A 135,858-nucleotide genomic window follows, 5' to 3' on the forward strand; every position below is an offset into this window, starting at 1 on the left:
CAACAACGACCAGAACAGCAGCCCGTAAAATAAAAACATTGATTGCAGGGTTCATGTCATTTTTCTTTTTAATAACTTGCATGAACACATTTCATTCCATTTGCCTTTCAATTTTTGCACTAGCAGCTACAAATTTACAGTTCTGTTCCATACCGACTTTTTCGAAGAAAAGTTTCCTTTTCGGTGCTTTACGCTGGTTCGTTTCGTTTTGGGGGCCAAACGTGCTGCATTCCGGGTTGGATTTGAAATATAAACAAGGATCTGTTTCCTTGGTTTCCTTGAGCAACATATGGAAGAACATTCTCACATTCGAATAAGTTAAAATTTTCCTTACGCTTCTTATTGTTTTTTTTTACTCCACGTTGTATGTATTAGTTCAGGGTGTCTTAGAAAATTTGTTTGCCGGTAGTTGATCAACATGCTAACCTTCATTCAATGCATAGATGTTCCGAAAATTATAATTCAAATGCATAATGCCGATTCGAAACACAATTCAACATTATTCCCAATAAAACAACAAACAGGCGAAACTCAAGTAATTCTAAGGAAACAAAGAATCAAACGTATTACATTGCCAATCAGCATACTTTGCATACATGTAAAATATCTCCTGTAAGACCATTATCGACCCTTCCGGGTTCCTTCGTGCAAAGCTTCCAGAACAATATAAACCTACACTGGTTGCATGCAATCAAAATCCCCCTGTATGTTTACGATTGCTTTTAATTTATGTCACGAACTCCGTAAACCACAATTTCAACCCGCTCAAACTTCGCCACACGTGCTACCGATCGATGGGCAATATTCTCATTTTCGATGTAAAGAATCGGAAACCTCATCTTCGGCATTATCCCTTTTCCAAACACGGCCACACGGCTTGTTTGCGAATCGATAATCAATGTTTGGGTTTTGTGAAATTGAAACAAAAGTTAAACAAGGGTCCCACTGCCCACCTGCTCTGGAGCACACCGACGCATTTCGGATCTTATAAATTACAGAAAAATAATATATGCCCTACCCTTGTCAAACACTGCCTTATGCAACCTGGCTTTCGATTTCTTCCGCATTTTATTTTAGTGCCAGTGAACATTATAACGAACCAGTTCAAACGGCATTCCGATTCCGACCGGGAGACCCCTTTCGGCAGATTGACCGCATTTTTACCCCTCCCAAAAACCACCGGAACGTAAGCTAGGTTCCGTAAAACAACAACACATGTCTCTTGTGCTGCCCTGGGATACATATCCGGCTCGGTATAACGACTATCCCAAAAGTGTATGCACCAACATAAAGAAAGAAAGGTAGATGGTTTTTCAACCGTAAAAACCCATCATAGTTAGGGCACAACATTCGAAGCATGCTAAACGTGGTAGACAATTAGGGCATTGGAGCATCCTCCCCTTATCGAAAAATATGTCAGGTTTGCTCTCAAACACCAACTGCTTTCGGAACGAGCACTTTGCCAGGTAGACATTGTAGGAATGACATAAAAGGTGCGGGTAAGATATCAATCAATTATCTCACGAATGCCATCTTAACCAATTAAAAGTTTTCCAACAGCTCCCGTGATACGGAAGCAGCTCTACTTCTTGTCTCCACAATGGCTACAATGCAAAGCTTTAATTCCGAAGTGTTTCGTGCGAAATGGCACCGTAGACAGTTTTATTCGTTCGACTGATGAAAAACTTTTCCAAAGCAATTAGAAGCAACAAAATTGCCCCAATATAAAGATGACTGCTAGCCTCACCCTACCTTAGAGCACCTAGGTTGAAGAGATCTATAATGTCTGCAGAGGAAATAACAATAGAGGGCCATTTTCTTGCTATTTTGTTGAGGACAATATTAACGAGCAGTTATGTTACTCACCCAGCGTATATTTATGGTATAAGGGATCCTACCATTCGCAGAGAAATAAAACTTGCTAGCAAATAAAAGCTAATGAGTAGAGAAATAAACAATATTTATAGATTTTATATATGAGTAAATATGAATAGAATACATCCTACATGATCCCAACCAAACAACAAATCCATATCTACGTTAATCTGTTTCTGATGTACAAATAGACAATTGCACCTTTTAAATCATCCTATCACTGGTCTTAGCATTAATCATTATTAATTAATCTTGGGAAGCTTTTGAAATTTGGAAGAAACTTCTTCACCCAAAATGTCTGCCATGAAGATCGATGCTGGTTCTATATAGGACCTAAAGTCAAAATCAGTACTCACATACGCCTCTGAGCCACAATTTTTCTTCAAAGCTTCTAAAGAAGATGCCGTAGATCCAAATTGAAATGGAGCGATGGCATTGATGCCTGATGCCATGAAGCTCGGGATAGCAAATTGTCAAACGACGTCGCTCGACCGCTAAAGACTTTAAAGACTCCTGTAGTAAGTAATTAGATGATTAAAGCAGTACTTCCTACAGTGTACTAGAACACACCCAACTTTTAACCAAATTTTCAAGCTACAAGTAATGCCTAGAATTTGTCGTAATGCATGGAAAAGCCGAAACAAAAGAAAAAAATGTTATCTATCTTCAAGGATCTTCCTCGAAGTAATCTAATTAAAAATTTTATCACTTTTAAACGGTAATCGAGTCGAGCCATCATTCAAAAAAACAAATATATCATTCAAACATTCAGGTTGTACGATGATTAAAACTTTGTAACAAACAAAAAGGAACTAGTTTAACCCATTTCAAAAGTAGTTCCTTTCTAACTACCCTAATGCACGGGATTTTGGTACACATGTCCGCTGGCTGAACGGTACAATTATTTTCCAACCGAAAAAAGATCTTCACAGATTACTATTTTCCCAAAAATTTAAACGTTTGATCTGCAAAACACAAACTGTCCGGCAGAAAAACGAAAATCCTACCCAGCTTCATGCATAACCGAATCAAAATGCTGGACACAATCCATTACACGTGAACCTTCCCCTTCGAAATATGTTTCCCTGGGTTCATCGTGCCCGGTCCATACCGTACCGGTTTGGAACGTTTCAAGTAGCCTCCATTGAAAGGTCAAGCGCCTGCCTCACTGCATTCTGTGTCCTGTTGTAAACTTATCCTTCCGGTTTGTAATTCAATAAATTTTACCTTCGACTTTCATTTCCTCAACGAACCGATTTTGTGCTATCAGGCAGCTTTTATTTTGTTTTTCCTTGGTTTGTCTACTCTTTTTGAGCGTTTTGGCTTTAGTAAGGACAAGATGAAATTTTATACCGTTCCCAATATCCGCTCGTTTCCGTACCGCGTAACATGGCTTTCCGTTGGTTTGGGCAGGTGAACGAAGCAGAAAATATTCATCACACCGGTCGAGCTCGACTAGTGATTGAGACATCATTTTCATTAGCGTTTAGCTGGAAAGTTGCTACGCTCTTACTTGGGCATTCAGCAGGAAGGGTCGCTTAGCATCTATTTCAATGTGGATACACAATTATCATGAAATGTGATATTTTATTCCCTAGTTTAAAATACCATGAAATATGTATTAATTTCGGAGAATTTCATGGCAGTTAAGAAACGGACCTTTCATTTTTTATCTGACTTACTAAGAACGATTGATAAGAAATTAATTTTTACCAAGAAATAAGTAAATAATAAATGAGGTAATTTCTCTTGTTTTCTAAATTAACTAATAACTCCAATAAAACTAATCATTCTTTTATTTCGTCTCCCGATTTTTTTACCTTTTCTATCTTATATTCACTTTCCCTTTTTCTTAAGTACCAACAAACGCACTAAATTTTAGATCATGAACCTGCAGAGTGACTACTCTGCAGTTCACTCATACCGTATTCATTTTATTATTCCAAGAAGAAGAAAAAAGATAAATCCATCAATTCTGTTGCCCGAAAATTGTTCTTAGCATGCCGTGATGTAAATTAAATGCAAATTAATTTAAATGTAAATTAAATTTAAATACTTATATTTATTTCTTCGTAGCAGCAAATAGAATGTGAGGCTAGGATGGATGAACAAAAACAATTTACCCTCTCCTGATTCTCAGTATTTTGAATTTGTACTGCCAAAGAAATGAACTTTGTAACAGCCACCTTACACCTACCCTGAAACATGCCATTGATTGATTTAAAAGAATTAACGAGAGGAAAAATAAAGGAAAAGTATAACTTTAAACTAACAACCATTACAAGCACTTAAAACATAATTGAAAATAACGACATCTAAAATTAATCATTTCAAAGATTTGTTCGCCATACGCACAGCATCCCTTTCGTTCATGAGCGTTCATGAAGGAAATGACTACCGGTTGGGGTGAAATTGTTCGACTTCACCAAAACCGTGTTTCGAGGCTCAGTTTCTTCCGAACTTTCGCCGCGTGTGGACCGAACTGGGCGAGCGTGTTTGTTCCCAGCATTCCTTAACTGACGGCTGGGTGTTTCGTTCGCCCATCCTGACCCGGGTCACGCAGTAATGGTTAACAATTTAAGCGACTGCACGAACACTGGATACGACCGCTGGAGTGGATTACCAACACCTTGGATTACCCGTCATCTAACCTACGACCGTTTGAATTACCACCGGGAATACGTAGAACGGCGAATAAGTGGAGTGTTTTTGAATTTCTGTTAATTTTTTAGTTTCCGTTACGAGCTAACCCGACTCATACAAACGTGATTCTGCTAAAACGAAGAGTGTGTAAAGCTGTGAAAATGTAGATAGCGCCCGTTCAGAAATAGGTGAATGGAGAAATTAAAATTGAAATATAATTTTTGTTCCATTAACGGTTGAGTGATTGAAATCGCTATCGTTAAAACCGGTTTTCCATGTGTTCCCATGTGCCAGTACAGTTGGTTTGTGCAGTTTACAGCAGCAGAAGCGTATAGATTCTATGAGTGATAATCGCCGAAGCACAGCAAAAAAAAGCACCGTCTGCCCTTCTGCGTGCAGGAAGTGAGTCTTAAAACCCGATGCGGAAACTTTTAGCAAGCCAATCCATTCCAGCGTAAAAGGGCACCGGTGCGATGGAAAGTGTTGCAGCCGGTGGTAGCATATCCTGTTAGTCTTATGGTGTTCACAGCGATGCGCTATTAAACTACTGGAACGTGCTTCAGCTCGCTCGGCTAATGGAATGCAACGGTCGTATTTGAAGTTACGTTATGGACAACCTTTGCAATCTGGGTGAGTTAGGGAAAACAAGAGGTTTAAAAAAAACCACACAAACTGCGCACTCTGGAATGTTACAATGTTTTTACACTTTTATAGGTATGTATGTGGAATTCATAAGAAAATGTTTAGCTGTACGCAGCGACGTGGCCAACAATGTACTACTGGACCTTTGCAAAACCATCTTCTCGCGTAGACATAACGCTCGTATGTTACCACAAGTACAACTAGAAACCGTACCACTTCAATTCGATCTATCTGCTAGGCCTAACATTTCACTGATGGAATATTCCATGAACAAACACAGTAATGACGGAAACATGTACAACGTGGGTTTATGTTGCGCCAGCACGTAAGCTTTTTTTTTTGCTGTTTCTATTCCTCCAAAGCTTCTTCTGCGAAAGAACAACAAAAGTGCTGAACAAACATAAACCATAAACCATGTACCTGAGGTGAATTATTAAGCTACCCATTTATCATCAACTCAATTCGCTACCGATGCTACGCTGTGCATTTTCATTCGTCGAACGAAATCCGACGTTATTTTGTCAATTACCGGGAAGTGGCCAGCACCGATACCCACCGTCTGTATATTTTAAAAGTCTGTTCATATTCTATTAGTAGACATGAAAAAAACAGCATCGATAACTGTTGCCAACCTGTGGTGTACGTACTGTTAGGCATTGAACAGCGGGAAAAAGGCACTCCATCTCAAACAGGGCAATATTGGTTATGGATAAGTGCCAAACAGACGGGCAAACAGAAACAAAAACCAACGATTTAAACACAAGCTCCGCAAACAATCGTTAAGCGGAAATGGAATCGAATAAGTTTGGCTAGCGTTACGTTTTTGCAAACCCCCGTAACGCGATCGGGTGTTACAGAGCGGGAGTGGTAAGAAGAGTCCATGAATCACACCATGTTTATTGGAACTTCCCGCTGTGATCGAGAATAATTAACCATCGGTTCTGCGTGAAGCGTACCATAAATCTTTCCGGGTTATTGTAAAAGATTTTGTTTCCAATCCCATTTATAACTGAAACGGTTGGTGAAACTTTAACAACACAGTCCCGGGTCAATACACGGCACTGGCACCAACCATGAGGAAATGTAAATCATGCTCCAACTTTGCCCCAACCCACCTGTCCCGGTTGACGGGAGCCGAATAATATATGATCTTCTGACTCGGCCCTCCAACACTTAGTGATAATGTTTAGAAACGATGTCACAGACGTGTGATACTATTATGCTAACGCGCAAATGTTTATGTTCCGCGTGTGTGCAATTCCATGTTTTACGGGTACATTTTACGAATCCTTTTATACGATTCGCGTTTGTGTGTTTTTTTATTGTGCTTGTTATTCTTTTAGTCCTGTTTTCCCTTTCTCTTTCACCATAAATCATTTTTCATTTTAGAATTCATCTGTTATGTTGTGAAATGATTTATGGATGGATTTTGTCGTGTCTCTGTGTATGTGTGCTGGTATTTTTTATTTATTTCTGTGCATTGAAAAAAAGAAGCGAAATGTGAATTTAAATTCTCGCTCAACCGTGACCTGCACTTGTTGGTGACACCTATTGGGAATGGTAATGTGAATGAATGCGGGATTTATGTTAACCCCGTATACTGTTGTATCCTCTTACGGACCCCTGCGTTGCGTTCAATTCGATACGCGTTTGAGAGCGGATGGTCAAGTGGAGAAGATCAGTTGAACCTCGTATGTGGCAAACCGAGGGCAGTACGATGATAAAGCAACACTTGTTCTGTTCATGATGTACGGGGAAAAAAATAAAACATTAATCAAAGGTCTAACTAAACTATCAGGATGTTGGATTTATCAAAGCCGATTGGTGATTTGCCCAAATTGAATAGGATGCCTACAGCTTCAGAAAGGAACAGAAAAGCATACCAATTTCATATACAAATGATAAATAGCAGTGTAATCTAATTATTCATGTAGAACTGATTGGAATTATAATGTATGGATGAAAAACATAGACAGATTCAAGCGTTTTGTCATCGAAGTTCAGTAAGAACTATTGGTGAAACCAGTACTATTTGGTTGCGTTATGTAGATAAAAGCCAAACATTCAGACGGAAGTCTTGTATTGTACTGACTGCAGACATCAACATAAAGTGACGACAAAGCGATCTCTGCGTTCTCTCTGGACATTTAAGCAATGGACCAAACAGTTAAGAAGTATCTGGACAATGTGGACTTTGTTAGGTAAAAGCGTTCGTCGAGACTAACCGAGCCAGACCACCAGGTAATCTTCCAAAAATAGCGACCAAATGTTCTGGATTAAGAAAATATCTTTCCAAATGGTTGATAATGTGCTCAGATCAATCTATTAAGAGTAAACTTCAAACAAAGTTCATCAGATAATCTTCACGATTATCCAGTGTTGTCGTATAACAGCCTCGTTATAGATAGATACCAATCAATTTCCTTGGATGCCTTTTGTTTCTCAAGATCGATTCAACGCTGCCAAAGCATCTCAATTTAAAACAGCCCTCACGATTAAATAGATGATATGCCATTAAATGAAAGGCACAAATTTATAACTTTCTTAATAATGTTTGAATTTTTCGAACAAAAATCATTAATGAGAGAGGCTTTAATTCTTATATCTTATTTGCCCCTCTAATTAATTCATTATGTACTTGATTCAACAAATGTTTATATCAGTTTTTCTTCGAAATTCTTTTTCGATAGAAATTGTACTTTTAATAATGCTTCTATTTTTCTGCATGCAGGGCAATAAAATTATGTATGACCCCATAATGACAGCGTAAATAATCAGATTCAAGAATTTTAGTACACAATTTTCACTAGCATTTTCATTATAGCTGGAACTGATGTTTTGTAACATTTTTATTGTCTACCACTTTCTTTATTCTGTGATTCCGCGGTGTTTCAACACACTTTCCAATCTGAACCCGTCCGTGCAATGTTTAACAACTTCTCGGAACCGTACAACCCATGCGTGAGAAAATGAAATTCCACATAAATCACGCAATTAAAATTGACTTTCGCCATGTTTTCAACCGTACCGTGGCAGCATGTCAGTTGCCAGGGTGTTACCCTGTCGCCAAACAAAAGCCCCGGGAAACAATCCGACGGTGCAACCCCGATCCCACTACATAGCTATGTACGCTTACATCGTGATGCTTCATCACGACCCGGCAGCCTTATCTAAATGTACCTTTCACTGAGCCGCAAGAAAATAAATCTCTCCCCCGAAACATATCTCCGCTGCAAGAAAAAAAAATGGAACGAACAAATAACGGCTTTTCGCCACTTCGATGCTCCATATTGGATGTGCTTTTACTTAAAAACTGTGCACGCTGCCCCATAGCGATGGCATCCACTCGTCGTGTAGTGGATCGTAACGGCTCCGGGGGCGAGAAAGAGAGACCGTGTTGAAGGGCCCAGCTTCGGCGCAGCCTCTTCAGCGACATTCCGTAGACGTTTGTGTCGTAAATTGACTCTACTGCCGTGGACTCCCATACACACCCGGAGGGTTCGGTTTCGGGTAATTGAATTTTTGGTCACTGACGTGAAATACAATCTTTGCTGATAATAATGGGAACGTTTATCAAGTAAATAAATACATTAACAGCAGGCAGGTTGAAACAAGTGTGTAAGTGCTGGGGCCGAAAGTGGCATAGCTTGCCGTGTGGAGGGATAAATTTATTTTGGAAAGCTGGAGCACTGGATGGAAATCTTAAGGCGAGTGCGAAATTTTGTAATGTTTCACGCTGAATCTTTTCACGCTTGCACATTGCCAGTGCAACAACGCGTGAAATTGCAAAAAAAACACTCGTCGTGTAGTGCGTGTACTTTCTCTGGATCTCTCTTGCAGGAGTACATGGAATCTGGCGAACGAAGTGCAGTATAGGGAAAATCCTTTGTAAGAATTTAATCAAATATAATTATTTTTCTAAATATGGTAGGATTCCGGTCCACGTTTTGTTTATTGTCCTTCGCAAAAAAGACATTCTTCAAAGTCCTTTTAAGTATTGCTCTTTAGATCTTTTCAAGGATTTTCAGAAAGTTTTGGTAGTTTAGGTACTAATAAAGTCCTTCTCAATGTCGAATATGGAATTGTAAAGCTGTAATAGTATGAAGCAGTGGATCATCTTTTGCCTTGCGTCCGAGAGTAAACCGAATCATGCCCATCAATAACCTTTGACTTTTGAATTTTACGCAATTCTAAGAAGCCAATACGGTATGCGTATCGCACGCTTTGGTATGTATGATTCGAATAAACCCCATTCCAAGAACTATACATCCAGTGTCACCGTATCACAACGAGAGTGACATACATTTGCTTTTCTATCGCTCTCTAATGCTATTCCAACTCGTAGCAATTTGTGTCAAATACGGATGTTGAACATCCAGGGCGGAGCACCGCTTCACAGATGACGGCAGCAACATTGAAGCAAAGATCCATGCATAATCAACAGCATGAATAATACGCCAACCAAGCCTACGTGTGAAGGCTCTGTGTGTAAGGTGTATGTGTGTGTGTTTCTGTATCTCGTACAGTTCCTTTTTGCTCGTGGTCGTCCCAATTCCGCCGGGAACGGCCGACCATTGTTTTCATTTACAAGTGAAAAATAACACAGCACAGCGAAAAAACCAATCAACCAAGCATTCTCAACACTCACAACCGAACATATGACACACAATGGCCGCAGTGCTTTTGCACTGATCGTCAACACGGGCGCACATTGGCCCAAGCACCAACCCCACGTAGCACCGACCCCAAGAGTGCGCGACACCATCGCCTTTTTTCCCCTGGCAGACCAACGGGTCGATGGTTTTTGTTTTATTTTCTGCCGCTCCTTGCTCTCTTTCTGCCTCTCCTAGAGCGCAGAAAGATTTGAATTTTAATTTTTAATCCAACCCCAGTACTCTACGGTTCTCCAAAGACTCGCCGGTCCTCCGGGGAGGCGTCCATTGTCCTTTTTTGCGAGCTTGTTGACGACACATAGTTGGTTCCATTAATGGCTTGTTGGCCCGTTTGTTCGACAGCTCATGAATTTCCGGCAATGAAAAGCGTTTGAAAAACCATGGGCACAGTTCGGAAATGCTGTGGAGAGCCGTGTTGGTACGTTAACTCCCTTTCCCAACCGTACCAGTGCACGGCTAGTGCATATTGCTGAAAGTGCTTATTTTGTATAACTAGAGATTGCCTGAGTGATGTAACACATCCGGTGTGGTCCAAACTATTTTTCGCTTTGTTTTCGTAAACAAACCTGAGATGAGAAAAACATGCGTGAAAAAACAATTCAGTTTGTAGAAAACCTACTCACACAAGCTCAGTGGTTTTGGGGGTGTACTGAATTGCATATTGATCAATCAACAAAATTGCAAATCTAACAACTATCAGACAAAACAAGCATAAAAGATTAATAAACCAACAAGCGCTTTGTTAGTTCTAGGTGATGATAGTTTTATTTACATAAAATCAGTGCTATTATTCCATGCCGTAGCATTGCAACCCACACGCACAAACAAACGAAACCGTTTACCAGTTTGTTTGCCAACCGGTCTCTTAATTTATGTTTATTTTTTGCTCGCTTGGAATGTGTTTTAATTACATGAATTATGCACGTCCGTAATTAATGGTTCATTTCATCAAACAGTTTGTTAGTGTGTTTGTGCCTGGTGCTCTGTTTGTGGTGGTCGCTCTGGTGTTCTGTATGCAGTTTTTTTTCTCTTTTAAATACATTTAATTATCCCCGTACCCAATTTTATGTACTATAGAGAGAGAGAGAAAGAGAGAGAGAGAGAGAGAGAGAGAGAGAGAGAGAGATAGCGATGATCTTTTAATTGCGATTCCTGAAACCATTAGTAAACGGAGGCAGATTCTGCGAATATTTGTCCGTAAATACAATTCGTAGGTAGAGAAGTATTTTTATTTTCGACAAACAGATATCTCTAGCAGATCTAATAGGACTTGGCTTGGTTAAAAAAACTGCCTGATAATTTGCCGAAAGTATTATCCCCTAAAGCGAAAGAGCTGTAGACGTCAATGGTTGGTATTTTGTTCATTTGTTATTTACAAATGAATTTAATGTTTAAGAATATAAACAATATGTTTTGTATTCAAATGTTGCATACTAGCTTTTCTTTATGCCTTTTAAACTTCTTTATTGCACAAGTTTTTCATATAGCTAATAGCCATTCTATATTACGTTTCTTGAGTGACTATGTTATACACCGTATTTTTACATATCAGTTTTCCCCATATTAGTTTTTGATATTTAATTAAAATGATCCTGTTACAATTATGTGATTGTTTTCTACACAACGATTTATGTAACAAAGTACTCTTTCATTTTAACTATTGCATCAGTTACAGATCATAAATAAGACTAGTCATTATATCATTATAAGATCAGAGGTATCATTTAAATTACATCATTCAGACAAACAGTTCTCCAAAAAATTGTTAAATATCGAACCACGAACCGCGAACTTTAATTTAAACTAAATGAACTCATAAGTAACCAAAAGTTAATTATCGAGACGAGAACGAGACAAATTTAACACTCTGTATAAAAAATGATTACCAATCCTTAAACAAACATGCCAAAAAATCACTAAACAAAACGTATGTATGCATTCAATACAAAAATTCACACCAAAATCATAAATATCATTTTTTGCAACCTTCGGTTACGAAACCAACCCAGCACTTTTTTAAAGAGCCCCCGGACGGGTGAAGTGAAAATCATTATCAAACGTTAGGTGCACATTATTTTAACATAACTTCCCATCAAAGACCGACCAACCGTTCTGGGGCGAAGTTCTGCCCGAAAACGGTGCCAGGTTGATCATTCTTCCGGCCACTTACACGCTATCGCACTCGCTGGTCAGCACTATCGAAAAAATCCCATTTTCATCGACCATTTCACATCGAAATAAATTTCCATTACCCGTTATGTTTCTGCTGTTGCTGCTGCTGCTGATGCTACTGCTGGTATTGCCAGCCAGCACAGGTTTTCTGTGCAGGTCGCTCGGTCACTAAGCCGTGAGCTCACGCCTCATGGCAAACACACGAAATACTGCCACGCTCAGCACGCTGTGGAAATGCCAGCGTTGGAGTACAGCTTCATCGCGACATGATGTTTGAAATTTATTATTCATAAGTCTATTTCCGTAAATTGGACTCGACTCGCCGAACGTCGCGAGAAATGCCCGGGTGTGCAGGTGCAATCCGTTGGCGGTACGGGAGATCCGGGAAGCCAAGAGTTGCACTATTTGCATAAAATGCAATCATCTCGAAAGCACTGCCGGAAGAAGGCATCCAAACCCGACCGGCCAACCGACCAAAACGAACCAAACCCCTACGATAGGCCAAAAATCGTACATTCACGAGCACAGGTATGATACAGTTTGATACCATGCTGGGTTTTCCCCGTGTGCAAACGATGAACATCGACACCAGCGCGAGTGGCAAGCTCGGAAAAGGGATGGGCAGAGTATGCCCGAAATAAGGAAGTAATGCATGATGCTGCTTGTCTAAAGCATCGCCCAAATTCGTCGTCATGCTTGGCCCCGCGGCCAATAAAGCACGAGATGATACGGACTAGGAGGGGGGATGGGAGGTACTGGGAGAACGCGCACACTGGATGTCTCGGCAACATGATGCACATTTATATGCGCAACCCTGATGAGAGAACCCTCCTCCGCAATGGGTTCCGTGGCGGCCCGAAGCTATGCAAATCGGTCCCTGGACTACGCTTCCAAAAGTTATGTCAAATAAACGCGCCCAAATATAAGATAGCAGCGACTGGCGCCAAAGATTTCGATTTGCATAACATCGGATTTCACTTACCCGACCGGCCGGGGTTCGCTAGCCACCCCTTCCAACCCGTCTGCCGACCTCCAGCACGCGTCGAACGTTACCAACGAAGGTTTGCATCGCTGGACCGTTGGATCGCCTAGCGCTCACAACCAGCTGACAGCTGGGCTTGCATATTTATCGTCCAGTCTGCTTGCGCCCCGGATTGGGATAGTGTTACCTTTGCTGGCACTCTTGACATTCAACTAACCGTCTAATCGTCTGGTCTAATCGGACGGGAATGCTGGTTGGAAATGGAAAATCGCTAGTGAACAACCTTTTCACGTTCGGGTTGACGTTTAGTTTGCCGGTGATAATCACATGGTTCATTATGTGGTACACGCCTGTTTGTGAACCAACACTAACATGGTGTGAACAAATCTTATTAGAGAGCTTAAGAAGTGCAAAATACGATTCCGGTTCGTAGCTAAATTGACGGTATTAATTTCCCTACAGTTTGATGATGTTATCCTTTATTGCTAATCAATTGTTCCCGCACTGTATTCATTAAATACTTCAAATTTTAATCCGATTGTTAAAATTAGTAAACTGCATGAGCTATATTTTTGGATGGAGGCATCTAAAGATGACGACTTATAATTTTTAAACAGGTTATGTACTACTGATAACCTGATGAATCTGATAATCGATATATTTACTTTATTGATATGCAAATAAATGCTTACTAACAAGGTTTGAATGTAATTCCCCAAAAAAGCTTAATTGCAAAAGAACATTTAATAAACCATGCATATAACTTAAATGCTTCCCTTTCATATTTGGATACACCAATAATTACATCAAGCTCTGCCTCTATTAATTCAATTATATTTAACTGAACAGATAGTCCTGTAAGCGCGAGGTATGATCTAGTCGAGGTTTCCTCACATTCTATATTCTATGTTGAGCCGGAGTGATTTATATTTCTCAAAAATTTTCTTCGTTTGGAAATAAAAAAAATTTAATACTTTTAACGGTTTATTGTGGATACCACAAAAAGGCATTACCTTCAGTGCAAATTTTCTACGTAGTATTTACTAAGGAATCAATGTTTCCCATAGAGAATAGTATACAAATCATAGATCCAGCAGCTTCAAAACAAGATCCTCCACCTTTACCGAATCAAAAGCAGCAACATTTCTAAAAATAGTCATACATTTCACAGCATTGTTTCACCGTATATCCCAATTTGGCCCACCCGGTACAAGATCATATGATCAGCCGAAAAGCGACACAGCAAACACACACCGAAAATAACGAAACAATTCTAAATCGCAATTTCTGAAAAATTACTTTCACCTTTTACTGTGCTGCATAAGAAAATGGCAAGCCATTTCGGTAGCGTGATCCACCAACTTTACCCGAATCCTTCCAAAGCTCTCCCGAACCGTGTCGCAAACTTGTCCTCCAGCTCATTGGGGATTTAACGTTAAATTGGACTTCGTCCCCGGTGTTTGCGCAGTACACAACGAAGTAAGGAAAGGAAAGTGGAAAGTGGAGGAACGCGAGTGGAAAGGAAAAAAAAACATGGGCCACACACAAAAAAAACACAATTCAAAGGACGCTCTAAAAATAAAACCGAACCATCATCATCCGGTTGCTACCGCCAATCTGGGTCCGAATGTCCTCCAACACGGTCTCCAACCGGCCGTTCTGGTCCGTTACGGGAATGTAAATAAACTTGAGAAGAACACTTTTCAGAGGATTTCGTCGATGGTGGATGGTGCTGCCTGCTGGCGGGGACAGCAGCTCGGCGAAAAGGCTAGCAGAACAAAACGAATTCCACTTACATTAAAGCATTGCTTCAAGTGCTATGAAGAATTTTTTTCACCCAGAGAGTACATTCTGTTGAAATTGAGAAATAGTTCTTATTTTCTTGCGTTCCTGCTTCAATCGATCGGGAAACACCACGGCTACAAATGGTAGTGGCATAATTAAATTTTACAAAACCCGAACAAAAGGGATAATTAATTATGCCTTGCAGCAGGATGCCTGATTGGAGGTTGAAGAAATTGCCTACATTAATTCGTATCGTTTCGATTTTCTTCTTTTCAATACTGAAAATCAAAGGATTCCGACAAAATTGGATGATAAAAAAAGAGCTGGAGCGTGTAATGACCCGTATCACACCCAGAAATTCCATATAACTGATTGTAAGCTTTACTGGTTCAAAAAATCCTGATACTTATTTAAATAGTCATCATTTTTGAAAATTTCTCTTTTTTAGGGACTTTTTTTTTCGTTCACTTACATTTAATTTGTCAAGCTACCAAGCTGGTATATTAAACAAATTTTACGATTGAAGTACTCACAAGATTCATAACACTAACCATCAATAGTTCGCAGAATGTGACTCTAAGTAGCTCATAATTCCCCACAAAAAAAGCTCATTCCATGTCCAATCCTTCGCAAACCTTAACCGTCAAATCTCTTAATCTTCCAATTTCATCCGGGCACTTTCATTTCACTTTAGCGCCCCAGGCCACATACCAGACGACTAAAACTAGCGTTTCTCTTGTTTTCCCCTCCCTCTTACAGCCTATCCTTTGCAGATACGCAGAATGGACTCCCATCAAATGGTTGCTGCATGCGTACCTGAGGCGGTTTAGCAACGTTCCACCACTGTCCGATGCAAACGAAACTTTTCTGAGACAGCATCACCTGCGGCGGAAGCATCCATGTTTAGTAGTGTTCCGATTTTACCGTCCCGGTCTACAGTACACCGCCATCCACGTACCATGACTTGTACACAGCCCTTCCCAACTAAAGCACAGAGGACGTACGGTATGAGACAACCAAGCGCAGTTTAGCGGAAAAGAACCGAAACCAGGACGACGCCCGATTTGTACGCACCGAAGTGCCTCGAGGGTTAAGGATCGTCCAAACTGTTTCCGCCACACACAGACACACACAGGCGCACGCACAAACTCACCTCTGCTGCACGCCCATAAATGTGCGGACAAACGTGACGTATGGCTATGTACTACTATGCTAGCAAGCTATCAGCAGTCGCATGCGGTACTCGCTGCCGGCAAGGATTAGCACGCCGCCAGCGGACCAATCGCACCAACCGGCAGGGCCAGGGCGGCAAGAAGGACGACGATGAAGACTCCGACGATAATAGCAAAGATAAAAAGGTAATTGCGATCTCGCGCACAAGATACGCGGTAGCTCGCCCGCGTGTGGACAAAAGGGACTCGGATTCGGTAGGGTGCGCACCGGGACCACTCACCTCCCCAGCAGGACATGCACGGGATGCTCGTTGATCGTGTTATGCCGGTGGAGGTCATGTGAATATGTAACAAATCTAGCACACCGCCCGACGTGCAGAAGGTGTATGAAAAAGCTGAAGATAGTACGTACACGACCACCCGTTTGAAGTATGCAAAAAGGGCCCTTACCCTCTGCCGTGAGGGTAACTCGTTCACGCTGAGGCTTTTGCAATCGGCTTCTCCGGCTAGTGCAGGCGCACCGTGTCAAGAGGGATGAAAGGTTTATCTTTTTCTTTTTCGTGCAGGTACGGCCACAGTCAACTAACGCCCGGGAGTCTCGTTTGCATTCACCGAATGCCTGAACGTAATAACGGCATGATAAGAAACGAGCATCTCGGTGATTGCTGCTCGTAGCGCTCCCAAAGTCTGCCAGCTGTATATCTATCTGGGCGGGGTGAAAATGTCACCACGCTAACGGTGCCACTAATCAGTTCAGTTCACTGGCGTTTGTTAGTTTGAAAGCTCGTTGAAAGTGCTGCTGCGCCTGTGTTTTGTGCAATAGGTCACAGCACACACTATCCCCGTTTGGATGGCGTACATGTGGTTCTGTGCAGGTGTTTCGTAGGGATAAAAGTACCGTCAGCCTAATCACGAGAAATGTCAGCAGGAAAGCAGAAACCGACGCACTACAACACAAGCCAATGAAAGAACCTTCCAAGAAGGTCCGATGGAGTGCGATGAAATTTGAAACGAAATCAATGTTCTCGAAAAGCACAACTCTTTGGATGTTGACTTTTTGCGTGAAATTGAATCTCAAATACTTTTATAATGCTATTATGGTGAACTTTCATTACTATTCAGAATCAACTTCTTAGCTCGAAATAGCCACTTTAACAAATTTAACATTGGAGTGCCATAAACGTGAAGACTTTTCGTACCATGAGTTGTTCTTGCTGAGCATTTTCCATAGACTTATAAAATATAGGCCTAGCACAAATTAGCTTTCGAGCAGCTTCGCATAAACACGAATACGAGGATACAAGGATAACTACAATTATTCAATGCTAGTTAAGGTTCTGTCGCTGTAAGAGATTTGCTGAGTGTAACCTACCAAACTTTAAGTAAGCCCTATTTGCGTCAAGAATTTTGCTAGTGAATCCGCTAACGGTGATGTCTTTATTTCTAGCTTTCATTCGCAAATCAGCAAATCGGAGTGTGCTTAAACACTGATGACTAAGCAATCTGTCCAAGCCATAAGCTGGATTTACTGGGCAAAAAAAGTTTACCTTGGTCGATAAATCTGTTAGAGACTAGGAACAAATCACTCTACTGCCTCCGGTGCGTTTCTCTGACGTATATTCACCTCAACATTACACACACAAATTTTCATTAATATTGTAACTAGCTCGGCAAACTTGGGCAGCATTACGAATAAGCTCAATCCGTGTTTAAGACTTGCCTGTTAAACTATTTCTTAATGACTCGAGGCTGAATTGGTAAAAGCTATTGATTTTTGCTTGGCTGTCATTAAGTGAAATTGTTCGTCTGAGGCTATCAATCAATCATTGGATAGTTTGTTGATTGACATAATGATAAATATCGCGTTGAATCAAACTACACATCAACCACGATCTGTCAGTGTGATAAGCAATAGAACGTGTTAATCCCTCACAAATATAATACATCATGAATAATCATGACCAACGCTCTCACCAACAGTGGAATTGCTAGCATCTTCTCAGAATATTGCATTTCGGTAATCCAGTCGCGTGTGGTGCGAAATGCCACCACCACAAATATGCATTACTGGAAAAACATTTTCCCGAACTCAGCCGGAAGGTGTTACCTGCACGCAGTAATATTACTTTCCCCCTTCATGGCATTCTATCCAATTCGTAAAAGTGACATTACGCTTCAATAACACCAAAAAAAACTTTCCTTCCGCCATTTCGAAACACATTTTCCTACGAGACGGCAGCGCATGTAATTAAATTCCCACATCAGCATCACCCATGGACACGCGACGCCATCCGTGCGCACCGTTCGCCACCAGGCAAGGGTTTTTTTTCGAAATTAGTCGTGATTGGGCTGCACAATCGTACACCCGGTTCATTCGTCGTGTTGCTCGTTGCTGGGTGAAGAGAGGCACAGAGGCACTGAGTCGAGAAAAGGAAAAGAAAGCAAACAGGCATATCCACCGTATTCCTGCCGGGGATCCTGCCGTGAATACGTAAATAACTTTTCAATGATGAATCATGGATACTTGGCTTTATCCTTATATTAGTGATTTTTTTTTTTGTTTTTGTATCTACTCGTTTGCTGGCACTGGTACCAGTATCACCAACTCTGCATTCCTAAGTAAGCAATCAGGCTGGTTTCATGCATATACGAAACGAGCTTTTTGCAAAACAAAAATGGCTTTGATTCGATTTATTGCCAAACGGACTAGAATACGCTCAGCCGGACCCATCTACAATCTAATGCAGCAGCACGATGGGCCAACTGTGTAAATCTCGTGGAAAGAATGGAAAATGACTCCCTACCCCGAGCATAGGCGTGAAGCTGTGCACATATGTTTACGTCACAAGCACTATTTCATATTTTGTCCACATTCGCTACGCCACATTAGGGCACATGACGCACTGCCAGTTGTTAAACAGTTCGCCCATACGTTCGCTTTAATCATGCCGTTACGTTAACTTTGTGGCGTGGAATAGAGATTACTTTTGGGTACAACATGGCAGCACAGCCGATGCAATCGAGTACTGCACCACACACAGAAACGGCTATGAGGTACGGACTAATTTATTCAAATGATACTACCGATGCCGTATAGATTTTTGGTTTTAAATATTGCCCATGAATATTGTATAGGATGATTCCGTTATTAGCATGGATTATGCATAGGTGGGCCTTCGTACACCCCGGTAGCAATTTGTACGTTTTTAATGAAGCGAATGAATAAGGTATCTACCTAGTAGATATGTGTTGGAGCTCGTATGAGTTAGAAACCGAAAGCTTCATTGCTAAACATTACAGGATGGGGTTGGTTAGAATGATATCGTTAGTAAGCTGGGAAAGGAACAGATCCTCGGTTCCATTCCTCATATATAATAATGTGCCCAGGAAAGGTACACGGTTTAGGCATAAAAGGGGATTTTCCACATTAATTTCCCTGGTACGTTAGCAAATTTTCCATCAAATGTTGCTCCCAAAAACTAGGCTTTTTGGGGAACTAAATGGAAAAGGTTTAGTGTTTATAGAAGGAAAAGGTTGAACGATTCTAGACGATATTACGACATTCTAGACGAAACAATGCTTTTTCTACATATTTTGCTTTTCAACTGTTGTCGTGGACGGGTTTCATATTACATGGTAGACTATATGTGACTAGAATTTTAGACCTATGTTTCGGGCGACGTATCCAGTCCTTCGTTTGAGGGGACATAATCCAGCCATGATTGATACTGTATTAAGATAATGTATAGACGGCTTAAATATGCATTATTCATTAAATAACTAATTTGGCTCATCTACACTCGTTCATCCTTATTTAGACACTACTGCTTCAGAAGGTCTTATCCTCCCATTTATTCATCCAATTTCTTCAAGTTACTTGCCCGTAATGCGTACGGGATTCTAACCATGATTGGAATTGGCATCGGTTTTGTTATTAATCGCTAATACCATTACCCAGAAACCTCCCCAATACAAACTGCTCGTAATTACTTTCTTCTTAGCTACTTTTTATTTCGATTATTCTTGCTTAGCTTAGATCAGTTTTAATATAACAGTCTACATTTAACCGTTCAAATTCATATAAATTCATTCATATTCATAATAAAAATTACAATATAAAGAATTACATAACAAACGTCAATAACGCATCTTTGAATTTATACATTCATCAGGTCGGATCGGAAAAAAAACCCATTATGTCGACATAACATCTCCATCAGGAAAAGGTTGAACGATTCTAGACGATATTACGACATTCTAGACGAAACAATGCTTTTTCTACATATTTTGCTTTTCAACTGTTGTCGTGGACGGGTTTCATATTACATGGTAGACTATATGTGACTAGAATTTTAGATAATTGTCATTTGATAATTGCCAAAAAGAGCCAAAATACGAAAACCTTCTACCAACTGCCTTTAAAACCCTTCACACGATTCAAAATGCTGCTATAGAAATTAGATTCAATTTATTTGCTATTCCCCCCCTTAAACCGGTATTTAAGTGCTCGTCCCAAAAACACTTCCAGACGTATTTCTGCAAGCTTCCGAACCAGCAACATTTCTCAATATTTATAAAGTTCCCACGAAATACTACTTCACCCGTTTTCCGGGAATCTCCAATTAGCCGTATTCGAAATAATGCTTTGTTTTTTTCTGTGTGATTCTTTCACATTTCACTCCGCAGGCACTCACGAACTTCTTCTGCGAAAGCACCAACGATACTATTGTGATATCAGTGAAGTCGTCCGAGCAACCGGAAGTGTGCTGCGAAAGTACGCCAACCCTTGCGGTAAGTTTTGGTGGGAAAGCTCACCATCGTCAAACATTTAACGTTGTCAAAAAGAGAAAGAAAAAATATGGCGCACCCATCCGCAACGAGTGAATATAGCTGCCATAGTGGCCCCAACCCAACCCAACGGTCCCCCCAAGGGAAGTGGTACGCTTTTGGAGCAGAATCCAAATTTTAATCATGATCAGGATTCCTTCGCTACAAACAACAATCAACAATCACCTCCGGGGGGAACAACACAACCCGGCCCCGGGTTGGAAGCCGTAAATAAGCGTCGAATGAACATCACTCTCGTTGGTCTACATCACCGGAAATGTACGAGAATTGAAAAACTGCGCGAGAAATCGAAATGTTGTGTAGCGTTTAAATGTGAGCCAAGTCCTATCGAGGGCGTACTTGACAGGTGTAACACGAAGCGATGTGTTTCTGGTAGCGCAGTCACTCACCGCCGAAGATAGGTTTCCAAGAAGCGGATCAGATGAGTCAGTCGAATATTAAGTATGTGGGTTGATTTGGTTTACTTTCATACGCATTTGCTCATAATGTTCATGAAATATTATTGTTTAAGGGATAAAATAACAACGTATTTTTGTTCGAATTCTCCACCACATTTTCTCAAAGTTTTCGCCAAAACTGTTTTAATTTTAAATACTACATTTCTTTTCCGCATCCATTCTTTAAACTCGGAGTTCATGTCCGAATACATTCACAACACATAAATCACGGACGGATGATGTTAAATTAATAAGATTCAACATAATCCTAATCGTTAATCCATAACCATTCCTGCATTAGCACTAAAACCACGCCGAAACATTCCTAAAATGTTCCAGATCAATCAAACCAACCAACTCCGCCGAGCACCCGAAACCCATAATCCCTCCATTGGCTTTACTGCAGCAAAACAGACTCTCGGCCATCCAGTTCCCAAATTGATTAAATATTCTACTAATTCTCAACTTTCGCGCTACTGAATCTTTAACTTTCTGCCTCGGTCTTTAATACCTTGCGCAAACAGATCTCTGCCGGGTCTCCGGAACCCTGGCCGCAAACACGAATTCCTATTTCGGCCATATTTTCCACCGAAATTCGAAAGAACTAAGCCATATCAAAAGCAAATCCGAGTATGAAACTTTTCCCATTAAGGCTCATTCGGCATAATACTGTTCCATCAGCCGCAGGTCGGCCAAATTTCATCCACCGTGCTCCGGGGTACCTTTGCGGTCCCGGTTTGCTTCCCAGTCTCGGGGAAACTACGATAAAATATCAGCATTATCACTCATCTGAAGTTAATACCACCAAAAAACCCTAAACACACCGTAGCATAGTGTGGCCGTCACCGTCGGTTCACACTTCCACGAATCGGACGGTTCCCGTACGAAATGGATTCACCGTAAGGGTGAGAAGAAAATAGGATTTTCCCAATTAATATCTGCTATTTCGGTATTCTATTTTGCTACGCACGGACGGAAACCAATATCATGTTTCGATATTGTGTAAGCATTCCCGGCACTTCCCATTGTACTGCTGGTAGTCGGCACTACCAGCGCAGTCTTCCGGACTTCTCGATCCCCCAAAATCCAATTTCACCAAGTTGTCAGCAGTTTCTGTTCCGGACCCCCGTCCTGCACTGCAGGGGACCGTACGTCCGGTTCGATACATTTTGGTTCACCTCGTGCCCCAACCGTCCCGTGGGGCCAACGGTTTTTGCCCTCCGGTCAAACTCTGCTGGAACTCCCGGAGTAAAGGAGTGTTGCCGCTTGGAATGTTGCCCCAAAGGCAGATTCTTAAGATTTATTTGACACAGAACGAAAACGCCAACCCCAACCGTGCAGGGCGAGTGCTTTTGTTCGTTTTTGCCTCCCCGCAAGACGAAATGGCCATGAATAAGGTATGCACAGTTTGCTTACATGCTCTACCCAGTACATTCCAATATGTCTTTAGCTTTTTGACGGCCGACAACCTCATGACACATTCATTACATACGCCTGTTTAACACACACAAAACCGAGGCGCTACCGTCGAGGATGAGGTGGACTTTTTGTTTCTAGTTAAATCTCCGGCAGGAAAAGTTGTGCTACCAGTCGCAATGAAACATCGCATCGCGTTTAGGAAAGCAAAGGCAAAGGTGTGCGTTACACGAAAGAAGCTTACAAATACGATTACACTGCGGTTTGCGAACGGTTCCAGCATTACATTCATATTTCATATAACCGCATCCTACCAAAAATTCTTCACCATACAAACAACGTACCGTATTTTTGATCATATCATCGAGGAAAATATTACACCCCAAGCATTCGCCGCTAGGGGCGGCAAAAACGTAAAGACGTCGATGACAGACGCGTCCGTTCTTTGCAAGTCATAGGTTTTCGATCTCTAAATACATATTTATTATAGTGTAGGCCAAAAAAAAAATATGAACGAAACAAACACGGACGCGAGGTCGGTAGATCGTGCACAACAACAAAATCACACTCCAGTCGCTCTTGAACTTCAAATCAAATCCATGATTGATGACACGCGAGTGAACCGTTCTGCTACAACAGACTCCGGAGAGCTGCTTCCGTCGATCTTTCCTGTTTAGTTTCTCATGTCTGCTACGTTCCAAACGACATGACCGATGATGACTCTGTCATTTACTGGACCTTTATAGGCGAGAATTTTAACAGAGCACAGTGGTGCAAAAGGTGGTCATAATTAAAACAAACATTGGAAGCGGCTTTTGTTTTTTAATTATTATGTGGATGGGCAAAATTTAGCTTGTGAAGAAAAAAAATAATTTTGTTGTAATTTGAATAAGGTCAATGCAAGAGATCGACAAACTGTTTATCATTTTCACAGCATAGTGCATGAGTGCGTATCTGCAAAAACCATAGCGTAATGAGCTTTTTTTTATTCTTGTGTGCTCTCCAGGTAGTTCCAAAATATTCTGTCAGGTGGCGCTGAAAGAGTAATACGTTGGACTAATATTAATTTCAACCAGGCTGTGATATGTAAGCCGTTCGAAGCGATATTTTTGGATTGGAATGTGCAATATCAGCAATACCATATCAGTTGATTAGTAGAGGATAGCATTTTTAAAGCAATGAAAATTAAATTTTCAATTACAAATGATTTAATCTCCTAGCCGCGTATCGATGCAGTTTAACGATAAAACCAAATTCGTTGGTGGTTTTCAATACACTGATGTTTGACAAAGCACTTTGCAATTTAATTATTACAAACAAATTTGCTTTGCCACACGTGCGTATGGCTGGTGTAATAAATACGTTTTGCCAACCATGAAACACACTTCCGTTGATTAAGCGTCGGGACCACAATTCGTTCGAGTTTTCCCCATGGTTTCCCATGAGCATATCGCAACAGCCCACTGGCCCATTCGCGAGCCTTCCGCCAGAGTGTTTTGCGGATGGACACCATTTTCCCACGCTTTCTCGGAAAACGCATTATGCCAGACCACCATCGTGCGCGATGACCGAAGCATAAAGAGTATCGATACATTTACAGTCGGAACTGTTCGTACGGACGCCGACGTTCTACGCCAAACGAACGAACGGGCGCTTATAGCTGTCAGGAAATCAATTTCATCGACGTAATTCCCAGCGTCCCAGGGTTCCGAACCCAGCAGGAGGTCCCATTTTGTTGGGGGAGAAATTTTTCCTCGCCACTACATCCCATGCGAAACGTCCGTTGCAACCTGATTAAAATTGAAATGGATTCCACGTCGGGCACGGGCCGTTCCGAAAGGACACACCCGATTGTCTCTGAGCGACTCACCATTGATGGATTTTATTTCCATCTCCATTAGCGCGCTTCGATCGACCCCTTCGGGACGTTATGCGGTCCCGGGTACCTGGGTGATGTAATTAAATTTTTCCTTCTCCACCCGAGCGACAGATCGATCCGTGGATGTTACACGCACACAACTACGCCACAATCAATGCCGCATGATCCCATTTTCAACGGCACTTAAATTAGAAAATGAAAGGAGAAAGATGAGATGGCAAAAGACAAACAAGCAAACCCGGCAGCAAAACAAAAACCCCTTGAAAGGGACAGACAGCCTGGTGGATCTGGATGTATTCAGGGGGAAACGGTTATGATTCATCTTCAGCCCATCCAAAATAGCCATCCACCGAAACGAACGAGCGATCGACGGACGAAGGCCCTTTTGGATGGTTATTTGTCCACAGTTAATGTAGTAGAAACGGGTTCAACGTTTCGTGTGGGTTTGCTTTCGAATGCTTGCATATATTTCCAATGACTTTTTTTTCCTCGATGGTACGCGTTCGAGTACTGGGCTTACTCTAGCGTAAACTGTAACCAACGGAAAGTTTACATCCATTTTCAACCATCACAATAGGACGTGGAAATAATGGACGAGTCGTAATATCTGTTGAATCCAAACCACACCGTTATGCGGGTAATAAATAACATAATTTTACACTCTCGCTTCGGAGAACCTCTCTGCTAATCATTCGGGGATGAAGCAACGATAGTCCCGCATAGCCGAATGAGATGCGAAACAACTGGAAGGACTTACGAAAAACTTTCTTTATTTCCATTCTACTCTCAAGGCTGCTTGGTGGTAATTTAAAGGGACTTGTAAACCTATAAATATGCCTTAAGAATTTTAAACTAAAGCTCACTTTAACGTCATCCTGTGCAAGTTATGATTTCAAACATAACTTGATCTAAATTTGCGTATCCTAAATCAGAATCGCATTAAAAATAATTTAATGGTTTTATATACTGACAATAGGAGAGCTCATCAAAGCGGAAAAAATCTAAGCCCCGGGAAAATTGTCTTCAATGACCATTAATGTGCACCAGTGCCTTAAAGTAAGAAGCATGTTGTGGAGTGTTTTCATCGCTTCCAGTTCGTGCGTATAACGAACGAAGCCATTTATATCGAAACAACACTCTCGAAACCGTATGCAATGAGTGCGGTACAATGGAACCGTCATTAGAACAATGTTAAGACTGACGCAATGAAAAGCAATATAGAAATTAGGTCAAGTAAGGTTCATTAATGAGCATATCAAAAAAGTTCCCGACCGTTAAACGTATGAGCAACGAAGGCAACAAATAAACCAATCGTGAGAGCTTTAGCTGTAACTCATTAAACATGAAGTTTATTGAAAGCTACTCTCAACCAAATAAAATTTAAATGCCGTTTAGGATGAGTGAGTCACATGTAAGCTTCTTGATCTGTAAATTATATCCCATCGGGCTAAGTATTCGAATTTTTACGAGGTACAATAAGATCCTATGATGATTCGATTTGACTACGCTTTTACCCATAGAGAATGTAATTTGCGCCGGGGGAAGAAGGTTATTTTCCTATCCATTCAGCTGTCTACTACAGTTTTCTTGCTTCTTATCCGCTTCTTTAAATGATCCGTGAAATAATTAGAGCAACAAATCGACGGAACGATTTCTTTCTGGTGCTGCAAAGGAAAAAAAAGCCTCAGCGCTCCCCACATCGAACCGTTCGCAATACTCAATACACCACACTCACTCACACAAACTGTTGGCTTCATAATGGTTTTACTACGCTTTCTTATTGCACGCCTTCCCGAACTCCCAAACGATAAACAACCCCCGCACCACCGGTGTGCCACGTGAATTGCCCGTGAAACCAGCAGCACTCGCTAGGCAGTCTCGGGACGGGCGGCATTATGTACGGTAACGGAACCATTGTTTCCGGTCCGCTGGAATCGCTAATAGATTTACTGATGCCTGGCAATGTGGAAGAATTCGATCAGGTAAGCAGCACTTCCGGTTGTTTAAGGCCTTCCGTCAGCCCGGCAGGAAGGCCCCGACCCAGACACAGCAGGAATGCATTCCTTGTGCAGTAGACGTTCTGCGTCATTCTTTGTCGGGTGGAAATCTAATTGTGCGTCATTTGCATTTCGCTCCCACTCATACTCCCTCGTGTTCTTCCATTCTCTGTGCGTCATCTGCAGGACTACGTGTTTTCCTTTCTGCTGTCGGCCAGATTTTTCATCCGCTCGTACGAGCTGCTCGGGAAGCTGCTGGAATCGATACCGGAACCGGACCCGCTCGAGCGCATCGTGCCCCTGCTCGGCGTCTGGACGCGTATGTTCCCGTACGATTTTCGCGACGAGCGCATGATGAATCACGTCAAACATATCGTAGCTAGGTACGTCCAGCCAGACCAGCTGAGTTCAGTTGATTTGATGATTGATAATAGCCATCGCTCACCGAATTAACTATCTAGTTTCGGAAATTTTCACGTTTCCTTTTTTATTTCGGTTCGGCGTTCATGGCTTTTGCGCGAATACGAATGCGCCTTGCTTTTCCTCGGATTTTCCTAATTAACCTACCCTTGCTTTCTGCTGCGTCGACAGATGTGCGGACACCAAGCTCGCGAACGTGGTGCCCCAACTACTGTGTGCCTTGCTGGCTCGACTTACCGAGCTGGAAAACCACGAGGAAGAGCTCCGAAGCTATCAATCAACCGTAGACAATAAGGTAGGTCTGCATCCGTTTGGTTTGCGCATCGTGTGTCGCTCACACCGCGGTTCCGTGCATTTCCTCAGACTGAATCGATCAGCTGGCCGACGGCAACGCAACTAGCCCAGCTACTGTGCCGCATCGAGCGCAAGCTCGCCAAACACGTCGGTCCGGAGGAGTTTGTGCAGTGCAGCCCCAACCTGCTGAAAGACCCCAACCGGGAAGACTTTACACCGAAAACGGCGTCCACAGGCACATCCGGCGGATCCGGTGCTGGTCACGGAACATCACTCGACGGCAAGAAAACCTGCAACCTGGAAAGCTACCTAGAATGGTCGGCCCGATTGCGGTTGCTGGTGGCGAACGAGATACTGAAGGTGCGTTCCTTAGCGTAGCGCGTGCGGTGTGTGTGTGTGTGTGTGTGTGTGGTATTTTCATATTTACACATCCGGTCATGCACATCGATCGCGGGGCGATTTTGATTAACAACTCACCATTCCTTTTTCCGCGAACAGTGCCGAAACATTCTGGATCGCAACAAACAGTTCGAGCTGTGGAGCGGTGCCGCCCAATATTGCCTGCTCGTTGGAAACTACAACAGCGCAACGGCCATTCTGGAATCGTTTGATCTTCCACCCGTCGCCCGGCTGCAAGTCACGGTAAGCGTATTAATAATATTCCAGATAGAGATGTACCATTCTGCGCTCGAAGCATATGTTGCGGGTGATTCCATCGTTCCGTTGCGGTTTGTTGGCAAATGCATTGCTACGAGTTCGTTCCATCGTATGCTGTGCTACGAAATGTTAGTGTGCATCATAGCAGCTTCATAACTGTGGCCTTTTGAAGGTACCATACGAAGATGCTTACGAAAACATAAATACGGTTCGTGGTCGTTAAAACTTTCGGGTATAACAGTTAAGAAGTTTAGAGCAATATTAAATATCGCAAATAGCATTTGGCAGTTATGTTAAAAGCTATATTTTTTTAACTTGTTCTACAAGTCAATATATGTTATACCATTGAGTTTCAGCAATTCATTACATTTTAGGGTATTCCCATTCCAGTTTTAAAGTTGAAGCCATTTCTGGAATCTTTTCAAGTTGATCTCGAATTCATCCAGATATAGCTGGACTTTCAGAGTACTGAAAGATTCCACAATGATCTCATCTCAGATTCCACTTCCAAGCGATACGAATTTAGAAATGACTTTAACATTATCTTTTGAATCTCTCAAACATCTTACAAGTATTATATCGACTAAAGGGGTGGAAAATAAAATTATGATAAACAATTACCCACACATACATAAGTAACAACCAACGTCGTTGGTTTCAAAGAAGGATGGAATTACATTTGGTGTGTTTTCGAAGTACAATTATTTTCCCGTAAATTGGCATAATAACAAAGAGTGCATATAAGAAGGTCTACAACTTTCACATTGCTAGTATTATTCCACATTAATCCACTATTGCCAAAACGGGCACGTGTTCGGTATCATCAATTCTATAGCGCCCTTTTTGATACAGTCATTCCTCCAGGAATCTCCTTTAGATATGGATTCACTACTTCTCAGGACACCAATACTCAAGATTTGACCAGTTTCCCTGTGCATCGGATACGTAGGATGATCTCTATTCCATCTTCTGAGAAACTTCTGAGTTCTTCTGTTTCATCACTATCAAATTCTGAGTTTTTGTGTTTAACTGACAAAATCAGAGCCATCTATGGGTTCTGTTCTCGTTTAGCTGGAATGTGGTGAGGTGATATTTCAAATCTCTCCCATTAATAGAAATTTTTAGAACCTTTTAAATATGGCTCTTAAGCAAACTTTATCAGAAATAATTCTTCATCTGTTTGCTTCAAGCGATCGGCTATTGGAAAATATCTTATCGTCCTATTAGGTAACGTTTGGGGCATTTTTAACCTATTATTTCAACCTATTGTTATTTGCAAATCTAAAATCCAAATATCCACACAACAAATGCAGCTTTCTTTCAACTCTGTGGACAATTCTTTGCTAACTCTCAGCAAATCATAACCCACCATCGTTACAATAAAGTTTTTCTACAAACGAATCCATAATCCCTGCCAAGCGCATTAATGAAGCCGCCAGCATCGGTGGAGCTGTAATCCAATCAAGCCCTACGGAAACCACCCGATTGTTCCGGGTGCTAAGGCCGGCCACTCGATCGAAATCACTCAAACAGATTATGCATCCCGCAAAAACCGCGTACGAATGGAGTCATAAAAATTAATTAAACGAAAAACGCACTGGCCTGGAAATGAGACCATTGCGTACTACGGCGTGAAGGGCGGGATAGCAAAATCACTTTCCAACCCATAGCCCCCGAGGGAGTGCTGGTGCTATAATTTACAATCAATTGTAAAGAGCACTGCAAGGATTCTGCGAAAACTGCGCAGACCACCGGGATCAAGTGAAACAATGCACACCGATCCATTTTCCATTTCTGGAATCCTTTCTCAGCAGGCAACGAAGATAGTAAGAACGGAAGTTTGTAAAAGTGCACTTGAGCCGAAAGTATTCTGATCCGGTTCGCTGCCTTCCGTTCACGTCCATTGCATGTGCAGTGGCAGTGCATGCGATGCATTGTTTTATTTTTTTCTCTTTTATGCTTTCTCACCAGCAGTATCGACGCTGGGAGACATATATTCCGTACGCAAGGTATGCTCTACCGGATATTGCAAAGGTTTGTGCTGTTTTAACTTCACTTTTACCACAACGTTTTTGAAGACATAAAGAAGCGAAAAAAAAAACATCAACAGCACACATTGCCAACAGCGTAGGTATTTGAAACAAAGGCAAAACAAAACCAAAATAAATCAACAAGATTACATCCCAGTGAACCGTTGCAGTGCAATCGCGTACGATCGGTAACAAGCTTTCCGGAATCCTCGAAAACCAATCAACAAATAAAAAAGCACCCATATCCGTATACATACCCCAGCGCTCGCATAAAAGCCCAATATTCGCCAGCCCGACTGCAGCGTATGCTGATCTATTGGTTTGGCAGCTGCAGCCATAGCTCTCTCATGCGGACATCAAAGCATAGTGCGGATATGCCACGACAAGGAAGAGAGGCTCAGGAGAAGGCAAAGGAAATCCAATAATGCTAAAACAACTCTATTTTGTAGTTCGAAACTTTGTGTGTGTCGGATTGCTCGTTCTAGCAATTGTCGAATCGCGTTTAGTGCATTTTTTGACAATTACGATGCATTCGGTGCTGCCTTCAATCGTGAGCTTATACCAATCTCTGCAATCTGCGTTCTGATCTGATGCCTAACTTCATCGATATTGGCGTTGGATAACATTTCTTTCCATTGTTTTAATTGAAATTAATCGAAATGTAATTCAATGGAGTTAGGCTTCTTTTTTGCATCCCAAAGTTGTTTCTTTTTAATAAATGTACAACATAGCAAACATGAAGTAAAATTGAATTAGAATGTAGTTTACATTTCCATGTATGCTGTGAAACGGGGTAAATATTAGTTCAGGGGAATTGATTGAAATGCGTTCAATTCAAGGGAACAATTGGGTTTCATACTGCTATTGATGTTTTGCGATATGGTCAACACGTTGGCTATAAATTATCCAGAATTAGTTAACAGAAGGGGTATTGTGTTGTACAACAGGACAACGCCAGGCCATGTACGTCTGTAGTGACTCGCCTTAGTACAAAAGTAGTTATGCATTCTTTATCCAGTTTCATGTGTCTTCTGCAATAGGCCAAACTAGGATTACAGTTCGAAACGTGTTTAATAAAGCCTTGAAAGTCACGCAATAATAAAGGAGTACGTTAACCCCTACCCATTACTTACTACTACACTATCGATTATTATATCATTATTTTGTTTATTTTGCCATAACTGATAGACTAACTCGGTTCCAACATATTATTTATTAAAATTGTATTTTCATTTGCATTGTACATGCATCGCGTTGACTTACGTAATAACAACATAATCCTTTACTTTAGCTACAATGTAAGCTATTTTGACCGGACGTGACATCAAAAGTTGCTAACTTTTTCACACAACGCTAGGTGTTACCCGTTGAGCTGGATGCAGTTTTTGATGGTTTTTAAACATTTTTTTTTACAATAACCTTTTCCATCAACTTTCATTACATTCAAACGTGATGAATATAGCATCCAACCCATTTTCTAGAATCCATTTAAAATCACTATCAATATAGCTGAAGGAAAACGAAAATGAAAAAAATACCCTTAAACCCCCGCAAGTAAAAACAAAACTCCCACCAACGCTGTGTTGCACGTCAAGGGTGACACTTAAAATGTCCACCACAGTAAGCGGCACCCCGGTGTTGGAAAGCTCTCACGCTTCCAACCACTATCAAACTACTGTTGGAATCACGACACGATAGGGGAAAAACTGTTCGACAACAGAAGGCTCTCGATGAACCCCTACTCCGCTCTCACAAAGCCCCCATCGTCAGCAGCATCGTTGGCTGACAAGTTTCAATTAACTGGGACAAATTAGTTTCATTTTCTCCCATCAACGCCACGCCCTGATCGACCCGATCGGTGCCCGATGCCAAATGGCAACGCTGACGTCACCCGCTCGCCGTTCGTCTTAATGCACCGTTTTATGCTTTTATTTCTCGGCTCTGACCTTTTTTTTTCTTTCCTTTGTTTTACTCGCCTGCTGCTTATGTGTCGGACAGTGGAGCAAATTGTCATCGACAACGAGCCAACAGCTCGACTGTATGCAGCGGCACGCCGAAGGTTGCGGTAGCCTCTGGAGCAAACAGACGGAACAGCACGGAAATGGTGGCACCGATGGACGCCGTTCCATGCTGCAAACGGCGTTAGGCGATGGATCTTCCAAACCATCGACATCGAGCAGCTCGACATCGGTCGCGACCGGAAGCGGGGTGACCAGATCGACTTCCAACGAATGGGTCGTGATTCCGGTTTTTGTCGACATCATCAAGCTTGCCCTGAAGGCGAGAGAGGACTGTTGCGTACGGTGAGTCCACCCTCCCACACACACTCACACACTTAACCTACACACCTGTAAACGTAACAGCTTCCCCAACAGAATACCATTTGAACGGTTTGATACAGCTACAACTAGCTCTGCGACTGTCAGTTAGTGTATGAAATTACTCACATTTATGGTCCATCATCATGGGATCGCCTGGAACTGTTTAACAGTGTACTATTTATCTTACCCGTTTGTTTGTTCTTTTTCCGTCTCTCTCTCTCTCTCTCTCTCTCTCTCTCTCTCTACCTATTTCATTTTCTCCTTCCAATAACTGCACTCCCTGTCGGCGACCGAACGTTGGACGACTGTAGGCTCCCGAATGGTCACATAAACATGACAGCATTCGATCGATTGGCAGCCATCGTCGGAGCGTTTACCAAGCACATGATCCAGGTCAATCAAACGCTGCCGGACGTCGGACAGTACGCGACACTCTGTCAGTTCATGCAAAGTTGTAAGCTCCTCAACGAAACAGGTAAGCATCTGTGTTTATTTGTTTGCCTTTTGTGCTCTTTATTGGTTCTACGGTCATCCTTCCAGCAGTGTGTTTGGCTTTTGATCGAACATTCTGTGGCAGCCGGTGGAATATTTAACATGAAGTAGTACCGGATGTTTTTTTGTTTGCTCGTTGTCCGTATGGGTCCGTTGCTATTTTTGTAAATTAATACCCGTGACTGTCCCTAATGTCAGAAAATGTCAGCCCAACTTCACCCGAGACCAATTGATGTATAGGGCAATTTGAATATTTTTTTTTGTTCTGCTCATACTCCTCTTTATATTCATGTAATTGAACGTTGATGGCTTCCGGTTGCATCGGGAATGTGTCGCATGTGGTTATAAATGGAGCGATAGCAGAATAACACGCCCATGACATTATGATATTGAACGGCAGGTTGATCACACTACTGTCGGGTTGGCGATCAATCAAATATAATTCAATCAATGGGCTGCATCGCTTTTCATTTTTTCATCTTTGTTTAAATGTTCACGTTGAATAACAAAGTTGCTTAAATGATGCATGTTGACATAGCTTTTACGATGACTCCTCCACCAGGCGTCTCCATGAAGTTTATAATTTAGTTTTAAAAAATGCTTCATTTTGTAACTGATTTAACTTCAACCCATTAACGTGTCATTTTTAATTATGCTCTATTTAAATCTATCAATTCAAGACAAATTATTCTACACTTCGCGTAATATTGCAAGTAAAAATATTACGCATATCAAAAAACACCAGGCGTCTCCACTGGTGAAACCTAATAACACCCATAACAACTCTTTTGCTCATTGAATGAATTGTTTCATATGTGCAAGAAAAAATGCATTAAAAGAATATTTTTTCTTGTTTTCGCTAGAACGGCCAGGCCGTATCGACTTATTTTACCACGTAGCCGGATTGTGAAGTCCTTGCTACGGGGAAATGCTTAATCCGGATGGGATTTGGGTCCGGTCCGTTCGTGTAAAGACCAGCACCGCTACCACCGATAGATTAGATAGACCACCGTACCGCCCGTAAAAGAGTATTTTCTTCCTGCTTTTATTAAGTGGTTAAATCATTTTTGCCCAATAACGTGAATAGATTATCTTTTATATTTCAAATATAATATAAAATATAATACATTCATTAAACATTAGTAAACTGCACATTTTTGTAGCTTCAATCTCAAGCAAATATGGTATTGATTGACAGCTGAGTCGAACGAAAAATAGATCAATAGTATCCCTAAAAATATATTCCACCATACATTCGTTCAAACTACCAGGCGCCTCCATTAAAATTTGCGCACAAATTAAAATATATACACAATGCACGATTATCAAGCATTTGCATTAGGATTTAGAATCAAATTCGCGTTTCAAAATTATATCATTTGAAACTTATTTGCTCGACAATCCCTGCGCGTGTTTGAATGCCTAGCCGAAATTTACAATTTATGAACCCTACCGCGTATGTTCATAAATCAAACCCTTTCATCTCCTAAATAACTGCTATTTAATCGGTTGTTTGATCTTCAAACACTTAAGCGCCGTACACGGAGAGAAAAAAAGGAAGGCACAAACCGCGCCAACAAACAAGCTATCGTTTTAGCTGTCAGTGCTGATTGCGTTCATCCCTAAAACGTACCGCGACCGACAGGAGCATATTTTATGAGCAGACACAAAAAATCGCCCACAATCCTGAAACGTTTCCCCCCAACACGGTATTTGCTGGCCGCTGGGAAATGGGTACAACAAAGCAAAAACATAAATCACCACACACACACACACATAAAAAATCACCTTTCTCTCCATCGGCTCCACGGCCAACCACCCGGAAAAGCGACCATTTAGTGCGCATACAAATTGAATGTGACCACACACACACAAACAGTCACTGTGTGTTTCTTCTTAATCTGGTGATGCAGCTTAAAAATCGAAGCTTAATACGCAAGCACGCAAGCCGCTTAGAGCGTAGCAAACATGCGACGTCAAACAAACAAAAAAAAGCAGTCTCTCCAAACATGAACCTCACTCGGCAAAGAAACGACACGACAGAAAACTTCCCTATTGCATCGACAAATAATCGCCAAACCGTGTGGGGTGTTCGATCTCGCCTGTCGTTGCCATCGCGGATTCCGCTTCCGAAACACATATTTTATCAATTCATATGCATTTATCGATGATGTTTTGTGCCGTTCCTGCACGACCGACCGTGCAAGAGGTTCTTGCCCAGCGTCGAACCCGTGGGCCACCGCGTTTGCGCTTGTTTTGTATAGCGTCGCGAGCAAGGTTCGGATGAAAATTGGCATGTACAGGCAAAACCGCAAAGCAAACCACCCCGAGAGCAGTGTGCATTTTATTTATTTTTTCTTGTCCAAAACAGCCAATGTGGTTTCCCGTTTTTTTTTTTTGTTTTTACTTGCATATGCTTTTTGCTTCGCTCCGTTCCAAATGTGATTCCACTCGCATTTATTTCTGGTGTAAAAAGGTCCAATAAAAAAAATGGCCCGTCCCTCAGCACAAAGCGACCGGGAGTGAGGCAATCGCTACACGGGGGTGGGACAAAAATTCGTTTAGATTCAGCATCAACCCCATAAACCGAAACCGGTGTGTTTCCTTCGCGTGGATGATGGGGAAAGTGTTGACGAAAAAAAAGCTCCCCTAAGCCAATACCACATCGAAAAGACACGAAACTGGGCAACGATAAAAGATACTGCCAGTCCGGCAACAGCAACGACAAAAAAGCACTACTCCAAACCAACTGGGCCACATCCGGTGCATATTTACCTAAGCTCATGAATAAGTCCACCTTACCCACGGGGACAGTTCAACGTTCGGAACAGTGTGGCGATTTCCACCAGCGGGAGCGGATGAGTTGACGGGTGGATTTTCTCGTTCAACGCGCGCGCCAAAACCGTGAAAATGCGCAAGAAAATATCACCCCTCAGCCTATGCGCGCTGGTCGCTGTTTCTTGCTGCAATGGGACGTGTCATGAGCCCGAAAACTTCCACCACCGTGCGGTGTTCAACGTGAGGGCAATTTAACACCTTCACACACATTCACACCTCAACCCGATACGGACACGCCGGGAGACACCAGACGCGGGATGTTGATCCTGCCACGCTGAAACAGGCACACCACACACCTGCATCGCGTGTGCATATGCATTTTTCAGCAGCAACAGCAAACGTTGGCAGCTTAGCAACATCCCGCTGGGAATGCCAACCGTGGCGAGCAATGGTGTCACTACTGGACACTGGCCGTTCCACGGAAAAGCCGATACCATCACTTGGAAACATGCACCATGCGGAAACCATCGTGGAAGCACACGTCCCTCGTCGAGGTTCTGTTTCGAATTTGGAAGATGTGCACCACATATCGACAAAACAAAGCCGATCCGATCGCTTACTGGTTCTGGTGCCCGGAAAGTATATCACTTCCACTGCCCTCCGGAGCACCTTCGCGAAAGCGCACGTCTGGTCTAACGCTGGTTGGAATGAAATTTGATCCCGTCCACCCGGAACCGGAATTGGATTTTAATTCCCTTCCCGTTGTTAAATATTTGCAATACCCAACGGCTTTGGTTCATGTTACACAGGGTTGGGGACGGCATTTGGGAAGGGGCATTTGTTTTTTTTTAATATAGAACCATTCGTAGCCAGCACGGTGCGGTTCGCTCGACTGTGTAACAAATTGTGCTATGGGGAGGATGCTAACTTTGCTTACGTTGAAAAAATCATTTTAATCTTTTAGTGCAAATTGGAAATCGTTTGGTTAGAATTTAATTCAATTGAATCGGTACGTAATCTTCCCGATTTCTAGTCGGTCACGAAAAACGGGATATATTTCACAATTCGAATAAAAAATTGCTTCAATCTTAAAGTTCACCATATCATCGAAAATGGGCTTGAAATCAAAGAGGATCTATTTAGACGATATTCGATCTCTCGATTTAGGGTGTGATGAGCATTGAGTATTTGCAAGATCTCAAGTTGTGTTACTATCCTATTTTTCATAATTGGAACCCATCTCCGGGAACCTTCGAAATCGAGTGGAATAGAGATCAACTTCAACTTTAAACTTTATAAACCAAAGAGGATTGATTGTGTATTTTTTCTAATCTCTCTATTCACATGTCAACATTGTTCGGGAGCTTACAGAGATTACCAAATATTTCCGTTTCTTTGGCAAATGAATGATCTTTCTTAAAACGGACAGATTCAAAGTAATATCGATTTACTACGGATTTATTGTAAGTACTCGGGAGTAATCGGAGTGGTCATGAGCAGTTTTTAGTAAGCAGAGCAGTAAAGACCGGCCTAGGGTAATCGGAGAAGACTGTGAGATGTTTGGAACCATCCGGAGGGGATTCGTTGGAATTGGAGTTGGAGCGAATTCGTAAAACGACTTAGTAACGTTGTCCAAAGGTATCCAGTCCAATCATGAGTGGATTCGTTGGAGTTTGAGTTGTAACAATTTCGTAAATCGACTAAGAATTTGCAATGACTAATGCATTCGAAGTGCAGATCCAAAATAAGATTTTATTCCGTAACGTGCTTATAGTTAAGCTGAGTAAGAGTAGTAGTCCTTTGCTATTTTTTATTTCTGTATTGAATGGACAGCAAATACTCCATTGATAATCTACCTCAATCCATCTTAGCATCCACCGCAGTTATTGCTCAATTAATATGTGGTTAACCTTTTAAAAAGTGGAATCTAATCACAATAAAGTATAATCTAATAAGACACTCGTTTACCAAAGTTATGCTTTTCAAAACATTTAATTCATGAGCCCGCATTCAACGAGCTCGCTTATCATCACAACAAATGGCATCGACACTTTAAGATTCACTCACTGATACTATTTCACTTTCTCGCCCCACAACAAAGAAGCTGCCTTGGATTATGGGCACGATAAAGCAAAACTATACAATGCCATCCGCGAAAGCTGCTCATCCTCAGTCACAAAACTTTCGCCGAAGGTTCCAATGAATTTTCTCGATCATCCACCTTCTTCCGTTTTGCAAGCGTTCGTGAGTCACACAAAGTTTCACTCGCTGGAATTCCAATAAAGACTTCACAAAAAAAAAACGGCAAAATAATACCGTAAACGCGTTATCACCGTGTTCGACGTTCGCGGCACACTTGACGGTGGTCTGAGCAGCTGAGCAGCGAGTCTTGGCTGAAAGAGCACACATTCTCTGCCCGTCGCTCGTGCTGTGCCACCAAAGGGATGAGTAACATTCCATGCAAAATAGTTAATAATATCTATCAGCAGGCTACGGGTTTAAGTATTTCTTTGAACTGCATCGATCCGGCTGGGTGGCTATGAAGGATTACTTTCTTTCCCCCGTTTGCGAGAACCGTTAAATATGCACATCCACGCTAGTTATTTAAAATGACAACTTAAATAAATTATAACTCACAAGCTGCAACCCGCCATAAAACTTCAACTCAATTGCATTGGATCTGATTAGCAGTAAAGAGTTATAAAAATAAACACAATAGACTCCATCCATTCCATCTAACTCCACCGTATTTGGATGCGGTCTATCAGCACTCTACCAGCGAAAACCCCTTTTTGCAACAGTACACATGATGGACACACGGTTTGAAAATTTGCAAAATAAAAATGGCGAATAAATTTGGCCGGCAGACAATATGCATCATCCATCCTAGAACCGCTGCTGCTTTCGCCTTTTCTCATTTATTTTTCAACAAATCGAGTTAAATTAGACCCGCCAGACTGAAAAACCGTTGCGAGTGAAATTAAAAAGAAGAACGGATACATCCAAACTAGAATAATCAACGAAAATAGGCAGCAAATTGCAAAGAAAACAAAACATAATGTTGATGGAATGCATAAAAATGGGAGAAACGGAAAAGAAAGAGATAAAAACGTAAAACGTGTGATAAAAGAGAAATAAAATTAACTAACATCGTCTCCCGTTTCGGCCGAAACCGAATTAAATTACCACCGTCGAAACGTAAGCAGTGCATGCAAAGCTTCCAACACCATGCCATTCTTTTTGCTCTTTGAAAGATGATCCTCATTTCAGAAACCCTTTTTTATGGTGGCATTTATGTGTGTTTTCCATGTGTTAAATTGTGTTTCGGTGCTTACCAGGAAACTAACCGGACGTCCAGACTTTAAGACATCCTTCAAACAGTTTTCATGAGCTGTCTGCACGGCAACGAACAGCTGTTAGTAATACAAAACTTTATACCAGAGTTTAAAAGGGAAAAAAACCGCTGGAGGGGATCCATTCAATTGCATACGATGGTTTTGCTGCACCATCCAAACCGCACATCTATTCAGCTCGTTCAATAGCGCTTTACCGAACCAACCTAACGAAACTAATCAAAGTTGGTATTATCGCAACTTTGATCCCACGCTATGGATCGTTCGTCACACAAAAAATACCATCGGCTCCCCCCGACTGATGAAAGCCCGACGATCACCGGCAACCGCATGTCAGGGCAACCTGATTGCTCGAACTTCTGATTATCTGATAAATGGACTTTTCCTTATGGTGACCGACAACTGATACTCACGCCGGGAAGTTGGTGGCGTTTTTTTTCTACCTTAGCTTTACATTCCTATATTGTCACAGTTATCTACGCTCAATCTTCAGGCAAACTGTGCGAAAGATACCGCAAAACCTCGATGGACAGTTGGGAAAACTATCAATCTTTCCATCCCACCTTCCGCCGGTCACGACACCACCTTGATACGTCGGTCGTGCCGTGAAGGTCCGTGCGACGCTAGATGCAATTTTCGCTTCCTTCTTTGCACGCCTCAGGATGAAGCATCATACTTTTGTTTTTCATCAGTATCATTTCTTACAGATCGTTTGTGTGTGTGTGTGTGTGTTCCCCCCCCCTCCCCCGGCGGGATCGAAGCGCCAACCTTAAAACACCAACAAGCTGGCCAGCTTTTTCTCAACCACAAGCTTAATTTAATTTAACGTTAACCAGAGATAGCAAAGAGAGATGAGCAAAAAAAAAATACACCCCAACTCCACAAAGAAGTGTTCCGGATGGTAAAAGTCCTGCAGCTCGAATGGTGCTTTGGCAACGAGGAAAGAAATAGGAAGAGCAAACTACAATCCTTTTTGAAAGAATGATCAGTCTTTGAGCGAGTGGACGCCACCGTCTGGGGTTACGTTTTCGGGATAAAGAATGTTCGCATCCCGGAGTGATGATGCTAGAACAGTTAATAAAAATGCCATTCCAAGACACCGAGCGAACGGAGTCCCCACTACGAGCTGGTACAATAATGGCCGATGACGCTGGTCGTCCAACGGTGGAATGATTTCCGGGATGAAATGTGCCGGAGTAGATCGGACGACCAAGTCGACCCGGGTCGCACCGGGTTTGCATCGAAACGGGCAACATTGCAATGCGCACCGGTCACTTGCAAACGACAGTACACTGTTTGGCATTCGCAAACCCCTTGAATGTGCACCGGCACAGTGCTGGCTTCTTCCTGGCTATCTCTGCGAGATTTGAATGACTGCCTTTCGTCCTGAAGCACCGCTTCAATGGTCATCGCAACCAAGGACGTAGAAAAGAAAATTACAATTTTCTTCGCTTTATTAATAATATTTCTGACCCTTCTCTTCTTCTATTTTTCGCCTTTTCCCACCGCACAGAGCTTATGCTGGCATCGTTCGAATGTGAAGCACCAACGCCAGCCGAGAAGGAATTGTACGACGTTGCATAGCATTTGCTGCAACTTCTGCCGCTGCTGCTGCTGCTGCTGCTCATCTTCCAACACCGATGGACCACGTTCCAGACCTACCGCATGGGAAAGAGTCGGGGACCGGCTGAATGTTGGGTGTACCGCTACAGTGAATACGATTGTGTGCCACCGGAACACCCCGTTGCTCAGCAAGTGGATACTGATATTCGATTGCAATCGGCAAACGGAAATCGAGTGCATCAACTGTGCGCAATTGCATCGAACACCCTCATCCCCTAACAGCGGAACAGGAGCCGGACGGTCCAGCTCGGTTCTCGGCAGCGTGTACATGATGCGTCCCACTGTATGATACATCAGCTAGGTTTATTAGTTAGTGTTTCTTTTCCACACACCGTACGGTCCAGGGCCCGTGGGGCCAAACAATGGGGCAATAAAATTTTATTTCCAATTACCCATAAAACAAAATCTTCAGCCATGGGTGAACCCGGGGCAGATGTATAGAAAAAAAACCCAGAAACATACTAATAGTGTAGCAGTATGTCGGAATAGGAAGACATAAAAAAGTGTGTGAATTACGAGAAAAGAACGGGAAGTGATAAACGGATGAGCGGATATTTCCAAGTCAGTGAAACGGATGATTGTCTCCGGGGGAAAGGGAGCATGTGTGAGAGAGCAAAAAAAACTGTATGTTATCCGACAACGATCCCGATCGAAAGCTTACGGGAACAGCAGCAGAAACACGATTCGAGCGCCGTATCCGAACACCCAGGGCCAATATCGTCGACCGTGGTTTTGCCTTTTTTCTGTTTCATCATTACACAGTTTATTGTAGTTCGGCCCGACGGAACAGGTACTACGTTTTATCATTTCGATCTTTCTGCCGTTTCGATTTATATCGCGTTATACGTGGTGGTGGTTTGCTGAAGGTGCACCGAGTAGCGAACCATCCGTTTCAGAAGAAAGGTTCCACATTTAGGAAGCCAGAGACTGGGGCAAACAATCCTAGCGATGTCAACGATGAGAGCAGAAACAGAAATGGCAAATGATTAAAGAAAATTTATCGTTTTATCGAAAACATTCACCCGTAAGTCCACTAATTGTTTTAATTGATCTCACCAAGCCACACTGGCACATTATCCGTAATTATGTGCACCGGATTTGTGTGGTGCTGGTAATAATCTCACACCGTGCACACGGTAAGGAACCGAAGGGTAAGTTTGATGAGGTAAGTTAATTACGTAATGTATTGCCATTTATAAAACAAAAAGGTTTGTGTATTAGAAAATCCGAAACTTTTAATTTAGTTTCACAAATTTATTGTTAGCAAAAATCATTAAAAAGTATTGATTTCTTTGGGTGTACATTTTCATATTAAATTTTGCTTTAACACTAAAACTACCAAGCTTTTTAAACGTTTTGCATTGATGGTTACATTACAAACATTTTCGAAAACCTGGATTCTGTTGCAACACGTTTTTGAGTTCATATAACAGAAAAGATATGTAAAAGTCATGCATCAGCTATGGCAGAATTAATTAATGCAATGAAAATGCAGCGTTTCAGTCCAAATTATTTGTCCGATAGTTCTAATGTTAATGTACACTCAAAAGCTTTAAAAATAATTCTTTGTTGTGAAAATTAAGCGTTTAATGATAATCGACGAAAATTATCTAAAACAAAACGAAAATAGTATGAAAATATAGTTGCAAATATGAGTTACTTACAGAATGGTAGACTTTTATAGATAAAAAAATGGTTTTGAGTGAAAATTACACTCTATTTCAGTAAAATAGGAGCAAAGGAAATAGGAAGCATAGGACATGAAGCAAAAGAATTGAAAACTCCTGTAACCACTTTCGACAAGAACTTCAAATGTTTTAAAAGAAATTTTGGGCGATCGATGATGTTGATAAAAAAACATTGAAACATTGAACGTTTCTACTCAATGATTAGTTCACTGTTTGTGATGTTAATATGTTTTAATTCCGGAAAAATTGATGTGGAAACTTTATCACACATTGGACATCACACTGACGCTGACAAATTGCAAACAAAGTGCAATTTATAGTGGATGTATCTTATTTTCACAACAATTATTGCACTTAATGTATTTAATAGATATCAAATGACGGAAAGAAAACTTTTGGACTGAAAATGTTACTGCATTTGGTTTATAAAAAGAAAAACATTCAATTGAAAAATAAAACATCTCGTGAAGTATTAGTAAATTGTGTAAAGAACACTTGAAAAAAGTTTGTAGTGAATGGGGCTGGTAGATTTAAAATCTGGCAAAATAATTTCTGAGTATCGATTTGGAACACGTTGTTTTGCAGAAAACTCGTCTGAACATTGGAAAATATGAGTTTGCGAAGTGAATCAATATTCTCTCTGGGCTTGGGCAAATTTGTTGAACATTTTAATAATTGTCAAATTGCTGGGCTTTTATAAATGAAACAATGGCTTTTGAAAGAAAATTTGGCCCTATTTCATCTCCCGATCCTCATACCTGATACCTTAACATCTCCTGATCCTGATAGCTTATGTTCATCCATTCACCATTCCTGCACATGTCGATCTAACGCAACAATAACTTCCTTTTGTCTTGTTTTGCATCACTGCATTTGCCGTAAAGCTCGTTTTACAGTTCAAAAACCCTCTTTAAACTCTCAAAACTCAAACTCAAAACTCTCAAAACAAACAAAAACTCTCCTTTCTTCAACACTTATCGTCCAGCGAACAATGGAAGGATCAGCATATGGGAAACAAAACTAAAAAAAAATGGTGCTCACAATCAATAGAGAATAGAGTCGTAACGATCTGTTAATATTTATCTTTGTTCACCAATTGAAATAAACGCGCTTCACTTTAAACTCCAACTCGCTTACGGCTTGTTTCGAGGCATCGAGGTTTTCGACACTCGATTATGGTCGACTTCCCTACCGATAAAGCCATTCTGGTGAAGCGTACGTGTGAAAGTGAAGTGAAAACGAAGCGCCACAAACATCGACCGATTACTGCTCGAATTCGACCTCGATGCTGCCACCATAGGACATTGATGCTGCTCATAAATTGTGTCCGCCCCTTTGGGGGGGGAGGGGGGGTGTTACTCTGCACGATATTGATGGTTTCAAAAGTGTTGCAACAAAACAAGGGAGACGAACAAAAAATCTCACACACACACACACACACAATAACACCATCAACACCGATTCCTACACGCGCGAACAAAAGCGTTCTGTTAGCGGGAAATATTTTCGATAACTGCAAAAGCACACCCGCATCAGTGGCAAGTATTACAAGCGATAAATAAATCTCATAAATTTTACTTACATCCCACCGACATTGCCGACCGCGTAATAGCGAAATAGCTCATAAATAAAACCAACAAAACCGCACCAGCAAAACAAAAGGCAACAGAATGATTGGGAAACGTGTGTGTGTTTGTGTGAGAGAGAGAGAAAGAGAGAGGGGCATAAAAAAACACAAACGAAACAGGGTATGAAAATACTCTGAATGTGTTAAAAAAACCGGTCCAATACACCATTGCACCACCATTCCAGTCGCAGCATTATTTATGCACAATGCTAATGCTCATCGTCATCTGTTTATTTGAATGCTCATAATATGCCCTGCCGTTTTTTATGCATTTAACCTCCTCTGCAAAACCATTTGTCAATAAAAAAAACAGAGAACCTGAAACGCACACGAGAGCGAGATCATTATGTTGGATATTTTTTAACATTTCCAATCTTCCAATCTACATCGCATACGCTCAGCTATCACTCACCCTTCGAGTATGCCAGTGTGCAGTGAAATTAAAATTCCTTCCGAGCACCCACATGGAGGGAGGAGGCACACTGAATAATGCGCCTGGTTATTGAAAAAGTTGCACACCGTGCTGGTACCGCAAAAGTTGCCCAGAAGGGTACGGGCCGAAAAAAGAAGCCGAAGAAGAAGAAGGAAACAACACCCCCCAACCGAGCCGCATCACCCTCCAGCCCGTGAAAGGGTTAAGAATTTATGATGATTGCCAAACAAGCACATCATTGCGAGGGGGGGATTTTTTTTTTTTTTTTGGAGCACAGGGAACGATTCAAGCGAGCGATCGATTCATCGTGGCACAGTGGCCACTTACGCACACACACACAAAATTGCCCTTCCCGATCGGTCCCTGTAAGCCGTAAAGCGCTGGCGTATGTTTTATGGCGCACGCATTGCACAATAAAACATGGCATTAAATGCGACTGCTACAGCAACAGCGAAAGCTGTTTCGCTGGCGCTTCTTCTCGCGGGTAGAACAGCATTTGCAAGCATTTTCTTCGCCCTTCGCCCAGGCAAGGATCGCTTTGTCTGCCCTTGCTGTTCCCAACCGTTCTAGCTACGGAACCGACTTCGAACAGTGCAATTCATGGCCGTCCATTAGGCGCACCGACTGGAGAGAGGGGAGACCAACAACAAAACAGCTATATAAGAAAGCTGCCCAAGATCGCCAACGAACGGAGTGGTCCGAATTGGGGCGCGTTGCCCAATGGTTTTTAGCCGGGCAGGAAAGTAAAACCCGAAAGTACCAACCGAGAAGCGTCGGCTACCACTCGGCGTCGTTTCAAGCTTAATGAAGATGAGCCGGAAACCCTAGCGAGCCGGAGGGGGGAGGGCCCGAAACCCATTTCACAACTGGCCGCAAACACGCAAACACCGAGAGCGAAACGTGCGAACCGTGTAGAACAATCCGTTCTTCGGCTGTCGTTAAGTTCAGACGATAGTTACCATAATGTGCCATCGGAGGAATAAATCTGGTGTAAAGTGCAAAAAAAGCTCCTCTAGTGCTTTCTAGTCGTTCGGCCCAGAAGGAGCGCCAGAAGGGGGTAAGGGTAAGGAAGGACGGCATGGGGGCACCGATTAGCTAAAAAGGGAAACATTTGCAGTACATGTCATGATGGCCGAGTCTCACTCGCTCCGTCGCTCCGTGTTAAAGGTGGATGGGTAGAAAATTTACGAATACACTGCCGACCATCCGGTCGGGACCTTCGGTGCCGGGGTCCGTTGACCGAAAGTTAGACTTGTGACTTGTTTACACCGCCATTGTGTATGTATGATGTGAGAGCAAAAGTTCAGCATAAAGAACCGACACCCCCTTGGAATGGGCCTGGGCCGACCCATTAAGAGCACTCGTTTTGTTCGGGGTTCTTGGGGCCACTTTCATCGCCACATCGCCCCAAACCGATGGACATCCAACCATGGTCATGGTTGTGTTTCATCCCAACACACTCATCGTTAGAGGGAGCGCGATAGGGATAGAGGGACAGATAAAAGCACAAGAAAGCTCACGAAAGATCCAAACGGAGGTCCCCCCTCTGCCCGAGAAGATGTTTATGTTCTGGCTGTTCTCGAGCGAAAATGAAGATGAAAACTACACCCCAATCCCCGGAGGAACTCCAAACGGTCCAGGCTGGTGTCGTGTACGTGTGCTGTATGGGTGTGTGTGTCGTTTGGAATTTAGGAAAATATCATTCTCCACCATCCAAGAACTTCCACCCGCATCTCCCATCCCTGAGAAGGAGTGCCACAAAAACTTTTACCAGCCGGTGGTGGTGAGAAAGAGACTATGTTTGGCCACTGCTGGAAACCTTCCTCCATGCTGCCCCCGTACCAAAAACAAACATCTACCATCTGCTACCATTTACTGCCACCGCGATCAACGGCAAACAGTGCAACACACCGGAAATGGAATACAGTGTCAGCTATCCTTGCGAGCGTTGGCACGGGGCTACGGATTGCATACCACCTCCAAGGGGGGTTCGGAAAAGCCACAGCATAGCAGATTTATGAAATAGAATTTGTGCAATAAAAATTAATCACAACAAATTTCTGCACTCTGTCCCGTGAACGGTTCTGGCGCCGGGGGAGCAGCAAAGACAAGTCGTCCTCTCCTCCAGCGTGTGGAGCAGCCCATGAATGCAGCTGGCACTGAAACAGGAATGATTTAGGGCAACGGCTAAAACATACCCCAAAAACATGGCTCGAATAAATAATCGTAACAAATCAAACGCTGGGTTTGATGGAGAGGGAAAGAAACACCGGGTTTCTAAATGCGTTCTGGAGCCGCAGTGAATGTGTCGTCCCGGGTTTATGCTCGATCGGTACAAAAGATGCAACAAATCAATTCTGGAGCAATAAAAAAGATATGTAAACTGTTTAAAATTCTTGTCACAAATATAAAGTCGCCAAGATCGTTCGGGGTATGGACATTAGGTCAGCACCATTGTTGGTTATCTTTGACTTGGGTTTCAGTGATAAACAAAGTTGGTAAGTGGAGCAGACGCATCCGACGCATGATTCAAAATTTAATTTATTGTTGAAATAAAGTAAACCATTTAAATACCAAACATAAATACTTTTCATTTAAATGCATTCATTCATTCGTTTAGTTTGATATTGAAAACTGAGACTTACGATTATTGTTTTCGTTTACCAGGAAGATACCCCTAATAGCTACTGATGTATCTTTAGTAACTTCAATCATAAGAAGGTCGATTGTGTGTTCGGATTTTTGAGATAATTTTTTTACACTGTTTAAAGTCATTCTCAAAAATATGGATATTAAGTTGCTAAGTTCCAAAATATTTCGTTTAAACATCTTCACTTTCAATGAAGTCGAACCAACATTTAATATGCGTTTTTTAGTACCTAACGTTGGTGTTGAAGTTGGGGCTACACAACACATTCTAAAGAACTATATACCTCACAAACTGGTACTCTACGTAAAGATGACAAAAACCTTTTAGCTACATTCGGAAAACAAAAAATACTCGAACTTTTAGCTCCGGATATCTGGAAGGGCATTGAGAAAACTGCTGCAATGGAGAGTTCTATGAGTTCTATTGATGATCTGAACTGATCATGAGGTCTACTGATCTCGTTACAGTGCAATCAATTATACTCTACAAGTTCGGGTGTTTTTAATACGATTCCAGACTATACAACAAGTGGAGCCTTGTTATTTCTGTCACATATTTAATGAAGGCTCTAATAATGGTGTCCATGCGTTTGTCAGAATGTCTAGGATAATGAAATGGTAGAAAACTGCAACTACTCAAAGGTTGATCTAGTGATTTAAATGACTCTTGCCAACAGAATTTCATTATCCTTAGAGCCTGTCGTGTAGAGTTCCTCGAATCTCTCAACCTTTTCGATATTTCGGACCTCATCTATCATGTAAATCATTAGCACGTGGCACCAACTTCCAAATAAATTAAATTACGATAATTTTGTCATGTTCGTCTAAACACGCCCGCCGTCGATTTACTCATTGAAAAGCAAATATAAAGGTTCTTTGGCAATTCATTACCCAAAATCATCAATACGAAAGGCCCGTCGACCTTCCAGGAATAACTCAACCATACAAAAAAGCTATTTCACATTTAAATGCACCATCCTTCCTCACCACTCTCGGCTATCCTTCCTCGTCTACTTACGGCCACGTTAAGCCGGAGTGCACACCAATCTCCAAACACCAATCGAACAATAATAAAAGTTCCTAATCTCATCATGACAGCAAAAATTAATATTAACTTCAACCGTTGTCAAATAAAACCCGAAATGTCTTGGAAATATGAAAATGGTAGCAGCAGCCGAGGGTTGCGGTAAAGCAATAACCCTCATCCATGACCATGACCAAGGACACTTACAAGCTTGTACGAAACAGAAAAAATTCAAACCAAAGCCAACGATCTTTGGCGTTGCGCGCCGACAGAAACGGGCGACACCAATGCGGCGGACCCGGAGCAAACGGGGACAAGTGCAAGAAATGTCGACAAAATCAATTCGGCTTTGGGCAACAACGGAAATGTTCGATATCGCACTGAGGGTGAGCTGAAATAAATTCAATTTACGATAACTTTCAACAAGCTCCCGAGCATTGCCATTCGATTTGTAGCACTTCTTTTTTTTCCTTTCGCCATATCTTTCTCTCGCGCTGGGTGCAATAAAAAATAAACCGTCACTCAATGGAAAGTCCAACAGTGAAAAACGTCCGGGGCCGGTACCGATACGGCCATGCCAAGGCAGTACCCACTATCAACAATAATGCTTCTCAGACATTCCGATCTCTAATTCTCGTGCGCGGTTGTTTCTGCTACCTTCTATTTTCACTGAGTAATGCATTTTTTACCAATAAATAGATAGAAAAACGTACACATCTCCTTTCCGCCTAGTTCCTGCTCTTACACGCTACGAAAAGCACAGCAGCTTACCCACGCCATCATAGCAGCAGCAATCAACTTTTGCAATTCTAAAAACAACTTTTTTACCGGCCCGTGTTTCGTGTGCTTTCCTGCCAGGGCGAGCAGGCTTCTGCCCAATTCCGATCATTCGGTAGCCCGAAAACTCCAAACTGTAATGCAAAAGAAAAATACGAACATTCCAAATCAAGCCACCTTTTCCCTGTACAGAGGCTATCGCCAGGCTATCGATACCGGTTCTTCCGGATGAACAAACGGACGTACGGCCAGCGTTGATAAATTCGCCTACCTTTCGGATCGGAACGTACGAGACGCTTCTTCTCGTACTCGGTCGGTCAGCTTACAATTGCAAATGGTAAAACTTTCTTTTCGCTGGTACTTTAATATTTTTCGGTCTTTCTTTTCAAAGTACGAAGGAGATTCCAGTTCCGTCATTTGAGCGTTGTTTTGGATACTATCCTTAGCGAAACTACGCTTTTGCATTTGTTTAGTCACTTCTACAATGTTTCATCACACTTAAATTCAGTTTTACTGAACCGAAGGCTGGGATGTAAATATTTTAGTTTCTTCTACTAAATTGCCTACAATTTAGTTGTACCTACATGAGCTATTTTAGCTTATGGATAACGTCCGTTCACTACTCTTATCAAGAGAAAAAAATATGCTATGAAAGAAAAAGTATGTGAATTGTGACTTCAAAATGCCCCCAATGCACCCCATGCTAGAGAGGTCGAAATTTAGAGTCCCTTAAAAGTCCTATAAGAGTCCGATAATAGTCCGAACACATTTCGATAGCAGTCCGATAACAGTCCAATAATAATTCAATAACAATCTGATAAGAGACCGATAAAAGCCCCAAAAGAGTTCGATAAGAATCCCAAAACAGTCGTTTATGAGTCCGATAACATTGCTGGACTGCACAATAATTTTACTTGATCTACACGAGCTTTTTTTCATTTTACATGATCTAGTATCGAAATCACTGATATTGTGCATCCGATTTAAGCGTAAATTAAACTACTTAAAAGTACCTAATTTGGATTGAATTTATGTTTTGATTGATGTACATTTAGAATTATCACTATTGCACAAATTGAAGTCAGGCGACGTCAGATCGAGAGAAATTGTATGGTAGATTAATTCACCATTTTACGGCTATGAAACGAAAAAGCGAAGAATATTCTTAGTAATTCTGTTTTCATGATCAATTCTGACAATGGAGCAATACGACCAGCACGCCATATCTTATAAAAGTTTATACTAAATTAAGTTATTTCAACAGTTGAGATGTAACTTTATATTTCAAGTGATATCTGCCTTACGATGTAAACTGTGAATCACACAAGCAATATAATTTTAGTGCGAACAGAATAGTTTTTATCCAACAGAAACATAACTCGAATGTATAAAATGTACTGTATTTCAAGATCAGCTTTTCTGCTAATACGACAAAAAAGTAAAACAGAAGAATAGCAAACAAACAAAAAAACACTCACACACACATCCTACCAAACCATAAAACATCCTGAACGAATGGATGAACATTTACTTCTGAATGCTGAAGCACAAGAAGCGCCGGAACATGTTTTAGCAAAAGTTCATCAGCGAACAGCAGCAGGCGCGGTGGTAGCACACCAGCGCAAAGGGGATAAAAATCGCCCAAAATACAACAGTCAACAAGGGTGAGAAAGTTTTAATTTAATCTTCCCATGTCCGCATGTTACCCCCCATGCAGTTAGTGCTTTAGCGTTGTGCCTTTTGCCTTTCGCTCATTCGATCGCTGCACTTTTAAGCATTGCACTACTGCTTGAGGTTGATTCTGCACAAATACGTAAATAGTGCATCGAATGAAGCCAAGGAAAAAAAATGATACAAAACTCAACAAAGCAGGGGTGAAAAAGTTTTCTACAAAGCACACAGTAACGTGTTATTGTTAGTACTGCTGTAAGTCGAAACATAAGACCATGTACGGTGGAGAAAGTCTTCTTACGATGTTTAACACTTCGTGGCAAAAATTTGTCATTGTAAATGCAGCGACACGATAGTGTTTGTCACAGGCTGGCGGGAAAGGATGAAAGCGACCTGCGGTGATACAACGTACCGACCGGGAGCATCATGCTCGCACTTTACATCCCAACGATCAAAGCCATTATTGTTGCTTTCCTTATTCCACCAGCGATCATCATCAACCCACCTCACCCCAGTGGAAGTGTTTCCACCGAAGACTTAAGTTTTAACACGTCCCCGGACGGTGCCATCGTTACGGCTACCACAAATACCAAGCAGGACGGACACGTAATCCTTTCTTCGTTGCGTTGCAATTCCATATTCACACTACGCGCGGGTACTCCCGGTACGGCCACCGGGGAGGTGGTTTTACACAAGCATGGACGAAAAACTAAAACACAAACAAAGATGTAAACCTTCTAACTTTGCTCTTCGCGTCTTAATTAAACTTTTGCAAAGTAGATTATGTTTTATGCTGGTTAAATCTTAGCGTGGCACAAAGTGTGTTAGCTCTTGGCATAATAGTAAACCGCGCACTTTGATGCCTTGGCAAACGTTCACTCACAAGGAAGGCAAAAACTATTCGCCTTTCCTCCTTTCCTTATCTTATGCAAATTCAGCTTTATCGGTTTTACATGCTTTGTTTTTGTCTTTTAGTTTGTATTTTAACAATGCTTAAGCAATGGTTTTACTTTGATCGAATTATGGGAATAAATTGTAGATTATTTATGGAAATCGCTACCTTAGCTACTAATTCCTGCATTCATCTTTAATTCTCGGTAGGTTCTCATTATTTTCGACAACTTAAGTAAAAGTGTTTGACGTTATAGTATTACGACGACATACTGCCGAGTGTTTAATCAACTTAACAAATATGATTTATCGCCACAGCGCTACTATATCTTATCGTACACATAGCGTAAAGCATCAGCTGCCATCTACCACCAAGACGATTTGTGCATCTGCTTGAACTTTGCCATATTGATCAGGATGGAATTCTTTATCGATTCCTTATCACGGTTCTGCCCATAGTAATCGACGAACTCACCGTTCGGATCCACCAAGTACATGATGATCGTGTGATCCACGATATAGTCTTCATCCTCATCCTTCGGACCGGCACTGAAGTACACACGGAATGCTCGACATACCTGCGCCACCTGTTCCACCGTTCCCGTAAGACCGAGCAGCTTCGGCGAAAATTCCTTTACGTATTTGCCCACAATCTCTTTGGTGTCGCGCTGCGGATCGACGGTGATGAAAATTGGCTGCACCGGATCGGCATCCTTGTCCTTCTCCAGATTATCCACCACGGCAGCCATTTTTTCCAGCTCATCCGGGCAGATGTCGGGACAGTGCGTGAAACCAAAGTAGATCAGCAACCATTTGCCTAGAAAATCGGACGATTTGCGTGGATGGCCGTCCGAGTCGGTCAAATCCCACTTTCCTCCGATGGCTGCCTTGCCTAGCTGTCGCTTCCGTTCGCGCAACAACGCTTGCTCTTTCTCGTCCTTGACGTACCACATGAACCCGAGCACACCGATACCGGCGGTGGCAATAAATGCAAAACTTTTCCACGTGATTGGACCTTTGCCCTTCATCGGATCGGACTGGCGGGTTGTGTGCTGAAACCGGAGCGGCAGGCAACCGTGTCGGGACAGTCTTGTCGGATTGGGTAGGTTTGTTCCGATGGTGCCAAACAGTCCGGCACTCCCACTCAGCTCGCGCAAACTTCGGCTGGATAATCTTAGCAACATATTCGACATATTGGTGAACGCCTGCAATTGTGAAAGACATAATTTGGCGTTATTTTTAAGTATGTAGCGAGTCTTCAAGGAAATTTTACCAGCTTTTCGCAAAACACTAAATATTTACACACATTTAAGCAATTTGTGTAACTATTTTACACTGTTTTCTTCGAGCCGGCAATGTTGTTACGTGCGAATGGTGACATTTCTGAGCAATGACGCACTGGTGACTAGAGAGGGAGGCTGGAATGCTTAGAATTGTTTATTTCATCTGTGAAACTTAAATAAATGTATTTTATTTAAGATTATTCAACCATTTAAACTGAACATAATATTGCAATTACTTGCATTACACTAATGAATAGTGCATCGTTCAAATAAATTATAAAATAAAGACTGCCTTTTCGGTTATCGCACACCACTAGGTACACCATGATGATCTCGTTTTGACGTTTTACACCACTGGGCACTGCAATTCTCTCGGTGCTTGCTTTCCCTCGTTTTCTGTCTGAGAAAACAAACTTACCCTTTGAAAAATTGCAAAATTTTCCGTGTTTGTGTAGTGTCCCGGCTTCAACCACATAAAGGACCTGCGTTACAACGATGTCTGGTTTCTCTTTCGGTACACCGACAACGTCGGCTCCGGCGTTTTCGTTCGGCACGCCAGCAGCAACAGCGAGCATCGCCCCAGGCGCTTCTGTTACCCCGGTCGCTGCAGCAGCACCAGCGACAGGGTTTTCTTTCGGAACTGCTGCTGCCGCTACGACGACTACGGCTGCCGCCGTGCCTGGATTTAGCTTTGGCAAGCCAACCACTACAACGGCAGCAGCACCACTCTCGTTTGGCCTTGGAACAACCGCCACGTCCGCAAGCCCTTTCGGAGGATTAAGCGTGTCTGCCGGTACTACAGCCACAGCAACAACGACATCAACATTCGCAGTACCAACGCTTAACTTCGGAACTGCAGCGACAGCTACAGCCGGTGGGACCAACACACTCGGTCTAGGAAATACCGCCACAGGAGGTCTTTTCGGTGCTGCCAAATCAACAACCGCTACCGTGGCAGTCCCAACAACCTCCACCACCACCACCGTGGGCTTGGGCGGGGTAGACATAAATGCCAACCAGCCCAAATCGGTTGAAGGCAAAAATGACAACACGAAAGCGAAAGAATCGCAAGTCCCGCAGGAAATCATCAGCACCGTGGAACACCTGAAGGAACACATCAAGAAGCAGAAAACTATTGGGTCGGATATCGCTCGTTCCTCCGCCCGGAAGATGTCGAACGTGTCCAGCGAAATAAAAAACCTCACCAGCGTACTGGCGGAACTATCGAACAGTGTGAACAATAATCAGAACGCGATCAAAATGCTACGACACGAAACGTCCGGCATTACGCGTCAAGCGGACATGGCACAGCGTACGCAGGAGACACCCGCCGGGCTACAGTTCGAAAATACATTGCCCCTGCAGTACTTCATCGAGCTGATCCAAAAGTATGAATCTGACCTAATCAATCTAAAGCAGCAGGTAGAGCTAACAGAAAAACACATGAACTCGCTTACGACACCACAATATTTTACGCCTCAAGATTTAAAGCTTTGCCTGCAGCAGATCTACGAAAGCTTTGTGGCGCTTGCGGGTCGCCTTCATGAGCTGCACCAGAAAGTAGAAACCCAAAAGGAACAGTATCTTAATCTAAGGCGATACCTTCTGCGCGACAATACGGACGTGTTTGAGAGCAGCGAAGGCGCCAAGGAGGGCTCCAATGTGACGGACAAGTTTGCACTCAATATCTCTTCCGGGCCGACGCCATTCTCGACCGTAATGGGCAATGTCAGCTTCGGAGTTTCCCTGCGACAGACCGGAGCCGGTACATCGCTCTGGTCAGGTGCTGGAGCAGGACTGACGGGGGCGGACCAACACAAAGGAGGTGCCTTCGGACAGACGAATTTTTTCGGCTTGAACACCGGAACTAGTACGGCCGGCAGCGATCCGTTCGGAAACCGGTTAGGCTTTGGGTTAGGGACCATGTCCGCAACTGGAGGCGATGCGTTCAACTTGCAAAAACCACCGCTAGGGAGCAAAAGAAATAAATTGTAAATGGAAACTGTTTACTGTGGAGAAAAATTTGCCATTTGTATGACGAAACGGTGAAACATAAAATAGTTTTTAGTTCGATTGGAACTTCTTGCTTTCCGAAATGTTAAGAAGCACGTTAGGAAAACGATTGAAAAGTAATGAGAGTTAGCTCTAATCAACCAGTCAACCATCCGACTCTCATGAGTAACTTATAAACTCGACAATTAACTAAATACATCGTGAAACCACAAGTTAAATTTAAACGAATTTATTTCACCTCAGAACGAATATCGAAAACAGCCGCTGGAATTACCCTTTTAATTCATTCAAATACATTCGACACTTCTTTTTCAGCACCTTTACCGCTTCCACAAAGATTACGTCCGGCTTGAGGGCACCCAGCGATTCCACCGTGAATATGAAATGATTCCGCACTCGAGCCATCGTAACGGCGTCTGCAATCTGAGGATATCGGTACACGTTCCTACTGCAACTGTCGTACCGTGCATTCTTCACGTACGCATGATCATCCTTAGCGATCTCAATCACACCCGGTGAGAAGCACTTCTGCAGCAACCGTGCATCATTTCCCACGACCGGTCGGTTCAGCTTAATATCCGGCAGGAGGCGATAGGAAACGGTTGCAACAGGCGAGAACTTTGCGTGATCATTGCCGACACCTTTCACCGCAAACAGTTTTATGTCGAATTCATGCCCGGGACGCATCTTACTGATAAGAATATCATCGTCGATCGGTCCCACGGTGGCTTCCGTATAGACGGTCGATTGATTCCCGATAGGAACCCACTTAATCTGACCCGAATAAATGCTGTGATTCTTGTACATGCTATCGTTATTGGTCATCTCATTTATATCCTTCGTTTTGCGGGTACATTTCACCTTCAGCTCGAACTCCAGCGTATCCTGTGCCGTTGGAGGATCGGTTTCGTTGGCTTTATATTCGAACATACGCGGATCGGCACGCAGCGGAATCAGCCCCAACCGATGGGCCAATACCTCATCCTGTATGATCGATGTATTGTTGTAGATGTGAACCTTCTCGATCGCCATACTCGGCACCTCGCTCAGCATCAACCGACGGAACACGTTCGCAACGGCACAGCTCACTCCGATCATGTCAAATTCCAGTTCGTCGTCCCCGTATCGCACGACAACGATTTGCAGTTGTTGCTTGAACCGCTCAAAGTCCCACAGTTCGTCAGCCAGCCCGTAATCATTCGCATCCTGCTTCAGCTTATATTCCTCCAAATAGAGAAGTGGTTTAGTGGTCATTGTGAATCCGTTTAACACTACCTCCGGAACACCGCAACAATGCTTTTCACGTGCTTTTTGTTGATACACGCCGAGGTGGGTTTTTTTTTGTACCGGCACAATGTTGTGACAGCGAGCACTTTGACGTTTCTTCGACCCAGTTTGACACATGCCGTTTTTGTCAAACGCATTGTTCGTGCACGCTTTCATCAGAAAACATGGCCTCGATACTGCGGTCGAGCAAATTTGTGCGATATTTTGCCGGTTTCGCACGAAATTTAGTGTTTAGCACTGCACGGGAAACGGAAAGCAGCTTCGTCCAGCAATCGCAGTGTTTGTGCGGCAATTTCACAAGGTAAGGTAGTGGTTTTCCCGGCCGGGAAACATAGATGCCCAACCCGGACCCCACCGGCATAATTACGCAACATGTCGAGGCCCATTTCGGCAAGGGTCTTGTCTTGTGACTGTTTGAAAAGCCAACATTAAAGCATTGGTTTTCTGTTCTCAGTGGATTTGCAACAGCAGCGACCAAGAGTAAAAATGGACTTGATAGGTCCTTGAAGCGCTTGGACGAAGATGTGCGCCGCTCGGGCCGAATCTCTCGGCGGGACCTGGAGGAGGTGTTGGAAGAAATCCGCATCAATCGATCGGCCACCAGCGCACAGTCCCTGCTCGTGATCAGATGCTGTGGTAAGATTTGTTTTCTTCAGTCTTGGCAAATTAATTCAAACTGATTTATTTAGCTGATTTTAATTTTATTTTATTTTTCTACCAACAGGTAATCTTGTTCCGGAAGAATTACCCGAGGTACGGACCGCACTTGTGCAGGAGATATGGAAGACGCTAAAGAATCTGAACGTTGCTATGGACGTGTCCCATTACAATGCCCTGCTGCGGGTGTATCTCGACAACGAGCATCCATTCTCGCCGACGGAGTTCTTGGCCGATATGCAATCGCTGGGTATCGAACCAAACCGTGTCACGTACCAACGGTTGATCTCACGCTACTGCCAGCAGGGTGACATTGAGGGTGCGACTCGAATTTTGGAGTTTATGCGCGAGAAGCAACTGCCCGTCAATGAGTACGTCTTCAATGCGCTCATTATGGGTCATTCTCAAGCAGAGTAAGTAGTGGTGTTGAATTGATAACAACCCGGAAGATGGTATTAACATTTTCTCGCAAAATCTTTTAGCGATCTGGAATCGGCAACGGGAATATTGGCCGTAATGGGTCAAGCGGGTCTTCAACCATCCGCTGAAACGTACACGACACTGCTCTGTGGCTACGCTCGAAAGGGTGATATTGATTACATTTGCAAAACGATTGATTCCTGCGAGCAGAAGGAAATATTCCTGCTCGATAAGGATATTCTGGAAATTATCTACTCACTCGCCACCAATGGATATCCGGAGAAGGTGGATCAGCTGATCGAAAAGATTCGGCGCCAGGCCGGCTACAACCAGGACGCTGTAAATGTGATCCTTCGGCTAATCAACCGAGGTCATGAAGAGGTATGCATGAAACTGCTCCGTACAATGCCCCGAGCCGCAAAGAACGATGGTGAGCTGGCGAACACTGGAAGTTTCCTAGTGCGGCAATTAGTACGCGCTAAACGACCAGCGGATAAGGTTATTGCGATTTGCAAAGAACTGCAGGAAGGTGACATGAATGATCGAGCTTACCTCATTGCACTCGAGACGGCCCTGAAGGGAGGTGCGGTAGAGTTAAGTTTCGCCATTCTGGAGGAACTGACCAAGCAGAATCAACCGATCCGTCAACATTTCTTCTGGCCCTTGATGTGCAGCACCGATCCCGCCCTGACGAAGGAGGAACGCACGGACAATGTACTGAATGTGTTGCGCTCGATGTCGGAAAAATTCAACATCTACCCTAGCAGCGAAACGATACGTGAATATGCCGTACCGAACCTGCCGGTGACAAACAGCGAAATCGTAATACAGCTACTGCGCAGTGCTGGTATCTCACCGGCCGTTGCCAGTTCTAGCTGTGCGTACGTCGCACTGGAACGAAACAATCTGAAAGAGGCGGCTAACATCGCCTCCCGGTATCGAGCATACTACTCGCCTGGCGTGTATCGTAAACCGCTCGTACAAGCACTTGCCCAATCACGAGACTTTGAGGCTTATGTTCGCTTCTCACGTGCGCTACACGATGGTCTAAAGCGTGCACGTTCCATGGAAGAGGAAAACGAACAAGGAGCGGATGGCGAAAATGGAAACAGTATCGAAGCAGTGCAGGCCGAAACGATGGGAAACTTGATTTACGACGCCGTGTCCACCTTCAAAACCGAACGTGTCGAGGTGATGGAAAAGATTCTTACCGGCTTCGTGTCCCAAGGTTTATCAATCAGTAATAACATGGCCGAGAAAATTCAAGAGCGAATGGGCAGCGAAATGACGGCGGAAATATCCGGCATGCTGTCGAAATTAGCTGCGGGAGATTTGGAACCGGTCGAGTTGGAACGCTCACCGGCCCAGAGCCAACAGCGGACAAAGCCACTGATTTCGAGCCTATCCGTGCCTCAGCTCGAGCGGCTTGTTGTCGATCTGGAGGCGCGGAAGGAGAACTCCAACACGGTAAAGTCACAGCTGATTCGTTCCGTCATTCGTTCGAACGATATCGCCAAAACGAAAGAAGTGTTGCAGAAACTGGAGAGTGAAAACTACGTCGTAAGTCCGGGAGTTTACGGGCTGGCGATTGACATGTTCGCTACGAACGGTAAGGTAGAGGAAGCATTCGAACTGCTAGCAAGTGTTAAATCCAAACAGCCTGACTTTAGCCTCGATCGGGTGAAGATCGCACGGTTAACACACAGTTTACTCGAGTTAGAACGTTTCGATGATGCACTTCGTTTCCTGGATGAAAATGCACCCACAGCAACGGAACCAACCAACGACGAAAGCCAGACCCGGGAAGTAGATTTTGTATACAACAGCGCCTGTTGGCGTCTGCTCAACACACTTGCCGAGAAGGGCAACGTGCAGCAGGTGAACCAAATGTTTGACCATCTGCTGAGCAAAGGTTACATTACACCGCAAAACATATTCCTCGGATCGCTCATCAAGGTGCATCTGGTGCGCGATGATCTTCCCTCGGCAATGAGCAATTTCGCGGAAATATGTCAGAAGTATCGTCTAACGCCATGGAAAACAGAACTCACCTGTCGTCTAATACAGGCGGAAGATGCCACGAATTTACAGCGCCTGACCGACCTTAGCACGGAAGTGCACGGCGAGGTGAACAGTCTCTACGATCTCGTGTTCGCCTTTGTCGACTGTGGACGCATTCGACAGGCGCGGAAGATTCTCGAAACGCCAGGTTTACGCACACGCTACCAACGGATACAGACGGCGTGCGAACGTTACCAGCAGGAAGGAAAAACGTCCAGTCTGGAAGGGTTGATGGAAGCGACAAAGGATCTGAGCCATATCGATCGCAGCGAAATATACCACAAGCTGCTGCAAAGTTACATAGGTGAGAAGGATGCGGTAAAATCGCTTGGTTTATGGACACGCATGCAGGAAGAAAACGTTACACCATCGGATGCGTTCCTGACGGAGTTGGGAGAATTTTTAAAGAGCAATGGCTATGAAGTTCCGTTTGCAATGCCAGTGCAGATCCCTGTACCGACTGGAGAAGGCCAATCGAAACCAAAAGCAAAGAGTGGCCAAACTAGTACAGGCGCCTCTGCTCATATGAAAGAAGTTTCCACGAAACGTCCCCAGGTAAATGTCCCATTTCGTGAATTGAAGCAAGCCATCAAAGCGAACGATCCAGACAAAATTCTTCTTGCATACGAACCGTTGAAAACAGCTGCAACTAAACCAAATCTCACCGAACAGTCGGCCATCATTGAAGCGCTGATAAATCGTGATCGTCTCATGGAAGCGGCCAACATGGTGCTTGCTCTGTTGGAACAGAAATTGTTCCCCATTCCGCGCACCTTCAAGTACTTCCTGAACAAACTGGCAATCAGTGGTGATGTGGCGACGTTCGATCGTATCGGCTCATTGATCACGGACGATCTAAAACGTCTGATCTCGTTCGATAATCGCTTTTGCCATGCGAACGTCTCCAACGGTAATGCTGATCAGTACTTGCGAAAGCTGGAAGACGAAATCGAGAAGGTTAAGGATAAGGAAGAAGCTATCGCAGCAGCGAAACGCTTCCCTATCGGTGGTGCCTCCGGTATTCTAACCCAACACCCCGAACTGCACGAACGTTACGAACAGTTGTCCGAAAACTACGCAAAATGGGGTCTGCTTGCACCGGTGAACGCTCTCTGGATACACTACTTCATTGCTGGACCAGCGGAAAAGGCCAACACTATTTGGAACCGTCACCTGTCGAACAGTTCCCGTATCATGTTCCAAAAGATCATCCAACAGGCCCGAGACACCAAAGACGATGCGCTGTGTCGACGGTTAATTGATCATTTGCACGAGTCGAACGTTTCCGAGAAGGGTAAGGGTTTGATCTACAGTTGCATGGTGGACATTCTGGTCGCAAAGGAAAAACCTGAAGAAGCACTGGCAGCGCTGGAGGACGGTCTTAAGGTGACCTGCCTGGAGAACGTAAATCGGACGGCTTTGAAGCGGCTACAGGAAGCACTTGCAGCGAAAGGCAAGTCCTTCCCGCACACCATTCCGGCTAAGAATGCTAAGACAGCACAGGAACCGTCCTCTACTAGCAGCAGCGACAGTGACAGTGAAAGCAGTAGTGACGAGGAACCCACGAAAACAGCAGCAGCAAAATTTAGCAGTAAACCCAGCAGTAAGAATCTGTCTTAAAGTAAACTGGTCTTTACTCGACTGGTTTGTCTTTTTAGCCGTAAGATACTGGACGTTAGGAAGCTGTTCATCGTCTACACATAGAAATCACCCCAAGCATTAGTCAGAGCATAGAATATGTACGCGAATAGTTATATAGTTGATGTTTCGCTGTTCGCTTTGGAATGTGGTCATATCGCGGAGCACAATAAAATTCGAAGCAACAACTTAATGGTCGTGTTTGTCTGTGCTTTTTAACATTATTCTTTCATGCCGAAATAGGAAAATTGTTGGACAAGAAAAACACTAACATTTCTGAAGAACAAGTAGATATTCTCTTCATATTGCACTGTGCTTTCATTCAAATGTAGACGCTATCAGTGCATTTTGTCCCACAGGGATTAAGATTATGTGTTATGGACTTTTTCATAGAACACGTTTTTATCTATGAAAGGGTATTGAATCTACATGGTAGTGACACCGCTTACCAGGAATTAAGGTCTTTGAGAAAATTAAATCGAATCAAATATAAAACGAAAAAAAAACTGTGATAAGCCATGTGCATGAGCGATGCAGCAACGTTTTTCCACGTGCGAAAGTAACGGCTAGTAACACTCACAAATCGTAACGCATGCAATTGACATCTACAACAAGGCAATTAAGAGGGTTGTACACTGACAATAGAATGCAACCCTGTATCCAACAGTCCGAAAAGAACATATTTTATGCAAGAAACGTACCTTTAAAACCATAGACTATGTACCAAGAAAGTTGTTAAATTTATAATTGAGGTAATACCTTCCCTGCGTGAAACTAAATTGTCGAATTAAAACTTATTCGCTGTATTCAACTCGCATTGTTGCTATCTCTATTGCCCAGTGTATAGCCACCCTTCGCATCATTAGCTGTCATCGTTACAAAAGCACCAAGGAACGTAAACACGTCGTAGAAAAAGGGACGACATCGCACCGATTGCAAGAATTTCCCGTTCGTTCGTCGCCATCGCAAGTTGTAATCGCTTTGTTCTCCCGTCGCGTGCACGCGCGTACTTTGTGTAATCTCAAAAAGTGTAATATACTAATCACATATAGAAAATGATTCGCATTGGACAGTTGGTGGTGCGAAATACGCAAAAGGTTAAGGGCATCGAAATTCGAAGGTAAGTTCGTAGAAAAACTATTTATAGTGGAAATAGTTTCCCCCGAAAGGAGATTGCGTATGGTTGAGTAACGACGGGCCACTTTTTCCCCGTACCCCTTGTAGCAGTGACCTTGAAAGCTTACGGTGTTCCTTTTCCCTGTGTGTAAAGGAACAGCACCAAAAACACCAAAAAAAGTGGCACGGGAATTTGTGAATATAGGTCAGAAGCTTTGGGGCCTGAGAACTCTCTTGCTATAGAAGAAAATAAAAAGAGAGCGAACAACCAAGAGCGAGTTCGCAAGACAAACTCGCCGATGGACTTTGTACTTGGAACGTCTCGCCGTCATTTACGTAAACAACCCCAGCAGAGGCACGGTTAATGATGATGATGTTGACATGCCGATTGCGTTCACGTGTAGCTTCTTTACAGCTTTTCCGCCTGGCGTGAAAAATATTGCAGTTGGCACAGGTTTTGTTTTCTAAAATGCATTTCCTCACCGTTCGTTTCGACTTCGTGAACCGAAATGCCATTCATGTTGGTGTGTAGAGCGCGGGGTTCACTTTTAAATCTATTGACCATCCATTGCACGAATGTTTCGAGTGATAAGATATCTGCTCAGAACGATTTGAGTTATTAGTAAAGGGATGTACAAACGGATCTCTTTGTTGTTTGCACCGTGTACTACGATTACTTCAACGCATTCTGACAGAAAACAAAAAAGTAAATCAAATCATTTGATGACTCAACCCGAGCAATTCTTCCACACAGACTAGACTTTTCGTTCATTAAAGAAATTTTCTTTTCAATGCTATTCTCTTGCTACTTTTAGATGCCTCTCCGCTGCACCACAGGTCAAACAGGCCGAAGCTCAGCAGGCTGCACCGTCCGAGGCCGACAAACGACCAAACATGTCCTTTCTGACGAACATCTTCCGTGGCCAAGTTCAACCGGCACAGGTTTTTCCCTACCCGGAAGCTCTAGACGCTGAGCAGAAGGAATATATTGCCTCGTTTGTCGATCCGGTAACCAAGTTCTTCGAGGAGGTAAACGATCCGGTGAAGAACGACGTTAACGCATCGATCGATGAAAAAACCACCGGAGCGCTGTGGGATTTGGGCGCATTCTCGCTAATGGTGGCGCCGGAATATGGTGGACTTGGGCTCAACAACACACAGTATTCCCGAATGTGCGACATTATCGGTGGGCAGGATCTAGGTCTGGGCATCTTCATCGGTGCTCATCAGAGTATTGGCTTCAAGGTACGTGTGCACACGTGCTCGCGATGGCGGAGGTTGATAACGCGCGTGTTGATAAGCAATTATGGGGCATACCGTTTGCTTATGTTTCGGATGCTGATCCCAAATCAACCCCACTAACCGAGATTTAATGTTATTGAAATGTCCTTCAATCACACCCACGATCACACGCCGGCTTGTTTTCTTTTCAATTTACCACAGGGTATTATGCTGTACGGAGATGAACGACAAAAGGAAAAGTATCTGCCGATGGTATCAACTGGTAAAACGTATGCCGCTTTTGCTCTTACCGAACCCAGCTCCGGTTCCGATGCCGGTTCGATCCGTTGTCGAGCGGTTAAGTCCGCCGACGGCAAGCACTACGTACTGAACGGTTCCAAAATATGGATTTCGAACGGTGGAATTGCGGACATTATGACGGTGTTTGCGCAAACCGAGCTCGAGGATCCGAAGACGGGCCAAAAGAAGGACAAGGTGACGGCGTTCATTGTGGAGCGTGGTTTTGGTGGGGTTAGTAGCGGTCCGCCCGAGAACAAGATGGGCATCAAGTGCTCCAACACGGCCGAAGTGTACTTTGAGGATGTGAAGATCCCGATCGAGAACGTGCTGGGCGGTGAGGGCAATGGGTTTAAGGTGGCGATGAACATCCTGAATAATGGACGGTTCGGTATGGCAGCAACACTGTCTGGTACGATGCGTGCCTGCATCCAGAAGGCGGCCGAACATGCCACAAACCGTGTCCAATTTGGACGTAAGATTGAAACGTACGGTGGTGTGCAGGAAAAGTTGGCCCGCATGGCGATGCACCATTACGCTACCCAGTCGATGGCGTACATGATTTCGGGCAACATGGACACGGGTTCGTTGGATTACCATCTGGAGGCGGCCATCTCGAAGGTGTTTGCGTCCGAATCGGCTTGGTATGTGTGTGACGAAGCGATCCAGATTCTAGGCGGTATGGGCTTCATGAAGGACTGTGGGCTAGAGCGTGTGATGCGTGATCTGCGCATCTTCCGTATCTTCGAGGGTACGAACGACATTCTGCGACTGTTCGTGGCCCTTACCGGTATCCAGTATGCTGGGTCTCATCTGAAGGAGCTGCAGCGTGCCTTCAAGAATCCGGCCACGAACATGGGACTGATCTTTAAGGAAGGATCGCGCCGTGCTATCCGCAGTATCGGGTACGGTGGTACGGATCTGAGCACGTACGTAGCGGATCCACTAAAACAGTCCGCTAAGCAGTGTTCGGAGTGCATCGACCTGTTCGGACAGACGGTGGAGTCGTTGCTGATCAAGTACGGCAAGAAAATCGTGGAAGAACAGTTCTTACTGAACCGGTTGGCTGATGCGGCCATCGATACGTACGCGATGGCGGTCGTTCTTTCCCGAGCAACTCGTTCGGTGCGCAAGGATCTTCCCTCTGCCGAGCATGAAGTCCTGATGACGAAAGCCTGGTGCCACGAGGTAAGTTGTAATCGCCTATCGTACCAACGTACTGTGTGTTTATGTTTCTATCGCCGTTCTTCCCACTTGCAGGCCAGCGATCGTGTGCGAGTAAATATTCGCAAAATCAACACCGATTCGTTCGTGAAAAATTACGGCGTCATGTCGCAAATTTCGAAAAACATTTGCGCCAACAATGGTATCGCGCACAACAATCCGCTAGATATTGAGTAAGAATAATGTCCCCATCGAAACAACACCGCAGGAGATTCCTAACATTTCGCCCAAGAAAGTTTCTTCAAGTGAATCGCGACGAAGGTGGTGCAACAAACGAACAATATTGTCCATCTGCTGTACGGTGATCGCCAGCAGAACCAAATCAGGACAATTGGCAGGAGATGAGTTGTAGCAAGGTGCTATAGATGTAATAGTATAATTCTGTTTTGTTTTATCGTTCTCACTCATAGGACAATATTTTTTTATTTTTATGTTTGTACAACAAGTTAACTCCTTTATGTGCGGAAGGTGAAAGTGCCCCAACGAACCAGAAGTTACTGACACAATTCCACTGCTAGATATGTTTTTGTTTCTTTATTAGTTATGTTTTGTCCCATAAATCACCAACCTCCTTCTATTAATGTAACGAATCTTAGGATTAATGAACATGTACATACAACTGATGAGCCTCAGCTACAAAGCCAACTGAAAAAAAACGTAAGGGCCACTTAAAAATATGAAAGTGAAGGTGGTCGGGTAATAGACGAATCATTTCATACTCTACCTCTTAAAGTTTTGTCCAATTTTTGTTTTGCCACCTCTGAAGGTACTTTACAATCCGAAATATCTCAAACCGTACTAAGATGTTGCCAAAATCAGTCGGAAATTAGCTACAACGTGCGTCACCGGTTCTTCCTCACGTACTATTGAGCAAATTCGAAAAGAAGAAGTGTTCGCACAAGTGATAAGTGACAACACGGTCGAGAAATGTGCAAAGTTCAGCTACTTATCGACAGCATGGTGCTATGGTTTTATGCGCAAAATTTTGCACGTTTGTATAGCCAACTTTTACCGTATGCACGTATCTACGTTTTGCATTATCAAGGTGAGCGACCCTGAAAATGACGTGCGATTTTGTGATGTGATCATCACCTTTGCTTTGATGTTACATTTTTAGAATCTTTGATAAATATCGTTTAGGATAAGAAATGACGTACAAACGGGGACAGTATTTTACTAAAGCTAGCCACAGCAGAACGGTGCAGTTGCTGCTGAACCTTTAGCTTAAAATGTTGCGTCTCAGTACAATCGTTCGCGCCTCCGCTCATCGGAATGTAGTAATCAAGTTGGTGCAAAATTCAAAAGGAGCAAGCACTAAAATCGACGTGAGAGCTGCTTCATTTCTGTCGGATAGCCAACGTCCAAATCGGTCGTTTCTGATGAATCTCTTTGGTGGAAAACTTCAAACGATCGAACTGTTTCCCTATCCGGAACCGCTTGACGAAGAGCAGAAGGATTACGCGAGAGCACTAGTCGATCCAGTTCACAAGTTTTTTAAGGTTTGTATCTTTTACGATTATTGCACAAGAAAAAGCTTCTTGTTGTAAAGCAATGATGTCAGTATAAATTATTCCCTTTTTTGTAGGAAGTGAATGATGCAACTCGCAACGACGACACCAGCAACGTAAACAACCAAACGATCGATGCTCTATGGGATCTTGGACTACTATCCGTGTACGTACCGCCGGAACTCGGTGGGTTAGGCCTGTGCAATGTACAATCGGTACTGATGGCTGAAATAAGTGGTAGTTACGATCTTGCCTTGAGCTTGCTAATCGGTGCACACAAAAGCATCGGGACGAAAGGAATACTTCTGTACGGCAGTGATCAACAGAAGCAAAAGTACCTTCCGATGTTAAGCAGTGGGCGTGTATTCGGTGCATTCGCCCTAACCGAACCCGGAACCGGTTCCGATGCAGCTTCGGTGAAAACGGAAGCCGTTCTGAGCCCGTGCGGTAAATTCTATACCATAAACGGATCGAAGCTGTGGATATCGGGCGGTGGATTGGCGGATATTTTCACCACCTTCGCGCAGGTCGAAGTAACCGATGAACGAACTGGTGAAAAACGTAACCAAATGACCGCCTTTATTGTGGAGCGTAGCTTTGGCGGCGTCAGTACGGGCCCTCCCGAAGACAAGATGGGGTTGAAGTGTTCCGTCACGAATGAGCTATTTCTCGACGATGTACGAGTGCCCGTAGGGAACGTGTTGGGCGAGTTGGGCGGTGGGTTTAAGATTGCGGTAAACATACTTAACTCGGGACGTTACGGATTGGGCGCGATGCTCTCGGGGACGATGAAAGCTTGCATTGAGAAGGCAGCTAACCATGTAAGCGACAGGGTACAGTTTAAGCGGAAGTTGATTGAGTTTGAAAACGTGCAGGAAAAGCTGGCGATGATGGCGACCCATCATTATGTGGCGCAAAGTCTTACGTACATGGTGTCTGGGAACATGGATAAAGGTTCGGTAGACTTTCATCTGGAGGCGGCTGTTAGCAAGGTGTTCTGTACCGAGGCGGCTTGGTATGTGTGTGACGAAGCGATCCAGCTGTTGGGTGGCAATGGGTTCATGAAATCGAGTGGCCTGGAACGGTTTCTGCGAGATATCCGTGTGTTTAGGATTTTTGAAGGAGCGAACGATGTTTTGCGGATGTTTATCGCTTTGACGGGCATTCAAAAGGCGGGAAAAGATCTCCGAGAACTTCAAAAGGCGCTAAAAAATCCGCTGGGAAATTTGGGTGTGGTCTTTGCGGAAGGAACGAGGCGAGCAGGACGTAGCGTTGGATTTGGCGGAACGGATCTGCGCCCCTTCGTGGCTAGTGAACTTCAAAATGCAGCCAAACAGTGTGCTGAGGTAAGTTACCATCACTTCAGTTAATTGTTTAATGATGTTTAACAAATACTTTTCTTGTAGAGCACTGACGTATTTAGCAACACTGTCGAATCTCTTCTCCGAATCCATGGCAAGGGCATTGCCGAGCGACAGTTCCAACTCGCACGGGTTGCTGACTGTGCAATCGATATCTACTCAATGGCTACCGTGCTGTCCAGGGCAACACGCGCAGTGAAGGCAAATCTTCCATCAGCCGAGCAGGAACTGCTGATGGCACAAATTTGGTGCAAGGAGGCAAGTGACCGTGTCCACCGCAACATAAATCGAATCCAGTCGGCCGCATTTCAAGAGAACTATCAACGAATGGCGATCGTAGCTAAACACATTTCCGCCCAACGAGGAATAGCGTTCACAAATCCAATGGAAATAGATTAACGAAAGAAAGAGCGCTTTGAATTTCTGCTAGTGCGTATAAGAAATTAAATGCTATAATTTACACATTGATCAGCGCTTCTCAACCATAGCTAAGCTTAGTTTTAAGCTCAATTTCTCCATACACCAGATAAGCTTGATTTCCGAATCTATTTCGTGCCCTTTGGGGCTCACGTGTTTGGAACTCCCCTGGACCTATCCTGGAACTCTCCTGGTTAACCTCCCATGGCGGGGTGAAGTAAGTTCGTAAGCCCTCTCTGCTAGACGCCTTCAATTCCTTCCTAGACAGCGATATTTGTTGCGCAGATAATGAAGTTTTTCCCAACCCCCGTCAGTATCTGATATCCGATAAAGCATGGAATTTCAACAACGACGCCACAAGTATGCGCAGTATACTACCCTGTGGTATGATATGATGCCACGGCTTCGGTGGAGCAGGCCGTTGTCGATGCGCTGTGGGAACAAGGATTTCTTGGACCATTCATCCCGACAGAGTACGGTGGGTTGGGGCTTTCCAACTCACAGTCCGTTCGTCTGTCGGAAATTTCGGGAAGTTACGATCTGGGCATGTGCATCTACAGCGGTGCACATCAAACGATCGGCACCAAGGGTATCCTAATGTACGGCACCAAGGAGCAGAAGGAAAAATATCTTCCCCAGTTAAGCACTGGGCGTGTATTCGGTGCATTCGCGCTAACAGAACCCGGCACCGGATCCGATGCAGCCTCCGTAAAAACGAAAGCCGTCCTCAGCGCGTGTGGCAAATATTACATCCTGAACGGTGCGAAACTCTGGTGTTCGGGTGGTGGCATCGCAAACATCTTCACCACCTTCGCCCAAACGGAAATGGTTGATCCGAAGACGGGTGAAAAGAAGAGCAAGATGAGCGCCTTCATAGTGGAGCGTAACTTTGACGGTGTTAGTACAGGCCCTCCGGAGGAAAAGATGGGCATCAAGTGTTCGGTAACGACGGAAGTGCTGTTCGACGATGTGAAGGTGCCGGTAGAGAATTTATTGGGCGAACCGGGCAACGGGTTTAAGATTGCGGTGAACATACTTAACTCGGGCCGGTTCGGCCTCGGCGCGATGCTGTCCGGTACGATGAAAACGTGCGTGGAAAAGGCGGCCGACCATGTGACCAGTCGCGTTCAGTTCAAGCGCAAGCTGGTTGAGTTTGAAAACGTGCAGGAAAAGCTGGCGATGATGGCGACCTACCACTACGTGGCACAGAGCATAACGTACATGGTGGCGGGTAACATGGACAGAGGATCGGTGGACTTTCATCTGGAGGCGGCTGTTAGCAAGGTGTTCTGTACCGAGGCGGCTTGGTACGTGTGTGATGAAGCGATCCAGCTGCTGGGTGGCAATGGATTCATGAAATCGAGTGGCCTGGAACGGTTCCTGCGTGACATGCGTATATTCCGTATCTTCGAAGGAGCGAACGATGTTTTGCGGATGTTTATCGCTTTGACGGGCATTCAAAAGGCGGGAAATGATTTGCGTGGTTTGCAGAAAGCGCTAAAGAATCCGCTCGGAAATATTGGAGCGATCCTCGGCGAGGGAACAAAGCGAGTGGGGCGTAGTGTTGGTGTTGGCGGTACGGATTTAAGTCCCTTCGTTGTCAGTGAGCTACGGAATGCAGCCAAACAGTGTGCTGAGGTAAGAAATGACAAGACTTTTTTGAGCAAACCACAAGTTTAACCACACATTTTCATTTTTCAGTCCATGGACGCATTCAGCCAAACCATCGAATCTCTGCTCATGAAGCACGGTAAAGCAATCGTCGATCGGCAATTCCAACTCGCGCGAGTTGCAGACAGTGCGATCGACATTTACACCATGGCTGTAGTACTATCTCGAGCATCCCGAGCCTCCCGAAAGGGACTACCATCCGCCGGGAACGAGCTACTAATGGCACAGATCTGGTGCCAGGAAGCGACGGCCCGCGTCCAGCGCAATATCGATCGAATTCATTCCGGCACGTACAAGGAACACTATCAAAAGATGGCACAGGTCGCCCGGAACGTTTCGGAACGCCGCGGTCTAGCGCACACTAATCCGCTCGAGATTGATTAACCGGTTTGGCGCTGCTTTGTAGATAAATGATAAATATTCTTAGCACTGTACAGGAACCCAGTAAAAACGGTGTCTTATCATTTAGCTGATGGTGAGGTGGTGCTTTATCACAAAATCAAAGACCAGTAACTGGTTTTTACTGTTATCGTTTTCTTGAAGTAACTGTTGCGCGTGCAGCTTATAATCCGTCCTGCACGTTTTCTTGTGAGTTTTCCGCTCGGTTTTTGCTTCCCCGTGAGTGCAGGAACGTTAAATACTACAGTGGGATGCAACGAACGATCGGGTTCAGTCTCGTGGATACCGTCGTAATTGGTTGGTGAATCGAACATTGAGCAGGCTACGTTTTTTTTTTTAACAGCAATGTTGCGTTTGGGACGAGTTATTGTCACGCGGAATGAACAAGCCGTCGTCTGTCAGTATTACAGGCAAGTATATTGGGAGGAGTTTATGCAGAGTGAATGGAATGTGCTGAAGAATTGATTGTAAAGCAGCGGGATCTGCGAAGAATGCAGCGAAACATCTGAAATTGCAATCAATCCAATGCAAAGATCCAGTACTTCATAAAGCGAAGTACGCCTCTAGTGCACTTTCGCAGTTGAATTTCGCCATATTGCCTATTCCAAGTCCTCTGCACGTTGCCCATTTTCCTGAGCTTTTTTGAGTTGGGCATACAGTCGCCACCACTCTAGTGTCAATGATCGCCCGAATGTTGGTAAACAACAATGTGCGTGGGGTGAGTAACATTGCTCATTCAATTCGCACCACAACCATACCCCGGGAGAGCAAATATACGCGCGGAGCGAACACGCGAGAGAATTGCGCAAATGTCATCAACGAACAATTCCGCATCTGTATTCGCGTATTAGCCGCTGGCGTGTACGTACGTGGAAAACAACAAGTTGCTGCGTCTTTTATCCTTGGTACCTTTTGGTGTGTTCCACTTGAAGATAAAACAGAATGCATCGCTTTCATCGACTGGTCGTATCCAAACGGGGTGTTGTGTTGGCCTGTGATAACAATGAAGCCACGTCCTGGATGTTGAGTAAAAGGTAAGTGGCGGTTGACGCATGAAAGTCGGCCAATCAGCAGTGGCTCGGTGTGTAGGTGCAACATTGGACTTTGAACTCAAGCATCGTGTGCGGATCTTCGCGTAAATCCGACGCGATGAAAATCGTAAAACTGCGGTGAGTTGGCGCAAAAGTACAATACTGTGCCAATGGCGACCTTTGGACCGGGGAAGAAGGTTACTTATGCGTGGCTCAACTGATAGGGGGGAAGAGATAATGCGCGAACGCACCCCCATCCTATGGTGAAGGTATCTCAAAGGGAGTGACGCACGCGGACATTGCGCTACTGCGTACCGGGGTACATTATGTGCAATTTTAATGATTATTGTATTCCATTTTTCATTGCATTTCCAGATGGCTTTCCGCATCGCCACAGTCCAAACCGAAGGAACGGAGTGCACCGGCCGCTACGGTCAATACTTCCTTCATGGCGAATTTGTTCCGTGGCGAAATTGAACCACTGCAGGTGTTCCCCTACCCCGACTCACTGAAGCCGGAACAGAAGGAGATGGTTGGGTCGTTGATTGATCCGGTTACTCGCTTTTTCGTATGTGTTTGTTTTCCTGTTTGTCTCACAATAACTCCGCTAATGCAATTCCGTTTACTGTTTTTTTTAGGAAGGCTATGATCCAGTCAAGGCGGAAAAGAATGGCGGACCGGATGAGGCAACGTTCCAGAGCATGTGGGAGATGGGACTGATGGGTATGCAGGCCCCGGAAGAGTACGGTGGCCTAGCCCTACCGAACACCGGTTACGCCCGTATGGGTGAGTTGGTTGGTGCGAAGGATTTGGGCCTGGCGGTGGTGTTCGGTGCACACCAAAGTATCGGCTGGAAGGGTGTCTTGCTGTACGGAACTGAGGCGCAGAAACAGAAATATCTGCCGAAGGTCGTTACCGGTGGTACGATTGCTGCCTTCTGTCTAACGGAACCAAGTTCCGGTTCCGATGCCGGTTCCATTCGCAGCAGGGCAGTGAAGTCGGCGGACGGATCGCATTACGTGCTGAATGGGTCGAAAATTTGGATCAGTGGCGGTGGACTGGCGAATCTGCTTACCGTGTTTGCGCAAACTGAAATCACCGATCCAAAGACGGGCCAGAAGCGTGACAAGGTGACGGCGTTCATTGTGGAGCGTGATTTCGCCGGCGTAACGAGCGGACCGCCGGAAGAAAAAATGGGCATCAAGTGTTCCAACACGGCCGAGGTGTACTTTGACGATGTGAAGATCCCGGTCGAAAATGTGCTCGGTGGTGAGGGCAATGGGTTTAAGGTGGCGATGAACATTCTGAATAATGGCCGGTTCGGTATGTCGGGTACGCTTGCGGGCACGATGGCACACTGCATTCGAAAGGCGGCCGAACATGCGACCACGCGCGTCCAGTTTGGGCAGAAGATTGAAAACTTTGGCAATGTGCAGGAAAAGTTGGCCCGCATGGCGATGCATCAGTACGTGAGTCAATCGATGGGGTACATGATATCGGGTAACATGGATGCGGGACACACGGATTACCATCTGGAGGCGGCCATCTCGAAGGTGTTTGCGTCCGAGGCGGCTTGGTATGTGTGCGACGAAGCGATTCAAATTTTGGGCGGCAACGGGTTTATGAGTGCGAGCGGTTTGGAGAAGTTCCTGCGAGACATTCGAATCTATCGCATCTTCGAGGGAGCGAACGATATTTTGCGGTTGTTCGTTACGCTCACCGGCATCCAGTATGCCGGATCGCATCTGAAGGAGCTGCAGCGTGCCTTCAAGAATCCGACCGCAAATCTGGGACTGATCTTCAAGGAAGGCTCTCGGCGTGCAGTACGCAGCATCGGGTACGGTGGTACGGATCTGAGTGCGTTCGTGGCTGAGCCGCTGAAGGAATCGGCTGCGCTGTGTGCGGACAGTATCGACCGATTCTCGAAGACTATCGAGGAGTTGTTGATTAAGCACGGGAAAGGTATCGTCGATCAGCAGTTCCTGTTGATCCGATTGGCTGATTCGGCGATCGACATTTACGCCATGTCGTGTGTGCTTTCGCGCGCTACGAAGGCTATCCGCGAGAATCAACCGTCGGCGGAACATGAAATACTAATGGCGAAGGCTTGGTGTGTGGAGGTAAGTAGCTGCAAACCAAAGAAATAATGTAAAATGTGTAAAAACTGTAAATATTTTTTCCAATTACAGGCAAACGATCGAGTGCGAATTAACATCCGAAGAGCAAGTAATGGAGTGTTTGTGAAGAACTACGCCACGATGAGCGCAATTGCGAAGAATATCTGCGCCCAGCAAGGAATTGTTCAATCGAACCCTGTTGGAATCGTGTAGGCTGGTAACTCTCTCTAACTCCCAACTGATACACACTCCCATTGTGATAAAAACACTGTTCCCAAATCTTAAAGCGTTGTTACCAGATGCAATGCGTGACGAAAATCAATTAAACCGAGCGAGGGTCATTTGTTGTTTTTTTTGACACGACGTTTGATTTAGATTACTTTATTTAAAATAAATAATAACAACATTCGCTGACACACTCTAATATAAGGAACACATGAGACCAATTCCGAACCTCCTCATTACTACAATCCATTGGCTACAAACTTTTAAGTTATCCTCTTTAATTTCTGTCCTAAAGTTCGTACAGGAATACTCAATGCACAAATGGATCATATCATATATCCATCCATCATATGAGGGATGGAGAGATGAGAAGAGTTCACTACGTAGTCCATATTATGCTATAAAAGGATGATTTCACTGTTTATACTTTCTTTGACTTGAAGAAGTTTCGAGGAGTTTGCTGACAAATGTTTGTGCAGATGATATCCAATTTGTTACAACCTATCTACAAATCTAGATCCATTGCTGTCTATCAATGGAAGATGGGAAAAGGGGGCGATAATGAGGATAGAAAAGGAAGGAAAAGCAATTCTGCTGTTCGTTGTTGATAACTATACACTAAGATGAAGATCGTCTCTAAGGTATACCTAACCCCGATTAACTTTGACGGATTCCTTGCTGATCCGATGGAAATATATTTCCGAACGAGAGGCTTCTCTTCTATAAAAATTACCCTACCTGTCGTTTGTGTTTTTCTCCCGCTTCAGAAGAAGACAGTTCCGGTACGAACAATGAAACTGTGCAAAAAACGTTAAAATACGATCAATGTGCAAAGGTTTCTTTTCTGTTGGATTTGATTGTAGATTGTCCCTCCATGGTACAAGTGGTTCGGCCTCGGGCGTATTGTTATGGGTCGGTAATAATAGATGTAAAAATGTCCTCACTTCGTTGCAACAGCAGCAGCAGCAGCAGCATCACCAGTTCAACGATTTACGCCGATTAATCTATATTCAGTGAGGAGAGTTGTTTTTCTACCCTGGAAAGTTGGGAGCGGGGTAAATAAATAGTTAGTACCATAGTCAAGTAGGCAGTGATGTTTTTAGCCGTACTTACGTGATCTCTATGTCCTGAAATAAATCCCCTATCCAGGCGATCGACATGCAGTAGTGTTGAAACAGCTGCACCAACAGCTCTGCCTCGTCCAGCATTTCAATCCGTTCGGTTCGTGCTCGTTCGGAAGCGGGAATACTGTGGTAGATTTGTACCATATCCCACGCTCTGGCACCGTGCCAATTGCATTGCAGAAATCTACAATTGATCGTAATCACGAAAATCAACACGGTGCTAATCATCCAAGTCGATGTGAAGAGCGCATTCACTTACCTGGAAATTTGCGCATCGAGCGACACGCATGAATCCACACCGGCTAAACTGCAGCCTCGCTGTCGTAGGTTGGTCAGCATCACCTCACCGAACCGATCGTTCATGTTGACCTGCTCGTAGTTCACGAATGCAGCCGTCTTGAAGTTGGCAGCGAACCATTTCAGCAGGTTGTGACAGTTCTGTGGCTCAATGTACACCAGTACGCACTCGGCAAGGAAAATGGTCGGCACACTGTAATCAATCTCCGACTGTTGCAGCTTCAGCGCGACCTCTTCGATGTTGCGAAGATCCACGCCTACTATGTGGTAGTTCGTTGAGTGAAGATCGGTCGGACTGAGACGCACTTCGCCATCTGGCGTGGGAATATAAAAAGTCAAACGGAGAACGTTAGTACCGAAAGCAAAAGTTTGGCAAGGCTCTTTTCGAAATGCCCCCGCCACTATTAATACCTTCAACGTGAATTTTTTCAAGCAAAATTTTGTTACGCTTGATTTGGTAACATTTGCGGGAGGTAACGTTGGGAAAGTCGAGCTCGACGAAGTTTGTCACCATGTGGCCGGCCTCCCGCAGCCTCCAGTACAGCGTATCGAAACCGCAGCCCAGATTAACGATTTGGCATTTGTCTCCCGTTTTCTGCAAAACCAAACGCGAAAATATTATCATCTCCGTGTCACCGACTGATGGCCGTTTTGCACTAACCTTGAAAAACTTCTCAATGCACATTTCAATACCCTTGACGCGTGCATAATAGCCCCGGTTTATTTCGGGTGCTTTGCGATCCGGGTTGCGCACAAAGTGTGCGATGAAGTCGTCCTTCCAGTAGCCCAGCTTCACCGCGGACCGTTTGCAGTTGCTGGCATCATCGTTCGTCGAAATGACCGCTTCATCGCACGGATGAAAACTCGGTGGTTCCATTTTTATGCACGTACCTCTCACCTTTGCACAGGATAGTTTGGTTCGTTTGTTGTATCCTGCGGAAGGACCTCCGCCTGCAAATACAGCGTATGTATGGACGGTTAAACTACACTTTCACCGAAGAAAATCATACGGCTAAGGTAACTAGTGTTTTGTTCGAAACTTATTGCATACGCTTCGCTCACTTTCAACGCATAAACAAACCTTTGAACTATTTTTCACAATCCACAAATAGGAGATAACTTTTTCGCAAGGGAAAATGATTTTTGTTGACAGTTTTCAATGACGTTTGTCATTCTTCGGCTGTTTTCAAATGTCAAAATCGTGCGAGAAATTTTGGACAAATGATGACCCATAGTTATGTTTTGGCTGGGGTGTACAGTTGTATTCAAACCATACGCCGAAACGTGATTGTAGTTGGTATTCTGTTTCGTAGTAAATGATTAATTAGTCTAACTGAATTGGACTTTCAAACGGTTTCTTTCGTAATTAAACTGATCATATGATACTAATCAAAGCCGATATTATAGCCTGAAGTTTCAAAAACAAAGCAATTAATCTCTCATCCGATGAGAAATGAACAAAAGGAGTTACATTGTCCATCTGTATTTCGCTATTTATGTAAAATAAAACGATAATGGAAACCTATTTGTCCTTAGACATTTACGATACGCGATAATTGTCCTTCCAAAGCAATCAGGTGCTATTGGGTGCCGAAATTTGCCAAATGGAACCGCAAAGCAGCGTAAGAGTTCGAACTTTAATTTATGTTGAATTGACTAATAGTTGTTAGAGTTCTGTAATAGGGTGGGTTCCTATGTCATGCCAAGATTCACTTTAACGTGTTTTTTTTACGCCTGTTTAATGTGGTTTGACAGTGTCAGTCTTTATTCCTCCCAACTAAAGTTCTTTATTTGTTTTCACGTTTTTCATTGTGTCCTTCAAATAATAACCTTGGATTCATATCCTTGTGTTTCATTTTAACTTCTGAAAACTAGCAGCTAAAGTTAATCGTTTCGCTGCCATTTGAAAACGGATTTTGATATAATTGTTCATGAAATTTTTTGGAGCAAGTCACACTTAAAAACGGTTGCAGAAACCTAGCGTATACCCAAGGTTCAAAGCTATAATTAAAAAGAAGTTTTTCAATGTATTATTACCAGTTCTTCAATACGTTCTGCATCATTTTTCTGTTAGACCGAAAGCGCTATACATAATAATAAGTAACCATTCAATACGATGAACTACCGGATGTGGAAGATCGCAATGATCATGCAGATACCGACAAGCTAAATTATCTTCTCGAGCTTCAGCACACTAACGATGTTTTCTATTATGCATGGTGGTATTAAATCGTATCTGAATAGTTAGTCCTTTCTAAGGGGTGGTCTGCCCCTGGATGAAATTAAATAGTACAAGTCTCAGTATAGATCATCCAGAGATTATGTAGTAACAGTGGTAGAATATACCATCCAGAGATCGTTTACATTGTTTGCAGACCTCTTGCGTTAGATGTACAGAATAGTTAAAAATGCATCCATCGTCAGCAAATCCAGCATCACAAACGATCGTTTAGTTGAAGTCTTCCAAATGCGAACTGTCTGTAAATTTATCTTATACACTAATGTGGTTTAGAAAAGATCAATCGCTTCTCACATACTGTTATCACCCTTTGATTGTTTTGATTCACATTAGAACTGGGCTTAAGACAGCTACCGTCCTACCGTCCTTAAATTTGTCCCCAACTTTAAGATATCAGCGGTTCGCATACATAAAAAAAAACCCTGAACAACAATAGGCAAAGGCAGCAAACGTGTGTTGAAAACTGAGAATTGTTTACACAGCGCAAAGAAGGCGCATCGGATACGCAATACGTCTTACCGGGATCTTCCCCCATCATAAATCATGCATCGGTGCCGAATGTCCCGAATCCTAGCAAAAGCCGGGGGAATTCCAGCTGGGAGTACAAGCATAAAAGTGACCTATTCTATCATGAAGCAATTAAAATATTGACGCCATAAATAAAACTCTCACGTATCGTGCTGGAGCGCGCGCGCCCGCGACCAGTGGACGAACAAGGAAAGCATCCTGACGGTGTGCCAACCTCGTCCCATGGTTACCGTGGCCGTTGTAGGTCAGGAAAGTCCGTACCGACCAAGGGAAAAACACCCCTCCGTACTTTCCCCTTCCGTAGAGGGTGTAGGATGGGAAAGACGGGAAAAGGAAAGCATAAAATTATGCTGAGCAGGCACGACACCGACTTCGGGTTGTGTTCGTTTATCCCAGGAAGCAATTGCCGAAGTGGGCACGAAGCGAAAGATTGGCCCATGATGGGCCGAACAGCGGGCCAAATAGCAAGATTGTTGGGGCCATCGAGGGTGGATGTGAAGGGAAGGAGGAAGGCACGAGGAAGGGGCCTTGCGGGACCCTGTCTCTTTTGCTCTCAATGTTCGCTCTCTCGCGAAAGCGGCAGCGCTCCCACCTCAGCTGTTTTCGGATGAGAAAAGAAGCGCTCTGCAACATTTTTTTAAATTTTATTTGATGCACATTTTCTAGTACATCAATTGTAATGTTTTGTTTTATTTATCAGAAGAACCACATTTTGTAACTGCTCTGTTAAGCGGCTGCTTTGACTGGTCACGCGTAAAATTTCAGCCTCCTTGCTCTGGGTGCACATTTACACGTCCTGGCAGTAGCAACATTTAGCACCACTTTCCTATTTTATCCACTTTTTATACAGCACAACACTATGCAAATCCTAGCAACACTTCACTTCATACACGCACACACATACACATCCAGCGCTGAGCGCCTGTTCAGAAGAGCAGGAAGGCACAAGAAGCAGTGCAACGCACGAAAGGGATGGAAAGATACCTTATCGAGAGCCGTTCAGTTCTGCCGGTGTGAAACGCAGTGAAACTGCGAGTTGCGAGGTTAAAATCGCTCCATGGGATGTTGCTCGCGCGAGCAACCTGGGTGGAACAGCTCGGCCAGCAGCCAACCAGCGCAGCAGTACGCTTTTGTTGTTTGCTCCGCGGCAACCGGCATTTCTCGAGCAGACGTCTTCGAACGATCATAATACGCAGCGCAGCGACCGTGTGTGCACGTGTTTTGGACCGTTTGGCTCGTTCTTCGTTGTGTCGAGTTGTGATCACAGTATATTTTGTGACAACAGTGCATGTGTTGAAGGGATGCTAGTGCTTATCGGTGTTTAGTGGTGGATCGGTGTGTTACTATTGAAAATAGCTCATGAATATTGTATTAGTTGTGATTAAAATCCGCTAGTGTACTAGGTGAAGATAACTTTGTTCAGTGATTCCACCAAAACACGGGTTCACAGTGACATCAGTTGAGCATCTAGTGGCTCATTAACTTATCACCAGTTCAATGAATCAATCGGCGATGGCTGAGGAGCCACAGTGTCACATAATGGATAAAAACATAGATTTCCACATCGTCCAGTTGTTTGAGCGGTTGGAAACGCTGCGAAAGGATCCCGGTCCCAAGTTATCGCTCTCCGTGCAGGGACGCGCCAACATGCACAAGGAACTACGTACGCTGGAGCTTTGGAGGTGAGTGTATGGCAATCATTGTAAGCTTCTGGCGGGTACGTTGACGCTGTCCAATTCTTCCAAACCATCCCACCCGATTCGTGCAGCACGTCCAAAGAATCAATTAAAACCGTACCGGGTTGTGCGGGACACAAAACGTCGCTAATTAATCACTTGTACAGGCAATTATCATTTCCGCTCGTCCGGAACGCGATCCCCAACCCGAGTATGTGGGCAAGGTGCAGTCAAGTGTTATGATGGTACTTTTGTTGTATTTCGGTGTGTTTTTATCCCTCACCTTCACCTACATGCATGCTGTAATGCTGTCTGGAGACGCTTCACCGGATCACCGACTCGCCAAACGCCGACTGTTGGAGTCTCCGGATAGCTTAAGTGTGGCTTACCGAAATAAATGTCTAATGGTGCTGGAACATGCACACTTGAGAAAAAAAAGAAAAACTATTTTCCCCACCACATTCCAACCCTCCGTTTGGTCCCGAGTTGAAGTTATGATAGGTCTATTAAAATTTAATTTCACTCTCAATGATCGACAGAGGCGGTCGTTGGCCGAAGATAACATAACGCTATTGGTATTCGAGGCAAAGGAAACTATTTTCCTCTGATGTAGGTATTTTAAAGTGTTTTTTGTTCGCTCTGCTTCGTTAGTTTAGTGTCTAATGCTTGTCTTTTTTTAAGTTTACTGAACGTTATCCTGCGACAAACTGTTTAAGATGAGAGTTTTTAAAAGAATTAGCTGCTTTATGACGTATTCTTCCTTCAGAGAGATATTGGTTTATTTAATGTTTTCCATATTTTAATTTAATTTCTAAAAAGACTACTACATTTTGTGTTATTCCTTTTTACAAAACATTCCACAAAAACATTTTTTTTAAAGCTACGAAGTTCATATAGTTTCAAGTTATGTTGTTGGAAGAACCGGTTTTGAGCAGCTCCTTGTTATTCCTTCAGAAGTTCTTGGAATTTCTCATCGTTCACAACGAAAAAACAAGACCAAAAAACTCTCCATTACTTTCCCTTCAAAGAGCTCTGCGTTGCAGTGCAAAGCATTTTCCAATGCACTTTCAGTTGTCCAAACGTGTCCTTAAGAACAGTCACCAACAAAAAACGATCATGTTCGTTAAAATACAACCCCCAAAGCGGATGCTCACCGGCATTTGGCTTAGCAGACGCGCAATCGGTATATGTCGCGCGCATGTTTCGCGTCTGTCGAGATGCCGCTTACCCGGGGCCTCGGGAAACATCTGCATCGTAAAACATGCATCGTGTTTCTTCATGGTTCATCTCTTTCTTCGAAAAGTTTTTTGGAAGCTGTGACATTTAAACAAAAAAACGCTCCTTTGGTTCAAAAACAAAACTGAAGAACTCAATACGGTGTCTTTTTTTTTTGCTTGTTTTTGAGTAATGGCGTTTGGGGTAAAGGAAGGAGCATATGAAAAAATCATAACGACACAAAACAACCATACCACTACAACGCAATAACGACAAAAAGTACACAAAAAACACATCGTATGCATGACGGATGTGTAACAAATGTGTGCGGCGAGCAGTTATACCAGTTTGGCGAAAATGTTTAAAGGATATCTTAAAATAAACTCTAACTAAGGACGGGAAAAAACATGACCGTTAAGATGACATAAAAAAAAAACCCCGAAGAAATGAACACACACACACACGCGGGTGCACGGTTCGCTTGATCTCCTGCAAGATCGCACGATCGCGACCATCGAAACAAATCATCTGTCGTTTTGGGTAGGTCCGTCGCGATACGCTCCCGGTTTTCAAACGGTTGACCTTGGGGTGTCGATTTTATGGAATTTTCGTCAGACCTCCCCCAAAAGCTGGTCCATCTCACCGTGGCAGCTCCGCTAAATGCTCGCTGAGTGAAACTGCCGGGCGGTAAAAGCGAACGTCAGCGCGAAATAGATGACGATCGACGGTTGCATCCTGCCAACCATGGACCAACAATTTATGGAAACCGTGAAAATGTGTCCCCAGTCATAAATCCCTCGTGCAACAAGCACCGATTTTCACACCAACGTGAATGAATGCGAGAAATTATTGCATGTTTGGCTATCATCGCAGATCTTAATGATCGTCCACAATAATAAGGGACATCATCATCACCCAGCTCTGCCATCGGATGCATGTTGTTCAAACAGAGCGACAGCGTGTTGATCGATGCAGTTCGTTCCTTTTGCGGGGTTTCCTTTGTGCGCCGGGAAATTCAAAATTTATCATCGTCCTTCACCATTCCGAATCTTCCCGGAGACACGAACATCTGGGCGACAGTCTTGGATGATAATGGATGGATTCCAGGTATTCGTCTAAGATCCTCACCAAAAATCCTAGTAGCAACATCTTCGGTGCTGAGCGTGTGTGTGTTTTTCCCCCCCGGGTAGAATGAAGCAACAGGCATAAAGGGAAGGGAACAGGGAACATGGGTCTGTATGTATGGGTCTTGTAAAACATGCACCTTTTCGGCTACCATAACAATGTCGTTGGTGATGGTGTGAAATGCAAGCATGTCTCTACCGCCAGATAACAAACCATCCACACCGGAAATGCAAATGTTTACCTTAGCGTATCGTTTCGCCAAAAAAAAAACCACAACTCACCCACCAAAACCATTCTCACCCACATCTTCCAACCCAGATCGGTCACGTCGGAGTGTTTGGCATCGTTCTTCTACGTGTTCGTCGTGTGCGGTGCAGCTGCCGGTGCTGGCGTTGGTGCGAGCGTTTCCTCACTACTGCTGGCCACATCGCTTGCCTCCGGCCTGATCGTCATCGTACTGACGCAGTGCTTTCTGCACGTCTCAGGTAAGTTTTGGTAGATAAAAACTTTGTACTGCCATTTAGGAACGGGAATTTCCCCACGAATGGCGCTTCGGTTATGGGGGGTTTTTTTGCCGGTAAATCTAGGAAGAGGTATCATAAACCAATTCCCTTTGCAGGTAGAAGGTTATTTTCATGTCAATATAAAATTCCCAACATAAATAAAAAAAAAATCTACATCAAATAGAATACCGAAATTCCACGCATCCTTCGCGTTAGGTAGGTTAATAAAAGACCAAGATGCTCACTTTACTCCTAGCAATATGTTCCAGCTACAGTCCATTTCATTACGGTGTAAAAATTAAACCATTCTTTACTGTGCAAAGAAATAAGTTCCAGTGTTTATCTAGGTGGAACAGTACAGCTTTTAATTGCCGGCGTCGAATACGTTGTTTTTTGACCATCGAACTGGTGGCTCGTGGTAATTTATTAATTCACTCTCGCCCACACTCGGTCCGGCACGGTGCTCAAAGTCATTTACCACAGCTGGTGTCACCGGCAGAAGAAGGATCTGGATGGGCACAATTTATGGTGGGCCCGTCCATTGCGTCCTGGTGTAGTAATTATGAAAGGAGCACCAAATTGGAAAACAAAAGCCTGCAATATTTTATCGATTTTATTTACCTTTTTATTTTTTGCTCTCTTGCTTGCTGTAGATCCTTCAATTGTACACTGTACACAACCAATAATTATCCGTTCGCGGTATCTGGTTGGTTGTTTTTTATCGGTAAATAATATCTTCATCCGATCCGTTGTGCGCCAGCGTGGGGAGGGGGGACAGTTTTCCGGTGGACCAAGATATCGATCGGTCGATGGAGATAGGTTTGCGAGCGATATCAAACTGCATCTGAGCGCTGAGAATGAGGCCAGTGTGCTTCTGCCACTGGCGATACACGGTGCAATGCTATTGCCTGAATTGATTACTGGAGCGCCGGTTAAATATTCGCCTGTGCCAGCTGCGTGGTTGGCACGTGTGCATGGGGCAGAAAGCGATACAGCAAGAAACAGTACCGCATTCATAAATGGATGTTCAAATCAACAAGTGCATAAACCGTGCATCTTTTGCAAACTGACCGTACCGGATGTAATGGTGCACTTAATGCAATGCGATCTCTGTGTGTATGTGACTGTATGTTCTGTTTTTCCCCCCCCTTCTTTCCCTGGTTAGGTGCACATATAAATCCAGCTGTCACCATGGCCCTGGCGGTGACGCGAAAGATATCAGCGCTCCGTGCCATCTTCTACATAACGGCCCAGTGCGGTGGATCGATTGCCGGTGCTGCCATGCTGTACGGGTAAGTAATGCTATCCTTTCGGTAGGTTTAAGAGACCACCGACAGTGCAGGTCTATTTTTGATACCATAAACACTTTAGTTAATTTCGGAAATTCGGAAGCTATCCTTGAATATATATTATGGAATTCGCGTAGATGGTTAACCTAATTAATTTGTTGATTCAGACAAGAATCAAATTGTGAAGATCGAGGTAGAAGATTCAACTGAAAAGATCAAGGTCAAGGCCTTCTGAAATGGGACCCCAAACGGACCTAATATATCAATTAAATTTCTCCCCTACCAACATAAAGTGCTCCTCACTGTACGGTTGGGGGGGTTTGCTGTTTCTTTTCGAATGCCTTCGCTTGGAATCGTTCCTACCATTGCCGGAAGGGTTCTTTTCAAGCTTCAAATACCAACAAAAAAAAAAGAAAAACGAAAACCTCACCGTTTATGAGACAAACGCCCAAGCCCCAGGTGCATGAAGTGGTTTTTGCTAAAAAATCCCAACCATACCAACCGGATACCATACCACCAGCATTGCCCAGATACACAGATGCTCCTTATTTACCACCGCACAGCCCATCGCCAACTCAAGCAAACACTGGAAATAGAACGTCAAGGGGCGACGAACACACACACACACAAGCTGGACAGAATCAACCAGCAAATGATGATCCCCCTTACAGCACGTGCTCCCAAAAGCGAGTGGCGCGTGTGCACGGAACCGAAGCGAAACGATACGGTATGCCCGGTGTTTGTGGCATAACCTCAATTTGCGCTGCGATGCCAGTGGAGCCTGTTGCTGATGATAATTTATGGATGATAAAGGCGAACGCGCTCCTCCGGGGCAGGTGCTTCCACCATCGGTTTCGCCGATGTGTGGACCCGGTTGTGGCGCACCTTTCGGTGCAACATCTCCACACTTATGGGGCACGGGAGTTTAGAAAACTCGGCGAAAAGCAATGGATCCGTGAATTGAATGGATAACAACAAAGGAGAGGGAGCAAAATAAAAACGAGCGAGCCGAAGTGCCACCATTCCAGAACGTGCTGGGGGCATCTTGGTGACGCCATTGGTTTCCCCATGGCATGCGCCGGTTCGGCTTCTCGATAATGATGATAACGTGTATGGGGGCATATGGTACGGTTTTGCTGCTTCACTGATGAAGTAGATGCGGTTCTTTGAGGTTCAAGCGAACGTCTGTATGCAGGGGGCCATGTAGTGAGCGACTCCAACAAACAAAAAAAGAGTCATGCGTGGTGAAGAGAGGATTTTGAATTTTTCTTCGGTAAACATCATGGAGATGCTTCGGTTGAAGTTGATGCATATTTGGGACATTTCGTTAGCTGCATCGCTACAATTCCCACAGCCGAATCTTCCTGTTTCGAACAGGGTCCTGTAATAGTTTCTTAAGACCGGAAGGATTTGTCCTAAATATCCTGCAACATATCTCGATCACGATCATCCGCTCCTCCTTGCCATGGCAGCAGTGCACCCAAAATATGTTGCAACGGCCTGCATCTCAGTCACCCATGGACACCATGGATCCTGATGGACCGGCTGCTCAGCAGTAACACGGACCGGAAACCGGGATGTACCACTGAGACGATTTCGATTTGATTTTTTGAAACCAGCGGACAGCAAACAACGAACGGAAGTTCCTGTAGCATGCTTGTGTATACATTGTAGCTATTCTTCGCCGGACTTCTCAGGATCCTCTAGGGTCTCTACCAATGGCTGTGTAGAGTGTAGTCTGCCCTTACCATCTGCGCATCCGTTCCACCGGCAGCTCTTAAGGCGTTATTAGTTTTTTGTGTCTTTTCATCAAGATTCTTTCCCATCGCTACGCACCGTGGCTGTGCTTGGTATCCCGCAAGCATGTTGTAGGAGTTCTGAGGTGGCTTAAGATGCTGAGGATCAGCATTAGAGAATGCAAGTTCCAATCAAAGAGCGTCTGTTTTTTTTCGTCCATCTTTTAATGATGAGAAAGTAATTTTTAAAAATGTTTCCTTTTTCCCTGAAAGTATACCATCTGACGAGTGTCCTGGCTGCAGAGCTATTCCAATAGGACGAAAAAAATGGTTCTGTTTGTGAGTTACTGCAACCATCCCAAAATCACAAAAACAAAACGCTTTGGGCGCCCAGCTTTTGCTACACAATGCAACTCCCAAAAGTGCAAGCACTCTTTCGGGGCAACGGCAGCTGCCACCGGACGTGTTGTGCCACTTTTGCGCACTTCGCAGTCATTTGTGGTTGCTTTTTGTCGTTGTTTTCGTGTCGCTGATGTTTCCTGGAACACTACCTACCGGTATGTACGGGACGCGTCTTGCAGCGCTTGGAGTGTGTCTCCCCGGGTGGTACAGGGTGCGTTTCGATTATGATGATGATGGTGATGCAGCTCTCGCTGCACATTGCTACCATGCTTTATGTCCGCATGTGTCCATCCGGTCGTGTGCGTCCTTGCAGGACGTTGCTGCTTTGCTTGCCCGGAGACGTCTTCAAGACGCACCCGGTATGGCAGTGATGAATTGCTTTCGTGCGTGCGCCTGAAGCTGAATTGGCAAACGACGGCGAATGCATGCAATGTGTTCTGCCACGCTGTACGATGCGAACCGGGGTGCGTATGGATAGTGTCTTTGATTTTGAAGCTAAGAAGGACCGGAATTCCTTCTTTTCTTCAGGATATTAGAGGGGAAAATATGTCTTCGATTGATGTCACAAAACAAATATGTCAAATTGAGAGGATCATAGACTAAGTTCGAGATTGATGATGACACAGTGGCAATGATTGACCACTGCTGGCTTGTAGAATCGGTTGTTGGGACATATTAAGAAGGGGTATTCTGTACCTATAGAGACAGTTTAGAATAGTTCATTAAATATTGCACAGCGACTGAGATGTCTTTAGGGGTTGTGTTACGTTGCTTCACGATCACATGAATTTATAATGGTTCTCGCATATATTTTCGTTATAGTTCTTTTCCTACTTGCTCTTATGAAGAAGGTGTCGTACTGAATAATAAAGGGATATTAAGAACCTTTCTGTTTCCATAGAAACTTCCACCGGTAGATGCAATAAAATGTCATTTCCATAAACGCATCAAGCACACATACGGGTACGATCGATCCTTTCGTTGGAAGATCTCATACCGATTGTTCCGTATGATCAATAAAGTCCACCAAACGGCATATGTCAACCCTACAGCTGATTATTCAATCTGCATGCAGTAATCCTAATAAGTACAATAGATGCAAATGCAACCCAAACTCCTCTTAGTGGCGTTGTTTTTATTGCACTGTTGGTTCGTCCGGGAAGGTTTGGCGCAAAAGGTTTTTTTGGGTTGCTGTTTGCTCCGATTTCAATTGGCTCGATCTGTTGCACCTTTTCCCCGTTCTGCTGGTGCTGGATTGGTTGGAAGCAAACAATCGATTCGGTAGACAAACTGGCACGATCGTGCCCGAGGTTTTGGACTCCTTTCTCCACTTTTGTCAATAGTGACGCGGACGAGATGCAGTTGCATTTGAGTACGATGCAATTGAATGCAATCCGAATTAGAGCTAGAACGCTAGTCAAAGTGAAAAGAAGCAGTCGGGACAATTAAACAATAGCGTCGCTTGCCAATCAACCGATTCCCGGCCGAGTCTATTTGTGAGGCCAGCTGGTTCTAGGATATTCCCCTGTATGCTGAATAAAAGTGTCCGACCAAGCGCAGGACGATAGAACAAAGCGTAGGCAAAAAAAAGGATAGGACAGTGGATGGTTTAAAAGCAAAAGGATTAAGCGTTACCATGGCGAAAGGGGTTTACTGGGTACGATCGACCACCGGGATCTGTCAGTAGGGATGGGAAATCCCTGGGAAAGCATTTTGAGCAAGGACATGCGCATGTGGACGCCGAACAAAAGGTGAGCATGATTACGAAACGGTTTGTTAGCGCGCATGTGTTGCTCTCGCTAGCATCTTCGACGTAATCTTCCCACCCTCAAAGGAACGGGATCTTCGCAGGCACGGCAAGAAGCCCCTTTCTGCCACGGTGGAAACTTCGCGATCATCGTTCGCATTGTCCAGATGGTGTCAGATTTCGCCCGATCTCACCATTCGCGTGGTTTCTGGTTGAGAAACGCGCAACAGGAAGAATATCTGTGGCTGAACACGCGTGTCTGTTTGTGTGCGTATATCAACTTACCAGCTCCAAAGTTCCCAGATTCTCGGTGAATGCGCAACAGTTTGCTGATAGATTTTTTTGTCGTTGCTTTTGAGACCATTCTTCCAAACCAACGCTTGATTCTCATGTGCAGAGGAGGTCTGGCCGGGACGTCATGCGTGGCCAAATGGGACCCATCTTCGTGTTTCAATCTGTTGCATCTTGGGACGAGCCTCGCTGTCGCGCGAACCACAAATGTTCCCGTTCGTTCTTCTGCAAGCCGGTCTGCCTTTTTGGTGCCATTTCTTTCAACCATGAAAATTCGACCGATCAAATCCGATCCTTTGCCTGTTGCATGGTAAACGAACATCTTCGGAGGAGGATTTCCGATTTGGAACATCTGCTCTCCGCTCAGATTCTTCGTCGCCTGCTTCTTCATTTGCCATCCCGGTTACGCCACACGCCACGCTGATCCGCCAGGGGCATTGTTCTTTCCCGAGCCAAAACATATATTTTCTACGGAACGGAAAAATGCATCGCTTGATGGCGTTTGGCTGGCATCTTTCGGCGGAGATGGATAGCGCCAAAAAATGGAAAACCTAAAGATGGGACGAACGATTCTGCGTGACGACTTAGCTCATGGATGGGTTTCCTTCTCGGCTGAAGCATCCTTCCCAGAGCAGCACAATAGGAATACCATTGGGATAGGGATCGGGTAGGGTTGTTTCGTCTAATGCTGAAGGAACTATTTGTTCTTCCAGAACGAGAACGGCAGGAAGCAGCACGCAACAGGGATCAAAAGTTGACGACGTAATACGTTCTATCTTCGATTTTTCCCTTCACATTTGCGGCACGTATCGAACCGCTGGCCCACATCTTGCGGGACTGGCTGGTACTGGGCCATTTAAATGGTTTGGTTTGCACGCACGGAAAGGTACCGGTGACCTTGCGCTCAATTCGGTGTGAAAAGTAAACAGTAGGACCCTTGGGCTTAAAACGGCAGCGACCATTGTACACATCCCACCGAAATGGTGGCGCCGATGGGTTTTAATCTTCTCGATGCACGATGATGCGGCACGAATGCAATTCTTGTCGCATGTTTAGCATCAATGGCTCCTGTCTGTCTAGGCGCGTAAGGATGCCATTGGTAATGGGGTGTGCTTTTCCCGTTTTGTTTGTTCTGTGACTTTGTTTGCAGCATTGATGGTGCGATGGTTGAATTGGCGCCAAATCGAACTCACATCGAAACCGCATTAATATCACATTAATTCGGACAACGCTAAGCGGACGCATACAGCTGACGGGGTGTTGCGAAAGAACCCGGATGGGAAAGATGATTGTCTGAGAGTGTAAGGAAATGGTAACAAAAATGCTATTTGTCCGAGTGATGTCCAAGAAATGGATCTTAAATTGATGTTTAAAGTTACGGTTCCAAGATAATCCGATCAATAGGTGTCAGTTTAAGGATAATCCAGTCGTTTGACTTCCGGTGAGGTGTTAATCTTTTCCAAATCTGACATTGAAACCTTGAAGCTCATGAACATAATCTGGACATTTGTTGACACTCGTTCTTAAATATCCTGTTAACTTATGCTCTGTGTATAAGAATTTGTATAAAAAATTCTATAATCCGTTTCATTTCAACACGATCTCCATCCTACTTTCTGCTCATCGTGGGTGTTAAATCTAAGCTTTTAACAGCAATAATAAAACCTCCCAACGATGCATTAACGAAACAATGCTCTTTGTTCTTTACGATTCGCAAACTTGGTGCGCGCATTCGCCCGTATTCCCATTCGAGGGAATTTGTGGCGGAAAAATTGTGCCATGCTTCATCCGGCGAAGATGAAAAACAAATAAAACCCATGCTACATGGTACATTTTCCCGACAGTGCGTCGCACGCTGCACCACCGCAAACAGCCACATGATGTCACGCATGAATATCCTGCCAAAATTAACTCGCCATGTTCCGCGCTTGCCGGTGCTGGTGCGTGGCACTGGTGATCTACGTTTGCTCCATTATTTGTCTGCCAGCCCAGACACAAAGAGTTTGCGTCGAAAAATCACTTCTCTTTAGGGTTGTTACCATGGGTACTGGGTACTGGAAGAATGGTTTGAGTGGTTTTTTTGGTAGAGAATTGTCTGTTTGGTTTTTGGAGTGATGTTTCGGTGGCGTTTAGAGATGTTCGCTAGTCTTCAAGGTTAATAACCGTAGGAAGTTTAATTGTTAATTCTAAAAATAATTATCCTATTAACGAATGCACTGATGTGATTTTCGTGAACGAATACCTTTCTTCTGGTTGGTTGCATTGGTTGTGACATTATTATGCCCTCATTTCGTGTAAAGTGTAAGTGGTAGATTATTGCTTTTGTCATTTGTTGGAAAACTTAAGAATTGCTTTCCATTTTAATTCTAAAACGTGTTATTGTTTAAAACTGTTGTATTAAATCTATGTCTAACAGTACGAATGCCCGATGCTTCCAATTCTTGGAATTCTTGAATAGATTTGATATCGATGCTCGGCTCATAAATAACGATAACACGTTATAAAAGCAGTCTAAGGCCAGGATCAAGATTCTTCCTCCGTTACTAAATGCACATTATGAACCATTCACAACAAGCGGAAGCAGATTCTTGGCGTGTAGACTGAAGCAGATTACATTCATCCTCGGCCGGGAAAGGAAGCTTTTCATGCAGCACTTTTTTCATCAAATTTGACTACCACCAGTCATCGAACCAGCTGATGATGAGAAGCAGCGGGGTTGAAAGAAGATAACCCGAAAGCAACCCAACGTGCAACGGAATGCACTTCGGCCGGAGATGATCTAGATTGATATGTGCGCGTGGCCGGGTGCTACTGGATATCATTAGCAGCTTCAAGAAGCGGCGGATCATCCGGTCGGATGTCGTTCGGTTTCGAGCTGCTAGTTCGTGCTTATGGCCGCCTGTTTTCGGGTATAGTAACATCTTAAAGATGAGATAGAGCGGCATGTTGGTAGCGCCCGGCACGTAAATGGGTACCAAGCGGGAGATCCTGAACTATTAATAAATATTTCCTGGCACGTGGAATGGGACCAAAAACGAGCGAGAGAGATCGAAAGGGTTGGAATGAAAAGAGCTTAGAAAAAAACAGCCGACCCTTTGATATATTCCTCGGTTAATTTTTTTTTCGGGGTTAAGATTTCCTCGTCCTCATGAAGGAAGCTCAATTCCTTCACTCAATTTTCTCCGCTTTACAGAAGAAAGTAGCAGCAAATGTAATGTGTGGTGGCAATGTGAAAGGTTAAGCTGCATCGCTTATGAGTTTCCTTTCATGCCGAGCAGGATGAAGGTGATCATCTGCTGTCAGTGCGAGATGTTGTAGGAATATAACGTAAGCCATGCCTGAAGGGATGAGGCAAAAAAGTCCCCACAGGAGAAAGACAAATCATCTACACTTTTATGAAGGTGTAGGTTTTTTTTTGTCGTCTAGTATTTCTTTAGCTTACGAGGGAGGATTAACACGGGAGGGTTAAAATGAATGAATTGCGTAGAAATGTAACCCATCCTTTTTCGGCGTTATTACAGTCGTCGAAATCGAAGAGACTAATTTTTTAGTTAAAAACACACGCGCATTCTGTCAAGCGCCGAGCCGCGTTGTGGACTGGTTTTTGTGTAAATTGGACGGTTTTTTTTTCTTACGCTGGTAAGAGAGGCATAAATAATGGACCGCCACAGCAAACACATCTGCCGGGATGTAACGAAGTTTGTTGGAATGCTGCACGATGCCAACTGCCGCAGTGGCACTGTGTTGCGTTGTTAGGTTTCAATTTAATTTTCCCAAAAATTCTCAAATTCCATCATCGCGTTGGAGTTGGATGGCACTGGATGGATGGAGTTGTGGTATGATTTATGCCATACTTGGGGTAGTCATCATTTTCCCAGCCAGTAGTTTTTCCGGCGGCTTGGCTTTTTTCCCAATTCAATTAAAGCATACTTTAATGGAACCATAAGTCATTTCGGGGATCGTTTTTCAATGAGTGTCGAAATTGTTGAACTTATAAAAAGTGATATATGAGAGGTTTATGCATTTTCTGTGAGTAAAAAGTAGCTTTATAGTATCATAATTATTTAGTATAAGAAAACCTTAGCGATAAATCAATCAAATACTGTTTGGGAAAAGTTCCACGTATCTTTTAAACATACTGTGTGGCTTGTTTAATCGATCGAATATCTTATCAACCGTTTAATTATCAAGTTATTCATCCTTTTCTTTTCTGTTGTTCGTCTTGTTCCGTAATGCTTAATGTTATGCTCCAGGTTAAATCTAAGATCGACGATTTTAGTGATTACAACTTAGATTTCACATTAGAACTCGGACTCAGAATTGCCTTGCCCATTTTTCATAACAGATTAGATTTTGTGAGAAAATGTTCCTCGTTCTGTAGAATTTTAATTATTGTGCCAATCCTTTTTTGTGAGAGTGTTAAAAAAAACCAAAAAAATATACACACACCTTTGAGCTTCAGGGAGTTTTATGTTTCCAACGATGTCAGGTTGTTATTATTAAATTCAGCATCCTGTTCCTGTGTGTGCAACATGCCACAAACACCCGTGTCGGTGTTCCTGCATCCAGCACCTGGCTGTAAACCAAGAAGTATAGCAGTGTGCCACCATCGGAATGAGAATCCGATTTTTTTCCCACAAAACTAGCGAAAAAATGTAAAAATAATTATAAAAAAACACACACATTCACATGAGGTCCTTAGGACCAGGTGCTACACCAACAGAACCATCAGTCCGTATGTAAAAAAGGTTATCATTGAACCGAGGCAGAGAGTGCTTTTTTTTTGTTTGCTGCCCGCCTGTGCGATGTGGAAGTATGTCAAGAATGGTACGGAAAGATTAAGGAATGAAAACAAGAAATACTACAAGTCCTCATACAAGGAGAAAGCGGAAGCAAGCACCGAACAAGTTGCTCGTGCCCTTCCAAACACATCCGGAAGCAGCCCATCCGGTAGCGTTCGTGCGACAGGCGAAGTAATCCAACACCATTCATCTTCGGGGGGCCTGGTCGACGAACAGATCGGCGCGCATGTATCGGGATGCAGGAAGCGCTTTCGCGGAACACGTGAAGATCATGGCTGCGTAAAGCGTGAAGTAGCTCTGATGGACCCGGTCAAAACGATGACGATGATGATGAACGAAGTGCTGAAAAGTAAATAATGTGCTCTTGCCCAAAGCACAGTACCTATGGATAAGCGAAATCTGAAGCAACTACCAACTCTACCTAATGCATGACACAGAGTGGAAGGAAGCGGGCCTCGGTACAGGTACAGCGAGTGTGTTGCTTTTTATACTTCCAAACGGTCAAACTGAAAGACATCAGGACATTCGGGGTACGAAGTTCAAGTAATCAGGATGGGCGGTAGTGGAGCAGGTCCAATCCGGCAAAGTGAAATGTGTCCGACCCATTTTGACACGGGTCCATCGTCCGTGGCGGATGTTGATAGCAAACGAAAATGGTTCCGGTTTCTGGTGACACCTGCATGGCCACATCCTCCGTGTCCACGCGCTGTGCGCATTATTCATTTTTCATGAGCAGTAGCTGTGTGTGCACGCGTGTTTTTCGTTTTTCAACATTTTTATAAACCCACACGAAAAGTGAAAAACAAACGCAAATGGAATGAAGGAACGAAGGAAGGATGTGCGAGTGTGTGTATTTTTATCCTTCCGTTTTGTTTCGGAACCGAACCGGCCAGCAAATGCAAACCCGAAAACGTAATGTAATTACCTCTTGGTACGTTTTGGGCGTTGTTTTCTGCTTGGTTCTTTTTTTTTATCGCAACCGGACGATCGGGTTGAGTAGCGCGTGTGTGCTCAGGTTGGCCCGGGTACGGCCAAAGCAATAATCATCATAACTGCACGTTAATGGGTCCGAGCAAAACGGAGAGATGCACCTTACCGGGGGTCGATCGTAATGCATTAAGCAGCACACAGTGCGTTGCTCCATTCCCAAGACGCAATCTAATGGAGAAAAGGCACTTTCTTTCGTAAATAATCATTAGCCCGGTACAAGGTGCCGCTGCATGTTCGAATGCAGCTCCGCGACACCCAGGGGTTCTGAGGGATCGGAAGGGTCAGTTAGGGGGTTGCGGTTGAGCGGTCCGTCCATCCGTTGCGGGTTTGGAAATGTGACCACGCGACCAAGAAAGAGAAGAGATGCACGCTGATAAGTGCGTTTTTTGGAACAGTAAAATGACCATAACATGCATTTTGATTACATTTACATTCTTAATATTCTTAACCGTATAGGTTGTTGGTGTGTTATTAAAATTATTATTAAAATAATTATTATTATATATATATTATTATTAAAATTCATATATCAAGAACGAAATGTATTGAATGTTTACTACAATCCAGTAGATACGAACACTTGTTTTTTGAAGCATGATTGTTAAAGTTCAAATTATCAATAAAAATGAAGTTGTAGGAAGTTGAGACGAATTAAAAAAATTGGTTAGTGTTTGGTGATATGTTCGGGCTGGATGCGCTACAACATCCCAACCAAGCTCCCTGAGTTTCACGGGCTTTGAGACAACGAATGTGTGCGTAGCCTGGCAGGTTTCCTGATGCAACACAACACCTCTTTTGTTGGCTAATTTTTGACATTTCTGGTCTATTGCTAGCTACAAACGGTCCTTTTGTTGATAGTAGAGATCTAATGGCCATGACTCATAATAACTAATTTTCTTCTAGTCCCACCAAATATTCAGCAGAACCTTTTAGACTGTGAGTTCTGGTTTGGAGGTTTTATGAGTGGTTTAGCATAAACTACGAATATTTTTGTATAGTATCGTCGTATTTGTCTCATTTATCATCCCTACCCACCATTTAGCTGACGAATGGGTCATTTTCATGTTGTGGGCCCAAGACTTTGCAGATGAAAAATTGATCCATCATGTTTTCTTTTTCATTAGTGTTGCACCCTAAAATCGAGCTTCTTTTTATAATTAACTTTGAGTAAATGTAGGGAAACCGATAGTTCTACTACTCATATTCTATAGTTTTTGATTATCAGCAAAAATATGTGCATTTCTAGGGCACAGAATCCGTCTACAATTGTACATTTGCTAGTGATGTGTACATTTGCATTCCATTTCATTACAGTTCTTGTGCAAAAAAGTAAAGTAAACAAAGCAGTAATTCCGTAAGAAACGAGGCAAGTGTGAAAATGGCACTAACGCATGGCAACGACCTCAATTCGCCGAAACGTTTCTCGAGCGGAACCGCTTCCGCAAGAAGGCCAACCATCTCGGCACTGGCTCCCGGTCGCTGCCAGAATTTCGGAAGAATTATGTTGCTGATGAAAATATTTATAGGCACTGCTTCCACTATTTTTCGTGTCGTTTTTCATTCGGCAAAACAAAAACACAATGCACACCCCGGTGGTCGGGGGGTTGAGGGTGGACGAAGAATCGAGGATGCCGCCCAAGGCATCGAACAATGGGGAGGGAAAAGAAATCCCAACATGCACCCATCCATGCATAGGCCCAGGGTCTGGAAGGGCGTACTGAAATGTGCACGTGTGCTGAAAGTGCACAATGCACACTTCCTTCGGCGGTCTCTCGATAAAAACACACACACATTGGTGTTGCTCCTTTTTCGGTCGGTTGTGATGGAAAACAACACTTTTCTGGAGGAATTATTTGAGTGAGGAAAAAAAGTACGAACGAATCACAACGAGTGCCACTTGAACCACGCTCATAATGCGAAGGGGCGGCAATAGCATGTAGCCCCGCGCAGCAAAACATGCATGAGCAATCCGGAAGTATAGAATATCATCGGGCTAAGCAGCATCCACGGCCGGGTACGATTATGATGGGGACATTTGCAGTGCTGAGGAAAACGCATAATTATGCACGCCTGGCATCGTGCCCATCGGCCGGAAAAGGTTTCCCCGGGAACGGTCTGTCAACTGACACGCACCGGGACGAGGCCCCCGTTCGTCCATGATTTGTCACCCGAGAAGCATCATCGAACTGACGAACCGTACCGGTGCGATGTGTCGGAGCAGTTGTGGTACATAGTTTTTCAATAATAAAGAGAAGCTCTCGAGCAAAAGTGCTCATCTTTCCGTACGGTGTGCGGTTGCGATGCGTTTTCATATCACTCGTTCCGTTTTTGCTGGCGCACGTACTGGTGTCTTCCGACGGGTCCGTGCCCGACGTGCCCGAATGCACCCATATGCTAGGTTTTCCGACGTGCGATTTGATGAGCCGAAGATGGATGCAAACCGATTGATGGCACGTCTGGATCAATCTATCAATAATTTAATCATCGTCTCGATCGATGTTTGTGTGTTGTGGAACTGAGTGACCCGCAGTATGATGTTTGTTTTTTTCCGTCCGAGATCGGGATCGTGCAACGCGATCTCAACATAAACATGCTCATTAAAGTGTCCTTGATCCTGCTCTTATTTTGTTCGCTGCCGATGGAGAAGGGCATGCTTATTTATTTTTTCTCTCTTTAAATGGGGTTGTTTTGTTGAGTGACGGATGAGAAGTGTTTAAAGTACACATACACACCCATCGTGGAAGCGTAGCATTCGAACTCGATCAATAAATAATCAGATGAAGATGAGTCTAAAAAAATAATAATTTGTTTATGGATGTGGTATCTTAGTTACTACAATGTGCAATTATTTTTGTAATTAATTATGTTGTTTTGAATTTGGTTTATTCTTCTCTGTTTTAAATATACACTGTGGGACAATATATTAACAATCAGTATAAATAAAAATGAGAATAAGAAAACGCTTCAAGATTTATTTCATGTATGAAAATCATAGCAAAACATCAAACCAATAGAACTCAATGTGAAAAGTATTAATTACACTCTTTACTAGAAACATATAAAAAGTATATCAAACTTTAATAACAGGTTAGGAATTACAAACATTAACATTATAATAATAAAAAAATAATACATTCATTGCTTCTAAAATTGACTTCTAGTCTATGTTTATGTCTATGACTTTGAGAAGTTAATAAATTACATTTTTTTATATATCCTAACATATCAAAATCTTCCTTTCCTTTCATATTGATTCAAAAGTATTCGAGATAAATTTATGAAATTGAAACAATTTCTGTATTTTTCAAGTCGAGATGGTCCATGTAGAGATTGTTGTAGAATTTTTGACGATTTCCTTAGCTTTTGAAAGTTGAATTTGATTTGGATGCAAAGCTTTCCGAAATGACGAATGTGCCAGTTGGGAAAGCTTAATTCAAAATTTTATGTAACAACCAGTTATGGCAAAAGGAGTTCAGATCAACATATAAATATTCCTCACTTAAGCTTGAAATTCTTTTCAAGTTGTAATAAAGCATCAAAAACTTTCTCACTTCAAACCGTGGCCACGGTAATGATATATTACAAAGATATCCTCTTTAAGACTTGGAAGTCGAAATAACCGTTTTCATGGTCAAATTAACCAATTTGTGAAACGTTACCGTACAATGTAGTTTATATGCATTAATTTCTACATAATGTATGCATACCATGTTTATTATCCGATTACCCGAAAGAGAGTTCAATGCACTTTTTTGCACTGCATTTTTCGCTCATACCGCTTCTGCGCCATTTGCCTTCTTCGCGTTCTTGTTGCATGATCCATTCTTGACATTTCGCTTCCATCGAATGTTTACCTCCATCAATGCATAATTTCACGCCCAAAAAAATGCAAATGTACGGGTTCCAAATGGTAGAAATAAATTTAAAGTTTAATGAAATTCTTATCAATTAGCTCACCCAGACCGCTGGTTGCGTGTGTCGTTCGGCAGTTAATATGCGGTGTCCAGTTCCTTGCACCAATTGCTTCGTCGGTTGCCGTTGTTGTTTGCGGTACGTTGCGGCGTGTACCAACGCGTAAAAGGATGCACGTTCCCATCCAATCCGTAGTTGGCCTATTGTTTTCAGTTCTGTCATCTTTTCCATTTCTTGGCGAGGAAAAAGGGAAACCAGCGAAACCAACCATTTTTCCCACGGACACACAAAACGGCACTGCGAACGGTCCATCATCGTCAGCTGCAATTTTGCACCAGCAATTTTGCAGTGCACCAAGCAATCGATTTGCATATTTCCCGTCACAAAACTTTTCGGACGCCTGGCGGATCAATTTTCCGTGTCCCGATGTGGGACGTACGATGCTGATGATGGTACGGTTTTGGGACATGTGTTTTCCTCCGTGTGACTCCGGTACAATTTTGCAAGCCGTTTTCAGCGTGTAGGTTGCAATTGTTAAATTTTATTGCTAATTTATGCGTCCCACAGCACGGGACGTAAGTTTGCTTGCGGGTTTTCGGCATTTGCGTGCAGTGAAAGGCAAGATTTTTAATGTGACCGTGGTTTTGCAAAACGTTGTCGGTCGTCGATTTGCTAGCATCCTGCAACGGAAGCAACACATCTCTTAATAGCGACGTAAAAACGGGCATACGGGACGGTTTTCCGGCATGCGGTTCGCTACAATTAAGCCATTTTGAGTGCAAACAAATTGTTGATGAAATAGGAAAACGTTCGTCTTTTCATTCGCAATAATAGAATTAAAACCTTCAACGAATGCAACGAGCTTGCCACGTACTAGCGGGTCGGACGGTTCGTACGGAAACGGAAATAGTCTGATGATTTATTCCGTGAGTCGTGACTGTACGTTTGGTGGCCGGTTCTTGCCGACGGTGACATTTTGTTGACGTGATCGGCGTTGCTTTCTTCAGGCGCCGGAAGATCTGGTACGAGTCGGTGAACGTGATTCGAAACGCAAACGTGTTGACATTGTCGTCGGTTTTGTTTTTTGGTTGCATCAAGAATAACAGAAATATCGACATTTGGCTGCAATGATGTGGTCGTACGGGGCAAGTGAAAGCATCGCCCTCTGCCCTCGGTGCCACTTGTTTAATCGACCTGCCTATTATTTGTATCACACAAAAAATCGCCACCGATTCCGAATGCTTACGTCGAGTCGTTGCGTCAACAAAAGAGTGCCAGATTAACACCCATTCCGCACTCAACCTTCACACGCAATGAGCTGCATTCACAAAACCTGCACGAAATGCACCGAAATATCGCCGATCATAACGATGGCCATAAATCTCCCGCGAAACAAGTGGCATCGGAGGATGATTATTTTTTATGGCCCACCGTACTCGTCCTTTCCTGATTAACGTAAGCCAAACAAGAGACTACACTTTACTCAGTCGCCCGCCTAAATGGTTCTCTTTTTTTTTTGGGTGTTCAACGAGGGTTTCGGACCGATTTTCCTGATGGAAATGATACACTTTTTCCACCCAAAAGTAGGAAAAACCCCGGCCCCGAAATAGTTCCTCCCTGTAGGGTTTATCCTTTCAGCCGAACATGTGAGACCCGTGTTGGTGGTGCCATATGCAAATAAATAATAACCACAATCACCGTGGGCGCAACCCGTGTTCCCATCCGATCCGTTTGTTATTGTTGCTTCTTTTGCCCTTCGGACGCACGGCCGTAATCGGAAGGGACGGTCGAGTGGCTTAGTCACACGATTGGGTTAGAATGAGGAAGTGATTGTCGGGTAATAACATCTGCATATGCCAACAATTATGCACTTCCGAGGCAAGTGCGGAAGGATTGTTCAGGCTCCCGGACAGATGTGAAGAAGCTGAGCAACTTGCGGTTTCAATGGAAGAAAAACTGCTGGAAGAATGCCGGCCTGGAAGAAAGTTCGCCCAAGCGGAAGCAAGCTAACGAATCAATTATCTTCCGAGCACTTCAAGTCATCGACAGACGCCTGACAAGCATGATGGATCCGATGCCATTCCGGACAATGTCGTTTTGTGTGGTGAGCATATTTTGTCGTAACAAAACGTTCCAATTTCGATCGATTTCGGTGCAATTATTGGAGGGCGACCCTGAGAGAGCCTTTGTTGATTGTGATCGTAAAAGTTTCAGCGGTTTTAAAATTTATTGCTCATCGCTACTGCAAAATTAAACCGATTGGCCAATTTTTGTCCTGTACTTCCGGTCGATGAGTCAATGGGAAACGGATAGTGTGCACGGTGTGCTTGTGGTAATAACGCGCACTTGTCCCTTGTGGCGATTGTGAACGATCGCCATGAAAAAGTGTAACAAACTGCTTTGACCTGCAAACCCACTGTGGTCCTGTTTTTTATGGTCTGTGGTAAGCTGAAAAGGGGGAAAATGGCAACATTCACACTCTCGCTTCACAAACACTCACCGGATTTTTCCATCGCGCCCCTGCGCCGCGTCGACCTCCGAACAGCGGAGGTCACAGAAAAACAAACAACTGTTCGTACTATTCCCTCGCCCTGGCCAATTTTATCCCTCGACGCACCCTTCGGCAACATCCCTCCGGTTGTTTGAGGTTAACGCGCACCCCTCGGATGCTGGCTGTGGAAGGAATCAGGAAGACGCAGGAAGAACGGAGCTGTTGATCCTCCGATCGCAGATTACGGCACCGGAGGTTGTGGTGTGAGCCGGAACAGTTTAAACTCCCTCGTCTGGACATGTATCAATTACAGCGATGAACTTTAAAATCCACTTCCTATCCCTGGGGAATTCCCGCAAATTGCATAACACGCAACTTGTACAAGTGCCTTCTCTACCTTCTGGCAGATCGGAACTGGTTTTTAAACAAAAAAAAAGCTATCCCCTCGTAGATCTATTCAGGATTTTTAAGCACCATACGACCCTCCAGTTGTCCGAGTTCGGTCATGCACAATAGAGTCTAAAATTGCGCATACAGCAGCAAAAGAAAAAAGGATGCAGACCACACACCCTTTGCCAAACCTGCCATTGGTTTTGATGTGTAATGAATTTTAAGGTTGTGTTACGGTGTTGTAATTGAATTAAATTCCACTTGTTGTCGCTCCCACAAACACAAAAAAAAAGAACCGGATATCGGAACGATTTATCAAACTTTTCATCGTAACAAGTGACAGTGGGCGAGTCACGATGATGGATGAAGGCTGATTGCTAGTTCCGCGCCGTGGACACAGTTGTTGCAGGATTGGCATGAATTGAATGCCTAATTGTACCGTATGGTTGCTAAAGGAGTGCGGATATTGAGAACAGGTTGAGTTTGCGGCTGGGATTCAGAAGATTGTTGTTTAGGAGAAAGTAAAAAAAATAGCTTAAGCCCATAGACTTCCTGATCGCCATCAACCGAATCGAAATCATAATCGGAGGTTTTGCTACCGTTTTTTTATTGATTCTTCAACACAATTGCCCCCATAAGCATTGATTATCGTTTGATCTTCCAATATGCAAATCATGCCATATCTAGAAAGGACAATTCCAGCTTAGCCGCATTTACCTTTTCGATCTCTGCAAATGAACCATTCAACCCTCTTTGCTACCGACGATGAGCTTGCTATAAATCCTTACCACATTTCCCCCGGTTTTGATGCAATTTTCTTCTCTCCTTTGCAGCGTAACAGTTCCGGGTTATCAGGGTAATCTTCAGGCAGCTGTTTCGCACAGTGCACAACTTGCACCCTGGGAGCGGTTCGGGGTCGAATTTATCCTGACGTTTATCGTCGTCCTGGCGTACCTCATCTCGACCTGTTCCTTCAAGAAGTACTTCGGTTCGTCCGCGATCGTCATCGGTGCGGCGTACAGTGCGTGCAGCTTCGTTTCGGTAATTGTTGCAACCGAATGAAACCCCTGTAAATGACCCATTATACTAATAGGAACATTTTACCCTTGCAGATGCCCTATCTTAATCCAGCCCGTTCCTTGGGTCCATCGTTTGTGCTGAATAAATGGGACAACCATTGGGTGTACTGGATTGGGCCGTTCTTTGGCGGCATTATTGCCGGACTGATACATCAGTTTGTGTTCACTCCGAAGCAGAAATCGAAAAGCAAGTCGAAGAGTGCCAATAGCTCGAGTGTCTCTGCGGTCGCAGCCGACGAACCCAACAACTACACGGTGGACGTGAGCAAGATGGCGGCAACGCAAGGCATCGTTGGAAAGTTCCAAAACGCGCGTCATCATAGTGGTACCTTGCCGTCGCGCTTCTGCCATAGTATGTACGCGAGTAGCGATCAGCCGACAATTAAGATTGAGCCTCTGGAACCTATCTACGGTGCCGCTAGCAAGTCCATGTTTGGCAAGTCTCCTCAGATGTCTCGTTCGAACCTGAATCGCTCGCAGTCGGTGTATGCGAAGAGTAACACCGCTCTGCATCAGGAGATCCCGGCCACGGTTGCTGCTACGGCTACACTGCGCCCTGGTGTATTGGTTCCAGCACAAAGTCTCTATCCACTGCGCGTGACCCAGCAACAGCAACAGCAGCCCCATGTCCACACACAAAACCAGAACGTACAGAACCAGCTGCACCAGCGGTCGGAGAGTATCTACGGGCTTCGCAATACGGTTCGACAGCAGCAACAATTGGCGGAGCATCTGACCCAGCAACTAGCACCCCGACCGAGCCACTCGGAAGCAGGACAAGCGTTTCAGCCTATCTACTCCGTACGGAATAATCCCAGCTGCTCCGCGGACGCATTGCGGGATGTTCACGAACAGGCCGGGTAAGTGTCACCGAGCGCACCGTCCTACTGTCGCACCAACTGACGCAATGTTCTTTTATCTAACGGATAGTTCCCTTTTCTGAACCTCCTCCTTCCAATTCAGCTGCGACAAGGTAATCAACACGCTAGCCCGCACCGAGCGGCCAGAGTCCGTGTACGCCGCCACGCGGCGCATCCATTCGACACATTCGGACGACAGCTCGTACGGGTCGTACCATGGAAATGGACAGGGTAATACACCGCCTACGCGTGACCATCAGCACGGTGCTTACGGTGGACCGTTGCTGCATCCGGCGTCAAGCTCTCGCACGCTGCCACACCCGCACGGCCACCGGGGAGTCGTCATACACGATCCTAGCATGCCGCCTCCACCACCGCCGCTTATGAGCTGCAGCTAAACGCACCCGGCTCCGAGCTTAAAGTCTGGTGCAACAAATCGTCTAATCCACCAATGAAACTCGTGTAGTCGTTAAGTGTAGAATTTTGCGTGTGTACTGCTGAAGCCGCGCAATTTACAGATAGTGATCCTATTAGACATCTAAGCATGTTATTTATAAAAAAAAAACAGTACGAAGCCACAGAGAGCCCCGTAGAGTGTAGTAATTTATGGCAGTTCCAGAGCATGTCACACTCTCCTGTATGAGTTGTAGGTGAAGACTGAACAATAAACCGAAGTAGGAAACGAATGCCAACCAAAACCGATTGTATTGACATGCACTGTGTTTTAAGAATTTATGGTGAATAAAGTGTAATCCTGGTTAAAACTTGCCTCTCTTTGTGTGATTTATGTGGTTTTACAATAAAATCCTTATAATATCCATAAGATTCACGTGGTACATTAGAATGTGCTGATAGAACAATGGAATATGCTCAATGAGCTCTAAAGGGGAACAGTTGCATTGCATACCTTTAGGCGCCTAAGATGATTTAAATCCGTAGAACAGTTCGTACGCGTAGAACAGTGGACGATATTCTGATTGAAATGAAAATTTTGCATTGTAATAATTACATTCTTCATTGTTTTTGGCACAGAATATTGTATTTGGCTTTTACATTAAGGACAACTTTAGTATAGATCTTTGATGCTATTGGTAGTTTAAAAAAATCCAACCAATCTGTCATGCTATTCCAATTTCCTATATTCCGATTTCCTCTCTTCTTCCCGTTCAAATATTTGTCAAAGGTTTTTATTTGAATTTAATAGAAAACATAACACAAATTTTTATATAATTTTACAAACAAAACCAATTTATAAATTGATTGCCTGTACGTTCCACAGTTTCTTTCACATGAAAATAACAAATATATATCGAAACAGTTTATTGAAAAGTTTGTTATATATTTTAGCTTCAATTCGATGAGTACTATAATTTGTTAAAGTTGTTACAATCTTTACTAGGATAATCACAAATAAATATGTACAGCGCATAGAAACCGTTTCTAAACACCAGGGGGCTACGGATAAGGGCTGCACTATTTGTTGCACCCTTTTGTATGTGCTTCCCCTTTTTACTGTGTTCCCATGTTATGCGTTATAATACTTTTTTTGATAAATCTATGAACATTTCAACTTTTCCTTACCATGCATTGTGTTGGCTGATAAGTTTGACAAATGGTCGATATATTTCAGTAACACCATGCATTGAGTTCCTTTTCCTATGTGTAATTTATTTCGTTCCCTACTTTCGTATCAATTCCAACGGTTTAGATGTACCTAACAGGTGGCCCTACAACTTAACCTCTATGCACCAAGAAAAATAAAATAAAATACCGCAAAAACATAAAAATGGAAAACAAAGTCGAAACCGAACTATCTATATACATTTGTACTACAGAAATGGAGTGTACGCTCCCGTGAAAACGAACTGCCCAAAATTTGATCAGTCTGAACTTTGGAATAGTATGAAGCATGCGTAGTGAAACCTGTCAAACACTCCTTTGTTTCTCTGCCTCCCTCTGTTCTCTTTGCGCAGACTTTAGATTAAGATGATACATGATATTATATGGCATATGAGGAGTAACCCGCTAGAGCGCAGTCGAACGAACCGGCTAGGCTAAATTCAGTCTCTTAATATCAAATGGAAACCAGCTCAGCTATCGAATGTCGCGCCTGTAACACATGTGCTGACCTTTCAAGGTCCACCGATAAATGGGAAAGCCAAGTTGAAAGGGGCGTGGGTTTGAACGATCGTTTAAATATTAGAAAATTGATTGCGGTCGGCCAAACCGGGATGGCGTCGGATCAATTAAACATGATCAATAGCCAACCATCGTCAGCCACCGGGCAATCGAAGCTACTACACATTAGCTCACTGGGGTTTCCGAAGAAAAGCTTGTCGCCAATCTGGACCAACAACGGTGGATTGCTGTGCGTACCAGGCTGTAACCTTACATTATACAGTGTGTGCCAAACGGGCACACACCGGGAACACAAATACACAAATAGCACTCGCACACACACAATCACACGCACACACATGCATTTTTTTTTGCTTCATTCACAGCACTTACATTCTAGCCTCAAATCTGAAGCTTGTTGTCATTTGAAGTAACTAGCTTAGAGGGAGCTCTGGGTATTTTTGGGAGAATTGGAGTGCTATGTCTATTCTAGGTCTAATTCTGTCTCACGGGATGCATGGAGTATGGCATCGTATGGTGTAGTGGTGGTGGTGGAGGTGGTAGACTTGTGCACTGTATGCTAGACCCATTCTGACCAGCACCACGTGACTGCTGAGATTGTTGCTGCTGCTGCTGCTGCTGCTGCTGTTGGTTCGACGATGACGATGAGGATGTCTTCCGTTCGTAGTTTGGCAGCACGGTACCTACGACCGGGTTGTAGGTGCTGCTACTGTTGCTGGCATTCCGTGTCGGTGGCGTTAGTGCCGGTCCAGGACCGTGGTACGAACCGTACGAGCTATCGTCCGACTGGGCCGAATGGATGCGCCGTTGCCCAGCACCACCGTACATCGATTCGGGCCGGTTCGTTCCGTTGCCGCGGGAGAACTTGGAGTTCAGCGTATCATCGCGGCTGCGTTGGAGAATTCAGGAAAACGAAGTTCAAAGGAGAGAACTGTCAGTTACACAGTGGGAAATTAGTGGACGATTAGCAGAAAGTTCGGACAACTCTCTCGTACCGGGCGGCGGCGTTACGCTTACCTGTTGGGATCGCGATCGAACTTGAGCGCATCGGTGGAGCAGTTGGGATTGTTGCGCGAGCCGTAGATCGGCTGGAAGCCCTGACCATCCCCTAGTGGTGCCATCTGTGGTGGCATTTGGGAGGCCGCCATCCGGCCATCGGTGGGTGCCGGTTGTCGCATCGAGCTGCGGATACCGTATATACTGTCCGACCGCTGCTGCAGCTGGTTCTGCACGTTCTGGTTCTGGAGGTGCGTCTGGGGTGCGGCAGATACTCGCAGCGGGTAAAGGCTCTGTGCTGGTACGAGCGGTCCGGCACGCACGGGCAGTTCACGGTTCAGTGCGGTGTTACTTTTGGCGTACACCGACTGTGAACGATTCAGGTTGGCTCGCGTCAACGGTGGTGACTTGCAGTACATCGACTTCGTGCCACCGTAGATCGGTTCCACCCGTTCCACCTTCGAGGTCGGTTCGGCAGTGTAGATACTTTGGCAGTAACGTTGCTGGCTTCCGGTCAGGGTACCACTCGGTGGCCGGTACTGGTGATACTTGCCCGGATGCGGTGGCTGTTGTTGAGGTTTCTCCAGGTCCATGTCATAGTTGATGTCGTCCTCGGAGTTGAGGCTCGAGTCGACATCGTCCTTCGCACGCTTCGACGAACGCTTGGCGCTGAAGATGAACTCGTGCAGCACACCGGACACGGCACCGCCAACCAGCGGCCCTACCCAGTACACCCAGTGATTGTCCCATTTGTTGAGCACAAACGAAGGACCGAGTGATCGGGCCGGATTTAAATAGGGCATCTGCAAGGGAAGAGTCGAAAGAGAAACGAAAAAAAACCCATTAGACGACCTTTGTCCTGTAAAACATCTTACAGCATAGTATCGAAGATCTTCTTGGTTCTGGTTCCTACACTGCTCATCGGTCACACGGTTTCGTAGGCCGCCTTAACTTGGCAGAACGCAATTCTCCGACAGGATCTTGTGTTCGATGGAACAAAGGAATCCTTCGCCTACCTGGCACACAAACAGACGCTAGCAAACAGCGACCTATTCAGGACAATTGTGTACCGTTTGAGAAGGATATCCTTCCTTCTCGGCAAGCGGATCCAGTATCTCAAGGAAATGCCGCGCTGGAATCGTTCCTCTCCTAAGTCCCGGACGCTTCATTCGAACGAAGATCCGGTGATGATTGTTAAACCGTGCGTTTTGTCTACCTGTTTAAGCGTTATTCCCTTTTTTAATGCTCAAACTGACACCTCTCCAGGTTCAGTGAGGCTTTGAGGCCCTCCTTCTGTGTGCAGGCGTTGCGTATCGGCCAGGAGCACTCGGATGGAAACCGCGCCAAGCAACATATACGTAATGGACGAAGAATTACGAAACGGTGCACACGGGACGGATGGAGAAAAGAAATCCAAAATAAAAACGTACCGAAGCAGAAGTTGTGTAGCTCGGGCAGGTGTTTTATCCAGATTCAAATTTCATACTTTCACGATGGAAGGAAGATCTTCCAGCAAGGGACCTGATGCGCATGAAATGGTTTTGTCTAATGCCGCATCGCTTACTTCGTGTTTTTTCCACCTTAATCAAACTTAAAACGGAAATCGTTTTAACGATGCACGGGGAAAAAAGGTGAAGGAAAAGGAAAGATCGAGCTACACAAAAAAAGGGTCTTTAAAAAACACATTGCACAGCAAACTTCGGAATCGTATGGGGTGGGCGACATACAACATAATTTTATGCTGGCAGGACGCATATCGGCATTGATCGCTTATCGCTTAATGCTGGTCCCATCAAGGCTCTGTGCGCACGAGAGAAACGGCAAGAGGGATCGGTCTTTCGAAAGCAATCATTCGGGTGTTTGTGTTTGCCATGCCTGTAGCCATAGCGATGTTGAACCAATCGTTACGAACATGCGTTACGGGTGAGGGAGTGTAAAATTCGACCGTTATCAGAGCAATGAAGCATAGCTCTGGTGAGTTGACCCATTCCGGGCGACGATGATATCTTCATTAAATAGTGGATTTTTGTTTCTCGATAACATCGCTCGATAGGGTCCACGGAATGTGTGTTTTTTCTTTCTTCCATTTGAAGTTCACTTTTTATGGAGGCTTATCTCTTTATCCACACAAGATCAGCTCAGCGAGCGAGCCACGATGAGCTGCATTTACGATCGGTCGTAAAAAAGCGGGAAGCAAAATGCAGTATGCCCAATGGCAAGAAGATTGCAACATTGTCCTTAGCGTGTTGGCGTTGTAAGAAGATATTCGAGCAGAATTCATCGCTAAATTGATGTGCGCGACGAATGGGGTTACCCTGCAGGGGAAATAAGCTACACTGCGTTTGATCTTACCGATACGAAGCTGCACGCACTGTAAGCCGCCCCGATGGCGATCGCGGACGAACCGAAGTACTTCTTGAACGAGCTGGTCGAGATGAGGTACGCCAGGACGACGACAAACGTCAGGATAAACTCGACGCCAAATCGCTCCCAGGCGGCTAGGGATGAGCTGTGGGAAACGGCCGCTTGCAGATTACCCTGATAACCGGGCACGGTGACACTGTGGAGGGTGCGAGAAGAGAAACAACTTGTTAGAAACATCACAAACAGGACGTGAAAACTTGGCAACACAGAATAGCTTTTCACTGCTATTCCGGGATAATTTTGACCCGAAGGTAGTACCAATTTGGAGGGGACCGGACCGGGATGTCAGGTAATTTGGATAATGGACCAACAATTGGTCAAACGAATTGGAGAATCCATTCTAAGGTGAAGAAGCTGACCGTTAACTTTACTCAACTCAGGGTGTGGCAGGTAGCAGAGAACTGGTCCAGCAGCAGGGCAGATTTGGGATTTTCTCGGTAACAAAAATTTCCCAACAATTAAAGCAAAACGGCTCTTGGACATATAAATGATTGCTTGAGAAAGGCGAGAAAGATGTCCGTAAGATAATAAGGTAAAGTGTTTGCGAGGAAGACACCATCTAACCTTGTTGTAAATAATTTGAACAAGAAAAGAATCCTATATTTAGCAATCCTTCTTAGAGGGTGGTCCTGCAGGTCCCGCAGCACGGGACATATGACTGTTTGTGAACCTTGGAGATACAATCCATCTTTCAAGTGCCATTTTCCAACTGTGAGTTCGCTGCGCTGGATGAAAATTGCAGATAATTGTTTTGTGGTAATATGCTTTGCAGTTGGTAAAACATCAATAAACCCACTCTGAGGGTTGTGCGACGGAAAGGGCCAATCATACGGACGGACTAAAAACTTCCGTGAGAACGTTGCATTTTGAGCATCACATTTAAAAGTCGGTAGGGTGTCCGGGGCTTGCCAGGGGGCCAAAAAGGACAAAACTGAACTGAACTGTGCCCATCCTGCACACTTGACCGAACAACCGAACTACCCACATGCACATGATTCCAAAATCCTCTAATTGATCCTGCAGTTAGGAAGTGTCGTTTTTTGTTGGAAACTCAAAAAGAGAACAAAAAATATAATTTATTATCGTTTCACTTGCGCAATGGAAAGCAGTTCCGCAGTTCCGAGCAGTTCCGATGGGATCAACAACAAGTGAAATTTAATTCAATTACAATGTCACGCACAACTGCACACCCGGAAAGACTCTTTGGACCTTCACGATGGAACGTTTAGTTGCTTTTTTTTGCAAGTGTATGTTTTCCCCTCTGGCCACAAAGATTGTGTGATATTTTAAACAGTTTTTAGTTTGAACCAAGGGTAGTTTTGGTAGCACGAAAAAAAGAGTTCCGGTTTTGATTTTAGACCAGAAGGCAGAGGGGTTTTTTTTGCACTCGAGATTGTTCTTGCCGCCCTCCGGAACAGAGATACAGAGAAGTGGATTTTAAAGTTCATCGCTGTAATTGATACATGTCCAGACGAGGGAGTTTAAACTGTTCCGGCTCACACCACAACCTCCGGTGCGGTAATCTGCGATCGGAGGATCAACAGCTCCGTTCTTCCTGAGTCTTCCTGATTCCTTCCACAGCCAGCATCCGAGGGGTGCGCGTTAACCTCAAACAACCGGAGGGATGTTGCCGAAGGGTGCCGAGGTCGAGGGATAAAATTGGCCAGGGCGAGGGAATAGTACGAACAGTTGTTTGTTTTTCTGTGACCTCCGCTGTTCGAAGGTCGACGCGGCGCAGGGGCGCGATGGTAAAATCCGGTGAGTGTTTGTGAAGTGAGAGTGTGAATGTTGCCATTTTCCCCCTTTTCAGCTCACCACAGACCATAAAAAACAGGACCACAGTGGGTTTGCAGGTCAAAGCAGTTTGTTACACTTTTTCATAGCGATCGTTCACAATCGCCACAAGGGACAAGTGCGCGTTATTACCACAAGCACACCGTGCACACTATCCGTTTCCCATTGACTCATCGACCGGAAGTACAGGACAAAAATTGGCCAATCGGTTTAATTTCGCAGTAGCGATGAGCAATAAATTTTAAAACCGCTGAAACTTTTACGATCACAATCAACAAAGGCTCTCTCGACGTCGCCCTCCAATAATTGCACCGAAATCGATCGAAATTGGAACGTTTTGTTACGACAAAATATGCTCGCCACACAAAACGACATTGTCCTGAATGGCATCGGATCCATCATGCTTGTCAGGCGTCTGTCGATGACTTGAAATGCTCGGAAGATAATTGATTCGTTAGCTTGCTTCCGCTTGTGCGAACTTTCTTCCAGGCCGGCATTCTTCCAGCAGTTTTTCTTCCATTCAAACCGCAAGTTGCTCAGCTTCTTCACATCTGTCCGGGAGTTACTCCTTTAACCGCCCCGCCGTGACAATCCTTCCGCACTTGCCTCGGAAGTGCATAATTGTTGGCATATGCAGATGTTATTACCCGACAATCACTTCCTCATTCTAACCCAATCGTGTGACTAAGCCACTCGACCGTCCCTTCCGATTGCGGCCGTGCGTCCGAAGGGCAAAAGAAGCAACAATAACAAACGGATCGGATGGGAACACGGGTTGCGCCCACGGTGATTGTGGTTATTATTTATTTGCATATGGCACCACCAACACGGGTCTCACATGTTCGGCAGAAAGGATAAACCCTACAGGGAGGAACTATTTCGGGGCCGTTTTTCCTACTTTTGGGTGGAAAAAGTGTATCATTTCCATCAGGAAAATCGGTCGGAAACCCTCGTTGAACACCAAAAAAAAAGAGAACCATTTGGGCGGGCGACAGAGTAAAGTGTAGTCTATTGTTTGGCTTACGTTAATCAGGAAAGGACGAGTACGGTGGGCCATAAAAAATAATCATCCTCCGATGCCACTTGTTTCGCGGGAGATTTATGGCCATCGTTATGATCGGCGATATTTCGGTGCATTTCGTGCAGGTTTTGTGAATGCAGCTCATTGCGTGTGAAGGTTGAGTGCGGAATGGGTGTTAATCTGGCACTCTTTTGTTGACGCAACGACTCGACGGCAAGCATTCGGAATCGGAGGCGATTTTTTGTGTGATACAAATAATAGACAGGTCGATTAAACAAGTGGTACCGAGGGCAGAGGGCGATGCTTTCACTTGCCTCGTACGACCACATCATTGCAGCCAAATGTCGATATTTCTGTTATTCTTGATGCAACCAAAAAACAAAACCGACGACAATGTCAACACGTTTGCGTTTCGAATCACGTTCACCGACTCGTACCAGATCTTCCGGCGCCTGAAGAAAGCAACGCCGATCACGTCAACAAAATGTCACCGTCGGCAAGAACCGGCCACCAAACGTACAGTCACGACTCACGGAATAAATCATTCAACCCTGCTTTCCGTAGAAAAGCACCGACAAACGTATTCCAGTGGCGCATCAGTCCCGTCACTCCAAATCGTTCACTTCCCGTCTGCTGCGTGTCGTTGAAAATTTGTTCCACACACCCGAAAATAACTTAATTGCTGCAACGGAACCGCAACCAAACTTAGCACTCGTGTCAATTCCCCCTTTTTCCCATCATTGGACAAAGCTAAAAAAGGCAGCAGCAGCTTTTCAAATTGGCCAATCATCTTCGATCCACTGGCTCACATGCACTTCCGCACACTTCGTATGCATTGACGATGAGAAGGGTATGCATAAATTAGCAATAAAATTTCACAGTTCGAGAGAGCGAGCCTGGGTTCGCTGAAAATTTCGCAAAGTTGTCAACAGATTAAGGTCGTATGCAAATTAAGTGCCGGCAACCGTGAAATATGTTTCTATCAAGCAAGTAATCATTTGTACGGCCCGAATCAGCGAGCAAGCGGCGTGAGAAAGTGACGCGTGATGGTTTGATTATTCGTTTCTCAGTAAGCGGACATTATTTTGATTCCAGAGTTAGTTTGTAATGTACCCAGCGTTGACCTATTAAAAATAGAATCCATTTTTATTTGCACATCAATGTCTTGTAGCATTCTGCATCAGGTAGCAGAGCCGGCTAGGTAAATAGCACCGTCCATTGTGAAGTTAACTGAACAGCACGAGCACACCACCAACCGCTTTGTACAGCTCGAGAATGGTTCCGTCAGGTCGAAAGGGCCTACGCTGCCTTATTTACTTGCGTGGGACAGGTCACCAAAAAGCCTTCTGCTCGAGTGTCCCATTGCTCTACGAACATGCCGACCATGTTCCATGTGCCATTGTGGAAGAAAGGGCGAAAAAAAAACAACAGCACTAGATTGTTCCCGATAGCCCACCAACGCCGCAGCACAGTAATGTTGGAGCAAAAACTCAGACATTCATATGCGGACCAAAACGGACCATATTTCGTCGTAGGAGTTCGCTTTCAAGCCGTTTGAGCGTTAAAGCAAAACGGGGTCCGTTCGGTGAAACGCTGCCGCTGTACAACGCGCGGGTACTGCACCTGGCTCCGAAGGATATCGTCCCTTGGTGAATTCTCATGCCCGTTTCCTGTTTTAGCATTCACATGCGTTTGTGTTTAAAAATCAACAGACCCACACAGAAAAGGGGAACAGAAGGAAAACAAAATATGGTACGTATGCTTAAAGCTTACAGCGATGGAATCCTGCACAGTAAAACCGAGGATGAGGCACTCGCATGATTTTCCCATGAGGTCGAAAACACAGGTCGTGGAGTTTTTCATTGCGCTTGCCAAGTGTACGGCAAGCTCACACACAATGAAACAGGTAGATGTTGCTCGGTTTTCTGTCCCTGCCTCCATGTACGTTTGCATCCTTGAGCACACGGGAAATTGCGTCCCAGCAGGGAAGATGTAAAATAGGAACCATATTTGATTCGGTTATTCCAAGAACCGTTTTCGCTTTCCACCTTAATTATGCATTACGTTTTATGGGAAGATTTGCTTTTTAAAAGTGCCCCATTCCGATCAATTAGTCTGCTAAAACGGCCGCCCAGCAACAGAACAAAGACGCCAGCTCAATGTGGGACATTTTCCCGCGATTCTTCACCGTTCCAGGAAAGTTTTGCGGTGTCTGTTCTGGATTTTGGAGTAGTGAGATAACTAGCGAACGGGCATGGTTAAAGGCCCAGGGTTAGAACAAAGATCACCATCAATGCGCGTTTCTCATTCTATTTCATCCTCTGCCAACAGTCAATAAACCACACATCTTCCTCTGTCACTGGCATGCTGGAAGTTGCCGGCGGGAACCCACTTGTCTGTGATGCTGGCTGTAAAATGTATACAGCATCTACCGCTCCCTTCGGAGCAACAAATTTAAGACACATGTTCACATGCCAGCTAAAGACAGCGTGAGGAGGAGCGCTCGACAATGACAGACGGTCGAGTTTTCCCAGGATTCTCCCCGGGTTGGCTAATGACTGCAACATAGGCGCACGGGGGACACACTATACTCCCTGCAAACAGCAACTCTTTCCTTTTTGGCCCGAAAAAGTCACTGAAACGATGAGTGACTCTTGAAAAAAAAAACCCCGTTTTCGTCAGACTACGTCGTTTACCGCACGGATGCAGTTCCCATGAAGATAAAACATGGATGCAGTGGTACAGTTTTGTTGGCCAAACAGTTTCCCCAGTCGCTGTGGGCACATTTTCCATTGCGTTGCGTTTGAAATGGAGAGTGTTTAATTTACATCGAAACCAATTATTATGCCAAGTTGCCACCCTTGAATGGTGGCATGAAACTGGGCCACATCAAGTGGGAATTCGTCGACTTGTTGGAGTGTCTCCAGTGTGTCATCTTCGCTGTCGTCTACTGAGGGGGAACGGACCCGTTGCGAGTAGCGAGCGTGCATTTCACTGGATCAATGATGTGACGATCGGAGGACGTCGTTGGATTGTTGAACCTTGCGCTGGGTTTGTCGGCAGAGGTCACAAAGCGCGCATGATGACAGATTGAATGCTGTTCCTGGGGGATTGCACCAGTTGTAAAGCATCTTCTGACGTTTGCCGCTCATGTTCATCATCGTTAGTTTGGAACACTATCAGCGAATATGAAAGCATATGGAAATCATATGCTTTATCCTCGTTCATCATGTTTGAAGCATGAAAGACTTCATAATGAAACCGTATCATAAAAAAAAAACATGAAGACACACGGGGTACATTCAATTCTTGATGCTTTTTTGCGCTATCTGTCCACCGCTAGCCGGATAGATTTACCACAGCGGTCGAACAAAGCGGGCAATACACAGCCGGGTAAATGAGTTTTGGGGTTTAGCTTGGCGTGTACAGCAACAACAACCAAAAAAGAGCAACCTAACGCAGGCCAAGAAATCAAAGAAGAGGACACGGGACAGATTATTCGAGGGACACAGCATTATAAAAAAAAACCTTCAACGAATGCTACCCGAAATGTTGCAGCTGTCACGTCGCGTGTGTGTCTTCAAGACACAAGCAAACGGGTGTGGTGTTCTGTTCGGTTGGCTGGTCAAATTATTCCTAAGAAGCGGGGGGGAATACCTTTAATTCTGTAGACCAAAAGCGTTTTGGAAGGTTTTTTTTTCCTGTGGACTTTGTGTTTTTGATACACACGACGGAATATTATAATGACCGGTCGTGGTGGCGATGATGCCGGTCCCTGTCCGGTAAGTTACGAGCACGCTGCTCAATTCATGATGAATAGTGGTTGCGTGTGTGTGTGTGTGTACTCTTCCGTTGACTTTTCAGCTGCAACGACCCCTAACGCAATTGAGGTGCTTTAATTCGACCCAGAGCGACGAAAGCATGCGCGACTGCATTTTCGTATCGTGCGTATGCATAATCGTGACTGCCACCGGGTGAAGCAGCTCAGCGCGGTAATCGATATGACGTGATCGTGATAAAAATCGAACTGATCGCTGCGAACAGCTGTGTGGGTTAGGGAAAGACGAAGAATCGAATCGATTGTCCGGTCGATTGGGGCAAGGATTCGTTGCCCGACTGATGTGGGCAGCCTGAAAGTGGAACGGGTCAACAAACACCTGGCACCTGGTCTGGAAAGCGTTCCCGTTCAGCTCGTTCTATCCGATCAGAAGTTGGAAGAAGATTGGAGTATTATTTTACAACTAAAATTTAAAAATTATAACATCTTTGGTTGACTACTGATTTTAGCAGCAAAAGATTCATTTCCAACATTGTTTTTCCTTGGGAACTCCATGCTGCTTCCAAGAAGTAACGAACGAAAATTGGGATTTGGTATCGAAACGACTACAAGCTCGATGCGATGTGCAGATGGCGTCCGATTTCGAATCGCATCACTCATCTAGCCAGGCGAATGGCGGCCGGCACATTCAACAGATTGCTGCCACAAACTATGCGCCGTGCGCAACTGGTCCAACATCGAGCAGAAGGCGACCGTACCCAAATACGAAAGCATCCTTCGTAAGAGATTTTTTTTTCCTTCGCAACAACAAAAAATGGGATTCGTTGTCTTCGGTGTTGAACTGGAGACCCAGAAGGAAACGCGCCAGATTTTGACCTGCGCCTTGTAGTCTTTGGCAAAAAGGAATGGGAAAGGTCCTTTTTCACTACATGGGACCTTTTTTTCTACCGGGCTTCTTTTCGTCCATTCGCATCAAGCGTTGTGCGATGCGTTTCTGTGATTCCTTGGGCAAAGTTCGCCGGCAACAGCTGCATCGGAGCTGGTGTTTATCCATCGGAGATAGAGAATAAGGTCGGCTGCATTCCCATACAGCGAATGTAGCAGCATCCCCGAGCAGGATTTGTGCGTCTATTTTCTTTTTCTTCGCCTTCTTGTTTTTTTTTCAAAATGGCCGCCTCCTACATGTGAACCGAGAAGGACCCAACCACTGGTTGCTTTCAATAGGTTCCGTAACTGATGTCGAGTCCCGCCAAAAATGTATTTTAAAGTTACCAATGCACACTCTTAATGCTTTCTCCAGAGCGTGTCTAATTTTGAACGATGGTGGAAGGATGCACTTGGTGAAATTTATCGACCGCATGGTACCCTTATTCGTGCACATAATGAATGTCCCCTGAGCCGATTCCTCAGGGTGTAATCATCTCCCGCAAGTTGTTGACAGGCCACGAGCAAATTGCTGCCACTCGTATTGCCACTAAACTATAACTTGAGCATGTTTATAAACATTCTTGGTGATTCGGTGCAAGCAGGTCGACCGATCGGAACGGATTACGTCGAAACTGCAACGCACACTTCTTAAAAAAAAGTGTTTTCACCGTACATTCCCTGTGACCCAATAAATAAGGATTTTGTTTTGATTTGGTAATGGCCATCGTTAACGGTTAAAATGAATGGTCATGACTGGGCCATTTGCATGCAGAGTTTCTATGCGTGGCTGTGTTCCGTTGCATAACCCCAACATGCCAGCTGACAGAGTAATGAAGATAGATCGACTGTTAGCACCCCTGGTCTAAGGTGACAATTTGGAGGATTATGCTCGGTTTTAGAATGAATCACGTAGTAAAAGACCAATTATGGGCAGAAAACATGAGCACGAATCTGGTGCATATAAACAAAACGATTACTTTATTGTTTTAAGCCAGAAGCCTGTAAAATTTACGACAACACCAAACAGAGTTCGTTCACATTGAGGTTTCTTACTCTTGCTAGATTTTTCCTCGACTCGATCTTCCTAATTACACTTAAATGTACCATGTTTCATCAAGAGTGCAACGACACTGGTTTGTGTGGTCAAATTGCTTGGAGCCCGCATGCCTTCCAAAATCGGCCCCGCTTTGGGGCTACAGTTTCTAAAGGTGCACTTACGAAAAACTGCATTTTTCGATGCCGCCTTCATCCGCCACCGGATTGAGGCGATTGGCATATTTTCATGCCATGCACCCGAAGCACTGCACATGCCAAAAGTATGAAAACGTGGAACGTAAAATAAAGCGTCCAGAGAAATTGGAGGAACAAAAAAAAACCCAGCTCGCGCAAGATAAAACAAAAGCGCAAAGAGAGGAGCGAAGAATGTATCACCTGCCGGTGATTACGGGGTCCATAAATTATCGTTGGCCGAAGGACCCACCACCGGTTAGCAGTAAACGGGAACAACACCGGCTGGCCGGACTACAAATTTCGAGCGGATTTTGACCGAGGTTATGTTGACCCTTGAAATTGCGAACAGCTTTCAGTGTTTTCCGCTGAAGTCTCCAATAAATTGAGGACTTATCCGAACGTGGAGAAGGTTTCGTTAAGTTGCCAGTCGGTGTGTTTGGCACATGCTTCATTGCGCATGAATCCGGTTATTAAAACTATCGAAGTTACTTACCCGTACAGCAGGGCTGCTCCAGCAATCGATCCTCCACTTTGGGCCACGATGTACAGCAACGCACGAAGGGGTGAAATTTGGCGCGAGACAAGCATCCCGATCGAGACGGCCGGGTTAATGTGGGCACCTGAAGAGAGGAACAAACGAAGATGCAAACAAAACATAAGGATATGCAATTAAATCCATCATCAATCTTCGGCTCATATCAACTGCACGATTTCTGCGCACACGGCGTAAACATTTGAAGGCATCGAAACAACAACTGCCGACTGTTACTTTTTAAACTCGATCTACCATCACCCATGGTGGAATACTTCCGAGAATTCGCCCGCTGTTGGTTTATTCTATTTCGTGCTCTACCCCGAGCACATAACTCCTAGGAGATAAACAGACTCCGCAAAGGCGAAATTGAAGATTTATCAGCAGCTTTAGCACAGTATGGATGACCCCGAAGGTAAGAAGCCATATTGTGCCCAAGGGATTCGGAGCGTAGGATCCCTTCGCAGTGGCCTAAGTGAAGAAAGTAAAATTTGGCACAAACAGGCTAATATTCGGTACCGTCGTTTCCATCGTTTTGGGTGATTTCACTGGCCGATCTTGACGGTTCTTTCGCTGCTTTGTTTTTTTTACTCCGCCAAACCCTGGCAGATGTGTTCTTTCGGGCATCTCCTTGGTATTGTTTTCGCTGTGATGTATTTTTTTTCTCATCTTCTTCTGTATGCCGGCTCTTCTCACTGTCCATACGTGTGATGCGTGCTGCAGTGTATGTGAACGGTGATGGTGCTTTGTGCTGATGGGTGCACATTTCGTTTATGCTCTCGGCGTTCTGGTCGTTCTTTATGGCCCACACTGAGAAGAAATTACATCCCCATGTCGGGTCCTACAAATGGGGCGATTTTGTTTCGTGAACTACACGTCCGACGATGGAAAAAGGATGCCCCCGTTGCTGGTATCAGCTATTTTTGGGGAGAATGCTTGCGGAATGTTTGTCGCACTTTTCGCGATTCCCCGTTCGTTCAGCCTCCGATGTTGGGCCACGTTATCAGAAAATTACACCGCGAAAAAGCGTGGAATTTAAGCAGAAAGGAACCGAATTCTTGATGCGGCTTTCTTGGGGCCACCTTTAAACGTATGTGAAGGGAGGCGAAAGGTGAAATTATAGTCTCTTATATGGGGGGGACTCGATTACACGGTGTACCAGTCGGTTAGCTGGGAGATGTCTCATGTTTATGTCCAATGCTTTAATGATGATTATGCAGCTCGGTAGCCATATCCCATGGAGACCCAGCTCCCAGTCCCAAAAGTTGATGAACATGGCACACGACCCAAAACGTGCCGTCGGGTCATTTAATTGCGTTACTCTGTTGTTTTTTCTTGCAATTCTTGCGTTGCATTGTGCATCAAACTGTGGACAATTAGTTGGCTACTTTCTCCAGCCATTTTTTGCTGCTCCTTCCCATCCGGCATCGATCACTACTGGAGGGAATGTTGTTCTTAATTGTGTTGACAAAAAAAAAACTTCGTTGGAACGAATTGTGATCTTCTGGACCACATCGACGACACGGTCACTCGTTGCAAATGGAGAAAGTTTTATGTAGATTAGCAGCAGAACTGCGACAAACAAACAAAAACTTACCAGAAATGTGCAAAAAACACTGCGTCAAGGCAATCATGGAAAAACCCGAGGAAAGGGCGGTGGCCAACAGAACCGAGGACACACTCGCCCCAACGCCCGCACCGGCAGCTGCACCGCACACGATAAAGACGTAGAAGAACGACGCTAAACTTTCGCACGTAATAGACCTGTGAAGGTGGAAGAAACGGGAAAATCCGGATGGTCCATTAAATGGTGTTCAATGTTGGAATGGAGATGAAAATTTAAAATTCAATCTTCAAGAAAATCAATAAGGCAGTGAAAAAAGGGATATATTTTAATCGGGCAAAGGAAAATGAGCATAAAACTTCACTATCTCATCCGTATGCATATTTGATACACCTATTTGTAATTCTCGCAAAGAAGAAGGTTCTCTCGGCCTTTTTTTTCCCGTCCGCTTTAGATCGAAAATAACCGGGAAGGTTCTACATTGAGTTTTATTGGCTTAAGTGTGCAGACGCTTGGCTTTGGCTAAACGAGCAGTTCGAACGGCCGTTGGTATGGCCGTAACGAATGCTTATCGCATAATGTTATGCCCACATACACATCACGTTAGATAAGGTGTTTGTCTGCCTATGGGTTACATCCGTTTGGGAAGGTTTTTGGTTCCTTTTTTGTGACGTTTTCCAATTTTTACCTCCAAAGCTCCAGACTGCGCAGCTCGGTATGCATGTTGATGCGGCCTTGCAGCGAGCGGGACAGCTTCTGGCCCGGTTCCTTGCGCATCGCCTCGAGCCGCTCGAACAGCTGTACGATATGGAAATCGATGCTAGTGTCCGGTACGTGTAGGCTTTCGTCCGCCATGCTGATTCGTCCCGAGCACACGGTTCACCGACACAAACACGCAAGCAGCAAAATCACTCAATCAAATCAATCCGACCCCTTCGGCGCGAACAATCGGACCCCCTTTCCAATGGGGTCAATTAGTAAGGCGTGGAAAAGGGAGTATGACACGGGAATGTTTGTAGTTCGCACAAATTGGCAGCAACTGTACACTTGCCACTCTAGTTCACACTGCCCATCGAAACTGTCCGCATGGTTGTGGAGCACCGAAGCAATCGTTCTGTGGAACCACTTGTTACTTGGGCGTTGTTTTTTATTTATTAAAATCACTGAACCACTTGTTGAATGTAGCGCACGAGAAATAAAATGATACCAGGACGGCACGCGCTTCACGCAATTTTGATGCACACACTGTCACAGTACACCGTACACCGACCGTGAACACATTCGCAACATTCCGCGTCGAATCCGGTCACTGACAAGTAGCAAAAAAAAACGAACCCAACACGTCCTTCCGTTCCGAACGCACAACTGTGAATGCTCCGAGCAGCATAAAATCATGCTCAACCAAGCCGGCGTCGATGTTGCCGGAGCAACCCTCATCGAGTTACCGTTGGGTGTTGTTTTTTCTTTTGCTTGTTGCTTTGAGCGAGTGGAACAGAGAGGGAAATAAAAGCCCGAGAGAGAAAGGGAGAGATTTTGTTTCAATCTTCTTTCTCCTTCGCACGGCAAGGGATTTGGTATCCCTCTGTGTCTTTTATGCTTTATGCTGTTCTGTTCTTCTATTCTTACTTCTCGCGGCGTGCAAATGCATCGTGCGCGTCAAGCACTGTTTTAGGAACACACACAGATAAACAATTTGTGCCGTTTCCTGGTCCTTTCGAGCATGAATAAGCTGAGAAGTGAAATGTTCAAAATGCATAACTGCACGAAGGCACAACACCGGCAGTCAACGGGTTTTTTTTTTTAAAGAATTGTGCCATCACTGTGTATTTGCGATATTGCACCGACTGGTGCTTTGCAGAAGCACACGATATTAAAAAAAAACAAAAGAGGTCGTCATTTAACTAGCGCAAAAGTTGTACATTCCTTGTTTGTTTTACCCATTTACGTGTTTTGCTTTTGAGATGATTTTTTTGTCTTAGTTTTCCTTTAAAATATATTTTTGAGTTTGTGCTCTGAATTTTCTGTCCTTACGCAGATCGCGACTAGTTTGGATGTCGTTGGTGGATGTTTGGCGGTGGTCTAACTTTGTGGCGTAAAAAAAGATGCAGTTTTTTGTTGTTGTTGTTCAATGTTGGATTTCATCTTTTTGAACCATACGGCGTGGAACGTACAGTGCAGCAGTTAAAATGTTTCGTAATGCTCAGCATCCTATTCATGCGTTCAGAACCGTGGGAATGTGGTTTAATGCAAGATTTGCTGCTGTAGTTTTGTAGTGTAGTTTAACCATCAGCTGTTAACTTGTTGAAATGCACCACGATGCTCGTATGCTGCAGGATGCTATATGAGAAAGTCGAAGGACTCATTCTTCTTGTTGAGTTTTTGATATTTGATTTTATTTTCATTATTTTTATTAGCGTGGTTTTAGTAATTAATTGCACTTAACGTTTAATGTATATCATATTACCTATCAAAATATTGAACTTACTATTGAAACTCTATTATTAAACTTAATTTTCGATGACATATTGGGTGCAAAAGCATATATTTACTTTAAAATCTCAGTTTCGGAGAAAAAATACATGGTTTGAGTTATGGTTAGACTACTACAAAATAGCTCATACTATATGACCCCAGTGCGATCCTAGCATATGCAGAGTATGGCGTTCCATTAATGAATAATTCGCTTTGATGTCGGTGTAAAATGCTCACCGAACTTGTCGTATATTTTGGACCATCCTAAATTCTGACAATTCAATTTCCTGGAGTTAACGACAGACCTCAGACGGTATTTTCTTCATTCTTGCTTCACTACAAACTTGGCACGATGTCGTCAAAAAGCAAACAATGCCAATAAAAATGTGTTTCCATCTGCAAGAATCAAATTCTTGTGTATTCTTTCCCCACCATTAAAAACCTAATATCCATGCTTATTCGTCTAAATAACCAGATTGCGCACTTCAAACGATCTAGACAATAAAACATTCCGCTGAATGCAGTTCAAATCGTTAAGAAAAAATAAACGCTCTTCCAGCTCAATTACGAGTGAATTGAACAACTTGTTGCCGTGTGTTTTATTTTTCGTTTTGCAAATTCTTTTCCGTCCAAAGAAAGTGCCCTCCCGGAAAGTGAAGTCCGGCTCATCATGATGCCGGTTGAAGATGCCTTTTCGGTACGGCAGTCCCCAAAAGTGAAACCAATTACGCGGCTAATATTCAAATGTATCGGCATGTATGCATAATTACGCGTAATTTATTAAGGAAGACACAACCCTGCTCTGCTCCGCCCGGCCGGGTCGAGCTATTTGCATAATAAAACTGTCCTCGCTCCATTGATCGCGTACGTGGTGGGCTCCTCGTGGAGGATGACTTTCACCCTTCGTCAGTGCGCCGGGGCATTAGGGATGCCATTCCATCCCGTGCAGAATGTGGACGAATATGCACATCGTGCCACAAATCAATGCCAAATTCCCGAACGATGGTTTATGATTATTTGGAACGAAAATAATTGCCATTCGCAACGTCCGCAACGAATTGATCTCGTTGTAAAAAAGCAATTTCAAGCAAAAGTTGAAACAGAACCGTGCTGATAAAACGCGGTATGCCGACGATGTACGATAAATGTAATGTCGCGCCGAAAGTTCGTTGCACCAGTCGAAACTGATGCGCGATGTTGTAGGTGCACCGTGGCAGACATGTGATCCACGACGAAGCACCGAAAATGCATCGTTCCATGTTGCGCTAATAGCACAGAAGCAAAGCAGACACAAAAGCGACGGTGCGATTAAGCTGCTCCGCTTTACGATTCGACCTTAAACGGCAGGTGTGTGATCAGATTCAACCTCGGTAATAGCGGCCGGCCTGGAGATGTCTGATTCGTTTGGTGATGCTTCCTGAGGATCAGTTGTCGAGCTTGTGTGTGTTCGTTGGCGGATCTCCTGCCAAGCGGGATAAGATTTCTTGTGCGGGAAAATTCAACCACAGAACAGCATAGTCGCCTCGAAGATGTTGTTCTTCTTGGTGGCAATGTTGCTCCTTTTGTTTGGGCGCCCCTCGTTTAGCGTTACCGATTCTTTTACCAAAGGCGGGCTCCGTACCCGAAACTGCATCCGAACTACGCCTTGTCTGTATACGGAATGAGGGTGAGGGAACGGACGATACACATAATGGTGCACATTGCGTACAAAACTGGTCCGGTGTGAGGATCAGGTTAATGCTGGGTGCACTTTTTTGCACTTTGACAACTTAAATTAGGGGTTATACGTTTTCACAGCTAAACCAGCGATTCACGGCGAGTGGTACGCCTAAGACGATCTGCATCCTGATTGCCAATTTCCCTTCAGATTGCTCCTTTTTTGCAATTATTTGAAGTTTTTCAATTTACTATACATGTTTGTTCCTTTATAAGAAGATTTTTCATTTTTCTTATAAAAAAGTTATTTAAATTAAAACTATAGATTGATGCAATACAGCTGAGGTAGTTTTGTAGATCCCTAAAATACATTACATTTTAGTGATTTTTGATTGCAACCAACTGTTGAAGCCCGTTCGATAGGATTCCTACTACGCCCACCATGTGGTATCACCGGATGAAGAAGACCAAACTAAATTAAGTCGAAAATCGGTCCAACGGGTTTAATAGGGTACAGTGGATCATTTATCTACCGGGTCCCTATACACCCCAGCAGCTTATACGTAAAGAACGCACAAAGGTGGCAGCAAAATGAGTTGAGCACAACCGAAACATAATGATAAAAAATATTATTCCAACCGGGCATACGGCGAAGCGAATATCCTGCCCAAAAACCCTTCCATTTGGCGTTTGATTATTATTTCAAACTTCAACGAAAGCTTTAATTGATGGTACATTTTTTGATCGGTGCAAACCGATCTCGAGCACCCAGAAAATTACGTCAAGTTTGAGTGCTTATTTATTTCCCGTTTGGCTGTGGGTGAGTAGGGCACGTGTCACTAGTTCGGGTTTGCTGGAGCAAGAACACCCCGAGTCCAAAAACTTTGAAGATGATCGTTTGATGCGAGACAGCTGCCCAAATGGACAACTGCTGGGCTGCGGGATGGCCACTCGCGATGGGAAGCCCTGCCACACGTGTGGCTGGATGTAATTTGATCAACCGGTAAACGATGTTGGAACCAAATAAACGAGCACCTATAGAGGCACTCGAGCACAGGAAGGATCCCTTGAATTGAGCAAGTGATGTGTACAGTCTTATTAGTTATGTTCCGTACAGGGAACAATTGATATTAAGCATGCCTATGAAAGGAAAAAGAGATTTATTATACTATTTGTAAAAATATTTTACAAAAACTTAAAATGACGGTTAAATTACAGTTGTTTCACTGGATGTTATTGAACTCTGTTACTCGAAAGATTCAATCGATTAGTCGCCCGTATTGATCAAATTAATAGCTTTGCGTGGGGTTTTTGGACAATCTCTTTTACTATAAAACTTATCGAATGTAAAGATGACCATTTTACGACTGTCTAATTAGTCTTCTTCGTGGCAGAGACTGTATTTGGCCATTTTTAGAGAGCAAAAATGTCAACCAAGCAATAAATTCTACTTTTCATGTCTTTATAAAATTCCTAGAGTAGATGATCTTATAATGCTGCTTGTGATCTAGACAACCTTGATTGGATGAGTAGTGTGGATTAATTATCACAAGAGGACCAATTTATCGATCCCGACGTGTGACTAATAGAATGTAAGGTCATCATTCATGTTGTAGAATTCTTCATTGAAACGACTCCTCCATTGTACTTTCAGATGTACAGAATCAATAATTGATTTAAGCATAACCCGTTGAAAAGTACAACAGTTGTAGATCTAGCTGCAACTTAGTTTAACTTAATTTCAAATAACTAAGTTTAAGCTAGTCCACCGAAAATGTGTGCATGTCGCAAAATACAATTGGTAGGTGTGGAGTTTGAAACACTTATTGATGCAATATCTTTTCAGCGTGAAACATGGAAAATCGATAAACCACTGCTCAATTACACCATTTTCTTCGGCAATGTTTATTCAATGCAAGTTTTTGAAACACTTTCCAACCCACCGAACCCAAAAACCACAAGCCTCAAGGTAAAGCCCGCCATTGCTTCCGGAAGCGGCAAAGCTACAAAGCTTTCCCCGGTCGGCTATTTGCTCACCAGCGGATCCCATTCGATGGCAGTATTTTCATAACTTAGGATTACCCGGCTAATGCGGCACACACCTGCTGTGGGTACGATTTGCCTGCGGGAAAACGACGCTCTGGGACACTTACGAATATTCCGTGGAACAGATCCGTTACGAGGTGGTAAGTTCTCTCGGTACACCGTTGAAGTGGTTTCTACGGTGAATCGGGAGATGTGTTTGCTTGGTGGATTTGGAGGACAATTTGAAGCTAGAGCTAGGGTATGCAGTAGCTTAACGTACCACGTCATGAAATAACTGAAGAAAATTATGGAAAACATTCATGGATTTAAGGTCTGTTGCGACACGGTTTTGGAGAGTTGCCTACACAGTAATATGTATTTCTGCAACAACTAGTCTTGTTCTATTTTAAGAACAGTTTATTCGATATTCTCCATCTTTATCGCACAAGAACTCCAAAAGACCGAACTGAATTGAACTTTCAAATTGTTTCTAAATTGAAATGCAAAGAAGATATATAGTGGTTACGGAAACCGGAAACCACCAGAAAGTTACACCATTACAGGATCATCATTCATCATCTTCATTTCAGGGCTAGGTGAATGTTACTCTCGTGACAATCGATCAAGTGTTCTGGGTCTGAACTTGACATCGTGCACGATGACTTCGATGGTAATGCTTCTTGTTGAGCCGAACCAACTATCCGCTCGGGACATTCGACATGTATGTTTATTTTTTGAACAAAAATTCGTCTCTTCTCAATCAATAAACTTTTTTTTTTTTATGTGGCATGCTTGCGTTGAAGAAAAGATGTGTCTATCCATTGCCTTTGCTATACAAAAGAGTACACTCGTTTATTAAGTGTTTAATGGGTCGAATTTAATTGGTGAACGAATCGAGTCGAGAACGAGGAAGTACGAAATTTCAACAAGTCAATTTACAATGCTGCCGGCAGAGTGTAGCTCAGAACCAGTCCTACCCGGTTCTTGACAGAACGTTGAAAACGTGTGAAGGAAAACCTGAATAAACCCGTATGGGTTTTTGCGGAAAACCACAAGCCCATCACGTTCGATTGTAAAAAATGAAGTGAAAACTGTAATTAAAACGATTGACCCCAATTTCTTTTGGATATATTTTTTTCCACTCGCTTTTCCTTCAACTGGTTTCAGCTTTTGGGTGCTTCCGTTTTCGGGTTGGTAGTGCATATTTCAACAGTTTCATCCCCATCCATCCATTAGCTCTCTCTTATCATTGGCATTCACGATCAGCACGATCTTGTTCCTTTTTTGTTTTTTGTGGCTTTTATATATATTTTTTTTTTAGTTAATGACATTACCAACCATCAAATTAATCGTTAAGCGATGGAATTTTTATTTCCAGTTTTTTTTATGGTTCTTCAAGTTCATCATTTTGGGACAACGTTTGTGATGCTTTATCGGTCGCGTGGAACCCGTTTGCAACATTGTTGCAGCGTGCAAAATTTGAGTGCAATCAAGCAAAACAATTATCAGAACTCGCTTCGATTTTTCCTAGCTCCAGAAAGTACATGGGATGGAATGTGTATGAAACAGTGTCCCAAAGATAGCGCTGGTTAAACGATTCGGATCGGGTTGGCGATAATTGAATGGAAAACGGCAACGCGTACGACATGGCGTTATCGGTACCGAACACGTACCGTCCACTTTAACGGAATGCGTTCCAGTGGATGCTGACAGGGTCCGAACGAAGGGAAGCGACGAAACGGTTGAACTGCTTTGGGCAGGTATAATCAACCGTCATAAAAGTAATGACAGATGGGATGAGGCTGGCACCAAACCAAGCCTCCAACCAACCGGTGGAATGCGTTTTACACGGTGGTGAAACCTGCGTCAGGACGATCCGATGGGCGGATTGATGGGCAGGGTAGCTGCAGAAGAGAAAATACGAATAATCCTGGTTGCTAGTTGATCGTATCCCGATTTTTGGTTCCATCTCAAATGAGTTTTGTTGGTACATAATAAGGAAGTGTGTTTGAAGGAAGCGTGCCGAGATGGGAAGAATGAAAGAAAAATACAAAATATGGTTAACAGCATGTTAATGCTATAAACCCTGAGTTTTTGAGTTATATAAATATGATACCCTACGTACGATAAGTCAACATTATAATTGAAAATATTGAAGTATGTTATGCATTTTTGGGAGGTTATAAAATTAAGCAAAAATAGTAGAATTAGTATGTAACAAGTGTTGTGAAGTACTAAAATTTTATAGATATTCCAAGCGATTTGGAATATAATGTTAAAAGAAAAAATACAAGATGTATTAGATAAATAAAAAGAAAACAGTTGGAATGATATACAAGTGACTAAATAAAAAAATATCAATCCAATGCCAAAAAGAGATGCTTCCTGTGAAAATAACATGATCATGCTTTTATATAAAATATTTGAAGCGGTAACGGTAACTTTCTCAAAACTTAAGTACATTTAAAAGAACCGGATTTAAAACACCATTCAGTCCGTGTCATCAATTAACGGTCGGAATTCTGCTGTGAAACTTCTTTCCGACTTTAAGAAGTACACAGCGCATGAGCATGAATGATCTGCATCACACGACGGATGATCGATAATGAGCAGCAGTGAAATCGCCGCATTATTTGCTTTATTCCGTGCGCTCGTAAGTAACAGCACTAATGACGCTCCATCCTTAAAGCGACAGGCTTCCTTGTTTTAGCGTCCTGTCCGTTTCGGTTTGCAAAGTTCGAAACCATTGCCTGACGGCCACGCACGATCAGGTTTTTGGCGATGCTGATAGCAGACATGTAGCAACATTTATTTCCCCCTCCCCCTCCTCCCACCCTTCCAGTCTCGTTCGCCATAATCAATTGTCGATCACATTTTGCCGTCAGCTTTCTACATCGGCACCACGCGCCATCGCCGAAAGCGCCTCAAGAGGAAGGCAAATCAACGAAAAGAAAACATTTTTAAAGCAATTTTCGTCACGGGCAGGTGTTTCCTGGACTGGTTTTTATTTTTTTGGATTTCATACACGATCTCTTTCATGCTGCTTTCGATTGTTTGGTGGATTTTGGGTTAGATTTTTTTCCCTTGTTGTTTTGCATCTTTTGCCTTGGTTTTGTCCATCTCTCTTCATTTTTTAGTTCTGCTTCCTCTCTCGTACGTTCGTTTTGAACTGTAGGAAGCGAAAATTCCTTCACTGACACATCAGCATCACCGCCACCATCACCACCTGCTGCGGAACTGCAGCAGCAGCATGCACGCGCTTGCTGGCAGGGTGTGCAGCAGATTTCAATCAGCATCGTATGTGAAAGGAACGATCAAACTGCCCCCGCGGGCGGAAAAGGACGAGCAGACTGGGAACAGGATACATGTGGAGAAACGTATCAACCATAGATATTTTATCCTACGATCAGTCCCCGGCATGAAACAGGCGAAACACATTCCTATGCCGTTCCAAACACCTCCAAAATCTGTTTTTTCGGTAGTGTTGGAATGCGGATGCGAAACACGACATATTGAGTATGTTTAGGTATAGAGGGAATCAAATATTGATCTAAAATCCTGCGTAGCCGATCGAATACGGATGCATCTGCTAGGAAGGATCGATGAGTGCTGAATAGAAAGGATTTACTTTTTATGTGCTTCCGTGATGCTTTTGAAGGCTATTCGTAGGGTTTTCAGACTTATGTCGAAATAAGATCGTTTATTGTAGGTCTGCAGACATATTCAAGTAGGATTTTGAATCTCCTTAGGTCAAGTTTTGTTAAAAAAATATAGTCAACAATTATTATAATTATAATTACATTCTACCACGACCGTATTGTTTTGTAAATATGCAAACTCAAGATCGCAGATTTTCATACATTGAAATCTATTTTTACATGCAGATGGCGCTTTGTATCACTCAACAGGAGATCTTTAGGAAAAGTAAAGCAAAATAGATTGTAATGCCAAAGTATGAAATGGGACAAAACTAAATCAAATTACGTGAAAGGCGCAGCATGCAGATAGAAGAAGCAGTGCACAAAAGAAAATTCTAAGGATCAAAACACCAACACCAAGACGAAAGTCCTCAGATCACTTCAGTAAGGAATTCGAGATCGCTAAGGATGAGATGAGTGAAATATGCTCGCAAGACGCATATAGTGGAAAAAGAATCCAAACTGCATCCCTCTACCAAGGAATCCAATGCACTTGGGCCTTTGGGTTCATTTTTTTCTAGGTTAGGTCTTCAGTTGTTGGTCTGTGTCTTTGTGAACGTTTCCTTTTTATGCTTCACAGAGTAAAGCAAGGATCCTAAGGTTTCGATGGCAAAGGACACCATTCGTACGGTTACGCGCGTTACGTTAGCCCATCCGAGAGGTCACACTCATCCGTCAGCTATTTTCTTCACCACTAAGCTACGCACCCGTACATGCACCCAGATCGGTAAATGTTTCTTAGGAAGCGATTTATGTTCGGCCTGCTGAAGTTTCCACAGGAGAAGATCTTCAAGAAGGTGCTTTATTTCATTACCATCTGTGGCCGGAGTGCTGTTCGCCAACAGCAGCTTCCTACCATGCCAACAAAAACCGATTGGTGTGGATCGTTCGTGTCGGGTTAAACCAGCAGTGATCATAAAACCGAACGGAGGAGCAACAGTTTAGGCAAAAAAGAAAATCGAATTGCCGCAGGCGTCTGTCGTGCCCGGAAGGTGGCCTTTGATTTCTTGTGGCTTCCCAACCTCGATCGTGATGCTTCGGTCCCTTTCTTTTTTGTATGGTCACTTTTATGAAAAGGATCTGGAGCCTGATGCTTGCTGTTTATTTCAACAATCTTTCGTTTTTGTCTGCTGCCTGTACACGCACTGTTTGGCTTTTTTTTTTGGCTCACCGCTCATTCCGTACGGGCGAATGTGTACGATGCAGTAAAAAGCGTGACAAATGCAAAAGGATAAGGGAAAAGGCCTTCAACCTTTTCTTTCTCTCTTTAACCCGTCCCAGCTGTAGCGGAATCCTTTTTCCGTGCGGTTGTTATTAATTTGATTGGATATTGTTTAACGTTCCTGACGGCGGTCGCATGGCCGTCTTCGTGCCCGATTTAAGAAGCTCGAGGCTTGAGGTGGGCTTGGCGTCGCGCGTTCCGAGAGCATGCCAGACGTACGCACTCCGAACGCCAGGTGTTTTTTGAGGTTTTTCAAAAATCTTCTTTGGGGTTTAGTGTTTTCGTTTTTATTCTGTATGTGTGCATACTTAAGAAGATGTTCGACAAAATAAACTGGATGGGAAAGCTTGGGAGCATCGAGTTCAAATACAAAGTCGGCTTTTCACACCAACTGGTCTAGGTCACCGGGATCGGTAGCATCAACCGACAGCTTCCTTTTATAGCGATTTATCTAGCGGAAAATTATTACAGGCATTTGCTGATCCGTTTCGTTTGAGAATAATCTATAAACTTGCATCAAACTATCCAAGATTATAATAATGGAAGTTTTCAAAAATCACTTCAACTGTTTAGCTGAACGTTTGAGTGTTTTGTGGCTGTGTCCAATCTGAGCATGGACGCATTCGCAATTGATAAGTCCTAACGTCAGAATGTTTATTTAAGATAAATTACCAAATTTTTAAGCTTCTTAAAGAGATAAACACTAACAGAGTGAAGGAAAATGGGTGCAATGCAGATTGTGCGTTTGATAATTTAAATTGTTGCAAAGAAAGTAGAAGAACAACAAAACAACAAAACGATAAAGGCATCATTGCAAAATGGATAAAGAAACTAAAATGGGACATTGGCACATTAGTTGGCTTAGATCAAGTATGGAAACAAGTAATATTTTATATAAGATGTAGTTACTGTTAATATTCAATGTAATTCAAATCCTTTCCATTAAATAAGCCCCTCTTTTCGGATAAAAACTTTATAGAACTTTATATAAAAGGCTACTCAAGAGTATTAGTTTTTAGTACTTTTATATTCAGTTCAATTGTGTTACATTTCATATTGATTCTATTTGATGCACTAAAGTATTTAAAGGTAGTTCAGTAGTTTGCTAATATTTTTATGTATTATAATATTTTACAACAATTTTATTACCGATCAAATTTTCCAATCGGTTTGCTGACGACAGTGTTATACACTTCTGCATACCACTGTTATATCCAAGCGAGGTGTGCTACTTTTTATTGTGTGCAATACATTGCACGCAATATTATGGCAACGTTTATGACAAGATGACTGTTTATGGCACCTCATGGCATTCAAAAAAGTAGAAAATATTGTTATTTTAAGGAGTAAATTTAAATGGAAGAATATTTACGCACATTAAGATTTAAATTCCCTACTGCAAATAATTTTATAATTAAGCATAAAAACATCTTTGAAAATTAGCATAAAAAGATATATTGAAAGATTTTAGAGTTTCTTTGAAACTGCTTCTTTCTCAATCTAGAATTCCACCTCTCGATAACAAATGATACTATTACCAAGAGGTAAAAAAAAAGCTTCCAAAAAAGTGAACCCATCATTATCGTTGCGCGTCGTAGCCTTTCTTCAGAAACTTTTACTCTCTGCACTGTACGCTGTCCAACATCTCATCAACCGTTCAAGTACGTCGTTCTAACTAAATGCGTACGGTACGGCATTAGAATAAACAGATTCTCATTGAAGCTTGACCTAACGACCGAACAAAAGACAGACCACCATAGCAGAAGAGTTTTTTTTTACACAAGAACCGGCACAAGCGGGAATCAAATTCGGTACAATAACGAAAAATTAAAACAGTCGCCACAGTTATATGCGAGTCGGGGGCCTGGGTGGATCCTCATAAAGATTCCCCCACCTAGAAACGCTAGACAAAAGAAAAGAAGGAAACAAACAATCGCAGCATAAATATTTGGTCACTTTCTCCACAATATTACGCACTTTTTTCTGTCTTATGCGCACGGGGCTGGTAGCGCATTTTTTATGTTCCAGTTCGTTTGACTTCATGAAATTCATATTACACACGCGCTGGCGCTTGTCGGTGGTTTCCTTACCACCCAATGTTGGTACTGCATACTTCGACGGTCGGTAATGATTTCCAACAATCAAAAAATCAGGTTTCAAATTCTAGGGAGGTCAGCTATGAGTGTCCTGGTGTCTTGAAACACGAAACGTTTCGCCAGCCTGCCGCATTTGGCAGGTTTTCGCCAAATAAAAAGCGAAAGAAGATCATCGAGCCAACATTTGACCGGAAGGTCTTCAATGTACACATTATGGTAGCTTTCCCTCCGTATCGTCTGTGTAGTTTTATTTTTTGGTTTGGTTCATTTGCTTCTTGCCTTCATTTTAGGATGGTGCGGACCGGTTGTGAATGTTTATGCTGATTATGGCATCGTTTAGCAGATGATAGACGTAATGCTAATGTCTTCAAGAATTGGGGATGCCTGCATATCTCTTCACCGGATACTTCCTCGCCGAGTTCTTAAAATGGCACTTCCTGTATTGTGGATGTCGATCCCCAGGATACAAGCGTTTGTCTAATAGAATGAAACGATATTGCCCCGGTCGTTCGGTGAAAGGTGATAGGTGAAGGAGGCTCCAAACATTTGATGGCCTAAACTACCAGCCCCGATCTTTGCGATTAAAGTTTACGACCGAGCGGTTACCGCCTGGACAGAAGTTAAGATGAGAAACTAATTCTTCATAATGCTGCGCTGCTGGCCGGAAGAGATTAATGTGCGTAACGAAACGAGCGGTAGATTAGGAATTATGGCAGAAAATAAAGAAACAACTATTACTAACACGTCAAGGATATTGCGCTCAAACCCGAAACCCCTGGTACTACATCATCTGCGTAGTGGTTTATCATTTTCCACGCAATTAGTTTCACGTTCGCAAATGTGTGGGTAGGTGTGCGAGTATTTGACCGTGTTTGTGGGTTTTCGCACTGCCATTCGTTAATGGTTTGATTGATGGTGTCAAAGTCGATCAGTTTCTTCGTCGTCGATCTTGTGGTTTTGACGCGTACGGTAGGAGTGCGGTATGCAAATAGTGTCACGCAAACAGGGGGAGGAGGGGAGGGGGGAGGAGGGTTGGGGGAGCTACTCATTTGCAAGTCAGACAACATTAATTAGCGGTCATGGATCCCACATTACAAACGGGTACCATTCGGTTATGATGGGTTAGGTTCTTTGCTGGACAGCGTCGTGGTAGGTACCATACCATTATGGCATTGACAGGTAAGATATCATAAGGACGAATGTAGCTTAAAGAGTATGAGATTGTACACTAAATTGCCAATTATTTGACGGAAGCACTATTATCTCTCGTCAAATTCATTTATTTTTATTTTCCCTTACCCTGTATTATTTCTTACCTTTAACGTCATAGAGTGTGTTGTATGAACAACGGACCGTTTATATTGTTCAATAACGAAGTAAATAAATACCAATGAAGTAATATCCGTTGAGGATGGACTCCCTGGTGATAACTTGAAATGCGTCTTAATATGCCTAATTATCGAGTATTATGTTAAATCCTTAAGATGCACACTTTATTAACTTGTCTATTGCGTTAATAATAAGATAATATTCTTATCTTCTTATCTTACTATTTTATGCATCATATGGCATTTTATTATAATATGTTTTATGTGAAATCACAATGAAATAAAATTAATCGATAGTACCAGTAAAAAAGCACACTACACACACACTTCTCCTGCTATTTTCCCATCACCGGCCTATAATTAAGTGACCAATGTTGCTAATGAGCAATCCGACCGGAACTAAATGGCTTAATCAGATCTGAATACCACCATCGAACAAAAAAAAATACAGACCACTGCACTGTCTGTTGATTTTGTTTGACCAAACGAAGCAAGCAGACAAACAGTTGCCGTAACAACTTCTTCCCGTATCCGACCGGGCCCGATTAAACTTCGAGTCCTGCGGCAACGGGGACTTATTGTCAAGAGTGCAAACAGTCGGACTCCCGGCGGAAACTCGTGCCAAACATTGTTAAATAACGAGTATCCACAGTCACACTCGCCGGTAAGCGTTGGTGTTTATTGTGTAGTTTTTTTTTTTTGTTTTACTGCCTGCTACACAATTTTCACATTTTCCGCTCATTTTTTTGTGCTTTAGAAGCATCTCGCTGTTAATATTTGCAATCCATGGTGGGTTTTTTTTGCCTGTTTTCGGGTATAAGGATAAGAATAAGCACGATGCCATCATAGCCAGGGACATTTTCTTCCCTTGCAACATTTTCTCAAAGCACACATACATGCACGGCCAGGCCGAGGTTTTCTTCGGAAACGCTATTAAATATTTACCAACGATGAGAGTGAAAGTTCACGAGTGTCGCTTCAATTGACAAACATTAGACCATGGGTGCGATGGTAAGAAATTGGGAACTTCTTTTTTCTCCATTCCTTGTCGATCTGGTTGTTGGTGTAGCGTTTGGTGCTAGCGAATGCGTACCACAAATTCCACAGCACGAAAACTGGAAATGCAAGAGAAAACTCATTGCAATAAACTGCACAAAAGAAGCCAAACAAAACGAGGAAGCAGAAGTCATGCTTTTTAGTGTGCAATCGCGTTACAAAAGCAAGCGACGGAAAGTTTGTCCATCAGTCGCTCGGACTGACCAAAATATGCATGCGAACAGTGTGCATGGGGAAAAAATGCTAAAGGAAGCAAAAAGTAATGTTCCCATACATTCACAGCAAGCAAAGAAGTTCGACCGGACCTTGGTTTGGCAAATGCTATTCAAGGCGGGTACCAGTTGGCGTGTAATGAGAGTTGCTAATTATTTTCAACACTGAAGACTTCGCCGGACGTCCGATGCCTTCGCCCAAATCCCGGAACGGGGTGCTTTCTTCCGGGCAAGAGTCTGTACAACTCTACAACTCAAGAATAATGATTTTGCATAACATTTCGTTCGACAGATTTCAGCAGATTTGAATAAATTGCGATGGCAAGTTGTTAGAGCGCTAGGACTTGCAGCAAGAAAGCTTGACCGGGTAGATTTTCTGGTTTAATTTGCAAACAGGAAAAGGAAATAAGTTTATCACTTCTGGTGAGCGATGGTTTTGTTATCGTATTTTACGCAGTCTTGTAATTCTCCAGATACTTTCAAAAGGAAATAGCATCCAGAGCTTTGCTATTCTTGTGATCTGAAGGGGTGATTGTTGTGTTGTTATAGGAGTTTTTTTTATTACCCTGATTTGGATCACCTTGATGGTTAATACAATTAGTATTAAAATATCTTTTAAAGTTATTCCCACAAACGAATGATAAGCAGAGTTAGAACATATAACATACGAACGGCCAAGCCGCACATCAGTAATCAAAGTGATATAAAGCATATTATTTTTGAAATATTAACAAATATTGAAATGCTGTTTATCAGGAATTCGTTTACTAGATATATATATATATAGATATATATAGACATAGACGACCTTTCATAGCGATGAATTACGATTACTCATTGAGTGGTTTCGTTGTGGTTGACGGTCATCATCACGCTTCAAATAAAGTGGGTATCAAGATGTTCGTTTTACTATCAAAAACACTTACACTCAGAGAAGTACTTCAAACACCAACTTAAGATGAATTATGAATTTCGTTTTAGTTTGCACCTAAATGTCGCTTGCAAAATATTTCAGCTTACATTACACGTTAAAGCTTAACAAATCCATTAATTATTCATGAAACCGCTAATTATGCTCTATGTTTTTGTTATTTGCTTCTCTCAGAATTGTTTTCAAAATTCATTGATGCTATTTAGCAGGATAGGCAGTCCTTGCCTGAGGCTGCAAATGTGGTTCGATCGGCGAAGCACGACATCATAGAACGAACTCCCCGCAGACTGCGTAATTATGCTCAAAATAACAAAATTACACACCACCAAACGGCACCAAACGCCTTTTGTGAAAACAAATATTAAATTTCTTTCGCGTTAGTGCATGCAAAAATGTGGATTGCGGTTGTTGTCCCACTGTTTCCACTAGCCCTACCGACGCTTTCCAACATTTCCCGGTGTTATTTCATCAACACCAATTTTCCCTTTTCCGACCTTCTAATGGGTGGCAGTTTCGGTGCGTTTTGCGTTCACACCATCACTATCATCATGGTGCGAAACCACCGGCACCGGTAGACAATTATAATTTTGAAGCATTTCCCATCTGCAGTCTCGCGCGGGTCGTGTTCTTGTTGCTGGACAAATTTCATCGGCTGCGGTTGTCGCTAGTGCGGGAGCATCGTGGAAAGCATGCTTGAATGTTCGTTTTGTATCAGCAAAGTGAACGAACGAACATCGTAAAAAACGGATTTCGTTTCATATTTTTCACCACGTGAAAAACACACTTAGCGCGCTGTGCAAAAGGCTACAGCTGCACAGTAGGAACAGCGTAATGGGAAAGCTTTCGCGAATAGAGAAAGCTGAGCT

General features: G+C 43.8%; 12 protein-coding genes across 12 annotated transcripts; 8 read left to right on the forward strand and 4 right to left on the reverse strand.

The window, feature by feature from the left end:
- The first annotated feature begins 15,965 nt into the window (after positions 1–15,965).
- On the forward strand, positions 15,966–40,450 carry LOC128711975 (ras-GEF domain-containing family member 1B-like). The gene is made up of 10 exons (XM_053806868.1): positions 15,966–16,130; positions 20,631–20,735; positions 26,387–26,506; positions 26,708–26,904; positions 27,113–27,236; positions 27,305–27,595; positions 27,734–27,877; positions 31,921–32,225; positions 32,555–32,718; positions 40,380–40,450. Exons 1-10 carry the CDS (start codon positions 15,966–15,968, stop codon positions 40,448–40,450), a joined length of 1,686 nt encoding a protein of 561 aa, XP_053662843.1.
- Positions 40,451–51,614: 11,164 nt separating this feature from the next.
- Positions 51,615–52,442, reverse strand: LOC128715724 (protein SCO1 homolog, mitochondrial). Its single transcript, XM_053810636.1, has one exon. The coding sequence runs from the start codon at positions 52,440–52,442 to the stop codon at positions 51,615–51,617; it is 828 nt and encodes a 275-aa protein (XP_053666611.1).
- Positions 52,443–53,027: 585 nt separating this feature from the next.
- Positions 53,028–54,527, forward strand: LOC128715723 (nuclear pore complex protein Nup58). The gene has a single exon (XM_053810635.1). The coding sequence runs from the start codon at positions 53,028–53,030 to the stop codon at positions 54,525–54,527; it is 1,500 nt and encodes a 499-aa protein (XP_053666610.1).
- Positions 54,528–54,815: 288 nt separating this feature from the next.
- LOC128715725 (DNA-directed RNA polymerases I and III subunit RPAC1) lies at positions 54,816–55,823 on the reverse strand. Its single transcript, XM_053810637.1, has one exon. The coding sequence runs from the start codon at positions 55,797–55,799 to the stop codon at positions 54,816–54,818; it is 984 nt and encodes a 327-aa protein (XP_053666612.1). The 5' UTR covers positions 55,800–55,823.
- A 173-nt stretch (positions 55,824–55,996) lies between these two features.
- Positions 55,997–60,590, forward strand: LOC128715722 (leucine-rich PPR motif-containing protein, mitochondrial). Its single transcript, XM_053810634.1, has 4 exons — positions 55,997–56,133; positions 56,287–56,468; positions 56,557–56,902; positions 56,972–60,590. The coding sequence occupies exons 1-4, from the start codon at positions 55,997–55,999 to the stop codon at positions 60,588–60,590; spliced, it is 4,284 nt and encodes a 1,427-aa protein (XP_053666609.1).
- A 1,073-nt stretch (positions 60,591–61,663) lies between these two features.
- Positions 61,664–64,643, forward strand: LOC128715464 (very long-chain specific acyl-CoA dehydrogenase, mitochondrial-like). Its single transcript, XM_053810366.1, has 4 exons — positions 61,664–61,728; positions 62,540–62,969; positions 63,168–64,430; positions 64,503–64,643. The coding sequence occupies exons 1-4, from the start codon at positions 61,664–61,666 to the stop codon at positions 64,641–64,643; spliced, it is 1,899 nt and encodes a 632-aa protein (XP_053666341.1).
- A 1,052-nt stretch (positions 64,644–65,695) lies between these two features.
- On the forward strand, positions 65,696–67,734 carry LOC128711628 (very long-chain specific acyl-CoA dehydrogenase, mitochondrial-like). Its single transcript, XM_053806510.1, has 3 exons — positions 65,696–65,965; positions 66,052–67,320; positions 67,381–67,734. Exons 1-3 carry the CDS (start codon positions 65,696–65,698, stop codon positions 67,732–67,734), a joined length of 1,893 nt encoding a protein of 630 aa, XP_053662485.1.
- Positions 67,735–68,142: 408 nt separating this feature from the next.
- On the forward strand, positions 68,143–69,807 carry LOC128712444 (very long-chain specific acyl-CoA dehydrogenase, mitochondrial-like; the record flags this gene model as incomplete). Its single annotated transcript, XM_053807337.1, has 2 exons — positions 68,143–69,390; positions 69,454–69,807. Coding segments are annotated over 2 exons (1,602 nt in total), but the record flags the coding sequence as incomplete, so codon positions are not given.
- A 957-nt stretch (positions 69,808–70,764) lies between these two features.
- Positions 70,765–73,183, forward strand: LOC128716013 (very long-chain specific acyl-CoA dehydrogenase, mitochondrial-like). The gene is made up of 4 exons (XM_053810937.1): positions 70,765–70,856; positions 71,229–71,421; positions 71,492–72,973; positions 73,043–73,183. Exons 1-4 carry the CDS (start codon positions 70,765–70,767, stop codon positions 73,181–73,183), a joined length of 1,908 nt encoding a protein of 635 aa, XP_053666912.1.
- Positions 73,184–74,194: 1,011 nt separating this feature from the next.
- Positions 74,195–75,493, reverse strand: LOC128711918 (leucine carboxyl methyltransferase 1). Its single transcript, XM_053806810.1, has 5 exons — positions 75,278–75,493; positions 75,028–75,211; positions 74,579–74,930; positions 74,309–74,503; positions 74,195–74,231 (listed from the first exon to the last, which is right to left on the reverse strand). The coding sequence occupies exons 1-5, from the start codon at positions 75,491–75,493 to the stop codon at positions 74,195–74,197; spliced, it is 984 nt and encodes a 327-aa protein (XP_053662785.1).
- Positions 75,494–78,880: 3,387 nt separating this feature from the next.
- LOC128716181 (neurogenic protein big brain-like) lies at positions 78,881–102,289 on the forward strand. The gene is made up of 6 exons (XM_053811102.1): positions 78,881–79,065; positions 81,718–81,884; positions 83,068–83,194; positions 100,786–100,993; positions 101,065–101,891; positions 101,995–102,289. Exons 1-6 carry the CDS (start codon positions 78,881–78,883, stop codon positions 102,287–102,289), a joined length of 1,809 nt encoding a protein of 602 aa, XP_053667077.1.
- A 2,215-nt stretch (positions 102,290–104,504) lies between these two features.
- Positions 104,505–119,151, reverse strand: LOC128716015 (neurogenic protein big brain). The gene is made up of 6 exons (XM_053810939.1): positions 118,985–119,151; positions 118,330–118,496; positions 116,694–116,820; positions 107,379–107,586; positions 105,048–105,829; positions 104,505–104,919 (listed from the first exon to the last, which is right to left on the reverse strand). Exons 1-6 carry the CDS (start codon positions 119,149–119,151, stop codon positions 104,505–104,507), a joined length of 1,866 nt encoding a protein of 621 aa, XP_053666914.1.
- Between the last annotated feature and the right edge of the window lie 16,707 nt (positions 119,152–135,858).

This window comes from Anopheles marshallii, chromosome 3, assembly GCF_943734725.1.
Source record: "Anopheles marshallii chromosome 3, idAnoMarsDA_429_01, whole genome shotgun sequence".
NCBI classification, from domain to species: Eukaryota; Metazoa; Arthropoda; class Insecta; order Diptera; family Culicidae; genus Anopheles; species Anopheles marshallii.

What these genes read in the sequence shown, in the direction of transcription:
- LOC128711975 (XM_053806868.1), top strand. Translation starts at nt 15,966, where the DNA reads ATGGCTATGTACTACTATGCTAGCAAGCTATCAGCAGTCGCATGCGGT. An exon ending in ATAATAGCAAAGATAAAAAG is followed by an intron (nt 16,131 to 20,630) that starts GTAATTGCGATC and finishes TTCACTCCGCAG; the next exon opens with GCACTCACGAACTTCTTCTG. An exon ending in TGGCGAACGAGATACTGAAG is followed by an intron (nt 27,596 to 27,733) that starts GTGCGTTCCTTA and finishes TTCCGCGAACAG; the next exon opens with TGCCGAAACATTCTGGATCG.
- LOC128715724 (XM_053810636.1), bottom strand. Translation starts at nt 52,442, where the DNA reads ATGTCGAATATGTTGCTAAGATTATCCAGCCGAAGTTTGCGCGAGCTG.
- LOC128715723 (XM_053810635.1), top strand. Translation starts at nt 53,028, where the DNA reads ATGTCTGGTTTCTCTTTCGGTACACCGACAACGTCGGCTCCGGCGTTT.
- LOC128715725 (XM_053810637.1), bottom strand. Translation starts at nt 55,799, where the DNA reads ATGACCACTAAACCACTTCTCTATTTGGAGGAATATAAGCTGAAGCAG.
- LOC128715722 (XM_053810634.1), top strand. Translation starts at nt 55,997, where the DNA reads ATGGCCTCGATACTGCGGTCGAGCAAATTTGTGCGATATTTTGCCGGT. An exon ending in TTGTGCGGCAATTTCACAAG is followed by an intron (nt 56,134 to 56,286) that starts GTAAGGTAGTGG and finishes TTCTGTTCTCAG; the next exon opens with TGGATTTGCAACAGCAGCGA. An exon ending in ATGGGTCATTCTCAAGCAGA is followed by an intron (nt 56,903 to 56,971) that starts GTAAGTAGTGGT and finishes AAAATCTTTTAG; the next exon opens with CGATCTGGAATCGGCAACGG.
- LOC128715464 (XM_053810366.1), top strand. Translation starts at nt 61,664, where the DNA reads ATGATTCGCATTGGACAGTTGGTGGTGCGAAATACGCAAAAGGTTAAG. An exon ending in ATCAGAGTATTGGCTTCAAG is followed by an intron (nt 62,970 to 63,167) that starts GTACGTGTGCAC and finishes AATTTACCACAG; the next exon opens with GGTATTATGCTGTACGGAGA. An exon ending in CGAAAGCCTGGTGCCACGAG is followed by an intron (nt 64,431 to 64,502) that starts GTAAGTTGTAAT and finishes TCCCACTTGCAG; the next exon opens with GCCAGCGATCGTGTGCGAGT.
- LOC128711628 (XM_053806510.1), top strand. Translation starts at nt 65,696, where the DNA reads ATGTTGCGTCTCAGTACAATCGTTCGCGCCTCCGCTCATCGGAATGTA. An exon ending in CAGTTCACAAGTTTTTTAAG is followed by an intron (nt 65,966 to 66,051) that starts GTTTGTATCTTT and finishes CCTTTTTTGTAG; the next exon opens with GAAGTGAATGATGCAACTCG. An exon ending in CAGCCAAACAGTGTGCTGAG is followed by an intron (nt 67,321 to 67,380) that starts GTAAGTTACCAT and finishes CTTTTCTTGTAG; the next exon opens with AGCACTGACGTATTTAGCAA.
- LOC128716013 (XM_053810937.1), top strand. Translation starts at nt 70,765, where the DNA reads ATGCATCGCTTTCATCGACTGGTCGTATCCAAACGGGGTGTTGTGTTG. An exon ending in TCCTGGATGTTGAGTAAAAG is followed by an intron (nt 70,857 to 71,228) that starts GTAAGTGGCGGT and finishes TTGCATTTCCAG; the next exon opens with ATGGCTTTCCGCATCGCCAC. An exon ending in CGAAGGCTTGGTGTGTGGAG is followed by an intron (nt 72,974 to 73,042) that starts GTAAGTAGCTGC and finishes TTCCAATTACAG; the next exon opens with GCAAACGATCGAGTGCGAAT.
- LOC128711918 (XM_053806810.1), bottom strand. Translation starts at nt 75,493, where the DNA reads ATGGAACCACCGAGTTTTCATCCGTGCGATGAAGCGGTCATTTCGACG. An exon ending in GCATTGAGAAGTTTTTCAAG is followed by an intron (nt 75,212 to 75,277) that starts GTTAGTGCAAAA and finishes TTGGTTTTGCAG; the next exon opens with AAAACGGGAGACAAATGCCA. An exon ending in TGAAAAAATTCACGTTGAAG is followed by an intron (nt 74,931 to 75,027) that starts GTATTAATAGTG and finishes TTCCCACGCCAG; the next exon opens with ATGGCGAAGTGCGTCTCAGT.
- LOC128716181 (XM_053811102.1), top strand. Translation starts at nt 78,881, where the DNA reads ATGAATCAATCGGCGATGGCTGAGGAGCCACAGTGTCACATAATGGAT. An exon ending in CGTACGCTGGAGCTTTGGAG is followed by an intron (nt 79,066 to 81,717) that starts GTGAGTGTATGG and finishes CTTCCAACCCAG; the next exon opens with ATCGGTCACGTCGGAGTGTT. An exon ending in GTGCGTGCAGCTTCGTTTCG is followed by an intron (nt 100,994 to 101,064) that starts GTAATTGTTGCA and finishes TTACCCTTGCAG; the next exon opens with ATGCCCTATCTTAATCCAGC.
- LOC128716015 (XM_053810939.1), bottom strand. Translation starts at nt 119,151, where the DNA reads ATGGCGGACGAAAGCCTACACGTACCGGACACTAGCATCGATTTCCAT. An exon ending in CGCAGTCTGGAGCTTTGGAG is followed by an intron (nt 118,497 to 118,984) that starts GTAAAAATTGGA and finishes CCACCTTCACAG; the next exon opens with GTCTATTACGTGCGAAAGTT. An exon ending in GGAGCAGCCCTGCTGTACGG is followed by an intron (nt 107,587 to 116,693) that starts GTAAGTAACTTC and finishes CACCCTCCACAG; the next exon opens with TGTCACCGTGCCCGGTTATC.